This window comes from Phoenix dactylifera, chromosome 4, assembly GCF_051530095.1.
Source record: "Phoenix dactylifera cultivar Ajwa chromosome 4, Ajwa_hap1_PhDact_Kaust_v1.1, whole genome shotgun sequence".
Taxonomy (NCBI): Eukaryota; Viridiplantae; Streptophyta; class Magnoliopsida; order Arecales; family Arecaceae; genus Phoenix; species Phoenix dactylifera.
In genome coordinates this window covers 44784430-44928608 of record NC_143193.1, presented here as the reverse complement: position 1 = coordinate 44928608, position 144179 = coordinate 44784430, and the positions used below count along the sequence as shown (strand labels likewise).

The window sequence follows — 144179 nt, the reverse complement described above, 5'->3', positions numbered from 1 at the left end:
CTTCGGAAGTATAAAAATCTGGGTACTTGAGAAATAGGACAAAGTCCACAAGTATGGGTCGCGCAGCATATTTGACTACTTTGTTGCATTAAGCAATGATTTTTTTATATAGAAATATTAACTTAAGATAAATATTGGAATGAGACATTCATGGGTACATATCTGTAGATTGAGATATAGTCAAGTTCTAGAAAATAATTCCCAAAATGGCACTGAAACATATGATTAAATTGTGGTTTATGATAATAGATGCATGCTATCATTTTGCATTGAGAAACAACAAGTTCCAAAACGGAACTATTGAAATATATGATGGGCAAAATATTAAGCAGAGGATTTCTCAGAATAGATGCATGCTACAAATATAGACTGGGACATAACCAATGCAAGAAAACAAGTATTCAAGAATAACATACAATGAAATGGAATTCATGATGGAAGACACACCTTGCATTTTCATATAAGTCTGTTTCTTCATCGCCATCTTCATCAAAATCTCCCAACTAAAAACAAGAGAATCATATTAAAAAAAGAAAATAGATAAAAAAAATAGACCATATATACATAAATACATGTACTGTATAAAATTTTATGAGCATGGCATTTCACCAATTAAGCAGAGCATTTTTGATACATGAGGGACAGCTTATATGATAAGTGCTATACTAATGGGAAAGAGACTAAACGTACATATGTAATCATATCACATTCTTCCAAAATAAGCGGACAAGGAATGAGGGCTAAGAAGAACATATGGGGATTCTCCTCCCCTTCTTCATGAAAGAAATCAGGCATCACTTAACATTCCACCTAAAAGGCAGATGTACTTCATCCAATGTCAAAGCTCTAATTCAAATATGAACACATAAAGGCTGGTCCATAATGTAATTGGTGTTGCCCTCAGTACATGTTTGATTTATTTAGATTACACCTATAGCTAAAGGCATAATAATCAGTCTCTTGAAGACAGGAACAAGAGTTCCCAGAGAAATCAACGTATTGTTTCAAAACAAATTAGCTCAGATATAATATCCAATGTGTCATAGATGAAAAAAATATCAAAAAGGAAAATAAATAACCAAAGTACCCGTACTAACACTCTCTAGTAACTAAAACCTCCATCAAAAACCCTAATTAGCACATAGAATTTATGAGATGAATCCACCATATTGACAAGCTAGAAGTCTTTCCATGTTTATCAAAAACCAATTAAAGTTTCTCCCACCCCACCCCCCACCCCAAAAAAAAAAAAGAAAAAAAAATCTAGCGCAATTTATAAAGCATAATCATACCCCTGATTGCTGCACCCATGCCTTAGTATCAAAAAGAATAAGGAAAGCCCCAGCCAGCTTCATTTCATAGAGAAGAAGCAAGGAATTAACCCTGACATACTTTTCACTGCATTACCTATCTTCTACTAATTAACACATAAAATAGTAAAAATAGATTATACGCTTTGTTTTTTCGGCACCCTGAACACTATCCTAACCAAAATACTAGCTATTAACTACATATTCCTGTACAAAGCAACTAGTTACATATTTCTGTAAAAAAAACACTCTTTTCTTCAAAAGACCGGAATAAATATAACCAAAGCACAAAACTATAAATAATTGGAGCCCTGGAAAAAAGAAAATCTGACCTCCAAATCTGCCTCATCAGCATCCTCCTCATCCCCCTCCTCTTCTTCTTCCTCATCTTCCTCTTCGTCTTCCTCATCCCTCTTTTCTTTTCTTTTTCTCCTTTCTGGTTGCCCATACTCCTCTTCCTCATTCTTCTCCAAAAATTCCTCCAACTCCTTTATCTTAAGAAAACGATCCGCCACCCCCTGCCCCTTCCCTTCCCCTCTTTCTTCTTCTTCCCCCTCTTCCTCCTCCTCATCCTCATCCTCATCCTCTTCCCGTCCGTCTTCCTCCTCTTCCTCCCCCGCCGCCACGTCCTCTTCCTCCTCATCTTCCTCCCCATCGTCATCCTCCTCCTCCTCCTCTTCACCTTCCTCGCCGTCTCCTCCCTTCACCACCTCCGCCGCCGTCTTTCCTCCGGCGGGCAGAAACACTTCGGGGGGTTCCCTCTCCAGCCTCCTGACCTCGCGTCGCAAAGTGGAGACGAGGGGGCGGGAGAGGAGGTCGATCTGGTACCAGATCTGTTCGGCGTCAAAGCCCTCATCGGCGAGGAGCTGATCGACGGGGGCTTTGGGGCAGAAGGGGAGGAGGGCGGAGTAGAGGTGGCGGGAAGCGGCGCGGGCGACCTGGGAGAGCTCCGACGATGGCGAGAGGTATAGAGGCGGGTCCGCCGCCCTCAGCCGCTCCAGCGCCTCCTCTCCCCTCTTCTCGTCCCCCACCGCCGCCATCTCTCTCTGTCTCTTCTCTCGCGGCGTCGCTTCGCCGCTCGGTTACTTGTCTGTCAGGGCCATGCGGCTTCTAAAACCTACTTGAACTTCTCGCCTCTTTTTAGGGCGGTAAACAAGTCGGACTCGGATCACATCAAGATCCGCATCCGAATTTGATCAGATATGTAGCTGGTCTAGAGTAACGGCCGTTATCTCTCTCTCTCTCTCTCTCTCTCTCTCTCTCTTCTTTTCTTTTTTTTTCTTTCTTTTTTGGCTAAAGCAGGTCAGTCAAACTACATGAGTACGAACAAACCCAATAAAATCAGCAAACAGAATATCACAGAATGTTATAGACAACTCTTCTTTCCAAGTCCACACAGTACCATCGGAGTGATTGGCCGCATAAGCGGTCACCGAGTCTGCAGCACCATGGGCCTCTCTAAAGACGTGTTTGGCCTGAAAAGCCACTTCATCTCCGCCCATCGACCAAATATCCCAAAATAGGGAATGGTCCCCGCCGAAACTACTCGACCCCCTAGATCCAACTTATCACTGTGACTAAGTCTCTCTCTCGGAAAAAAAAAAAAACACCGTTATAAGGTTGCAATGATTTCATAGTGGAGGAATGTTACGGGAAGATTGCCTTCATTATTATTTTTTTAGTTTCCTTGTGGTAGGCATTATTTGTAGCTCACTAACGCATTATTTGTGATCTTATGTTGCAAAATTGTGGGTGTCACTTTTATACTTGCATTGTTTGGGTTGATGGACTGATTTTTTTGGACTTTTTCAACAATGTGTTCTTCTTTTTCCATTAGCTCCCTATTTGTTAAGATCTTGTGAATTTTTATACATTTGTATGTTAGTAATTTGATTTTTATAATACTATCATAAAACATGTTCCATGCACGTGAAGAACCACTTATCGATCTACATTTACATTAGAAGATAAGATGATAAGATGATAATTAACTTGAAATACATCCGGCCCGAACCCAAGTATATGTGCAGATCGGGTCATGTTGGCTTGGGTCAACCTATCCTAAGTTCCACTTCAACCACCATAACTATTTTATTTTTATATAGTGAATTAAATGATTTGGCATATATTCTTACAAAACTCTGAACAACGAATGAGAGCACACATCCACTATTAAAATCCTCTGCCACCTTTTTCTCCAAATTAAAATTCATTATGTTTTTTTTATCAAATATCAAAGTGTTTCCTGATTAAGCATCGGCTGATGTCCTTGCAATTCTTGTAGTCAGACTGGAATTTGGACATTTCATAGCCAAAGTTGCATCCAAAATTGCATGCAGTGGCATGCTTTTTTATTTTATGCAAAACCAGAGAGACCCAAGAAGGAGAAGGGTCAATTATTTCTAATCAGACCATCACATGGACCCCCAAGAGGACCTCAACCTAAGAACATTGAAGAAGTCGGTCAACTACATACAAAAGTTAACCAATGGTATGAACTTCGCCATCGAGATACTGACTCTGAGTTGGATTGGGGGAAGACCATATCGATGTCAAACTAATTAGCGCTTATAGGAATGGATTGCAGCCTTCATAAGAAGAAAGACTCGAAAAACACAACAACACTCGAGAGATTTCAAAAACGGGTTTAGAAAGTATGGAGATTTGATATTGTCTGCAGTCTATGCAAGCACTAATCCTCATAACAGAGAGCTTATTTTGGAAAGGAAGAATATCAATAAAATGGCTAAACAATATGACCAGTACCCATGGATGCTAGCAGGGGAATTCCATGAATATTTTGCTGAAAGATGGCAGCCTTTCTTACTGCAGCAACAGTTTAGCCTACCCCCTCGAGCATTCAGATACTTTTTCTGCACAATAAAAAAAAATGACAACCGGTTTCTTTATCTTCAAGCAGGAAAGGTGCAAAGTAATCCAAGGGACTGTCAGTAGAGATTTTTGTTTCTAGAAGTCATTTTTGGCTGAGATTTCATGTTGGAATTTCTAAGAACCCTGCATGAGTTTTGTAGGGACTCGTGTGAGCATATATTTAGTCCCACATTGGTTATCCATTAGATAAATCTTGGATACTTATATAGGATCAAGAAATTTAAATATTATCTTCCGACTGGTATTTTTAGGTGGGGTCTTGGGTTGTTACAATTTTTCTCTAAAACAAGAGCTTTGGATCCTATTAAAATCCCTCCTTTATTCTTTTTTTTTTTTTTCCAAGTTATTGAGGTATTAAATGAAATTTCTCTTAAGATATTTCTCAACTTCCTGAGTGGTGAGAGGCTAGTTGAGAGCCTATGGCGGGAGGCCGCAGCTCAAGAGAAGGTTTTGGTGAGAGGTGGGATTCTTTTCTCGAGACCCTGTACGTGAAGACTAGAGATGTGAAGCCATGAAGATCTCTAGTTACCCTTAGCTTGGATTTAAGTTCTTAATCCCTTAACCTTAGTTTTCTTTGGTTTCATTTCCAGCTCTGTCTAATTTCTATTTCCATTTCAATGTTTTCTGCTTCTAGTTAGCTTTCTGTTGTACTATCTGTTGAAAAAAAAAAAAACTTAAATGCGCATCTCATTGGAAGCACGAAAAATTTCAAAAAAATAGTGGAAAAATTCTTCTCCCTCTTGGCCACTTCCAAATTTTATTTTTACATTTTTATTCAGTTTATTTAGTTCTTTTCATTCCGTTCTTTGCTGGATCTGCAAGTTCGATCGGGTTCGCTTTGACTTCTTCCGAGACGCGCCGAAGAAGTTGTAGGGTCGTCGTATCTCCGAGAAGGATTGCCGAGTGACCCGTACGTGGGGGCAAATACTTCTTTGGGACAGCGTCTACGCGCTTCGACCTGCATTCAATCAGGCTACTTTCTTCTACTTTTATTTTAAATTTAATATTAATAGATTTGTAGGATTTGAAATTCTATAATATAAATTTATTAAATGCATAGATTTATTTTGTGCTAGAATAGATTTATTTTGCATTAAAATAGAATTATTTGGATGCCAAATAATATGCATGTATATTATTCCCTTTAAGATTTTCCATTAATTGAATTAATAGAATTATTGTTTATTTATATGATATATTGCTAACAATCCAGAGAAGTAATTTTCTTTTATTTTTTGTTAGTAATATGTAACTCATTAAATTCTTTATTACAATTGTGGCATATTAGATTTTAGTTGCAATAATCATTTTTGCTAGTACATAGTTAATAATAAATTATTCTGAAGAGGGTAATAATTTGTTTAACCTCCAAGAGGTTTATTATACCTCAATTTGGACTCCTCAAGGAGTAATTTCCAGATCCCATTCAAACGGAAAATTCGGAAATTGGTTGATACATAATAATTAATCTATTGAATTGACTTATTAGATCTCAATCAATTATTCTAATAAAGGAATAAATCTTATAATTCATTAAATTGACTTATTAGATCTCAATCAATTATTCTAATAAAGAAATAAATCTTCTAATTCATTGAATTGACATCTTAATTACAATAATTGATTTGCTACCACAAGATTACTAATCAATTATTCTAATAAGCAAATAAATCAACTCTAATATATATATAATTCATTGAATTGATAAATTAGATTTTAATTACAATAATTGTTTGCTAGAATTAATTTAGTAATCAATTGTTACTAATTCGGAAAGGTCAAACGAAAAATTCAAAAATTAGTTAATTCGTTTAAATTTGCATTTAGGTTATTTTAAATATTGAATTTGTGTGATTTCTAGTGATTATATCCACTAACTAATAGTGTCTAAGAAAAGCTTGTCAAAAAGGCATACGTGCCTAAGAAAGGCTGGTACTTAAGTGAGCCTAGTGCTCCACCACCGATCTGGAGCTGATCTGGCTATTAGTTTTTTGGATATATCAATTAGACATCCAAAGTTCAATATAAATATTAGTGCAACCTTTTGACATAGATTTTTTGCCTTCAATCAGGTTTCTGTCACTATTCTGTAACCCTGATCCTATGGCCTCAAACACTAGTGACCATCTTAGTGCCAAACCTGAAAAATTTGATGGCCATAACTTTAGGAGGTGGCAGAATCAAATGCGGTTCTGGCTCACCACATTAGGGTTAATCTCAGCCATAGGTGAAAGTACGACCGAAGTTGATAATGGGTCCAACCCAACTACCTCTTCCAACACTGAACATTCTGCCTCCACTAGCACACCCTCTAGGACACCTGATGAGATAGATTATCATTGTATCCATAGAATCCTAGGTGCTCTTTCTGAGAGGCTGTGTGATATCTATTACATAGCCAAGAGTGCCAAAGAACTCTGGGACACCCTAGATAGCAAATATGGTCTTGATGATGCTGGGGTAAAGAGGTTCAAGGCCTCCGATTTCAATAAGTTTAGGATGGTGGACTCAAAGCCTATGAATGACCAAATTCATGAATTTGAAACCCTGATCCACCAGCTTAGGGCTAATGGAACCAATTTGGATGAATCATTCCAGGTAGCCTGTCTGATAGATAAACTACCTACTTCTTGGTCTGATTTTGCCAAGACCCTGAGCCATACCCAAGGAGTTCTCACCCTAACCCAAGTCTTAAACTCCATTAGGATTGAAGAGCAGCATAGGCTCAGAAATAATACCTCTACTGGACCCAAAAATAATGCATATAATGTAGAAGCTCCTCCTAAGAAAAATCAGAACCGACCCTTCCGTAAGAATTTCAAGAAGAAACCCTACAACCCTAGAAACCCTAACCACCACTACAATGGGAAGCCTATTCAATCCCAGGAGCAGAAGAAGAAGAAAGAGGAAGGTGGTGCTCGTTTCTGTTATGTGTGTGGTCGGACCAACCATTTGTCTCCACAATGCTTCTATAAGAAGACTGCACCTCTTCAATCTAAGAAGAAGGGTCCACACACATCCAGTGCTCAAGTCAACATGGTGACTTCCGGCGCTGGCTCCTCTGAAACAGCTTTCAGGTCTGTTTCCTTCACTCCTGAAGTTAACATGACTTTACAATCACTAGATTGGTGGATTGATACCGGAGCTGGTATTCATATTTGTTCGGATCGTTCCTGGTTTTCTTCTTACCAGATCTCAAGTGGAGGAGCTGTGATCATGGCAAACAGCTCGGAGGCACGTGTGTTAGGAGTAGGACGTGTGGACTTAAAGCTTACCTCTGGAAAAGTCCTGTCACTGCACGGCGTCCAACATGTTCCAGTTGTTAGGAGAAACCTCATTAGTGGTTCTTTGCTTGTCCAGCAAGGCTTTCGTCTTGTTTTTGAGTCCAATAAGGTTGTAATTTCTCATGGTGTTATGTTTATTGGAAAAGGATTCCTTAGTGAAGGATTGTTCAAATTGAATGTAATAGCTCCTTCAATAAATGAAAATCCTTTGATTATGAATATAGAGCCTCCTTCTATTTGGCATGGTAGATTAGGTCATGTAAATTATAATTCAATTAAGCAACTTATGAACCTAAATCTAATACCAAAAAGTAATCTTAAGAACCATGAGAAATGTCAAATTTGTGTAGAAGCTAAACTCCCTAGGAAGCCTTTTAAATCCGTTAATAGGGATTCAGATCTATTAGAGTTGATCCATAGTGATGTTTGTGACTCTGGTAGAACTTCTAGAGGAGGTAACAAATATTTTGTGACCTTCATAGATGATCTATCCAAATTCTGTTATATCTATCTAATTAAAACCAAGGATGAGGTGCTCAGCAAATTTAAAATATTTAAGATCGAAGCTGAGAACCAACAAGAAAAGAAAATTAAAATTCATAGATCAGATCGAGGAGGTGAATATACATCCAATGATATAACTCAATTTTGTGAAGATCATGGAATCATTCATGAAGTGACTGCACCCTATTCTCCCCATTCAAATTGAGTAGCAGAAAGGAAGAATAGGACTTTAATGGATATGGTGAACTCTATGCTTATAAGCTCAGGAGTGCCAGAAAATTTGTGGGGGGAAGCTCTTGTTTCAGCCTGTTATATCCTTAATAGGATTCCCTCTAAAAATAATGATCTAACCCCATATGAAGTTTGGAAACATAGAAAACCTAATCTTAGCTATTTAAAAGTGTGGGGGTGCTTGGCAAAAGTAAAAATACCTGATTTTAAGAGAAAGAAAATAGGGCCTAAAACAGTGGATGCCATATTCATAGGTTATGCAGCCAATAGTAATGCCAATAGATTTCTAGTGATAAATTCAGAAGAAAGTGATATTAGTAACAACACCATCATAGAAGCCAGAGATGCAACATATTTTGAAGGCACCTTTCCACTTAAGACTAGAGTAGATAGTGGTATAGCTAGTAGCTCTAGTAAAATAAGGACAAGTGAAGTAGAAGTAGAAGCAGAACCTAGAAGGAGTAAGAGATCCAGGGTAGAGAAAACATTTGGAGATGACTTCTATACTTTTCTTATAGAGGACTCTCCAACTACCTTTGAGGACGCAATGAAATCCTTGGATTCACCTTTTTGGAGAGAAGCTGTGGATAATGAGATGCAGTCAATTATCCAAAATCATACTTGGGAATTGACTGATCTTCCTCCTGGTTGTAAAACTATAGGGTGCAAATGGATCTTTAAGAAGAAACTTAGGCCTGATGGCTCTGTAGATAAATTTAAGGCTAGATTAGTTGCCAAGGGCTTTACTCAGAGACCTGGGGTAGATTTCTTTGATGTTTATGCACCTGTAGCTAGGATTACTACTATTAGAGTCCTTATAGCATTAGCCTCCATTCATAAATTAGTGATTCATCAGATGGATGTTAAGACAGCTTTTCTAAATGGAGACTTAAATGAAGAAATTTATATGGACCAGCCAGAGGGATTTAAAATCCCAGGCCAAGAAAATAAAGTTTGCAGACTAGTCAGATCTCTTTATGGTCTTAAACAAGCACCCAAGCAATGGCACTTGAAATTTGATGAAACTATACTGACATTTGGATTTGAAATCAATAGTACAGACGAATGTGTATACCACAAGAGAGTTGGACACAAATTTGTGATCTTGTGCCTCTATGTAGATGATATACTGATCTTTGGGACAGATCTTCAGATAATTGATGAAGTAAAACAATTCTTAACTCATAAGTTTGATATGAAAGACTTGGGACAAGCTGACTTAATTTTAAATACCAAAATAATTAGAAGTGCAAAAAGTATTGAGTTATCCCAAAGTCATTATGTTGACAAGATACTTAATAAATTAAATTATTCTGATTGTCAGCCTGTCTCTACTCCATTTGATCCCTTTACTCATCTTAAGAAGAACTTAGGAACTCCTGTCCTTCAAAGCCTATATGCTCAAATCATAGGCTCACTAGGATTCCTAACAAACTACACCAGGCCAGACATAGCATATGCTGTAAATAGACTTAGTAGATATACTATTAATCCAAATAGAGATCACTGGACGGCATTACATAGAATTCTTAGGTATCTTAAGGGTACCAAGTCCTATAGTTTGCACTTTAGTGGGTTTCCTGCTGTTCTAGAAGGCTATAGTGATGCCAACTGGATTAGCGATACCTTAGATGTTAAATCCACCACAGGATACGTCTTTCTCCTAGGAGGTGCTGCTGTGTCTTGGAAATCCACCAAACAAACCTTAATATCTAGGAGTACCATGGAGTCTGAACTGATAGCTTTAGACACTACTAGCACTGAGGCTGAGTGGCTTAGAGATCTACTAATAGACCTTCCTGTAGATGAGTCACCTTTACCACCTGTCTCCTTACATTGTGACTGTAAATCTGCAATAGATAAGTGCAACCAAGAAAATGCCAATGTAAAAATGAACAGGCACTTAAAAGTGCGTCATAAATCATTAAGATATAAATTAAAAAATAATGTTATTGCCTTTAATTTTGTTAAATCAGAAAATAACTTGGCTGATCAGCTTACTAAAGGCTTGTCTAGAACAGTAGTTCTAGAGTCGTCGAGGGGGATGGGGCTTAGCCCATAAAGATAGATCACCACGGTGGGAACCCAACCTTAAAAGGTTCAATGGGTAGAAACAAACCGGAGTGTGACTAAGAGGAGCACTATTTCATGTTTTCCTCATCCCTATGGCGCTAGTGAAGCAAGCGGTAGGATGAGCTCGTTTGTATAACTCTTAATGAGTCCGAGACCCAAGAGGCAGGAGCTTCCTTGCTAGCTTCCTTATTAGGACTCACCTATATGTGCAGTCGTGAGGCCGCGATTATGAAAAATGGGCGATCCCTAAAAAGCACATGATAGATATCTGCGCATGGCCATAACAACGCAACCCACTTAGAACCCAGATCGGGCTATATTATGTGTGTTGTTGATTTAATCTGAGCCATGGACCGAGGTTCAAGGTTAAGACCACCTTGGCTCCACAGATGTAATCAATTGTCACTAAGTGAAGGTTTAAACCGAAAGGTACCTACACCTATTACATAATATAAGATATCCAGCATTTTATTTTGATTTTAAAATTATTTAAGTTTTTTTTGTGGGGGATTGTTGAAAAAAAAAACTTAAATGCGCACGCGGCCAAAATCTCGGGCCGCGTGCGCGTTTGAGAAAAAGGTAACGCCCAGCGGGCGTTACGCATTTGAAAACGGATGCGTTTGAAAACGCGTCCGCAAATGACCAAACGGCCCCCGTAAAAACTCCTATTTAAACCCCTTGATTTCATCTCTTTGGAAGCACGAAAAATTTCAGAAAAATAGTGAAAAAATTCTGAAAAAATTCTTCTCCCTCTTAGCCACTTCCAAATTTTATTTTTACATTTTTATTCAGTTTATTTAGTTCTTTTCATTCCGTTCTTTGCTGGATCTGCAAGTTCGATCGGGTTCGCTTTGACTTCTTCCGAGACGTGCCGAAGAAGAAGTTGTAGGGTCGTCGTATCTCCGAGAAGGATTGCCGGGTGACCCGTACGTGGGGGCAAATACTTCTTTGGGACAGCGTCTACGCGTTTCGACCTGCCTTCAATCAGGCTACTTTCTTCTACTTTTATTTTTAATTTAATATTAGTAGATTTGTAGGATTTGAAATTCTATAATATAAATTTATTAAATGCATAGATTTATTTTGTGATAAAATAGATTTATTTTACATTAAAATAGAATTATTTGGATGCCGAATAATATGCATGTATATTATTCCCTTTAAGATTTTCCATTAATTGAATTAATAGAATTATTGTTTATTTATATGATATATTGCTAACACTATCTTGATCTCATGCAGAACAAGGAATCTTTACCTGCATCAAATTTGGCATTAGAGCAGGATTTAGATTCCTATTTTGTTTTCTTAATTATTGCTTTTTTATTTTGAGACCGTCGATTGTTTTGTGGTTGTGAGCATGCTTAGTTAGGATTTCTGGTCTACTTAGAATATAATTTCTAGCTTATTTAGAATTCTTATTTGATTTCAAAAATAAAAGCAAATCTTCTTAGGAAAATAAGTTTAGTTTCAAGTAGAATAAGCTATACTGCTTGAAGTCGAACTCCATTTCTCCTTTGCTTTTTAGTTTTCTACTTTCTCCTTTGCTTTTTAGTTTTCTACTTGATTGAGTTTAGAGTGATTAGCTCCTCATCCCATCAAAGTTGGATTAAGAGCCTGGGGGCATCCCACACCAGGTTTACCTTGTAGTTTTGACCCCAATTTGTCATCCAATTGCAGGCATCCCCCATTGCACTCCTGTTACCCTACTTCCGGACCTTCTAAGACAGCCTAACCCAGGACAAGGGTCACCTTAAGAATTCTAGTTGGCCCCAAGTGCTGCATGAATCCTAAAGCAATCGACAACAGCCACCACACCATTAGAATCCAGCTGACGGTTAAATCATCGTCGTCGAAAGCCTTCCAATGCCACACCAACTCACCATTAGAACCTTTCTGATACTGCACCATTAGAACCAGTCCAACCTAATGAAGATGTAGCCTCAATCGGAGGAGTCATGCCTCAAGTAGATCTAGCCCAACCAGCTTGACCCCTGAAGAGGATTCATACAAAAAGGTCAGATTGGACGTTAGGTTGATTTCCATGCTCAACTGAACCCAGCTGCCTTTCTAGATTAGGTGTCTTCTATTGAAGACTGCCTTACCTAGCATAAGTTCACTGGACCTAAGAGTGTTAAATTTGTTAAGAACAAGCCCAAAGTGTCATGCTAGGATTTGGTAGAGAATCATTGAGGCAACCTGAAAAGATATATACATTGGCCTTGAGGCACTCATCAAGATTTAACTGCCTTAAGGCACTCATTTTTTTCAATTCCAAATGACGTAGCCGCGCGCCATGTGGATACGTAGCGCCCAACCGCACATTGGCGCGCGCTGTGACACACGGACACAAGAACACGCCATGTGGATGCGCAGGCCGCGCACTATGAGAACGTTAGGTGTGGGACCATTGACGCCAGGTCAGATGCGCTTTTGAGTGCAATACACCTTGCGCTGTCTATGGACTAAATAGGGTGCGGTCCATAGACTAGAATTTTTTTGAAATTTTTTGCATGAATATTCTTCTAAATATTAAATTTTGTATGAATACCTTTCTAAAATTGATATTTGCATGTATACCCTCGTCAAACACTTGTTTTGTCATTCTATCCTTTTTTATTTTTGTTTTTGCATATGTACCCATACTATCTAACGACGTTAAAAATTTAACGGTTTCAAATTAAAATGACTAAAATACCCTTAATAGGTAGACATGCAAATAGATCGCGATCCGAAGACAAGAACAATAGCATAATTTTAAAATTTTATTTTATTTTTAATTAATATAAATATGGTTTTTTTAATACCGTTAGAACAACCGTTATATTATGGGCATTTGTACAATAACAGAGTTTTACGAGGGTATACATGCAAATATCAATTTTGGAAGGGTATTTATGCAAAATTCGATATTTAGAAGGGTATCAATGCAAAAAACCCTTTTTTATATATAAAATGGAATCCAATGCACGATCATGTGGAAGGCACGCGCGATCGAGGTCATCCTCTACCTCTAGCATATTTTATGCAGAATTTCTGGAGGCCATAACTTTTACTATAAAGCTTCAGATAAACATATATATTATATACCATTGGAAAGCTTATTCCGAGAGCTTTCCAATGATATCAAGATTTAAATATAAAAATCATTGTATGAAAAGATATATTAAAATAAATTTGTGAGTTTTTAATTTAGGGGTTGAAATATCTTTCATTACAATGGATGTTTGGCCATGAGATTTTTCAGATTTAAATAACTTTTATAGGAGTACATACTCCCCCAAAATCCTGGCCTAACTCAAGATATAGACAAAGTTGTCATTATCAAGCTTTCAAGGAACCTTAGTTTGCAAAAAAAAAAAATGAATAAAGAGTATTAAATTCAAACACTGAATTTTTTTTAGGAGAGAAGTCTGGACGTGAATGGTGCTAACTGCCAAGGACGATAGATAAGAAAGAAGGTTGTCCTCGAGCTATGCTAACTGGGTTGACATGCATGGTCAACAAGGACCAAGTCCAATGTTTCGGACTACTTCGCCAAGTTAATGTCCATCAGAAGCCTTAACTACTCTGACCAAGAGAAGCACATGTTCAAATTTCCTAATATAGAAGACCTTCTGAAGAAACATTCCTATGTTCTGCACCAACTACTTGCCAATCCAAAAGCTAAAAAAAAGAAGAGAGAGAGAGAGAGAGACGCAGAAATAATATATTCTATCCAAGGAACGAATGCGAAGAAAAGCTCGTTACTATCATCATTAACAATGGCAGCAGCACGACTTGGCACTTGAGGAGCTCGTGAAGCTAAGTTCACATTAAAAATGAAAAGCATCCGCAGGCCCTACGGACCTGGTGAAGGAATTGAAAGCCAATTCCAGTTTGGTCAAGCACGCGATCAGTTTCCACCTTCCCAAGCTAGGTGCCCCAAGCACCACCAACCACCATGGGAACAGGCCAGAAAACACCACCAAGGGCTGAAGTTTCTCGTTACCATTAAGAATTAATAACTCAACCGCCACATAAAATTATGTGCTATTAAAAGAAACATGCACGTCTTTTCCTCTGGACCCTTAAACACTAACCAAGCCATATAAACAAGGATAAATTGACTCAATAGCAAGTTTTATTCAACACTGCATGTCTATGATAACCGTGCCCTCAAGGATTCGTGCGCCACGTTGGATAAAACGCTGCCTATAATAATCCAACAATATCTTACGTGGCATGCATAAATCACACCAGGCACCAGACTCAAAGGCGAGAAAAGGGCAACACTTGCTTCTGAGCCTCGGGTTGGCCGTGACCGTTATTACGGTTTACATAAGCCACCTGGTTCTTCCCTTGTGGCTCCGTTACCTTGAGGCCGCGAGCCGTCTCCCGCAGCAGAAACTTCTGGATTTTTCCCGTTGAGGTCTTTGGCAACTCCTCCATGAACACCACCTTCTTTGGCACCATAAACCTGGACATGCTATTCCTGCAGTAGGATATGATATCCTCTTCTCTGATACTCCCTGCTTCGCACTCTTTCTTCAGTTTTAGGAAGGCGCATGGTGTCTCACCCCAGTGTGGGTGCGGCATGGCCACCACCGCCGCCTCGAGCACCATCGGATGCCGGTAGAGGATCGTCTCTACCTCGACGCTGCTGATGTTCTCGCCGCCCGATATGATAACATCCTTCGATCGGTCCTTGATCTCCACGTACCCGTCGGTGTGGATAACCCCGACGTCGCCGGTGAGGAACCAGCCATCTCTGAATGCGGCGTCGGTGGCCTCGCGATTCTTGTAGTAGCCCTTCATGATGCTGCTCCCCCGGAGAACTATCTCGCCGAGCGAGTTCCCGTCCCGGGGAACGCTTCGCATGGTTTCGACGTCCTTCACGTCGACGTCGGCGAGGGTCAGCACGCTGATGCCCTGCCGAGATTTGAGCCAGGCCTGCTCGTGGGCCGGGCGGTGGTTCCACTCTTCGCGCCACTCGCATACCAGGGCCGGACCGGTCGCCTCGGTGAGGCCGTAGGCATGGGAAACGCGGAAGCCGAGTCGTTCGATCTTCTCGAGGAGAGGCGCAGGGGGCGGGGCGCCGCCGGTGAGGACGGAGACCGGGGCGGCGAGCGTTCGTCGCTCGGCGGGGCTGGCCTCGAGGAGGATGTTGAAGACGATCGGGGCGCTGCACATGTGGGTGACGTGGTGATCGGCGATGGCGCGGTACATGTCGCGGGCCGTCGTAGCCCGGATGCAGATGTTGGCGCCGCCGCGGGCCGCCATGCCCCATGTGAAGGTCCACCCGTTGCAGTGGAACATCGGGAGCGACCAGAGGTACACAGGCTCGCTCCCCACCTCCCACTGGAGGAGAAGGCTAAGAGTGCTCAAGAAAGCCCCCCGGTGGCTGTAGACCACGCCCTTCGGGGCCGACGTCGTGCCGGAGGTGTAATTGAGTGCTATTGGATCCCACTCGTCATGGAGGGGGCAAGGAGGGTGCATGGGATCGCCGCTTGCGATGAGCTGCTCGTACTCGAGCTCGCCGAGCCGGATGCCGGTCGGGGCATCAATGTCATCGATGACCACAACCAAAGGCAAGGGTGCGTTGCCGTCGTCTAAGTGCTTCAGGGCATCGCCGGCGAGCCGGACGTACTCGTAGTCCACGAAGAACACCTTTGCCTCCGAGTGCTTCAGAATGGTTGCCACGCTGACTGCATCAAGCCGGGTGTTTATAGTGTTTAGCACGGCGCCGGCCATGGGCACGGCGAAGTGCATCTCATACATAGCTGGAACGTTGGGAGCGAGCACAGATACCTGTAATGAAATATCGGTAAATTATCAAAAAATATGCGACGAAGCATTGTAAATAGCAGAAGGTGACGAGTTGTATTGCCGATGCTCACCACATCATTCTTGGAAACATGCAAAGATCGAAGGGAAGAGGCCATGCGTCGGCAGCGGTCATATGTCTCTTTCCAAGTGAATTGGATCCCTTCGAACACAACAGAAGTGCGATCGGAGTAGACGACAGCAGCTCTTTGCAGAAAGGTGATGGGGCTGAGAGGAACATAGTTGGCTTGGCTTTTGGATAGTTGATCCATTTGTAACTGTAAGAATGCTGTTTGTGGTTGAGGAAGTCTTGGAAGAGGAGGTGATTAGGGAAGAGAGAGATAGAGCAAAGAAGAGGATATAGAAACGAAAGGTGGTGTGAGGCAGGAAGCGAAGCGAAGGGTTTATATAGACGAGATCTCTTGGGTAAGTGGGGGAAGGTGGCATGGTGGGCCCATCTGATTTGGGAAGGAAGGCCAAGGGAAGGACCATAGAACTTGGACTGTTGACCACGGCTAGCTTCAGCGTTTCACATGAATTGCCAGGTCCTATGTCTTTTTTTTTTTTTGCTAAAATCCGGGTCCTATGTCTTCCAGGGGAAAATTAGCGGGGGTTCCACGAAAATTTTATTCTTTTGAAAGGATTGCTCCCTTTCTTTGGAGTTTCTTAAGTACAGTTTTCTACTCTTAATAAAGATTTGAACAGAGTTGGGTGAGAAATGGGAGGAGCTCCAGCGACATATATCGGCCAGACCAAAGAAAGGGCCTCGAACTTCTTTTTTTTTAATTTTTTTTAAAAAATTAAACAGAGTCCCGCTGCAAAAAAACCTGAAACAAAGTATTTAAATCTCAAAAATGAAAAACAAGAGAAAGATTCGAGAAGACAAAGAGAATGAAAAATAAGGCACGCCCAATTAATTTACATGGTTCAGCAACAGGCTTACATCCATGAGTAAGGATACAGCAAAAATTTCACTATAGTCGAAAAAAAAGAGAGCTGAAGTACAAAAATAGAGCTACCACTCAACAATATCCTAATCTTCAATATGCACCATCTCACTCGCCTCTCGAAAGAGGAGTACACGAAGATCTATATGAAAATCAGGTAGATCCATAATGCGGAAACTTTGCCCGTACACCAACCACAAATCTTACAAAAAGCTCCCAATGATTTATTCTTTTTTTTCTTCAAATTTGTTAAATTGAATCATGGAGCATAGGGCAGATGAAGAAATTCAAGGCAGACTTAACAAGCCTAATTATTTTCTTTTAGCAAAATGCAAGAAAGAAGCATATAAAAGCTTCAAGTAGAACCGATAGCAGCAAGAAAAAGCGTCGAGACCTAAGTGCATGTTTTGGTTTTGTTCCCAAGAGAGTCAAACTTGGCCAAAACTATATTTGGCCCTCAGCTTGTGTAGACTTGGATCCACAAACATCCAAATCCCCTCGTCCTCCCGTCTCTGACTAGGAAACAAAATCATGTCGTCATTCTCCGAATGAACCGGTATGAGATGCATAGTGCCGCCTCTACCGCGTAACACATGTCCAATGTGGTTTCATGGAGAAAAGATGGAAGGCTGAGATCTCAGCCAGCTTGTGACAAACATGTCTCATTGTCATGCCCCAAAGGCGCTTGTCACAACTTATGTTTAGTGAAACGACTAGTTCGCTCTGAGGTGATAGCTTTTGGCTTTGAAATTTCTGCACAATCGGCGATGGCCGAAAAGAACAAGATGGTTGGCGGCACTGCCACAGGTGGGAGTCGGAACTGTGTTCTTCAGCTGAGAGCCTCCACCCTCGAGTTTTTTCAAAGTCAACTTCGATGGATGCGTGCTAGACGTTGGTAAGAGGGCTGGTCCATGCTTCGTCATTAGAGGCTCAGAATCCAGAGTGGTTGTTAGTGGTGGGTGCTAGATCTTCGACACCTTTATTCCAGAAGTAGAGCTGAGGGCGGCGTGGGCTGATCTAGGTCATGCCCGATACGTTCTACGGGCCAGAGTAGTCCTGCTCGAGGAAGACTCGGCTACAATGATCGGTTGGATCTAGAGGGTACTAGTGGTGTGGGTGAGTGTTAGCCCTTGCTCCGGAACGTTTGAGCCATGGTTAGTGGCCATGTTGTTTTCCAGGCCGAGCAAATTTACAGAGAGGCTAATAGAGCCGCGAATTGGATGGCCTCGTATGTGGCCGATCACTCCGGAGGTCCTATGGGATGGAAAGAGAGAGTTGTCTAGAGCACTATGAGACTTGCTGTTTTCTGATTTTTTTTGAATATACTCATACTATAATTGTATGAGTCATCCGTCACAAAAAAAGGCTCTTGTCACTTGATACATACCAATAACATTAGAAAATGGTGACAGAGCTATTTAATTGGTTTACATGCCATCAAAAAACACTTAAAGGTATTTGAGTATTAATTCATAGGATCTTAGATGACTTGGATAATAAAAATTTCCTTTTGTCGAAGTACCTAGTAGTTAGATGGATATAGATCATTTTGATTATGATCGGTATATCCTTTCTCATTGTGTTCACCAATGAGAGGGTTCAAATTCAAACCTAGAAGGTGATATTTCTACTACATTTCTCAGAAATCAAAACAGAAGAGGAATAAACACTTAGTTGTGGTGATTGGATCTAGCCTTGACAACAAGCTTGTCAGTTCTATAGTCATTCACACTCTAATTCGGATCAAAACTAACATTGTTGTGTAAATAAAAAAACAATATATGTTTACCAAGATTTATCCTTGCACAAATATATTTCCATCAACATGCCTAGAAAATAGCAATATTCTAGTTGCTCTAGTATTCTTGTATAATTTCCTTGACTTCAAATTTATTTATTTATTTTTTGGTATATGAGGGATATAGATTTTAAAAGAATCAAAATGAAGAAGAAAAAAAAACATTCATAAAAACCTACATTTACAAGTAAAGAGAGCTCCGAAGGAAAATCACGATTGTAGAAAAACAAAAATAAGAAAAGAAAATTGTATTTCTATCTGTCAATTACAATGTACAGGAGCAACCTTTATATAGAATTAGGAAACTAACAAAGTTTGGTAAGGCAGACTAAGTTTGGCACAATTAATGGTCCTACAATAATTCTAACATCCTCTCTCAAACTCAAGGTGGTAAAGCGGACACTAATTTGAGTTTGGAAATAAGAGATTGAAAGATGCCATGAGGATGAGTTTTGGTGAAGATGTCCAGAACAAGGACAGATCTAAGGTGTGGAAGGGACTGATTTGGAGGGCACATGGTTAAGTATATAGGCAGCAATTAAAAGAACATCTCCCCAATATGAAATAGAAAGTTTCGCTTGCACCATCATTGGCCTAATCGTCTCTAAAAGTATTTTGTTTCTTGTCTCTACAACACTATTTTACTGTAGAGTTTTAGAAATAGTTAATTGTCGATCTATACCTTTCTCATCACAAAGCATTCTAAATTGCTTAGATAGATATTCATGCCCATGGTCAGTTCTCAGAACTTTAATTCTTTTATTTAACTGATTCTCATCAAAACTCAAATATCATCTTAAGTAATTTAATGCTTTTGACTTATGGGAGATCAAATAAACATGACCAAAATGCATGAAGTTATTTATAAATGTGATGAAATATGAGGCCCCATGCCTCGCTCTCACATTCATTGGACCATAGGTATCAGAGTGGATTTATTGCAATAGACCTTTCACTCTGGTTCCTTTACCAAATGGTTTTCTAGTTATTTTTTCTGTTAAGCAATGCTCATAAATGGGCAATTTTGTTCTAGGGAGTGAGCCCAAAAAGCCTTCTTTAGCTAGTCTATTCATTCTCTGCTGTCCAATATGCCCAAATTTAGCATGCCACACATTCACATCTTTATTCACATTGCTTGAAGAAGCAATTAAAAAAAATAACAACTATCATCATGATTAACGTATGCACTGTAATCTACATCTAATACCATAAAACCATCTAATAAAAAACCAGAGCCATAATAAGTTGGCCCAAGATACACATCCACAAGTACCCTGGAAGTTGAAACTATATCCCAAGCTAAGAAAAACAATTACAGGAACTAAGTTCTGTCGAATGTTTGGTGCATAGAGGATATTATGTAGGAGCAAGTTACAACCACCATGTAGTACCAACTTGCAGGTGCCAGGTGCCTATACCTTTTACTTCAACTCTGAAATTATGTTCAACATATATCCACCTAGTACCAGGATTGATTCAACAGTACTCCACAAAAACTCCCCTATCTCTAGCTACATGGTCCGTGGCTCCTAAATCTACAATCTACATAGGACGTCATTTCTAAGCAAAACACAGCTAGAAACATAAACATGATTTAACATAATGAAGCTAGGATATACCTTCTTCAACTTGGTGCATTCACGAGCAAAGTGACTCAGCTTGCCACAATTGTAGCAGCATATCTGGTCCTATCCTTCTTTTTACCATCATGCTTGCCTTTGTTGCGCCGGTTAGCCTTGCCAAGTATAATGCTTGTCCTTTCTTTTTACCCATTTTGAAGGATTTCCAACCTCTCTTGCTATTGAAGCCAGAAGCCTTATGTGAGCTAGATTCAGCTACATAAGCTAGCCCGAAAGATTTAGCTGCCTTAAGACACTCATCAAGATTTAACTGCCTTGAGGCACTCATCTTTTGATTCTAAATGACGTAGCCACGCGCCACGTGGGTACGCAGCACCCAGCTGCACACTGGTGCATGCTGTCACACACAGACATGCAAGCACGCGCCACGTGGATGCGCAGGCCGTGCACCATGAGAACGTTAGGTGCTGGACCATTGACGTGAGGCCGGAAGTGCTTTCGAATGCAATGTGCCTTGCGCTATCCATGGATTGTCTAGGGTACGGTCTATAGACCCTGCAGGCACAATCCAAGCAGAGTTTTTTTTTCATATAAAATGGAACCCAATGCGCGATCACGTGGAATGCACGTGCGATTGGGGTCATCCCCTACCTCTAGCATATTTTATGCAGAATTTCTAGAGGCTATAACTTTTACTAGAAATTAAGCTCTCAAATTAACTTAATATATATCATTGGAAAGCTTATTCCAAGAGCTTTCCAATGGTACCAAGATTTAAATATAAAAATCATTGTATGAAAAGATATATTAAAACAAATTTGTGGGTTTTTAATTTAGGAGTTGAAATATCTTTCACTACAATGGATGTTTGGCCATGAGATTTTTCAGATTTAAATAATTTACATAGGAGTACATACTCCTACAAAATCCTGGCCTAACTCAAGATATAGACAAAGTTGTCATTATCAAGTTTTCAAGGAACCTTAGTTTGCAAAAATAAAATAAAATAAAATAAAGAGTATTAAATTCAAACAGAAACTTCTCTTGCATATCATAAGCCAAATATATAAAGGTCATGAATTCAACCAATATTGCTCTGATACCAAGGATAACATAAAGAATACTAAATAGAATTTCAAGTTTCATGAATTATCCTGAAAGAGTGCAAAAGTGAAATTCCAAGGATCTAGGAGGTTGAACCACATGTTTATCCACTTCTAGAGTACTCTCAAGGTTGAGTGTTCAAACACAATAGAAAGAACACAAAAATTACTGTTCAAATGCTTATGATGAAAGAGAAAAAAAAAAAAAAAAAGGTGAAAAGGAGTTGTTCCTCCACGTTTCTCTCTCTAAAACACTGAAATTTTTTTAGGAGAGAAGTCTGGACGTGAATGGTGTTAAGGAAGATAGATAACAAAGAAGCTTGTCCTCGAGCTATATTAACTGCAGGGTTGACATGCATGGTCAGCAAGGAGCAAGTCCAATGTTTCGGCTGCAAGAAGATCAGGAGGGTTAAATTACTTCACCAACCAATGTCTATCAGAAGCCTTAACTACTCTGACCAAGAGAAGCCCACGCCCAAATTTCCTAATATAGAAGATCCTTCTGAGGAAGCCATTGAAGAAGTCTCTGGCGAAGGCCATGCATGCTGGTCTCAGATGACTAGGAGAGTGAGAAACATTCCGATGTTCTGCACCAACTACTTGCCAATCCAAAAGCTAAAAGAAAGAAGAGAGAGAGAGAGAGAGAGAGAGAGAGAGAGAGAGGACTGATATTTATCAAAGGAACGAGTGCGAAGGAAAGCGCGTTACTATTATCATTAACAATGGCAGCAGCCCGACTTGGCCCTGGAGGAGCTCGTGGAGCTTCGTTCATATTAAAAATGAAAAGCATCCTAAAACCCTACAGACCTGGCGAAGGAATCGAAAACCAAGGCGAGTTTGGTCAAGCACGTGATCAGTTTCCACCATCCCAAGCTAGGTCCACAAGGCACCACCAACCACCATGCGAACAGGAAAACACCACCAACGGCTGAAGTAGTTCCGATTAGATTACTATTCTGAGTTATGGTGACTGGATATAGTTTCATTTGGATTGGACCATGTCCAGCATTAGTGGAAATTAAAAAAAAAAATCCAAATGGAGCAGCATTCGATGTGACATGATTTTGAAATTTGTTTTACAAAATTATGTAAATAAAGAAGTTGGTGGTTGATCCTTGATGATAACTAAGAGTTGCTCAAGCTTGGCTCGACTCCATTATTATCTGGCTTCAATAGCTTGAAAAGTTTTTTGAGTTGAGCTCGAGTAGTAAAATATTTAGCTTGAGTCTACCAGTCAAATATATATATATTAATAATATTATATCTTATATTATAATATATCATTAATTTAATATTTTAAAATATGATCTTTATATATTTTTGTTTGACCAAACTTCAAATTTTTAACTATATTTTTTTAATTATGGCTAAGGCTCGAATTCGAGCTTGAATCCGAACTCGAGTATGGCTCCGTTGATATTTGAGTTGACTCGAGTCGAGTTGAATCAATCTTGAGTATTTTTTTTGTTTTTTTTTATCGAATCGAGTTTGAGCTTTGATATTAAAACTCGATCAATCTTGGGCCGAGTTTTGAGCCTGAGTATTTTGAATCAACTCGAGCTCAAGTCTCTATTTGTTCGACTCAGCTCAGCTTAATTGCACCCCTAATAGTAGCGATCATCTTTTAATACTTTGTTGATGAAAGCAATGCGTAAGTAACTTTTTTTAAGAAAATAATAATAATAAAAAAGAGAACAAGTCTTGCATGGATGAAGAAAAATCAACATCGTAGAATCCCACGAGGAAAGCATTTGTACGAAGAACTAGTCGACAATTGTTAATAAAACATGAAAGCTATTTTCAATTCTCACAAAGTTTAGCAAGGCTAGAATTTCTTCATAGAAAAAATATTATAGGCAACATATTAGAAATACGAAATCATGTTTACGAGGTTGGGGTTCCTCCAACCTCAGACCTTAGCCTCCACCGAGCTGAAACAGGAAAAGAAGATTGCGTCCCCACAGGAGGTATTGTCTGCTTTGGGGTAGGGTACGACACAGGTCGGCCTCCCTTACATTTTTGCCCTTTAAAAGGCACCTCCTGAGGGAAGGGTAATCGAGCCCTCCATTTAAGGCACAGACCTTTTCACTATTCAGTTGATGTGGGACTAAAGTCCAAAAACCTTTATTCCCACAATATCAGCTCTCCCAGTGGGAAGTTATGAGCCGAGGTCAAGAGCCCCTTCTTGGCGCGCCAATGATGAGGTCGGGGTTCCTCCGACCTCAGACCTTAGCTCCCACTGAACTGGAACAGGGAAGAAGACTGCGTCCCTACAGGAGGTATTGTCCGCTTTGGGGCAGGGTACGACACAGGTCGGCCTCCCTCACGGTTTTATCCTTTAAAAAACACCTCCTGAGGAAAAGGTAATCGAGCCCTCCATTTAACACGGAGATCTTTTCATTATTCAGTCGGTGTAGGACCAAGTCCGAGACCCTTTATTCCCACAACACATGAACTGCAAATTAAGAAAAGTCATCAACGTATACCAGCAACATGAAAAAGCTATTGTCCAAAATGTATTATTTAAAATTTTAGATAAAATGATCATTATACGATATCATAAAGGGAAAAAGCTTCCAGCTGCTTGCTAGGACTGGGGCAATAGGAGAGGAGCAGGAGAGGAAGGGAGCAGAAGACGCAGCCTCAGTTGTCATTTTCAAACTTACCATGGTTTTGGTGAAGTTGAGCCTACCATTGCATCTTCAACCCCATCCTTTCATATTTATATTTTTTCTACTGTTTAATATATTTTTTGATACGTAACTTTTTAGTATTATTTTTTAAGGTTGGCCATGTAAAAAGTTCGACTTTTCGTATAGCTTTCCATGATACCAGGAGCAAGGGACAAATAATACATCATTGACTTAAACGAACTGTAAAGGCACTTGACAGCGAAATCATTGAATTCGTTCACCTTCGAAATGGCCTGTCTCTCCGCAATTGGTCTATCTTTTAGAATCCCCCAAAAAAGAGGAAATCATGCATTTTTTTTGTGTGTTGCTTCTAGAAAGCATCTCCTCAGTATTGGACTGTTTTTATATACGAGAGAAATAAGCAGCGACAGCCGAAATCAAACAAGTATATATATATATATATATATATATATATATATATATATATTCTAATGCCATCCACAATTGTACTAAAACTCTTGAAACATTGATCAACGCCATCCAGATTATATTCTAATTGACGATACCTACTGTTGTGCATATCAGACGAGCTCAGCTAAGACTTTTTAAAATTAAAGAAGTACAATGCGTCATGCATGGCGTTAGAATTATACCTGATTATACTAATACTCCTAGTAAATTAAGTTGATCACCACCATCGAGATTTTTGTCATTGTTTCTAAATAGACTTGTGAGTATCGGTGCAGATATATATATTTAGTTTCACATCATCAATGCATTGGATAGATCTTGCATACTTATATACAGATAAATTTAAATAATACTTTTCGACTAATTTTTTTGGATGAGATAATAGATTATGACAATAGTATCAGAGTGAATCCGGCCTATATTCTATATGAAGTAGGTAACACTGCAGCATAAGCCCATTAGAGCTGACCACGGATTGATCGTGGTGCTTGCGATTAGATTTAAATGTATTTGAACCCTTAATATGACGAAAATATTAGTGCTTAAAAAAAAACTATGTAAAAATTTGTATAAAATATATATTTAGTTCCACACCAGTTATTTACTAGATGGACTGGGTCGCGGTGGTGGTAACAACTGTACCTACTACAATTACATTTCGTTTTTCATTGTATGCTCGTAAAAACGAGCTCTTTAAATGGGGGAGTTGTCACGAGTTCCATCCCCAGGGGCTAGCGCGCCACAAAAATGGAGCAGACCAAGGAGCTCTTGCAAGCCCAAACACACGTCTACCACCACATCCATGGCAACGCCATCTCCATGTTCCTCAAGTGTGCCGTGGAGCTCGGCATCCCCGACGCCATCCACGCCCACGGCCAACCCCTCCCCTTCTCCCGCCTGGTCTCCTCCCTCGCCATCCCCCCTTCCAAAGCCCCCTCCCTCCGCCGCCTCCTGCGCCTCCTCACGCACACGGGCTTCTTCACCATCCATCCGGACCTCGACAGCTCCGGCGAGGACGCCTACTCCCTCACTCCCAGCTCCCAACTCCTCCTTAAGAGCAGCCCCACCAGCCTCGTCTCCTTTGTCGTCGGCATCCTCGACTCCAGCATACTGTCCCCTTTTCAGCTCCTCAGCGCCTGGTACCGGAGCGAGCATCCTGCCACCGCCGCCGAAATGGCCCGCGGCATGCCCATCTGGGACTGGGCCAGAGCGAACCCCCACTTCAACCTCCTGTTCAACGAAGCCATGGCCAGCGACACCAGCGTCGTGGCCAAGGTGCTAGTCACCGACTGCAAGGCCGCCTTCCATGGGCTGAGGTCCCTCGTGGATGTCGGCGGTGGCAACGGGATGTTCGCGATGGGGATCGCCGAGGCCTTTCCGCATATAAAGTGCACCGTCTACGACCTCCCTCACGTCGTCGCCACCATGCCGGAGAGCCCGGTCGTCGAGGCCGTCGGAGGGGACATGTTCGAGCGCATTCCTCCGGCTGATGCGGTGTTTCTTAAGGTGATGATCACGTCGATCCTGCGACTAATTTCTAATCATTGGTGGTTTCTTGGTTGCAGGCTTGCAGCACGTACGTATTCTAATTTCTACTGCATGCATGCAGCTGATACTGCACACGTTGACTGATGAGCAATGCGTGAAGATACTGAGGCTGTGCAAGGAAGCGATTCCGAAGAGAGAGGAGGGAGGGAAGGTGCTGATCGTGGACGTGGTCTTGAATTCGGACCAGCAAGATTATATGGTGACGGAGTCACAGCTGGTGTGGGATTTGGTGATGCTGCAGGCCACGGGTGGGAAGGAGAGAGAAGAGCATGAATGGAAGAAGGTTTTCACGGAAGCAGGTTTTGTGGACTACAGGGTGACGCCATTGGGTGCACGGTCTTTAATTGAGGTGTTTCCTTAACCATGTAGTGGTACCGGGGTTTGTGAAGATTCACCGAAGAGACCACCTTTAAGACAGATAAATATCATGCAATAACGTAAGAGATCTAGAGATCCCTTATATAATGTTTAATGAGCAAGGAGTATCCCTGATTCTCTTCTGCCCATATATAATATATATATTGCTTTGCATTTTTTCGGTGATGGATGTCAAAAGGGCCTGTTTCTCCAAAAAAAAAAAAAAAAAAAGGTGAATTATGCTAATCTCCTTTTAACATATGACTAGAAAATTGTTTATGTGTATATAAAGAGAGGTCATAGAAGATATGGCCAGCCAAAAGTATTTTACGTATAGATCTAGTTTACGATTTAAACGTTAAATTCAAATATAGAAGAAAGTCTCGAATCAACAAAGCTTATTGATAAGATCCGTAGGAAACATATCCTCCACCTTGTACTCTTTACTTTCTTTTAATCTGGTAGGATGTACTCACGTTAAAACTATATGCATTGTCATTTTCACCAAAAAAAAGAAAAAAAAAAGAAAAAAAAAGAGGGGTCATAATCCCTTTTGGATAAGGGTCCAATCATCAAAATGAGTTGAAATAACAAAATGAGGTTACTATATATACTCCCAAGACTTAAAAAAGTAAAGTAGTTGTTAATTAGTTCCATCTCATAAATGAAGACCCCTGAATATTCGGCTTATAGTAGATATAATAATTGTTATACAACAAACATAGAGGACAGATTTTTGTGTATATATTCCTATAGATACATGTTATTGCATATTTACCCTCAAAAAAATAATATTTGTATATACACCCCTTAATTCATTCTATTTTTGCAGCAACACCCTTCTCATTAGATTTTTGGCAGACAATGTCAACGAGTATCTGCTTTAAGTTTTCAATGATTTTATTACCTTTTTGCATTAATATTTTGAAAAAAAATATCATTCAATTTGTATTGTAAAGAATTATGTTTGTATAATTTTTTACGGATATTAATGCTCAGCGATAGTAGAGTCATTTTGTGCTTGAAGTAATTACCCACTATATTAATTGTTAGCTCAAAATCTAAAGGGATGAGTATTGTTGCGAAAACATACTAAATTAAGGATGTAGATATAAATAGTGATTTTTAAGGAATAAATATGTAGTTACCTATATTTATAGAGTATATACATAAAAACTCGCATCTGCTAAGGTTGCACTTGGGTAGAGTTGGTGCCATGGAGGAACAACCGCGCATAGATGGAGGCAGCCTAACCCAAGTATTACAAGGGTCGCACCACCATGCTCGAGTACAATATCATAATCTTTTTTTTTTTAAGTAAATATCATCATCTTTGTCATCACAAAAACCTTCAGCTTCAGATTCTCTTTCATTTGACTGAAAGATCTTTAGATGGGAGTCATGAGCTTCATTTTGAAGAAGGGCGAAAGGCAAGAATAGTGCAAGTTTAAACAAGAATACTGGGATGTACAACATGAGTAGTAGAGAATATCCCCACAACGTGTGGTAGATCTCCACCATGAACTCCACGTTGAGCTCATCGTAAGCCTTCTCAAACTACTGCTTATTGAGGCTGTTACACCGTTACTGTCACCTCCGCCTTGAGAAGGATCCTGGGAGGTTTCAGTGAACAACCGAGTTGTTTACAACTACTCCCAGCTACTAACTAAGCTGTTCTCGAGTTGTTCTAACTTACCTTGATCTTAGAAGTATACTAGTCTTCCCTGTAATCAGTTACAAAAACATTCCAATATAAAAATACATCTCCTGCAACTCTTAAGTGGGTAAGGAGACTTCAGTAAAACTACTGATCATATTCTCTATATGGTATCAGAGCGGGTTATCTCCATCGAGTTTTTTTTTTTCTAATCCGTCAGTCCCATGGCTGCCTCTTCCACTACTACCTCCCCGCTGGTTCCTCAGTCCGCCTCGTTTTCCACTGAGAATTCTTTAGTTGCCATTAACGTCTCTACTCAAATAACTGCTCGGCTCAACCTGACAAATTTTTCGTCATGGAGTGCTTAGTTCGAATCTCTTCTCCTTGGCTACAATCTCTATGGTTATGTTGATGGCACTATCACCAGTTCGTCTATCTCTGATGGTTCTTCTTCCAACCAACCAACCAGTTCTTCCTTCTCCTACTGGTTTCGCCAGGACAAACTTATACTGAGTGCCATCTTGGCTTCTGTTTCGGATGCTGTATTACCTCTTATAGCATCCTCTAAAACAGCAAGAGAAGCTTGGAGCAAGCTGAACAAGCTTTATGCCAGCCGCTCCCGCACTCGTGTCATGCAGCTCAAGGAGGAGTTAACTCTTCTTCAACGAGGTAACCAGAGTGTTACTGACCTTTTACACTATGTTAAGACCCGTGCAGATGAACTTGCTCTCATCGACTCTCCTCTCTCTGATGACGATATTACTCTCTACGTCCTACATAGGCTTGGTGCCGAATTTCGTGATATTGCTGCTCCCATTCGGGCACGCGAATCATCCTTGTCGTTTGAGGAGCTTCATGATCTGTTGATTAGCCATGAGACCTACTTAAAATGTCTTGAGACTTCCTCTCAACAGCTGGTTGCTACTGCTAATACCACCCAGCGCCGGCCGTCTTTCGGACAACGCTACTCCAAACGCCAATCCTCGGATCATAAAGGTGACTACAAGTTCTAGTCCTCCAGGCCTCGCTATGCACCTAAATGCCAACTATGTGGTCGTATTGGCCACACTGCCAAACATTGTTCTCAACTGAACATCTCCGAACCAACTGCCAACTGCACCTCTACCACTCCATCACCTGACAAACGATGGCTGGTTGACTCGGCGGCTTCTCACAACATTACTACAAAGTTATCTAATCTTCATCTCCATTCAGAATATGATGGCACGGATGAAGTCGTCATTGGTGATGGATCTGGATTGCCTGTGACACATACTGGTTCGCTATCTCTTCCTTTTTCTGGCCGTATATTTCATATAAATGATACCCTATGTGTTCCCAACCTTCAAAAAAATCTCATTTCCGTTCATCAATTTACCAAGGATAATAATGTTTTCATGGAATTTCATCCTTCTTATTTTTTTGTCAAGGATCGGAGCACGGAGAAGCTTCTTCTGCAAGGGCCGTGTGAGCATGGTGTTTATCCTCTTCCGAACAAGGGTACCCTCCAACTGTCTTCTTCAAAACTCGCATTTGTTCATGAGAAAGCTTCCTTCGCCGGTTGGTACAATCGTCTTGGTCATCCGTCTTCAAAAACTGTTTCTTGTCTTCTTTCTTCTCTTTCACTTCCTGTTAATGGTTCAATATCCCGCCCAAGTCTGTGTACGTCTTGTGCTGTTAATAAATCTCATAAATTACCTTTTAAATCTCCTGGCTTGACAAGCACTGCCCCTCTAGAGCTCCTCTACACTAATGTCTGGGGTCCGGCTCCCATTGCCAGTGTTGATGGATACAAATATTATGTCATCTTTGTCGATCATTTCACTCGATACGTGTGGTTCTTTCCTATTAAACAAAAATCTGACGTTAGAACTTTATTTCCTCAGTTTCACCGCATGCTTACAACTCGTTTTAATACTCAAATTCATGGGCTATACTCTGATAATGGTGGTGAGTTTGTAGCTCTATAACCATATCTTTCAGACCATGGCATTAGCCACTACACGTCGGCTCCACATACCCCACAACAAAACGGTGTTTCCGAACGACGCCATCGTCATGTAGTTGAAACTGGACTCACTATCCTTACTCATGCCTCTCTTCCACAAGCCTTCTGGTTGTATGCATTCTCTGCAGCTACTTATCTCATTGACAGGATGCCTACTCCATTACTCAAGCATAAATCTCCATTTGAGGCCTTGCTCGGCATGCAGCCGAATTATCTCAAGCTTCGAACTTTTGGCTGTCTTTGTTACCCATGGCTAAAGCCTTACACCACTCATAAACTACAACCTAAGTCCCTTCCCTGTCTTTTTGTTGGTTATTCCACAAGTCAGAGTGCTTACTTGTGTCTTCATCTTCCAACAAATCGACTGTATGTCTCCCGTCATGTCCAGTTTGATGAGTCTGTTTTTCCATATATTGAGTATTCAGCATCCCGTTCTCTGTCGCCTGCTTCAATTGGTCTCTCTCCATCTCCCACCTTCCTGGTTCCTCTTGTGTCGCTGCAAGTTCCTGTTGTCAACCAACCCATGCAAGCCGGCTCTTCAGGCGATTCATCTCCGTCCACTTCGGCCGCATCTCCTAAGTTGTCAACCTCTGCTACACCGTCTGCTACCCCCGTCCTGAAAAATCCTCCGGCACATGCGCCAGCTCGCAATCATCCCATGATCACTTGTTCGATGAACAATATCTACAAACCTAAACAGATGTTTGCTGCAACTAAGCATCCGCTCCCTTCCACCATCGAACCAACTTGTGTCAGTCAGGCTCTCAAAGATCCTCGCTGGCGTGCTGCAATGTCTGAGGAATTCACTGTTCTCCTTCGCCATGGCACGTGGGACCTTGTTCCTCCTAGTTCTAATCAAAATCTTGTGGGCAGCAAATGGGTGTTCCGGGTGAAACGGGACTCCAATGGCTCCATCAGCCGATTCAAAGCTCGCCTGGTTGCTAAAGAATTTCATCAACGACCGGGTGTGGATTACTCCGAGACGTTCAGTCCTGTGGTAAAATCGGCAATCATTCGCCTCATCTTATCTCTTGCAGTTATGAAGGGTTGGTGTCTTCGCCAGTTAGATATCAACAACGCATTCCTCCATGGCATCCTTGATGAATCTGTGTTCATGAAACAGCCGCCTGGGTTTGAGGATCCTTCTAAACCAACTTTCGTTTGTAAGCTACGGAAGAGCATCTACGGTCTCAAGCAGGCTCCGCGATCCTGGTTTCGATCCCTTCGGGAGGTTCTTATCAGTCACGATTTTCAGTCATCCTATACCGACACCTCCTTATTCATCTATCGCTCAGATAACATCATCTGCTACTGCCTTGTCTATGTGGATGATATTATCATCACTGGCAATCACTCTTCCTTTGTTTCACAGCTTATTACTCATCTGAGCACACGATTTTCACTCAAAGACCTGGGCAATCTTCATTACTTCCTGGGCATCGAAGTCATCCCAACAGACCAGGGTCTTTTTCTTTCCCAGCACCGATATGTGCGCGATCTTCTAGCTCGCACTAACATGGATGGAGCAAAGATAGTTCAGACTCCTCTTTCAACCAGTGCTTCTCTTGTTCTTCATGATGGTTCTCCCCCAGCCGATGCCACTACCTATCGTCAGGTCCTTGGTAGTCTTCAGTATCTGAGTCTTACTAGACCTGATATAGTGTTTGCTGTCAATCGCCTTTCTCAGTTCATGCATCGGCCCACATCAACCCATTGGACTGCTGCCAAACGACTACTTCGGTATCTTAAGCACACAATGTTTGATGGTCTTCTTCTTCGAAAGCACAGTCCTCTGGAGCTTTGCACTTATACTGATGCTGACTGGGCTGGGGACCATGACACTCGTGTTTCTACCACAGCCTTCATCACATTCCTTGGCCGGAATCCCATTTCCTGGACTGCTCGTAAGCAACGTGCTGTTTCCCGCTCTTCTACGGAGGCGGAATTCCGTGCCATGGCAGCTGCAACTTCTGAAACAATTTAGCTTCGGTCCCTTCTATCCGAGCTTGGTATTCCTCTGTCTACTCCTCCCAAGCTATACTGTGACAACATTGGAGCACATCACTTCAGTCTCAACCTAGTGCAGCACTCTCGTATGAAGCATCTTGAGATTGATCTACTTTTTGTTCGTGATCTAGTGCAGAAAGGCAAGATTAGTGTTCATCATGTTCATACTCTCGATCAGCTCGCCGATCTGTTGACTAAACCATTGGCTCGGCTTCGTTTTCAACTGCTCAAAAGCAAGATCGGCCTTGCAAATGGCGCGCTTATCTTGAGGGGGCATATTGAGGCTGTTACACCGTTACTGTCACCTCCGCCTTGAGAAGGATCCTGGGAGGTTTCAGTGAACAACCGAGTTGTTTACAACTACTTCCAGCTACTAACTAAGCTGTTCTTGAGTTGTTCTAACTTACCTTGATCTTAGGAGTATACTAATCTTCCCTGTAATCAGTTACAAAAACATTCCAATATAAAAATACATCTCCTGCAACTCCTAAGTGGGTAAGGAGACTTCAGTAAAACTACTGATCATATTCTCTATACTGCTTATATAGAATACTGGGAGCTTGAGAGGGCCTACAATGGACAAGAATATGACATTTGTCAGTTTGCAAAAGACTTTTGAGATAATCTTCTAGGCTATGTATGTCACGCTCCTAACGCAACATTCAGGTTGGCTACGTGACACGGCCGCAAACTTCCTAAGACATAGCCTAAGAGAATATGCAAGGTCTGAAAATTTATTACAACCTCAATATCATTGAATAATAATGACCTCAATTCATAACTAGTACAATTATAAAATTTAATCATCCGACCAGTATTAGTGATGGCCTATCTATTTATCCTTTCGCTTGTGATTCCAACTATAGCCAAGTACAAAGCGACTTGCAACACTGAAAGAGAAAGAGGAAGGGGTTGTGAGCTTTACAGCTCAGTAAGAATCTCCACATATTCACACTAACACAATAATAATATAAGTTTGAAAACTACAAGAAATCGTTGCACATATCATAAAATCACAAATCGGCTATCAATAATGCTTGAATAATCAATATAAATATGTATATCAAATATCAATAGAAATCCAGCCACTCAAAAATGATATATCATATGATATCTCATAAATCTTCATTAGTATTTTGAATGCTTTTCACTCCATTCCTTTTTAACTTGATCAGATCAATTATCTTTTCGATTTTGGGCTAAATTTCGGTCACATTTTCAGCCTGTGATGGGGCAGTCAATAGTATTACATTTTCTGCCTGTGACGGGCAACCGATAGTATCACATTTTCAGCCTGTGATAGGAAAACCGATAGTATTACATTTTCAGCCTGTGATGGGGCAACCGATAGTATCACATTTTTAGCCTATGACAAGGTAATCGATAGTATTACATTTCCATCTTATGATGAGGCAATCGATAGTATCACATTTCCAACCTATGACAGGGTAGTAGATAGTAATGAGATAAGCACAAAGTCCTTGTTCATTTATTCAAGTTCATATCCACACACAATTCATTTTTATTTTTGAGTTTAGACTAACCACGATAACGTTTTTCGCCCATGACGAAGCAATCAATATAACATGATTAGTCGAGAGCACCACATCTATTAGTTCGATTATGCATGTGTAAGTTATGCACATATATGCATACATCATACTATCAATTACAAGCATACATGATCAAAATATGATTTAATACAAAAACCATCACAAAACTATTCTTGCTTCTTACTTATCTGGATCATTAGCATATCATACATATATATGGTACATAAATATCTATATCATGTAGGTCAGTGTATAAAAATTCTCATCTCTTTGCTGACAACCAAAACAGACTGATCACCTGCCCACACAGGGTCTGCAGAACCCTGCTCAATGTCCTCTTGTTCAAAAGATTATTTTTCTACATAACCAAATCAACATCAAAAATCATCCGAAGTATCCAACAATCCAGAGCCCTCTATTGATCCATTAAAGGGTCCACCATTACGTAATCTGGGACTACCCTCTGAGTTCTTTTAACCAAAATTTTCCTGGATCAAGCTAGAGAGTGAAAGCACCAACAAAAAGAGAGAAAAGAGAGAAAATAAAGGAAGAAGAAGAGAAATGTAAGGCCCTCTCTCCTTCCTCCTTCCTGGAACAGGTGTTTGGCGACAGCAACCACTCGTAGTCAGCAGCCCCAGCAGTCGACAACCCAAGGTGGCGCCGACGATGTGGCACGCCCGGTAGCAGCTGGCAAAAATGGAAGGAATAACGTGAAACAGGGAGACCCTGTTCACGATTATTCCGGTGACTCACCAGCTAGATTTCAAAGAAGAGATAGTGGCCTAACAACCAAAAGAAGGAGAGAACAACCAACCAGAAAGACTCACCTCTAGCAAGCTCTCCCAGCCAGATCGATGGCGAAAACCCCAAGATCCTCTGCAGCAATGACTTCAAAAATTATCTCAAAATCAGCGACAAACTTGGGTGATTAACGATGAGGCTCGAAGGAGGGTTGAGATCCTTTAAATAGACACAGATGCTAGGGTTTCCCTAACCTCCAACAAAGTCGAAGAGGAGCCAGAGTCGGTCTCCTCTTCTGACTCAAACACGGGAACCCCATTCCCCTTTGTTTTTTTTTTTTTCATTTCGTTTGGGCCAAAATACTAGACCGGTCAAGTGGATTGGGCCCCGTTTACAGGGTCTCACAATGCATCAAGCTTATTGGCTTGAAATCATACCAATTAAGGTACGAGGCCCATCATTCCACCCAAACTCGTTCGTAGTAAAATAGAATTGCACAAAGATTTTTTAAAGTTGGGCTGTCTTAGGATTAATTCAAAATCAATCTGGTTATATGAATAGATTCAGGTGTAGCCCTCGAACCTAATGGATCACTAGGGATGCACCAGTTGGGAACTACTTTGCTCCTAGACATGACATGGCTAATAGTTTTATAATTTTTTAAATATGCTATTTACTGAAAAAAAGGTTATAGAAAGAAATGAACTGTGTTCGCTATAAGATTTTGGGATGTAGAATCATATTTTATTAAGTTTTATCCTTAATCAATTTATGATCATCATATATCAAAAATTTCTAAAATTCTTATAAATATGGCAATATCTTCTAAACTAAGTTAAATTTTGTTATTTGTATTTTTCATTGTTTATTCTATTTCTAATAAACATATTATTGTCAAGTAGAAGTTTAACTGAGTTGATGGATGGGTATGGAGTCATATAAAATAAATGGATTGAGTATGAGTTTTTAGTTTTCTTAACTTGATTATAAATATGTTTTGAGTTTTTTTAATGTTAAGCTAGATCGACCTAATCCGAACCCAACCCAATCCCATGCCTTGCATGGCATCCATGCTAGCCAAGTCCAAAGCTGGACTCCTTGTGTCATATTCCCACCAAACCTTTGACTCTCTCTCTCTCTCTCGCTTTCTCTCTCTCTATATATATATAGATATATGTGTGTGTGGGTGTATATATATATATATATATAGACAGGATGCAGAGGGAAATTTTCCGTAAGATTTTTTTTTTTGAGAGCAAGATTCTTTTCATATATAAAAATATTTCACATAAAAATATTTTCTGAAGGAAAGTTTTTCACATAAAGATATTTGGACTCTTACTCGCTGTTAGGATTTCCATAAAAACAAAAACACCATTTCGCTAATTCCTAAAACAAACGAAATATCTATGAGAACACGGTTTCCACGAATCCCAGAGTCATTCAGTTTCCCGAAAACTTGGACTCTCATTGACTTTTTCCATAAGTTTTTCATGTGTATACGGTTTCCACGAATTCAAGTTTGTCACGAATCCAAAACGAATCCTACTGGATTCTAAAAATCGGGACACGCGTTCCTTTTGTGGGCTTCTCTGTTTCCATAAAAACGAAATAACGGGAATAATAACGCCTGTCACCTTTTGCGTGTATGCTTAATAAAAGCAAAAAAAATACTAAATCAAGAATAAGATCGAAATACATATATACATATATACATATATATATATAGAAAAAATAATTCCTTCCACAGTTTTTAAATTTCATGAATCCCGGCTGCCTCGCTGACGTTGCTTGGTGGGAAAACAGAATCCTCCTCCTGCTTTCCTCTGCCTCCACGAAAATCCAATCATAAACCGCCACGTATTCGTAGTAGCCCGTTATTCTTGACTCGGATCCGTTGGAAGACTTCAACCGTGGACTCCATAGTTTGCGTGTCTTGCTTGGCTTCCTCTCTCTACATATACTTGGTTTTCTTCTGCTTTCCCCACGTTATTGGAAGCCTCTCTTCTTCGCCATTGCTCTCTGGATTCCTCCAACCTTTCTTCCAGCTCCAATGGCTTCCTTCACTTCGAGCAGATGGTTGAGACCTGAGGTAACCCATCAGCCTTCACCTTCTCTCTTTTAAGTTAGCCTTGACACCTTCGTATATGCTAGGTTTCTGGTTATGTAGTTTTAAGATCAAAGCGTCAGACTGATTGGATATTAAAAGTTATTGTTTGTTCTTCAATCATATTATCCAAGAAAACGTCTTCTCTTTACATCAGCCTTCACGACCTTCTTTTTTTTTTGGTTTTATATATATATATATATATATATATATATATATATATATATATATATATATATATATATATATATATATATATATATATTTGTGCAACAATTTTTTTCCTCTTCCAATGAGGCAACATGATTTGTTATGCTTATTTTATTTTGTTTGGTGACCAAAATTAATTTGCATTCATGCCTGATGTACCAAGTGAAACGGCTTCCATATGATTTAATTAATTTATCTAAAGTTTGTGTAGTTTTTAGGCATCAAGTCTGCCTGGACTTGCATAAATTTCATGGGTTTGCAAGCAGAAAAGATAAAAACAGGGAAGCGAGTAAGCGACCCATGTAGTATCAAAAAATTCCACTACAAGAGTAATGTCACACTTGACCTCCTGGAGTACTCTCTTGTCTTGAATATTGATAGCATTGTTCATTACTAAAGAGTTGCAATGTGCCTAAAGTTTGGATATGTCAATTTGATACTAATAATCAACAATAATCATTTTTTCAGTATAGATATGTGGGTAGAGCCTCATGTTGTAACCTTTCTTATGTCTATAGGTGTATCCCCTCTTCGCTGCAGTTGGCACAGCTGTTGGTATCTGTTGCATGCAACTGATAAGGAATATCACCACCAACCCTGAAGTGAGGTATGCTTGGTTTCCTCTTAACAATTTCAAACCTTAAAGGAAGTAATTGATAATGAAATGAAGAGATGCTGTAATTGAAATAAGAAAGAGATGCAGTAATTGAAATTAGAAGAGGGGTGTGTGCATTTACATGAAAAGAAATGTTTTAAATCTTGATGGACGGGGATATCTTCTCCTTCTCCTCCTTCTTCTTCTGTCCTATCCCGTTCTTATGAGAAAACCAAGATAGGGCAGGACAAAAAAGAAAAAAAAATAGAAAAAAAGAAAAAAAAGAAAAAAATAATAAAAAGACAAAAACAAGGAATGGAAAGAAAGGAAGAAGAAAAAGAAAAAACAAGGAAAGAAAAGAGAATAAAATAAAAAAGAAAAAAAATTAATAAAATAAAGAATGGTACATGATCGGGATAGCCTTTGGGATGAAGCAGGACAATGAGTGCCCAGCTTCATGAAACTAGGATATTCCCATCCCATGGAGTTTATAAAACCAGCTGCTGTCTGCGGCTTCTCTGACCAAAGAAAGAATTATATATTATTGTATCTAAATTCATGTGCTTGTCTACAATCACTTCTTTAGATATTATTAGGAAAATAAATAACTGAAGGCTCATGCGAATTACATATGAAGAGAGTAGAATAACATTATAGATCACATGATCCCACGCCTACCATTCCGTCGTCAATCATGCCTATTATGGGCTCATGCTTGTTTGTTCCTATTATGTTTTGATCAATAATGCTTATTTCCATGGTTGATTACTTCCCTTTATGTTGTAAATTATCAATTTTCAATTACTTCCTCACATGCTGCATGGTATTATCTCGCACACTATCTTGTGTAAGTCTATTATTGCCGTCATAAAAGTAGATTCTTTTTGAAGGGAGTAGCAGGATGAGATATTTGAACACAAGAAGTCAAAAATTTGAAGCAAAATTCATGAAATTTTGTTAAACTTTGTAATTTATATCATTTTAAGGAAATATCTCAATTGTTGACTTTCTATCTCCAAGTTATATATGGATCTAGAAAACAATGTAAATTCTGGAATCCTATGTACCTTATATATATGTATATGGCCAATTATATATATCTCAGCTCATGTGATGATAGGAACTTACGAGTTTTAACTGGGAATCCTCATGTTAGTTTGAATACAGAGCCTTCAAAAACGTTGATCTAATGAAAAACAGTATATTCAATGATTTTGATTGTCATATCTGACCTTTATATAGATATGTCTCACATAATACAATAAATTTGGAAGGAGATGTCACAATGTTAATGCAGAAACTGGAATGTTGCTGAGAAATGAGGCTTTTTGTTGGAAAATGCCAAGAATTTGAAAAAAAATTTGAACATCGGCACTCCATCGAATCTCTGATAATGCAATAATCAGACAATGGGAATTTAGTTACCCCTTCTAAGGTACTGGTTGTTGTCTATGTTAAACAGATATATAACAATTTAGTGATTAAAAAAAAAATGAACATCCAATTTATTTGAGCTTATTTCTTCTTTTTTTTTGTCAAAATAAATAAGATCCTAATACACTTGAAGTGATAAGTGTCAAGGAACTTTTAAGCAACCTCACATTAGCTGTTGGAGAGTGTATATAAGAAGAAGTCTTGAGAAATTATAGATCTGGCTGTGTCTAAGTGAAGGAACATTTTGGTTTGAACTAATGTAGGGGGCCATTTGTTTATTCTGTTAGATGATAGTAAAAATTAAAGGATTAGTGAGAGTTGGTCAATTATGAAGTGATGAGGTCCATGATAAATGTGTGGTTTTCAGACCAATGGTTATCTCATGATGCCAGAGTAATTTGATATTCATTAAACCGGAATTTTCCTGCTTTTTTAATAACACTAGAATTTTGAAACTGAGGAATCACAGTAAGAAAAATAAGATGGCTGACAATGTGGATCTGCAATCTTTGAAATGATAGAAAAATCACATTTTTTTTCAAAAAAAAAAGAAAACAAGTCACATATGGACTAGATGATCAAAAGATTCTGAACATTATATAACATTGGATCAACTTTCATCTGAGTTTCAAATTGCCAGTATTCTTAACAGAATTAATTTATTGTATTTTCTCCTGTTGGCTTGCAAATTCCAAATCCTCTGTCTGGTTGATTTGAATGATCTTAGTATGATGATTCATATATTGGATATCAAGATCCTATGACAATTTTGTGTAATCTTTCCTTACTTGTATACGATCATCTTTTATGAGTAATGATAAAAGCCTGTTTTCAAAGTAATCTGCAATATTTACCACCATAGAAAAGGTAGTCTGGTACAAATCACAAATCCTTTACTTTCTTCTCTTCTCTGCCTATTCTCAAATACATAGTTTATATATTAGGAGTAGAAGACACATCAAAATACCAAGAAATGACAATTATCCGATTTGGATGTTGTACCATTACTCATGAGAGCTGCTTCTCTGTCAAGAACCTCCGTGCTCTTGCTAAACTAGATCTTAGTGCATCTGGGCTGCTTGTCCAAGTTCATAATTATTGATTCAAGAGACTACTCTACCTCTCATAAGTTCTGCGTTTATCAGATTAGTCTGAGCACATCTTTCTTCCAATAATTTAAATTACGCTATGATCCAGGTTTGTGCTATTGTGCTTATGTAATTTCAATGGCGATTTGGAAATTTTGCTTCAAGATTTTTTTTTCTCCTCATATGGCATATTGATTTTTTGTTTTCATGTGTTTTAGAAACAGATGTTATCATTCACCTTCATGAAGGATAAGAAAACCATATTGTGGCTGATGCTAATTTTATTTTGTGTACAGGGTCACAAAAGAAAACAGAGCTGCAGGAGTGCTTGATAACTTCTCAGAAGGAGAGAAATATGCAGAACATGGCCTCCGAAAATTTCTCCGCAACAAGAACCCCGAGATCATGCCATCTCTTAACAAGTTCTTTTCAGATCCAAATTGAAAAATTATTGGAAACTGTCCAAACTTCTGTTATTTTTGGTCCATGATTCTTCTTGCCTGGCTTTTGAAATGCTTCATTCTAGAAGAGATTGATTTTGCTGATAGGGTGACTATACCTCCATATTTGAGTGCTGTTGGTTTCAATAAATTTGTTGAACAAAGGATTTCATATCAGTAACTATATCATTCCACATCTTAAGTTTCATGTGAGGATCTAAAATAAGCACGTGATCATAGTGTTGGTTTATATATTAACACCAGAGTACTTTAGAAGTCTCATCCTTGTTTTAATTTGCTGCTATGATGTGAAGGTAATGGATGTTATTTATAAGTTGGTAAAGAGATTGAAAAATTCAGTAATATATGTGAGCTGTTTGATTCCCATAACTTGAAGGAATCAATCGTGCCATCTGCGGCGATTTCATCCCTATCTACAGAAGGGTCCTGTTGATGATTAGGAATGACCAGTGCTATCATGACATGAAAAATTTAGGTCCTTTATATTGTGGTATGTTTCAATATCACTATGACAGTATCAATTCCATGTTGTACCTTCTCTCCATGGTCTTCTTCGGAAGCCCATAAATTGTACCAAACGGTACTGACACTTAGTATGCTGAATCGGCTCCAAACCATACCGACACAGTGATAGCATGGCACCGACACGGAGCTCGATACCAAGTCGACATATTTTGTTAAAAAGAGTGTTATTAGCATGGTATTAATTAATAATTGGTCCATTGTCGATCTGCTATTCTGGATCAATTTTAGTCTATTGTACGTATCTTAAGTTAACCAATGTTCTATAAGCTGATGATTTAGCTCCAGCTTCGAGAGCAACCCTCGAGGATCAATGGCAACCAAGCTATTCCATCAAGATATTGTGAAAGATGATTGGGTAGGCTACCAAATTCTCGAAGTTTTACTGTTAGATTATGCGCCACTTTTTGAAGTCCAGTTCAGTAAAAGCTACTGGATTTCAGAATGCTGCATTTGAATGCATTTGCCAGTTGGGCTCTGAAATAGGAGGCATTATTTCATGAAGACATGATCAAGGCCTTTTGATTCAGATTCTAATGAGAATATAAACCAGTGCAGCTATGGATACATCAAGTCTTGTAGGATTTGATACTGAAGGTGTCATGAAGGCCCTGTGATTGAAGATAGCAGCTAGGTAGCCTGGAGAGAAGCAGAACATGTTGTGCATGACTGGTGACAATAGCACTATATGAATCAGTCATAGCTCAAGGAATGAGTATTTATGGAGTAGTGGATGAGAAACAACCCCTCCTAGTTTCGGAAAAAAAAAAAAAATCAAATATACCACTCAACACAATCTATTAAACTTCCTTTGGTATGGCCACCTTTATGGTGCAAGTCGTTAATTTGGGGCCAAAATATCAATATTTCCCTTGGCGTTTTGAAAAGGAAAAAAAACTGAGGTGTAGAGGTTTGAGAGAGGTATTGTTCTAACAAAATAAATAAATAAATAAATAAAAATGAATGACGATGACGACGACGACAAATCAAACGTGGCTGAGTCAATTGCAGGCCATTGACCCATGGTTGGATTTAGCCTTACCTGGTCCAACTCATTTAAAACCCGAACCAACTTGAAACAAACGGGACTGTTCAGCGAACCGGAATCCATTCGACGGCCAACATATCACCAGCACTGTGAAATAGAGCGGATCCCAAATAAATTCAACTACGATGCAGCTAGATGGTGTCTATCGCTTTCAGATATGTATGAACCAGGCATTTGCAACATAATTTTTTTATCAACATGGATGTCGATAAGATTATTGCAATGTTATATTTGATTCAAATATATGGTAATCACACAACCACAATTAAATCCCTGATGCATCAGTGAGTTGGGAACGAATATTATTATTTTTGTAACAACCCAAGACCTCATTCAAAATGGATAGCTGGAAGATATTATTTGAATTTCTTGATCCTATATAAGTAACCAAGATCTACCCAGCGAATAACCGATGTGGGACTAAACATATGTCCGCACGGATCCTCACATACTCCCCCCGTTCAAGCCCTGATGTCCAAGTTAGGTAAGGATACAAATCTATTCAAAATCTAATCACAGACACCACGATCGGCTTGTGATCAGCCCCAATAGATTCGTGTTGCAGTACCCCCTAATCCACATAGGTTATAAAATAAGTCCGCTCTAATACTATTTTATTAGAACCTCATCTAAAATGACTAACTAGAATGTATTATTTGGATTCTTTGATCTTGTATAAGTACCCAAAATCTACCCAGCAAATAACCGATGTGGAACTAAACACACGTCTGCACAGATCCTCACAATTTTAAGATACACGGATTTATCTATAAGTATCCATATCTAGCTATCCATTCTTGTATAAGGATAATATAGCAATATCTGGTATTTGTATTCAACCAGAAAAAAGATTTTAAGAACAATATTTACTTCCAAAGGAAGGGCATATAAATTCATTTCTTATTAACGGAATAGAGGAACAAATAGAGCCAAATACTGAATATGTTTTCAGACTCATTGGCCATGCATCTATGGTTGCATGACGCATTATGGTGCATAGATTTAATGCTTAGATGCCTAACAACACTATAACATCATCAAGATGAAATATAATATGACAAGCATTCCAGTTCTCCTGCTAATCAAGTACACAGTTGCAGATGGTAATCATAACTTTTATGCGGTGTTGCAGACAAATCTATCTTCTTGCCGTTTCTAACATGCCGATTACTCTGACATGATAAAACCCTCCTTCCTTGCATTCAAATTGCCATATAGCTGCTTGCTTTTTCTAATTCCATCTGGAATGCGTACGCAATGAACACTGTATATATCCATGTAAACCATTTCTAGCCAACCAGTTTGCCGGACCATTTGCCTTCTTTGGTGTTAAGCAGTTCTAGCCAACCAATCTGCCGGACTATTTGCCTGCCTTTGTGTCTGAACATTGTAGTTTGCTGAAGGATGTAGCAAATATCTAATTAACTTGTAACCTCATATGAAGTCACTTTCTACCTGCATACCCTGAAACTTCTCCAAAACTTCTTACTCTTCACATTCAAAAGTTTAATAAGAGATTGCAGCGCATCCTCGGCAATTACCCCTCAAAAACCACCAGAAAATATATACTTGAATCAACCACCTGGTGAATTATTGAAGTATAAATTAAACAAGCAAAATGTTAAACATCACCTATTCCCTGCTGTTGATGTAACAATCAACAGAGGCCGATGTCGCAGTTGGAACTTTGAGAATGGCCCGATCTCAACCAACACTCACCTACCTCTTGTGTTGCTGCACCAATTCTCTTGCTTGATGTAACAAAGAGAAGCACCGACATGCCATGATATATCATGCAGCTCGGTGAATGAAAAGGTTAACTTACCTTCTTAAGGTTTGCAATTGCACCTTAGAGAATTAACAAAAGAGCTGTGCGATGATCAATTACAAACCCACTAAAACAACTGCCCAGACATATTTCTGTAAAGAGAATCATTTTGTATAGATTTATCTACAAGGTTAATAGAGTCAGTCACCTCATCTCAGGGGTGCAAATGGTTCAGCGGACATCCAACTGCAACAGAAAATTTCAAGTCTAACATTTTTAATCAGATGATGTATAACATTGGGATAATGATAACGTGACTTCACTAGGACGGATACTTGATTTAAAACTACAAACTCAGCTATTCTCAGTAGTTTAATGCACAACCTCAATGGTCAAACAGCATGAACATTTTGTGAACCCCCAAAGTATATAGTTGTCTGGTGCTTCAAGGCATCATATATGTTTTGGTGCTCTCTAATCACTCAGGAGTCTTAAACCCTGATACACAGCACCAGGATGAAGGTCATCCATCGTATCAACACTTCTAAAGCCGCTTAACTCTCTTAGGCCAGTCCAGCCATTGCGATTAAGGAAATCACGAAAATCCTCTTGAGTGTAGAACGTCTTCTCCTCAGTACGAACTGGTATGTGGTCACTCTCATCATATATGCAAATTTTTATTGTGATCCCTGAAACAACCAGAAAAGTCAAGATCTAAGCTTCAGGAAAGACACCAATTTATGATGAAACAAGAGTTAAAACATCATTCAAGAATTTGAATAAGAATAGGAAATCAATTGGAGGAACATTAGTTTTCAAAAGACCATGTCAAATAAATGGAATTAATTAAAGATTTTACAAAGACGTCTAGAAGAAAATGCTCTGTACTGAAACTTTCACATGCAATCATTCCCACAATTTAGATAAATATACTTGTGTGACTGTGTCAATGCATTAAATGGTCAAAATCAAATACCAAAACATGGAGCTGACAGACATCTCTGCATTAATAAGATGCAAGCATCTCCATATATCATGATCAAGGTACGCCGAATCGATACCGGTCGGTGTACCGGTGGCGACCCGGTCCGCCGTGTGGGAGTGCGCCCGCGTAGTTGCCAGCACATGCAGGCGCACTGCCCCATGGAAAAAAAATTCTCTGCATTTCCCCGCATTTCCCACGCATTTCCCACACATTCCACAGGTGAGACCCTGCGTGCACGGCCGCATTTTTTCTTTTTCTTTTCTTCTCCTTATCCTTTCTCCTCCTCTCTTCTCGTCTCTTTCCCTCCTCCCATAAGCAAGGAAGGGCGAGCACCCCGACGAGGCCCGGCACCGATAAGTCTTCTTATTCTCCTCTCTCTTCTTCCTCTTCTTTCCTCTTCTTCTTCCCCGCACGCGTGGGCATGCTGCCCTGCTGCGTACCGGCGGTTCGCACCGATACGCAGCAAGAATGGTCCGTTCCGGCCGGAACCGACCAGTTCTAGCTGGAACCGTTTTCCACGGCTGAACCGTACTGGTTGGCCCCAATACCAGTACGGTACGTGTTGAACCGGTCCGTATCCAGTTCAGCATACCATGATCATGATTGCTGGATACATGAGTGACTGTACCACACACCATCTTGACATTATTCATTGACGAGTTTGAATAGATGAGGGCACATTACTTCACATCAACTGACCCTATAATGATGATTGCATTGTATTTGTGGCATTTAATGCATTGGTGAGAAAACCAGGAGGCCCCTACACATTCATAAAACCATTGTGGCAAACATCTTTGATTGTATAGAATTATAAATACAAGCATGCATGCATGCACAGGCATGAACCCACCCACTCACCCATGCACACCAGCACATGTTTGACGCACCCAACTAGTTAAAATGGAAATAGAAACAAACTGGCAAGTAGTAGTACCGTGTTACCTTCACATCATCTGTTAAACAGGTGGAACTATTAGTACATTGTGGTCGAACTAAATGATTTTAGTTCAAACCATCTGCAATGCAACTTGTAACTTCTTGGCTCTCCATTCTAGATTTATCCAAATTTGACCACTTCTCAAAGCATTAATCCTTGACATCCCTGTCATAATCCTAGCAAGTCTGCCCTTGGTCCTTAACCACTATCTTTACCAACCATGACACAGTGATCTAACTATTACCTCCTCTGACTGGGCATCAATCCTTCACTTTCTTCCGCTGTGGGCAATCAAAATAGGGTAGTGGGGACAAGGGCAGAAAGTAAGTGATGAGACTAAATAAAAGCTAGCATTAGATGGAAAAGTTGAGAAGGAATCAATCTCAGGCTTATCACCAACCTAAGAATAGTGGGGTTGGGACAAGGTAGGAATAAGTTAGATGAATTGAGTACTAGTCACAAACAAGATATAAGGTGATGAGATCATTAAAGGTAGAGTTCAAATATGGTAGGGTAACGAATATAGAGAGAAGATGATAAACGGTTATGACAACAAAAGGAAGGACGAAGTGAGAGACTAGTAGAAGTGAAGATATAAGAACCTTATCTTGCTTATCGCGAAAAACAACGTCTGTTTCTGCTTCTCCTTTTTATTTAGTGCGAAGTGGGTTTTCAATTAATTTTTTATATTTCGACCAAATCAATATATGTGTAGATGAACTACAAACATATGGTTGGGTTTGTATAAAGAGTTGCTCTAGAATCCTAGCAGAAAGAATTGAGTACGCATCTCGTTAGTGCCAGCTACATGATGGGCCGTTTGAATTTTGAGAATTCATACAATTAATCGTGATCTATAACATATAAAATACTTCAAAATATAATGAAAATATGAAAGCCATTTGAATATCATGATCCTGAAAAAAATGAAGAAAATAGATGGAAAAATTGTTTTCAGAAAATAATAAGTGATCGATAGTTTTCCATGTTTGACAAAATGACTGTTTTTTTCTCAAGGAAGGAAACATTGCCCTGTATGTTGATGTATTTAAATAATATATATTATTTAATATTTACAGAATAGCAAAAGTAACTGCAGTTATATATTTTCACTAGAAAGGTGCCTTCTTTTTTCTCATAAAACTTACCAACTTTTAGTAAGTTAAATAAATATTAATTATTTAATACAGTAATATACTTAAATGTTACTACATATACAGTGATGAATTAATGCATATTATTATTAGGGGATTTTGGATCTCTAAGTTTCCAAATTACGAGAGGAAGAGATGGTAATGACCTGCTATCTGATGATATAACTTGTCTGCATATGTGCCGTGTGCATGTGTTATGGAAAATATTAATATATGCAAAGTATTACATGCATAGACAATATATTTCCTGTTTGGCCTACATGTCCAGGTGTGACTAAAGGAGCTGATTTCTTTCATTTATTTAAACTTTGTTAAATGAGCTGCATTTACTTGTGTTACATGGACATTCACATTAGAACTCTACGAGTTTGTGTCAGATGCTTATCCGAATCAAGTGCAACTCATAAGCTTGGACACTTATCAAATTCTTGGATTTCGGCTTTTAAAGATTGCTAGAGTGTTGCATGTTTCCAAAAAATGAGTTTAACCCACCATAATGATGTAGAAGTGAACTGTCAAGAATGTAAAAATAAAAATAGCTTTGTGAAATTTTATTTTTCTCATACTCTTAACTAACAGGAAAGTAGGGATAAGAAATACATATGCTAAGGATTTTAACCAATAATATCTTTCAATGCTTTCTTTTATGAATATCTTGAAAATAAATATATAATTTATTCATTTTTCCTACATGTATCCATATATCCTTTTCTTTTTCCTCTTGCAAAGTCAAATGCTTGGCCGTGTCAGAATTCAATTCTCATGCTTCTGTCCTTACTATGCTGATATTGTTTTACAAAAAATGACTTTGCTTATTTTCCTAGTTCATGCGATAATTTACATTCTTATTCAATCAATTCAACGTAATCATTTAGTTTTCAAACTCCATGACTGTCCGGGTGTCAGGCCACACTCTTTGTTTTACAAATTTTCTCCTCAATATTTGTGGCAGCATATAAATGCATTCACTTGTTTAGATGTGCTCCCTTTTTTTTGTCTCAAAGACTTCTAAAGGAGATAATTATGCAGGTGCACTTGATCAACAGTGGGAGTGTGATAAACACTCATTAGTAATGACAACCTATAGAGAAACTCAAACAGTTTTTTGGTATACAATTTCAACCATGCACAGACTAATCAAAGCATTATATGCATTTGCATGTGTCAAATGGTAATAATATAAAAACTAGCATGAAAAGCTTGAAATAGAAGGTCTGAATGAAGACTTGAAGAGATAAAGACCATTTCAGGAGGCCTATGCTTTGTGTATCCTTTTGGATTTGCATGCATTATGTATCAAGATCTGATATGGGGATGTTCATCTAGCTATGCAGTGATTATAAATCTGAAGTCGGTTGCAAAAGTTTCACATAAAACGATTTCCGCTGGATGGCCTGTTTTTGTCCTCATTACATGAGTACGTAATCGTGCAGTTCTTCACCCCATGAGAACTGGAAAAGAAAGAGAAGGCTATCAAGGAAGGCTTATCAAGAAATATTATAAAGTTAGTAAGGAAATGCTGAGATTTCCCATGTAGTTTTCTCTAGTACAAAATGGCTGAGGCAGAGCAAAGTTGTGTAGTTGGACTCATGGATTGGCTGGGTGGGTTGGTTCCCATAAGGTAGGAGACAAGAACTAATGAAAAATTCCCATAAGGCACTCACATACATCATCGATCAAACTGATTTTATACTTTATCTGCCCAATACTTAGATGGTTGAATAGTAGTTAAATATCACTCCTTGCCTCTTATACTCAGTATTGCAATTTAAACTCTGAAAAGATAATTACGCCACCTACAAAAAGACACTTGCACTATTTGGAGAACAATATTCCAAATACTTGAAAAGTTGCAAGGAAATTTTAAAAAAAGGGACACACTATGAAACATGTGTATAAATTTTATTAAACTGTTGAATTTGGCTAACCAATATACAAAATCTTAAATAGTTGGTCATTGCAAAATATGTAAGCATTTTATATTACCATCGTCGAGATGAAGAATATAGGTCCCCAGTGGCATGTCCCTGTCAAGGCTACGAACTACCTCATCTTCATCCTCCAGCCAAAATGCCCTTCTAGTCCTTATTCCAAATGCTGATTTGATTGCATCCTTTATTGCTTCTGCGCTGCCATCAATACCAATCTTTCTTGTGTAGTCTCCCCACTTGACTAAAATAACCCTTCCACCATACGAGGTATGATTATCGCCACCTACCGAAAAAGAAGAACATGGAGGGAAGGCAAGCATGACGCATTACTTTTCCAAAACTGCCATTACATCTACATGTGGTAATTTATTAAGTTCTATCAAGACAGACTGCAGAAGGTATAGTATCAAAAAATAGACAGAATATCCAATTTGATTCACTTTCATTGACAAAAAAAATGAAACCATCTGCTCAAACTTTGCATCTAGTCTCAGAAGATTCAGTTTCAATAACATTTTCCTGGACCAAGGAAAAACAAATCAAGAAAATTTTCTGCGCTTCCAAAATAATTTATCAGAAGAAACCAATAAACAAGACAATGCAAGGATTAATCTAGACTGCAACAAAGATGCATTACCATTTGCAGGGGTGTCTCTCCAATTCCAAGGGGAGACACCACTGGCTGCCACTTCATCAGCTGCTGTTATGGCAAGAGGATGTCTCTCATGATCCAAACGCCTGTCCACATTGAGTGTTGACCTACCAGTGCCTGATATTCACTAAAGATTTTTTTAATTAAAAAATTCAGAAGGTTAAATATAGATTTGACAGCTGAACATATTTATTTCCCAGCAAGAGCAATAGATAAAGTTCACAAGTTTACCCATGTGTACCCTATGATACACATGAAGCAAAATATCACATGAAATTATGGCCTTCATGTTCATGTAATGAACAGGTCAAAGGCACATCAAATTTATATGAAGCAAAAAGCATATTTGATGAGTGCAAATCAAAGCCAAAAATGACCAGAAATATTATTAAGGAGTAGGTACATAAAAATAGATTGATTTAAAGTTCCAATTAATATACATATTGTATAATATGTTTCAGGGTTTATCACTATGTGACTCTTCTTAACACAATTTTCTCGAAATGCAGCTCTGTTCCATCTAACATATGGCTAGATCTAGTTAAAACATCAGTCTCTATTTTCACATCGTTATACATGATTGTGCAATGATGGAACAAACTCATATCCATGGTTTCAAAAACCGTTGGAACGGGATAGTATGATCAGTATCATACCGTTCCAATGCAACACCGGCATGGTACAAGTGCCAAGACACTGAAACCCTATGCACCAGTATCTATTGGCTGTCCAGGTTTGCACCAGTGCGCATTGATGCATACCAATAGTATTGTACCGGCTATGCGATGCATACTAATAGTTTTTTATTTTTTTGAAGCTATTAGTTTTAGTACATACTAGGGCGAGCCTTGGCCCAGAGATAATGTTGCTCTATTGTGACCATAGGTGTCATAGGTTCCAAACATGGAAATAACCTCTCCATATATGGGTGTAAGGCTATAAAAATTTGTATTGTGCTTGTGCCCATGCAACCATATTAAGAATGGTAGGGCAATGAATAATGGTAAAATTCACAATGTAGCAGAGACAGAGATGATATAACATCCTTGTGGTCATATTTAACGCTAAACTCAAGTATCTAGGCTGAAATGAAACCAAGTTACGTCAGGCCACCCCCCCCCCCCCCCCCCAAAAAAAAAAAACTTCGAACTTCACATTTACACCCTACTATGCTATGCACAATCCTCTTCCAACTTGGTTCCATGGTAACCATTGCCTCTTCTAACCCGTCCTTTCCTAAACTAGTGTCTAATTTAGGTTTAATATTGGTTATAAATAATAGTTATTCCAATAAACAACGGCCCTTATGCAAGCTTGCTTTATGCGCATATTAGTAATTAGCACTAGACCACATGCCATATGTCAGACATTAAAGCTACAATTTAGACATTTGGATTCACTCTCATTATATGACACAGAGAATAGCAAGTATGACATAAGCAAGTATGCTCAAGCTTCTTCCACAAGTTATTTCAGTTGTCTCCAACTTCATCAAGATCAAAGGAAATGTACTACTTTCAGCATAAAGTAGCTAGAATTAGCCATTTGGCATAAACTGAATTGCCAATAGTACCGAACTATATTCAGCACCTTACTAATCTATGATTTATTCAAAAAGTCTACAACATGTTCCAGAGACTATGTTTCCCCAAGCATACCGCCAATTACAGGTACTAACATACTACTACAATATCCATCTAAGAATTTTCACTAATATTGATATGAGAGGAAAAACATGTGCTCATTTTTCAAGTTTTCTGGAGAAAGCATGTGCGTTTTTTTTCTCAATTTTCCCTATAGATTACATGTTTCTCTTTTTTCAGCAATATGTTACTTCTTATTTTCTCTTCTATGTTTTCATTACATCTTCCAGACTTTTGTATAAATTACAAATTGATTACCATGCAGAACCTGACAAAGATCTCAACGTGGCTGAGAAAGCAGAACTTAAACCAACCCTAGAAAATAGCATCCATAAAAGTACCCAAAAAAACTAAACTATGCAAAAAGAAAACACCAAAATTGAAAATATATAAAGCACAAGCAACTAACTGACAATGTAAAGAGCGAATTATCATGAATTCTAAATTGATAGTCTAATACCTTCCACAGGCCCAAATGAAATATTAGCATCTTCGAGACCTACAAATAGAAGAAAATGAAAGAACGAATGAAGGAATGAATACTAATCAAGCAATCTTGAGAAGTAACTGCCAGTATATGAGGGGAAGTAGATGAAGTCACACAGCTAACTTATAAATGCAAATTATGAACCATAAACATGAAGACTACTAAAATTTATTAACATCCAAAAAGAGATGAAAGATAGAAACATAAAACAGTAACATTACTATTTAATTTTGCTGGAGCAAAGATCAATCATTCTGTACATCAATATCACAGCCTAAAGATAACAAATCGGTAATAATAAGCTTAATCTGAGAATAGAACCAAAATGCTTGTAGCGGCAATTCACATCTTAAATTAATATCCCATACACTTCAAGTTTGTTGACAAATTTGTTAGGAAGATAACACAGTTATATACCATGAGTCCTGTGAACTTACTTTTCATACTGCATTTTACGTCATGATCTATTCACCAAAGTCTACAGTCCACTCATGCATCTACTTATATTAACATATCAAGCATAGACATTTCATCAATTACTTTAATAAAAAGAGTTCTCCCCACTGTTCACTTCTAACCCTAGCAACAATACTCCAGAACCTCAGGCCAATGATCCTATGTACCTAAAAATAAAACAAAGTGCACTCACCTACACCAATTATCAAGCAAAGACCTAATCCGATGGCCCTTAATCACCTTATATTTTGCTCCTATTTTAATGGTTTAGAGTGCTGTCAAATGGGTAATGGAATAAAGGGAGAAACCCATGAATTTCCAAGCCAGAAAGCACTTTCCAACGATGCAGATTTGTGATACAATAACACTGTCAATGAAGGCTCCTAAGTTCTAGATCAACTACTGATGATCAAGCAAATTACATAAGCAATGCTGGAAGCAGCAGAGAATGCTGTCGTATGGGATTTTGATATGACCTTGACAATTTCCATGTCATAGTACATCTTTCTCTATAAGGCAAACTATGGATGGTCGATAGCAAAGAAATTGCATCAATTTGATAACCCACAGAAGCCAACAACCATCAACATAAAGGATTTGCATCTGTCAATTAGGTTAGAACAGAATGACTAGTGAAGGAATTGTACTTTAGGAATTGTTTACATTTTCGAAAGCCTTTATTGAGTTTAATTTATTTGAGTTACAACTCCCTGAAAGCAGTTATAATGTAAAGGCTTGAGCAATTAGGTTTATATTTTGCATCAGAATTGGGATCACCAGGCTATCCAAAGAATCTTAGTTTCAGAAGCATAAGAAATACATGCTTCAAGGTTTTACAGATATTATACAGAGTCATGAAAAAGTAAGGTACATGCAAGAAACTGGCTATGGTGTCTTAGGAAATACACTGCCAGTTTCTTATAGACACGGTGGAAGATACACGGGAAAGTTCATATTTGGTTAAAGAAGTGTTAAGTACATATCATAACATATACATCTCGTGAAAGAGTAAACAGTTTGGGAAACATGCATGTGACCCAAGGTCATTTGGAAAGTTAGGAAATTGAATTCAAGCATAATCCCCCCTTGATATCCTATTGTAAAATGCATGCATTTAAGTCATGGACAAGGGATGACCTTGTTTCCAAATGGCCAGTGTCAATCCATGCAAAATGTCTAAATACTTATTCTCACTCTTAAATCAATCAACCAAAACATTCCTTCGAAAAACAGTAAATGCCCATTTAAATGCTTTCCTGCTGCAAATACAAGAACAACCCGAAAGAGAATCGAATGAATAATACCTTTATCAGAAAACTGCAGGTAAGAGTCGACCTTGGAGGCCGTGGGGCTCTTATAAGCTGGGTTCTTGTTCCTCTCCTTGAGCATCTCATCAAGCTCCTTATAGTACGACATCTTCACCGCCCCGCTACCCTTCGCATGATACTTCACCTTCTTGAATTCCTTCAGCAGATTCCTCCACTTATCTGTGCACATGGTCGGTGACCGGTCGAACCCCTTATCCTTCATCTTCGCCGAGATCTGCTCCCACAAATGCTTGTTCGACTTCGACATGTTAAACAGCCCATCCATCTCCCGCCGGAGGCTTATGAGGCTCCGCGTCTCCTCCTGGACCCAGGTCTCAGCCCGCTTCTTAGGCGCCTTCATCTCGTGGTCCTCCCCACTGCTCTCGGCCAGAATCATCTGCTGCTGCGGCTGCTGCTGCGCCGGCGGCAGCCCGCCATTGCTGACGACCTGGATCATCATGTCGCGGCTGTCTTCTTTGTAGTAATCGACCGATTGAGGCTTCTCCGACAAGTACATGCTCTTCCTTGCCCCCTGCTGCTCGTCGTCGCCCTCTTCCTCTCGACTCCGGAAGCAAGGGAGGAGGAATTGCGAGAGGTACTGGTCTAGAGTGAGTAGAGACATCGGAACAAAACAGAAAATTCGGCATCAAATTGAACTTCCAAAGGAGCAAAACCCATGTTTCGGATCCCTCCAGAACAAGGGCTAGTAAAAATCGACACAAGTCAATTAAAAGGAAGAAAAAGAGATCAAAACGAAAGGAAAAATCGGGTTTCAGGAATAGGAAGCAGCATAAACCAATAGAACCGAAGCAAAGGGGACGAAAAAGAGATCAAAAGGAAGAGAAAAATTGGGCTTTTAGTTGGGTTTCCGGGAAGGGGAGGAGCGGAAGAGAGATTATTTCTTGGGTTTAAGGACTGGGGATCGAAATCGGAGGAGAAAAAGGAGAGAGGGAGATAGCAGGGATTGGGTGGGTTTTGGGGTTGGAAAGTCACGATCTTTCCTTCTCCACTGGGAGTGAGAGCTGAGGCTTCGGAGCGGAAAAAGAGAGGAGGGAGAAGCGAAGTGCGCGTGAGATTTCGGACCTTTTGTCGGAGTACTCTGCGACTCCTTAAAAAGAGGCCTAAGGTTGTCGGTTGGGCGCATCACACTTCTCAGTAGGGATTGGGGCGCCTGAAAGGCTTCTGCATCTCAAGTTGACAGAATCCCCCTCTTTCTGAGATGTAATCCCTTGTCTCTTTTAGTTTCTATTGCAAGGCCTTCTTTTAGTTTTAGGCTTTGCTCAAAAACTCTCTCTTTTTTTCTTTATCTTGTAATAGGCTTCGGCTCGAGGCCATCTCAAGATCAGAGGTAGAAATTCTTGGTCCGATTTGCTAATCTGTGCTATAGAGCTGCACCGTAACGAGGCACTCCACGAAGAACATTCACAAAGTGCATGCAAAAGATTAAATTTTTTTCACTATAGCACAAAAAGAAAGCGCTCTATGACCAATCTCATGTTTTAAGGGCACCTCTAAATGCAAAAAGTAATCAAAATAAGTTGCCAAATTGAACTTTTACCATCGGACAATTTGTACTTTTAGTGAGATTCAAATTTCCTTCAAGAGCAAGTTTTTTGCTATTTAATTAAGATATTACCATCTGATGGTTCGACTTTTGTTGTCAAATTACATATTTGTATTAATATAATTCCATCTTTTAGCCATAACTTTCTTATATAATCTCTAATCGATGTGATTCAAGATGACATTGGAAAGGGTTTGACATGTTTGTTTTAGGTTTGCTCATTTAATAATCAGGTTAGGCTAATTAGGTTGCAGAAAAAATTTACAAGCGAGCCATTTATAAGGACATTGATATGACTAATTTATTTGTTTAATAGATTAAGTTTTGACTTAAGGGCTTGATATGTTTGGTTTAGGTTTACTCATTTAATAATCAAGTTGGACAAATTAGGTTACAAATCTAATTTATAAGTGAGCCATTACAAACTCATTTGACTCACATGAATATTTATATTTATAAAAATAATCATTATATACTAATAAATGTGAAATTATTTGACTAATATTTGTTAATAGATTAATCATATCAATATCATGTTAACTGTATCATTATAGTTTAACCATGTTAACTAATTCTCATGCTGAGTATATATACTCTACCTAAAGTTATAGAAAAATAGGGAGGCAATTTGAAAATATATGAGAGTTGGAGTCGATGCATGTTCATGTACTATGATTTAGACACAACCTTTGAGTATTTGCATAATAATGAGAAAGTATATATATTACATGTGCTGGATTCTAGCTAACCTTTCCTTTTTCAAAAAAAGGTGATAAAACTTATCAAATTTCTTAAGATAGGAAAGAAATGTAACAAAGGAAACGAAAATAGAAAATAAGATACGACAGATCAAAAAGAAGACAAAGGTAGAAAAAAGAATTAAAATGACAAGATAAAGAAGAAGGGAAAGGGGGCTTGCAGGGAGAAGAGGGGAGAAGAATAAATGCACAAGTGCATTAGTGCTATACTGTAAAGGTGTAAGTACCCCTGGGTTTGAGGATTCCTTGTTGAAAAATAAGGCTGTTCTTTTTAAGCCAGATTTTCAAGTGTGCTAAAATGGCAAGCGAGTCCCAGCCTAGTTGTAGGTTCCTTTTGACTTTCTGACTTTTCTAGAAGACAAAAAGGTACACACCATCTTTGTAGTTCATGGAAGCCAGACCATGAAATTTGAAAAAAAAAAAAAAAGTAATCTTGATGGAAGGCGAAATGGATCATTCTACCTCAGCATGGGACCGCCCAATTTCAGCCAAAGAAACCTCAGCACCGAGCAGGCCAGACCTCGGTCCCGCTAAGCGCCGAGCCGACCTCGGACCGAACCAAAGGCCGAGCCGACCTCGGCCAGATCTCTCCGCTGTCATGAGCCCGCAGGATCGACCAAGAGCCGAAGAGGCCTGTTGACCGCAGGTATCTACAATGACGCCTCTCGAGCCGGGCTTGGGGTACCTGGCAGGATCGACCAAGAGCCAAAGAAGCCTCGTCGACCGCAGGTATCTACAATGATGCTCCTCGAGCCGAGCTCAGAGCGCCCTGCAGGATCGACCAAGAGCCGAAAAGGCCCCGTCGACCACAAGTATCCACAATGACGCCTCAGTCCACGCTCGTGGCGCCCTACCGAGTTGACTTCAAAGCCGAGGAGGCTGGGCCGATCTCAGAGTTCGCCGAGCCGCCTCGCTAAACATACTAATCGACTGCAAGTAACGACGCCCCGATCTAAGTGAAAGCATCCTGCAGAGTTAACTAAGAACCGAGGAGGCTGGGCTGATCTCAGAGTCCGCCAAGGCGACATCATCGAACATATGTCGCGGCCCTCAAGTTGGTCCAACCTTAATGCTCATCAAGCTGACTTCACCAAGTAAATGTTGCGGCCTCCAAGCGAGCCCGATCTCGCCTATGGCCGCATCCACCTATGCCCCTATGCACGCCCCTACACCCGCATACGTGGCCGTACATTACAACCTCACCACGCCATGCTTTGCTTACTGGCCACTCTACGACATGACGACCAGAGGCCATACGTTGCTGCCAATGGCCATACTCTGTTAACGCCCGCAACGCCATACCGTGTGCAGGAACAGCTCGAAACCTATGCCTCAAGCAAGCTGTAGCCACGTGCCACTTGGCCTTCCCCATTCCTTCCCATGATGGGGACGGGCCATACCTCCGCCACCTGGGCACCTCCACGAGAACTATAAATAGTCCCATCAGGTAAGCCTAAGGACCCTTTTTTATTTGGCTGAACCAGCTAAGATCTACTCTAACTTAAGCATCGGAGGGCTCTCACCGGAATCCCACCGGCAAGACTTTGTGTAGGTCCGCCGGCACGAAGGAAGCAACGTCCTTCCTCCATCCCGACCGGTAGCTCCTCCAACTCCTCCGACGTGGTTACCCTCGGGCCAAATTTGAACCACAACAAATCTCAAATTGATTGTGAGTAGATGCAGGTTGTGAGCAAGCATAGAGCAATTTCACCTACTCGTTGATAAAGAGGTAGGATGATGGTTTTGGCCCCTAAAATTTGTCTCAGTTGATCAACTATTAGTACCCTCCTGTTGAAAACAAGTTTGATGAACATCTTGGCTTTGGTTGGTACTAGTTCAATCCTTGTATGGCTCATCGATATAAAGCTAACTCCTCAATTGAAAAGAAAAAAACAACGATATGACGATATCAAAGAGAATTATCCCATTACCCTGAACAATATTCATTATTTTCATACAACTCAATATGAGAAAGTCAAAATCAACAAATCATTGATGTCTTTAGTGAGGTTCAAGTATGGTTCCTCACTAGAAATGAGTCGATGTTAGGAACTGAGACTATGATGCATTTATCATTTGGACAAATATTAATCAAGTTATAGAAAAGATTTTAAATGTAAGATAAATGGATCTATCTCCATAGATAAGCAATTTCACCATTGCCAACTCTAAATATGAAGCCATATGGAAAAGTATCTTCATAATAAATAACTCTCTGCTAGAAGGACTTGTTCGCAAATTTGGTTATGTGAACACAGTCGTGCACTGGTTTGTGTCGTTGTATGAGGGTTTATATGCTTTGAATTGTGGTTGCTGGGGACTAGAGTGTATTTAGTTTGGTTCTCTGCATATTGTCCCATTTCATTGTTGTTCTCCAGACTAGGAGGCAATTTATGAGTTAACCACCTACCAACATTTAATTATTGTCTTTAAGTCATATTTCAGTCAAGTTCCACAATTCATATGATGACCTGATGAGTTATACTAACATGATTTGGTGAGGGGTAGAGATAGATGAAACTTACGTAGAGTGACGTAGTAAGGAAGGATTTGATATATCAACATCTCTTAGGAAGTATGGTCTTAAACCGAGCAAAATGAACATGATTCATAATGCTAATTCTAACTAGTTTATGATTAAGGCTTAGCTAAGTTGAGTTGAATTGGTGGGTTATTATCACATGAACTTATGATCACATGATTGTTTAGAAAGTTTTTTTAATGTTATGGCATGTTGATAACACTTTCGGTTGGTAAAGTTGCCGGAGGTTACGAACCAATGTCCTATATTCAAAGCAAGTCCTATTCTCGTCATGATTTTGGGGCACATTTTTTCTGTCCTAGTTTTCAAAAAAAGCATTTAGGTCATACCTGAGATGCATATTTCAGTATGTTTTATGATGAGTATGTTATGTTTTATCCTAATTTTGGTCTAGCCAAGTTCTAAAAGTGCTAGCTCCGAAAAAACTGTTTGATCTGCACCATGAAGGACTCTGTTACAAGTACTATGCACACATTCTGAGTGATCCAACAAATCTTACAATTGTCGGGCAAGAAAAATAAGAAACACAAGGGCCGAATGAATTGCTAATTCTCACGCTCATTAGATTGATCTATTGTTGAGCTAAATTGGTTCTAGCAAGTTATATCATGCTTAAAACCAAGAGGGCCTTTTTTGGCATATCTTATATATGCTTTCACATTGGGTCGGGTCGGGTCGGATCGGATGTCGAGTCAAAGATTCAACAATCCAAAACCCGACTTGTTTATTAAATAGGGCAGAATTTTAAATCTGAATCACCTTTTATTAAATATGCAACCCAATCCAACTCACATAACCCATTTACTAAATGGGTTAAACATGTTAGATGGATTTAAACAAGTTAAAAAAGTTAAGTGGGTCGGCTTAAATATGTCGGAAATAGGTTAAGCAGGTTTCAAACAGGTTAAAAGGAAGCCGATCTAATTATTAAATGACTCAAAGATTTAAATCTGAACTCAAACCTATTTAAAGTGGGTCGTTCGCAGGTCGAGTTGACAGGTCGGGTCATAAATTACTACCCTTACATATAAACATATTTTGCTCCTTCTGACCTGAAGAAGTTGATATGAAGACAACCATTATGCTGCAAATCTATTAGCATATAAGATGTTATATGATGGAAATGATTTATACGATAATACCATAAAAGGTTCTAATCATGAAAGGCCTTGATGACCAGCTGGGATCTTAGAAAAGGCTTGCTGATGTATGGGCTCTTGCATGAGGGCAGTTGGATGATTGAGAATACATGAAAGAAAGGATTAAAATGGAATTACATTGAGAGAAAGGTGTCTCGTGTATCTATTGCCCTCGAGCAATTAAAATACTATAAAGTGCATATAGAAGTTCTCATCCACATGACCTGGAATTGTGGACAAGAGAGATACATAAGGGCTCATACTGGGTTTGTATATTTAAGAGAATTCACATGCTTATCTTATACCAAGCACACAAGACTTTATCTAAAGCTACATATCTGCAATGATAAACTATATTTGTTTTAATTATAACTTTAGAGATGCAACCAAGGGCTCTGATTTTAAAAATTTTGCATTTTTTATATTGTGTCAACTACTGCACACTGGCATTCTGAGTTTGAGTTTTGGGAAAAAAAGAGAGAGAGAAAGATAGGAAACAAAATCACTTAGAACATGTGAGGGCCTTGAAAAAAGCTGGAGCCAAGGCTAAACAAGCATCAGGAGTCTGATTTAAGCCTGAAATAAATTTATATCTATCATTGTTGATCAACAAGTTAGTTTCAAGAGCTCTATCAAATTAGAATGATGGTCACCCACCTCCTATACCCTGCATTTAGACCACTAATATGGAGTCCTAGATGCTGCACTCTTGTAAGGGTCATAGCTTAATTTTCTTCAAAGACGAACTATATAATACATTAACCATTTCTAATAAATCAAATAAGTCCCTGCTCACTTAGAGAGATTACAATTAACCCTTTCTTTGACCTTGAACAACATTAAAGGCAAGTATCATGATCTATCCATAAGTAAAACCATAATTGCAATGATGTTATTAACAAATATCCACTATCTTAAAACATTTTATCTCAGCATATTCGAATGAAGGAATATCAATAGCCTTTGATGGAGGTTTTGGTTTGGGTCACAACCTTCCTCTTTTTGAGAGAGTTTCTAAGTTTCAGTCATGGAGAATATATCCCTGAGCATCTGGACCTGAGAAATTTGCAATGGTTGCATCTCCAATATCTTTGCATGGGACTTCACAAGAAACCAAGAGAGACATTTTTGCACACGAGAGATAATTAGACAAACACATTTACAATCTAATCGGCCTGCTTGTTCAATATTTGCATGGGATTTCAATATTTGCATGAAACTTCGTAAGCACGACAATATTTGCATGAAACTTCGTAAGCACGACAATATTTGCATGAAACTTCGTAAGCACGACAAATATATATTGGGCATGTTTTGCTAGACGGTCATTTTTTTTTTTTTTTTTTGAAAATTTAGCAGCACTGTAGCATCTCTTCATATAAGCATTGGCATACATCTCTACTCTTAAGGCACCCTTCATATTTAAATATCAAAAGCAACAACTTCTCATTCGGTAAGAATAATATCAAGCATATTTTAATGGAATATGTTCCATGAACACCACATAGATATGATGAGGGAGAGTAATATTAGTGATGTTAATAATATGTCATCAGAACAAATAATAGGATGAGAGGAAAGGTACAAAAGAAAGCTTTTGCCAATTCTATTTGTTAGACTTCTTCTGACAGAGCTCCTTGATCCATTTGAAGGTCTTCACCTCCTTGAACCGCGACAACGATGACCGCTCCTTGTCTTTCTTCCCTTCCTCATGTCGAGGCTGCGGCGGGGGGTCGGGGGTGGTGTCCCATTGGTCGGCCCATGACAACCCACTGTCCATGCCTCTCCTTCCCTCTATCCAATCTCTCTTCTTTCCGTTCTTAATCTCAATGCATAATGCTGCTGCAAGCCAAGGGGATAACCACCTTGAGGAGAATCATGAGTTGGACCATTGGTTTGTTCTACCTTATTTAGGTAGGTAGTCTTGGCTATATTGGCAAAGGAGGGTTGTCTCAACGGTCACTTTTGCTTTTGAAAATGAACTGTATGCTGTTCACCAAAAAAAAAAAAGGTAAAAGAATGAACCATATATTGTTTTAATGACCTGATCTGCTGAAAGATGACATGAAGCCAACAAGGGTGAGAAGCGCTAAGTGTTTGACACCTACATTGAGTTCAAGATGAGGCTGGCCATAATCTAGTTTAGAGTGAGTGTAGTGCAAGCCATTTGTATTGTTAAACCTGTGCAGAAGCCTAGGCTGGCAATTTTGGATGCAACCATTGCTGAATTTCCATGGGTCAGGTGTAAGAAAGCAAGCTTAATCAGTTAAATTTGAGTCATGCCTACTTGGTTTCGATAGTAGTCATTGACCAAACCTGATTTAACCTGTCTTCTAACTCAAAATCGATCCCACCTGGTAGGATTTATAGTGTCAGTTTTGTGTTGGATCGACGCAAAATTTAAGTTAAATTTGATAAGAGGACTGGGTGGGACCTAGAGCCAACCCAAAATATGTGGGTGGGACAAATCTACAATTCAGGTCAAGTATTTATTAGTTTCTTTTATAGTTAAATATAATAATTGATAATTGGATATAAAAATACAAAAGTATCCAAATAAATTTAACGGGGCGCCAACCTTAACATTAGTTTTCTTTTCTTTTTTTTTTTGATAAAAAATAGGAGGGGAAGGGGAGGGACCAACCCACCCATGTAGCAGTCCTCACTGGGCCCCTCTTCCACCAGAAAATGTTCGATACAGGTCACAGATTTTCGCGTGCCTTCTCCAACCCGTGGGCTCACCATCTCATATATGGGTACGTCACCCCAGCACCACCTTGGTACAAATGGAAAAAAAGTATATCCGCCAGCGAGCCATCCGGGCGTGGAGCATCCGGTCCCTTAATTTAATCGACGCACGCATGTTTTCCGGACAACTCGAGTAGAATTATCGCCCCCTTACCACTAGACTACCACCTTGGTGGCAATATTAGTTTTCTTTTAAATAAAACCTCTTTAATGTGGTTCAAAAAATTGAATATTTTTAAGAAAAAAAAATCTTGCAATTTTAGCGTATAAATAATTGATAAACTGGAGGATTTATAAACAAGCGTCCACTGAAATTTAAGCATAACTAAAAAAAGAAGGATTATGTTATCTAAGCTTCATTTAACAAATTGGGAAAGGTTGTCAGGGAGAAGAAGGAGTTTTTGCATGACCTGTGTTCTTGGGATGGACGCGATTGGGTTTTGATCGGTGGGTAGGCTTTACTTGGATTACAACTATTAGGTAACAACATTATCTTGTGTTATGGAAGAAGGTTTCTGTGAGTTACTTGAACAATTATGGGCCAGATAAATATGTTGCATTCAATTATATATATATATATATATATATATATATATTAGAGATACCTGGTTACAAGACCAAGAAAAGAAAAGAACACAAGAAAGCAATCACCTGATGCATGCAAAGCTTTTTCTTATTCTCTCTGGACTTTGGCACAAGCAACCAAATTTGTAGAGGTTTCTGTTAATAACACGCAACAACAGGCCAAGTCAAATTTTTATTCAGAGTTGCAGTCTCTTACGGTAAGCAAACAGTTATTGTCGGAATAAGTTGAAATCTTAAAAGAAAGTCTGTATATTTAAATATTTCCTTCCTTGCTACATGTGAAAATCCAACTGAAATCTAATCACTAGATTTCCATGTCCTCTGCATTTCTGTTTTCCATTTTCCTGAAATACTAAGACAATCGAGAGATAACGAATTAACATCCACCAATAATATCATTTTACCAATATGATAACAATTACAATTAAAAGAACAAGGATATTGGTGCTTGACACATCATCATCCAGCCTTTTTCCAACAAAATGGGGCTGGTTAGGAGGCATGATTAGTCAAGGAACCTCCATGAAAGGATTGATCAGATTTTTGTGGCTGCCTACATGGCTGCTTAGCATCCAGACCCAAGTTGAGGACACATCCTTCATGACAACACAAACATCACCTGAAGAACTCTACATGACCACCAATATCCCTGCACAACAACCTTGCCTCTGCAGCCAATTTCCTACTCCTGCCAATCATCAAACCTGTCAGCTCATGCTTTGGTTTTGGTTCATAGGCTTTGACATCTGCTTCCCTCCCCATCAACAATGCCTCCCTTGCTGGGACCACACCCCCCCACCAAAACTCACGAAGAATTCCATGCATCAGCTCCCAATAGGCACGGTCGCGAAACACCCGAAATAGGCTGCTCCCATTGGGAGTCCAGCAATAGAGATCAACCCAGTCCCTGTCCATGATCTCCATCAGGCCTTGCACTTGGGGCATGTAGTAGTATGGCATAGCTTGCCAAGGCAATCCAAGCTCGGGTTTCCCCTTGTTATAGGGGCATTTTACCTCAAGAATCCCACCATCAGGATGGCACCCAAGAAGGCCATCAGGTGAGGCACCAAGCCATCCATAGCTGGCATCTGCATGGATTGCAAAGCCTAATGAACCCACGTCTCGGCCTGTGATGCTCTTGTACTGCTCAATGGCTGCAGGTTCCTGAAGCACACCCCAGTTCATTGCAGCCTTGGCTGCTGCCTCAAGAGTGATGGCCTCTGGTGCAAACACTTTCTCATACCACAGCACAGACCGACGATTGCCCTTCCAGAAGCCCAAGGCGGTGCTGAAGGTACTTGTGGTTAGCTTGTCCTTGCGCAGGGCAAACCACTCTTCTGACCGTTGGGGTGCATCAGAAGAGGTGAGATGGGCTGACACGACCAGGGCTGAGCCAGTGCAGAGGATCATTGGAGATGATGGTTGGGATACCTGTGATGAGGGTGTGGTGCAGGTCCGGGCAATGTAACCTTCGAAGTTCTTTCTCGCAGGTAGAAATCCAGAACGGGACAGGCATGCATGTGTCATTGCAGCTAGGGGTGGTCTGATGCTGCTGGTTATTCGTTTCGATTGGAGGGTCCTTACAAAATCATGCACTGCTTGAACGTTAGATACAGGAGATGGAATAGAATGGTATATAAAGAGAAGACTGCACAAAAGACAACTGAGAAAAAATTGTGCCATTTGATTTTATGACCAACAAAAATTAAGAATATAATCATGTGAAGCAACAAAATTAGATTCTATTCTTTCTTGCAAGGAGGATACAAGAGGTCTTTGTTTGGGTGAAGCAAGAGCTAGCATAGAGAATATTACCAAGGCAAGTATTTGATTCCTAACTTTCAGGTACTGGTCAAACATATCAGAAGAGAACCAAATTATAAGTTATCCTGGGCCAAACATTTAGTGATAAAATTGGAAACTAATCTTAAACAATAATCTGTCTGTTTATAGATAAATGCTTATTTGGGGTCATCCTAAATCTGAGCCTGCATAAATAATAATTTCAGTAAAACCAAGCAGATGTATAGACTTATAATAATGCAATTAGGAAGGGAACTTGGAAAAAGAATTAGTTGGACGTAGTGCTCTGAGATAGGGAATTGACTAAAGTTTGCAGAATTACTAGGAAACTGAAGTCATGCCATTTAAGTAATTACACATATGAGAGGAAAAATTAAACTCATACCTTATATGCAATAACCTAACACAGATACCTGTTTGACTGGATTAGCCATGAAATGCGTATGGGAATTTTCTAGTTACATTGGTTTTATAACACAGTTAACCAACACAAACCAAGTAGCAAGTGAAAGCTCTATTCTTGATAGAGTGTACAGAAAACCAGCCTCCCAAAAAGAGAATATTCAGGGATATTTTGATAACTAGGATATTATTCATAGAACACATTACCAACCCTAAAATCTCAACAATACAATATGCCCAAGCATCATGTTTAGATACAACAGTTCTACAATGAAAGTTTAGATCAACTCACAGCATCTGCTCTATTTCCCAGATTGATGAAACTAAGAGATTTCAAATACCATTAATGGTTCTACAATGCCTTTTCCCATCAATTGGGCAGCTTTAATAATTTCTATAACCATTAATTATTGCCAATTAGCCAGTACAACTTCAATTATGAACTTTGAACTCTAGATAGACAGTCATGCCATAACAAAATTTAACAACTACTCATATGCGTGCCCACAGGACAGCTGCCAAAGCCAGAAGGAACCATAGGGCTTTGGTTTGGCCAGTTGTGGTGTCTCTGCATTTCCTCGGTTTTGCTTAATAGTTGATCTTCTGATGACAGAAGGAAGAAGTGTCTAGAGAACTTTGGCCATTTGTTCTCAAGGCATGATATTCACCTAGAAAGCCTTTCTCTTAATTGTGAAGGCTCCTATGAAAAAGTGAGGTAAATTGTTGGTTTGTGAGATCTAAAATTCATACCATTGGTTCAGCCTGAACTGATAGCCTATCTTAAACATATTCTCCCTCCTTTAAAATGAAACACATTTCTATCTCAAGTTATTTGGGGCATCTTAGTTTATTTGGAGGGACCGATTATGTTTTCATAATATCCAAACATTGGAAGGGTGCTTGCACATTTTTTGATTTGATTAAACCACTCCAAACTCCTAGAATTCCCCCCCCCCCCCCCCCCCCCCCTTTTTTAGTCCTCATTTGAGCACATTTACATATCTTTATTTGTTACTTTCAGGGTTTTAAAGCATCCTGGTGCCCCTTTTCCATAATTACTTGGTTGGAGGTTATTAGTGTCTTTTTATTTCCTCCTAGTTCACTGACTTAATGTGCGACTTATTGGACCTAACTTTGGCCTTCCTTATTAGTTTAGTCCTCTAGAGATCTTCAAGTCCCTTTCTGATGCAGCTCCTTTGTAGATTAGAGCTGAACTTTTCACTCTTTTGGTTGATTAAATCCGAGATCTCGTCTGAAGTTTTCTTTTTTTATGATAAAACCCAGCAATTTTTTTTTTTCAAAATGCAAGACAAAGAGATAGAAAAGAGAAGAAAGTGGGAGAGGAAAAGAAATAATGGAGACTACGAGAAACTAGAGAAAGAAGAAGAGCAATGATGACTAAACAGAAGATGAGAAAATAGGTTTTTTGCATATTGAACCCCATATTTTGTCAATATTATATATGCCAGCTCCCCTTATCGTTATTTACAAATAGACCTACGAAAATCCATATATATTGCAAAATGAACCTCAGTTAAGCTTCCATTAATGGAACTTGATGAAGCTATTATTGAAAATGTTAGAGAAGACCATTGTATATTTGATGACCAAAATAACCCATAATAAAAAGCTATTTTGCTTCGTGACCCTGTCCACGCTCATGCGCGAGCACATCCCCCACAATCTCTCCTCATCCCCAAATTCCCTTACCTCTCTCTTCTCCACCACTCCTTTATCGTCACCTCTATTTCCCCAGCCACCACTACCTCCTTTGGCCTCTACGGCCATTGGACAACCCTCATCCCCCATATTAAGTCTGAGCTCGACATGACCCTCCCCATCCTTTACTAGGAGCAGATCATCAAGGCCATACAATACTTTGTTCTAGCTAGCAATGGCAAGTGTGCTCCCCATCATGTGAGTCATCGCTTGCAAGCTTACCGGTGGCAAGTGCTTCGCTGCCTTCCCTGCATCTATACCCTCGAGATGGTCGATACAACCTTCCTTGTCCATCTAGCTCTGCCAAGATAGAGATCGTGATCATCCAGAAGTCTTGTCTCCATACTCAGCTCCTCAAGCAAACGATCCTCAAAGAGACCATCATCATCATCCCAGTTCATGTACAAGCATTCCTCCAAGAATGATCAGTTTGATGGATTAAATAAGGGAACCGACCATTTGGAGGCAGGAACAAAGAATTGCATGTTAAGGTAGAGAGCTTCCCATTCAAGATCGATGGTGAGGAGAAGGGCAACAGAAGGAGGAGCAGATTAAAAAACTGAAGGTGAAGATCAAGGAGCTAAGGAGGACAGCCTCAGAGCAAAGCTCTAACAAGTCGAGGTGGTCTCTAAAGGACCAAGGGAGATCGATGAGTGCTCATTGTCTCGAAGGTTCCAGGGGCTCATCAATGCTTCTACTCAATCAAATCTTCTCAATAACTTGACAAAGCCCTTAAAAATCTATCAACATTGCTTCAAATCTCAAAATCTAGAAGCCAGAGACTACGGATTCATAGGTAGAGGAAGGAAAATTCAGAGGACCCAACAAACATGCTGTAAGTGAAAAGAAATTTCAAAGCCTTGAACTTCTAGGGTTCCAAACTCCCAACTTAGTGGGCTTGGCATCGACATTGCCATTGGCCCAGGGAGCTAGTGTGTAGCCCTTGCAAGAGAGAAAGAAGACTATCCCTTCAGTCTTCAAAAAAAAGAGAGCAAGAAGAAGGCACTGAAAGAGGAAAGAGGAGAAGGAGGTGGTGGGGAAGGAGGGAGGAAGAAGGGGAGGGTTTGGACCTAGTTAAGGTTAACCAGATGTAAAATGGATGTTTTCTACCTCTGAGTCCATGGTTAAGTGGAGCAAAAGAATATTATTGGAAGGGGTTTTTTGCAATTTATATTGACGATATCTGGTTAATTTGTGAGCATGAATAGTGATAAGAGAAGGCTTTTTATATAATATCGATAAAATATGGTGTCCGACATGCAAAAATTCCTAACTCCACTAAATCATGCAACATCTCATCTACATTCATTCACAAGAATCATATAAATAAATATACAATCAAAGCGCTACCCAAGAAATATTCAAAATCCCAAAACACCCCTCCACTATTGTGGTTAGCCCTGGGTCTACTTGGAAATAAGGATGGAGTAAGGAGGGGTGCATGGATGCCTAAGAGAGATGCGGCATCCTTATGTTCTTGTAACCTACCTTTCCCTTGTGCATATTTTTTATTGGTTGGCTAGTTAAAGACCCCATATAAAGGGAGGGCTAGTGCACGAGACTTCCACCACTACAAAGTCTAGGGCGGGTCAAATGCATGCAGTCTTACCCTACTTGCAGAGAGATTGTTTCCATGTTTCGAACCTATTGCGCCAAAGCTCACCCTCTCAGTTAAAGACCCCATAACTTCTAAAAAGGTCAAGGTGGCACTTAAATCTAACATCACAAGATCACATGTAATCTAAAATCCTAAATCATCCGAAACTAGAGATTAGGTCATATATCCATTATACAACTAAAATAAGCTCTAAAACTTAAAAATTAAATGCTAAACAAATGGAGACCAAAGGCAAATATCTGCATAGAAGTTTTCCAAATGGAGACCATTTTCTAGTGCAATCATCTACACTGGACTCTCCATCTAGTTAACTGGGATACATATACTTCTTTTAGTGTCTCCATCTTATAATCTCAAATATTTGCCAACTCTCCTATGATCTGCTCCAACTTTGGCTACTTTAGGTGCACGCTAATATTTTTTCACCATTCTTACTAATTCACATTTTAAATTCATTCTACACACCTAGTATTTTCTTTCTTCACTTGAATCAATTATCCCTTCTATTCAAATTCTTAATCAGCTTCCGTCTATTGCCAATCAAGTTTCTAATTTTATTTCTTCTTATACAACATCTTGATTTTAATCCACTGTTCTTTTCGTAGGTGGATTTGAATATTTATTATATATCCTTGCCACTCTTTACGTTCCACCACCTCCTTTGATACATTTATAATTTTTAATGTTGCCTTTTCTCTCATATATTGGCTGATACAGGGTTTTTCTCTTCTTTTACTTCTCATATCACCTCCTATTCTCAGAGTCATTGCTATCCAGGCTGTCATATTTAGTGACAACTAATTGTCCCTCCCTGTGCATGCTAACTAATACCTTAGATATGGAGCATAGAAATTGTTTTCTTATGGGACATTCCCCAGATACTTGCATTCTACAAGCATGCTACAATCACAAACAGTAAGCTTTAATCTCACTAGCTGTGGCTTGCATTATCTTCTTGCACCTTGGCTGTCTTGGGGCCATCTTCATTGCCTTGGATTCTTGCCACATGACCTAACTATCATTTCCCATATTATCACTATAACTTCAGATTCTTGCAATCAATTTCTGTCCACATCACATTGCCATTCCAACTGTCACCTACAAAACTACCTACAAAACTACTCTTGCTGCCATGATGCTGCTAGCTTACCAGTTCCATTCTAAGCTTATACACTTCACCGCTAGCCTGCATTTCTAGCCTCTCATCAAATAATTCTAGATTATCAAGGCTACAATTCTACAGATTCATTTAACCATTCCACCTTAGACCAGAATTCCTTTTAAGATCAAAACAAATTTGTCATGATTTTCTTCCATCAAAATCCTAATCTTGTGCTGATGTTATGGTTATTACTCTAGCTCCAGTCAGTTCTTTCAGTACTTTGTGGACTAGCCTTGTAACCAGCAGCGGACCTTTATAGCTTCTATTTTCATTTATACCATTGTCTCTTCTTGCTCATGAAATCGCTTCTAGTCCTGCAAGTTAAATCTTCCTCAGCCTTCAACACTAGTGTTTGTGCATCAAGCTTGTTAATCGCTTCTTTTGCAATCATAAACATACCCTTGTTAAAGTGCTATCAATCTATTCCAAGCATGCAATATTCTACCCCCTAGTGTCGTGCCTTCGTCGCTTATTTCGTTTTTCTAGCCACAAAAGTTCAGTTTATGCTCACATGAGATGATGCATTCACCTAATAGCTAGTCTGCAATTTTGATAATTTACAAGTAGAAAGGCATTCTTATTTATGTAAGCCCTGTGGTGTAGTAAATCATCTCAGACCACTAAATTGCAACATTCTTCCTCTCATAATATCCCACTCACCAAAAAGAATCCAAAATTATAACCATATAACCCAAATCCCTGCAATAACGTTTCTTCATAATTGCATGAAATTGATAAGGCCCACTAGTTAACCTCATTTAGCAGAGACATCAAGAGCCAGCCTATTTACTGCTTCCTGTAATAATTTTCTACTTTTCTTATGAGCAATAACTAGAAGCGAAATCTTCAACAGACACCTCCTAAACACCCATTGTATCAGGGGAACCAAAAAAGAAACCGAAGCATCAATACTTGAAATCTCCCTTTCTTCAATAACCAACAAAATAACTCGAAAAGGAGTATAAACTACTCAAAAGAGTACAGATTGCTCAAATTTCTGCACTTAATTTCAAGTAAAAGGAAGAAGCAAAAGAGAAAGAAATTAGAAGAGAAAAAGGAGCAAAGGTCATATTTTTCGAACTCATTTACGAACTCCAAAAAAAACTTGGGGAGAAAGAAAATAAATTCAATCCAGAAGGTAATGGAGCAAGCCCAAATCAAATCTTTAGAGAAAAGCCGCCGCTTTTAGTACCTGAGGGACGCCACGGAGTGCCCGACCGCTGCATCGTAAACCCAGAGGAACCCTTGGCCGCAGCCCATGCGGGAGCAGTAGGGGACCCTCGTCGAAGGGGAATACAAACAAACACATGGGCGGGGTTCGATCGAAATGGGTACGAACACCTCCCGGGAAGACGCGGAAAGATTAATCTCATCTCATCTCCTGCCCTTGTTCCCCGAACCAACGACGGGAGCGGCGCCGTTATGGGAAGTCAAGGGAAAGGTGAGAGCTTTTTCCAACCAGTGGGAAAACAACGCATGGTCCAATATACGTCAACCGTCTGATCTATATCAGATGGCTCCACTCGTCGAAGGGATAGTGGGTATTTCTGGAAATCTACATGCTTATATATAAAATCTCTCCTTTTCGTAAGAGATCAAGGCTTTCTTCAAAAAAATCTCTCCTTTATAGAACGGTCGAGAAAGAGAAGAGGGGGCGATGGAGAACGGGAACCATGAAATCCCTGAGAACGCCAACGAGCGTAAGATTTTCATTTTTTAAATTGAAAAAGTAATCTTTTTGCTCTTTTTTTGGTGTTTTGTCTGATTTTTGGGGGTTTCTCGATTAATATTTGGGGGTTCTTACAGATTGCCCGGGACCGCAGTCGGAATCGGCGGGGAAGGCGGACGCATGCGAGGGATGCCCGAATCAGCAAATCTGCGCCACGGCTCCAAAAGGCCCTGACCCTGGTATATTTGTCTTCAACTTTATTTTTTTTCCATGTTCTGTTAAAAAAGCTACAATTTTTATTCGTATTTTTGTTGGAAGAGATAGCACTTGATAGGTTTTCTTGGAGTTGGTGAGATTCTAAGTTTTTGGTAGTTAAAGTTTTTTGAGTTGTTTTGAATTTTCTTGCTTCTTGTGTGTATGATGGCCTTCGGTACAATTTCTTCCTGAAAGTTCATATGTTTTGTACGCAAAGAAGCTTCTTTCTGTAGAGAGAGAGAGAGAGAGAGAGAGAGAGAGAGAGAGAGAACTAAATCTTTTTTTTTTGAATGAAGAGAGAGAGAGGTCTAAATCAATCTTCATCTGTAGTGGCTACGGATTCTTCGATCTTGTGCAGAAGGGGTTGCATGTTGTTTGTTGGTTCCTTAACTTTGTTTGGACTGTTTGGACTAATTATTTGAAGCTTAGTTGCTAAACTTCCACTTAAGAGAGTAAAAATGAAAGAAAAAACTTAGTACATGAAAGCTTTGATAACTTAGCACGTAAAAGCTTTGAGGTTGATATTGTTCTGTACAACTGTGTAAGGGTTTGTTAATTTTGCATTCTTCTTTATATCAAAGTGAAGATTTGGGAGTGAGAAAATTAATATGTATTTAAGCTCTCAATTGACAACAATGTTCAGGATTTATTAGTGGGATAATACATTAGATGTGCTCGGCAAAATTTTAAGCATGTTATGGTGGAATCCGAAGATCAAATTCTGTTATTCAGTTGTTGAGAAAGATGAGAAATAATGGAGTATAATGACTATGGTCGTTCTTGAATGAGATCTTCAAGCCCCACCATCAAAGAGTTTGAATCTAAATTTAGAGTCTTCCCTTCAGGAGGCGCCAATAATTTAGAGTCTTCCCATCAGGAGGCCCCAACCTGCGATATGATCCCAATCTCCTCATATTTAGTCAGTTCAGAATTCTTCTATTTCGGTGTATATCACTAGAAAGGTTGTTTTTTGGCATTTCTTTTTCTTTTCTCTGTCAAGGCAGGTTGTCTTGAATTTTGAGACAGTTGTCTAGAAACTTTGTAATAGTCGAGTAGTTTGGTGTTTTGATATCGTTTGAAAATAGTGAGGATTATTCTTAATAAATCTTGAGGTTGCTTGTTTTTTGTCCATGCTGATTTCACCACCTGATAATTTATCAGACATTGATTTCTATCAAAAAAGCCTAAAGGACTGTTGTATTGATTTGTTGCTGACTTTTTGAGCATTCTTTATTCAATTTTTAGTCATTTTTTGTCCTTCTAGGTATCAACTTTTGGACTTTTTTGTTTGATTTGCACCTGTTTTCACTGCTACATTCTTTGTTTTGTTTGCAAGACATTTCGCCCTTTATTGCACTATGTCTAATTATATACGGAACATTATTATGGCAGGCCTGTAAGTTTGTCTTACTCCTTCCCTTTAATTCTTTTGGAACTACATTTCCTTAGTCATCTCCTGGCTAGGGGTGTTATATCTTTCTTATGCTCTTCCTACCTTGTGCTCAGAACTTGCCTTGGCTTTTTCTATTTCTTTTGTATTGCTTTACATCTTTTGTCATTCTTTTAGCTCTTCTGGTGTTTGTTGCTTGGCTTAGCTTACTTCCTACCCAAAGTTCATTTGGTTTGGAGATGACTTCCTCGCATTATAATGTCATGAGTGAACATCTTTCCTTTAGTCTTTGTTTGTTGGTAAATATGAGAAGTTTAGCTGTTGGTTCGTTATAACTCATGCAGACCCTAAGGGATGTGATATGTGGATCTCAATGGCTCTGTGTATTGGCATTCTCTCGCATCATCTGGTTTTGCAAGTCTTAATAATTAGTTCTGGCAGGACTTCTCATATATTTTGATGTTCACGAAGATTTGTGATAGTCTTTTGATATAAAGCTTCCGGATTTATAAGATCTCATACCATCTCCCGGTATTACTTGATTCTCTGTTTCATAGTCCACTTAACAAGGTGATCAATCAACCCAAGCGTTCAATGATATACACAGCCTGTAGCTTAGTCTTGTGGCTAGGAAACCATGACTGTCCTCTCAAGTGAGTTCTACACTTATAAATATTTGACATCAAGTAGATTTCATCCACAAAATCCATTTTATCATATGCCAGTGTTTTTTTTTTTTTGACAAATAACTACACCAGTAAATTTCATGTGGGTCAAGCTTGAATGTGTTATGCCTGGAGTTCAATAAGTTCACACATGAGACCTAGATCCATGTTTAAGTGTGTCATATATTTACGCGTAATCTGACCTTCTTGGACTTCTAGTAATGTAGCCTTATATGTTGGAGAGACACCATGCCTGTTGAATTAGATTGATTAATTTTTGATCGCCTCTTGCTTATAAGGTTTACTACAGGCTCTTATTTCCAAGTCTAGCTTATTCTCTCCAAATTCTGATATCTTGATTTATTATATCATCTAGAAAGAGAGGTACTTTGAATTTTACCAACATATTAAAAACTTGGTCTTTATCGTTGTTTGACGTTTCTAATAGTCTCCTTTTAATTCTTTGAAATGCATGGTGTCGTCACCTAGCACAAACCCTATTCTAGAAAAGATTTTACTTAGGAATGGTTCATGTAATCCATCATGGTTTTTCTTTATAAAAAATCTTTTTTTTTCATTATTCTATTTTTAGCCTCTAAGATAATGCAACCACCAGTTGAACAAAAAGCACCTTCTAAGATAAGCTGGCATTGGATAAGGACATTTGCATGCATGAGATGAACCCATCAAATACCTACTTTTTTTTTAGCAAGAACGCTGGCAACTTCTTCGCAGCCTAAGGCCTTTGTGATTAACCACATCCACACCATTTCTTTTCGATGTTAATGAACCTAATGCATAATCAGCTCATCCATCTTTCTCCTATGAACCCAGTAAAAGCCTCTGAATCTTTAAACAATTGCAGAATTCTTGTTCAAAGCAAGTTAAAGCTGCCAGGTCATGAAGCCTTGTTATTCTCCTCTCCTTAACTTCCTAAACATAGAACTCCCACTCCAAGGGGCCTTTTAACATTTTTCTAGGTTAGAGATATTATTAAAAAGATTTTTTTTCCCTTTTAAGTTCTTTTCTTCCATTTACTTATACATAATATTCAGATATTTTTGCATATATACCCCTTGGAATATGTCTTATTGCACATTTATCGCTAAAAGGTTATATTAGCATATGGTTTGCCTCTGCCGACACATCCCATTAAGCATTCTTGTGCCAAATGCCTGAAGCCATTGCTAAATGGTTATTATTGGCTTGAATGACTAAAATATCATTTACTCCCATCCATATTTTTTGTTTTAGTTTGTGACATTTGGGAAGGGTATGGTGTAAAACAATTATTACGAAAGTCACCAGACCATTGGAACAATTTTGGATGGGTATTGATGCTAAAGGACATTATCCAGCTTGGAGTTGACGCAAATATGAGCTTCCAGACCATATGAGCCTCCAAATGTTGCTAGGCAGAAACTTAACTCTATGGGCAAATCTGCAAAAAATTTTGAAATGAGCAGTATTTTTGTAAATAACAATGTTTTGAGGGTTGAATGTCCAAAAGGCATATGTTGAGGATTATATATGCAGAAGTCTCAAATAAATATAGATGTATAGATTTAAGTCAGACTAACCCTGTTTTCTCTTATAATTTTAAGATATGGAGGTTTGGTTGTCACATAGCAGGCATTGTTGGTCCATGTTTTGTAGGCATGTCTAATGGTTTTTCGAGGCATAAGCGAAGTGCACAATCAAGAGCAGGATTGTTTTTGGAAGAATATTTTGCTGGGCAATGCCAATATTTTGTTTCAGGCTGGAATATGTTTGCAAGTATTGATACTATAAAACTATTTATACTTGTAAAGGATACTAAAAAAATGAAAAAGTATTTAATTAAGGTAACAAAATGTGGGAGAATGTTTTGTAGTTCGCTTTGAATCTAACATTAATCTTGGAATGGCAAAGCCAATTTAGACAAGAGAGGGCATGCTAGAAAATTTGTAAGCATAGTATGCTGTACCGGCCCGTACCGGCCGGTTCAGCACGTACCGTACCGGTCCAGACCCTGACCGGTATGGTTCAGCCATAGAAAACGGTACAGGGCCCGTGCCGGCCGAACCCAGTCGGAGCTAGGGAAGAAGATGAGAAAGAGAGAGCGAGCAGGGGAGGGAGGGTGTGAAGGAGAGGCCTCCGCACCCCCCCCCCCCCCCCCCCCCGCGGGTGGCCCTCCACGGGCGGCGGAGGCCTCTCCTCCCTCCCTTGCTTGCTCACTCTCTCTAGGCCTTCGTCTCCTCCGGCTTCAGCTGGGTCCGTTTCGGTACGAGCTCGATACCGGTTTTGGTTCCAAACAAACCGAACCGGTCCGGTAGGCCACCGGTACACCTACCGGTACCAGTTCGGCATACCTTGTTTGTAAGTCTAGTTGGTTGATAAGAGGCATATTTTATTTTTTACATAGTTTTAGCTAATACAATAGTAAAAAAAAATTCTGAGGTTTTCTTGTAAAAGAGTCTAGATTAAGAAAGCAAGGTCTCTCATATAGAACAAGCATATCATCAATATGGTGCAAATATTAAGCCCGTGAGTCTCATAAAAAAACTAGCCCAAGTAAAATTACATTTCTTATAATTGAAATAAAGTTGGTTTGCGCCAACAAAAAATAAATTTGGTTTGCTTTAAAACCAAATATGTTATATACTTGATTCCTATGCATATCAAGTATGATGAGAATTGAATGTGTTTTTGCTTTCCACAAATATTAAAAAGAAAATTAATGCTATACTAGGGGTGCAAATGGGTCGGGTCATGAGTGATCCCAACCCAACACCATTTTTTGTTCGAGTCCTAATTTTGGACACAGACCCAACTCGATAGAAGATCGAATCGGGTTGAGTCCACTGCTACAATTTTTGACTCAATGGGTCATTCGGGTTGGGTCGGGTCGGGTCGGGTCCATGTATAACCCGGACCCAACCCAAAAAATTCGGGTCCGATTCGGATCCGGGTTGGGTCCGATTCGGGCCAACCCATCCATGGCTTCAGAACTTGTGTTTGCACCCCCATAGGCTGCAGCCCATAAGCCCAAGTAATTTTACAGATTTGGGGCGGGTCGGGTTATATCGTAGGATTGAAAACCCATAATTATCCAAATTTCAAATAGGTCGGGTCGGGTCGGGTCTGAATTCAGTAAATCCAGACCCGATCCGGAAAATTGAACAAATCCAATTTTAGGACCTGACCCGGCCCCATGGGTCCTCCAAAATGGGTCGAGTCAGGTCTAACTGGGTTGGGTCTGGTTGGATGGGTCACGGGTCAACCCAACCCATTTGCAGCCTTATGCTATACCATAATAACTACTTCATTATATAAAGACTTCGAAGTAATCTTAGAAAGAAAAAGAAAATAAAAGAAATGTATGAGATATGTTAGGGTTCTCAAATCTATTTGTGAGATAAGAGTTAAGGTTGAATCATGTTATCATTAGTGCTTTGAAGCCCGACTAGCCGAGTTGACCTATTTGACCCATCACCTGCCAGCAATGGTGAGTCAAGTTGAGTCTAAATTGGCTTTTAGATAAAATCCATCCAAACTGCTTAACCTGAAGATTTAACTGTTCAAACTGTTCTAGTTAACAGCTCATTTGATCTAGCCAAATTGATTGATTTTTTTTTTTTTAAAAAAAAGAGACCCTATCCCTTGAATCTTAATCTCATTTTCTCTCATCTTCATCATCTTCTTCCTACTTATGGAAGTGACCATCAGCAATAACTAGATCAACAATTCTCCTCATCCTTGTCTTGATCTTTTCTTGGACCTGACAAGGTGGTGTGATCGGAGGGGATCGATGCAGTGGGGCAATAAGGGCGCTTGGGCAGCGCTGAAGGGGGGGTTAACAGTGGTGCTAGAGAAGAGTTGGGCCAGAGGGGGTTGAGGCTATGGGAGCCAAGAAGGGCTGAGTACTGGAAGGGGTTTAATTTGTGAAACTCCAGGTGTCAATGGAGGGAAATTGAGGTTGTGATGGTTGGGAATTGAGGTGGTTACTAGGGAGTCAAGATGCCAGAATGGGAGGATGTGGAGAAGGGAGGAGTGGAGGGCTTGGGTTGGGAAATAGAGAAGGGAGGAGCGGAGTTCATGTATTAGAGGGAAAAAAAGAGGCAGACTGAGTATGGAAGTTAATATGTAAAGGCTGGGTTATCTGGTAGAACTGCAGTCCAACTGCAGTTGAACTGTGGACCTTGACCCAAACCTCGAAATGGTTCAATCTAGCTCATTGGTTCTGAAAATGACATTTTTTTTTAAAATTTTCATGTGAACAGAACTGAGTTATCTGACATATTGAAGAGATGAAAGTTAAGTCTAAATCCGATCCAACTAATTTTTCCAACAAAAAATGAATCCTGTCTATGCGAGATCATCACATGTGAAGAGTCCAACTTGGATTAGTGAGTGGTTGGGTAGAATTAGGTGCCATCTAGGTAGGATAGGAGAACAACTTGATAATACAACTGCCACTTGGGTATCTTCTCTTTATTTAGAATTGAGCTAACAGAGAAAGAGGTGGTACGAGACAAGGATCAGATTACTCTATTTAGGATTAAGAGAGATTATTATTTTGATCATTAGGTTGGATCAGTTCATCTTGGATCTGTCGTAGTAATGTTATCAAACTTGGTTAATCATAATATATTCAGGGTGAGGTGCCATTCATTATATAGATCATAGATATAGATATAGAAGGGTGATTTCTTTTTTCTAGTATAACCTTGGGCTACTTCAAGTATGGGGAAATTTTTGGTCACAGATCTTCATACAAATGAAATATTGTGACTAGCATATACTTGTAAAACTAACATCAAATGCATGATGCAGATGCATTTGTTTAATAAATATTCCTGCCTTCTCGTTGATCTCCATCATAGGGAGATAATGACCTCTGACAGGCTGAGGCACATTGATAAATGACCCTGGAAGCTCTGCATTCTTGTAACATGCCAACAAGATCACCATTGATTACCTGTTGTATGTATAAATATATCTAGCATTGCCTTTCATTTGATAGTCGTTAGGGAGAGAGAATTACCAATGGCAGGTTGATACATATTGATAAATGTCCTTATAAGCTATTCATGCTTGTTTCATGCCATTAAGGTGACCTTATTTAAAATATGTTATGTATATGAAGGTAATACTTAAAGCAGGTTTAAAAGATCCTATGGGGTTGAAAATTAAAAAATCTTCCATGACTCATTTCTCTTTATTATTATTATTTATATTAGCAAGATTAAGATCAACCTAATTTTATGAATTTCCAACTTATGAAAAAAAAACAACCTAATATTTCATATTATTATTAAGATTAAAAACAGCCCACCAGTGACTTTTAAACTTCAGAAAAGAGCTTCTCTGAAGTTAGAAGCTTGAGGTGGAAATGTTCAAATTCTTCCCTGGGTCCAAAGGTGTGCTGACTTCTGTCTACCCTGCAAGAACTAGCAAACCAAACTTGTATGGTAGCTTCATCATGAAATAGTGATCTGGTTAACTTGGGAGGTGTAGAAAAAGAACAATAGTGGTGTTGCTCTTTTCTTGTGTCTTGCACTGGTGCAAACTGCAAACCAACTTCAACCAAGCTGAGATATCGTAACCGTGCTGATGCCTATGCCTATATATTTGCATAAAGACATCCCCTACTTCAGGATTAATTATTATTTGGTGATAACCCTTGAATCTGGTAAAACGTTTTATGCAACAAATCTATAATATTAGTGTTTATTATTTACATTAGGCATATAAATACTTCAACTGGTGCTCTAACTAGGTGTGTTGTGTTGGGGGATTCTTTTGGTGTCATAGTTATTCATCCTGGCTTAAATCTGTGGTTGATTTTTCCCCTTTATTTTTGATCCTACATAATTAAAATCTTGTTCTTAAAACTTGAATATTTTGCATTACTTCTTTCCATGTTCAGTCAATGACTTAGCGTTATATTTCACCTGTTTGTTGGTATTCTATTGGTCTCAACTTATTATATACATGAGTTAAGCTAGGCCTGGCCTTGGATAGGGATCTAGTGCAAGTGTAGATCAAGGCTGAACCTTCCTAATGGTAAATCAACCTTATCAGGAACTGCAGAGACCTATTGGGTTTGGTTTTAAGTTGAAAGTCTTGTAGAAACATTCTGAAATATGGAACTGTCTTATATTCAATATGTATATCATCAAAGATAAGGCAGCCTGCAAGTGATGCATGGCAGGATAGAAATATGCAAGGATTGTGGAAGGTTGCTCTGGACAATGTTATCTAATTGCAGTAACAAAGGAAATGGTTTGCAAACTTACGTGGAGAAGGGTCACTGTCCTGGAGGTTCTCGTTTTGATAGCAACAACAGTCAACTTAGGATCAAAAAGCAGAAAACAAATTTGTGTGCTAGGGCTTCATATTTTTGTTTCTGATAAGTCGAGCCATCTCCACTTAGAATATAATACATGATATTTCGTTTGATTTTTGGCAAAATCTATATTGCATCAAAATATGCTTTGAAAGATCCTGTAGAGGCACTCCTAACCTGGTTAGTGTGCTGGACAGCTCCGTAAATTAAGTTGGTAATTAAGTTATTTGATTATGTTTCAAGTGTGTATCTTGATTTCAGAAGAGGCGTTATTATTGTTTATTGATGTTATTGTTGCTATTTAATTATTGTTATTACTATTTGTTATTACTATTATCATTTTGATTACTACTTTCATTATTACATATTCTTGGCATGATTAAATTGTCTTCGCTTGTTTAGGAAGACATTGTTTCCACATTCATATATCCTGAAGCCCTTTAAGTCCGCTTTTAAGTTTTCTGCCAGTTGATGCATGCTTGAAACTATTCATTATGCAAACAAACAGTGCGCACAGGCATGTAAAATTGTTCACATATAGTATGCTGTATCATTTACTAAGTATGCATCATTTTAGAATTTAAAACATTAATTTTCTTAAGTGATATCATTGTCTGTGTTTGTGAAAAATGTAACATACAAACCTATGACTAAGTTATTGATGGGACATCAAATTTTTCTGTCAGACTTGGTCGCTATAGTGGAGAGGATGGCTACTGTTAAACACAAGATACTGGTTCTCTCCGGGAAGGGTGGGGTTGGAAAAAGCACATTCTCAGCCCAGCTTTCTTTTGCATTGGCTGACATGGACTACCAGGTTGGCCTCCTCGACATAGATATATGCGGGCCCAGCATCCCCAAGATGTTAGGCCTTGAAGGGCAGGACATCCACCAAAGCAACCTCGGCTGGTCCCCGATATACCTTGAATCAAACCTCGGGGTCATGTCTATTGGGTTCATGCTTCCCCACCCTGATGAGGCTGTTATATGGAGGGGTCCTCGCAAGAATGGACTCATCAAGCAGTTCCTGAAGGATGTGCATTGGGGAGAGCTGGATTATCTCGTGGTTGATGCTCCTCCCGGGACATCCGATGAGCACATTTCAATTGTACAGTTTCTGCAAGCCACTGGAATAAATGGTGCAGTAATTGTAACGACTCCACAACAGGTGTCTTTGATCGATGTGCGTAAAGAGATTAGCTTTTGTAAGAAGGTTGGCATCCGGGTCTTGGGTGTTGTGGAGAACATGAGTGGTTTGAGGCAGTCGATCCCTGATCTCAAGTTTGCAAAATTAAGCGAGGCTGGAGATGAGAACGATGTAACAGAGTGGGCACTGAATTATATTAAAACAAATGCTCCGGAGCTGCTTTCCATGGTTACATGTAGTGAGGTTTTTGATAGCAGTGGGGGTGGGGCGGCAAAGATGTGCATGGAAATGGGTGTTCCGTTTCTTGGTAAAGTGCCAATGGATCCACAGCTCTGCAAGGCAGCTGAGGAAGGGCAGTCGTGTTTTGCTGACCAAAAATGCAGTACAAGTGCACCTGCTCTGCGAAGAATCATTGAGAAACTGGTTGCAGCTCACCAGTAGCTGCGAAATTTTAGTGCAGAATTGCTATTCTGCAGCTTTAATGGCTGTTTGTTCACAGTTTTGTGTTTTCTGGGCTTTTCTTTTCACCTGTTCATCTTACAAAAATTAAATCATGCAATCCGCTTTATGTTACGCGCAGGCTTTGTACTTCTGTAGCTGTTATGCTTTGATCTTGTATAAAATGGAGGAAATGTTGAATCAGAATTATGAATCCTTGTTCTCATCATCTTCTGTCATCTCTCTTTTGTTCGTCTTACTGGAGTAACCCACCATTATGACTCCCATTTCCCCATCCGAACTCAAACAAGTGCTGGGTGTGGATTAAATTTCATCATTCATTTGCCACCATAAAATTACATCCTCATGTTCTATCCATTCTCTCGCAGATCATGTTTCATCCACTGCTTACGTTGTGTCATGCTTTTATTTTGGCAAGTGGCATTTATGGTGAGTATTATATAACTTTGATAGCTATTCGGAGAATTAATCTCAAGTTTTGCGAGATTGATTCGGATAAAGTTATGTGAGATGCCACCATTCACTGAATTGTTATACTGATCAATGGCATCGACAAAGGCTCGGTACACCAGTTAGTGTGTTAGTGATGATTTGAAGGTTCTCGGTGCAGTCAAAAGGATCCAAGGGAGATGGGAGATTGTAGTACACCAGCAGTAGCCATATGTGATGGAGAAATGCATGTAGGATCTGAGCTGCGCCCAAAGTGACAAACTGAGAAGTGGCCATTGACAAAGTTGTCAAGGTTGGTTGCATTTTCATTAGCATAATGCTAACAACAAATCACAGATAATACTTATAAAACAAGGTTGGCTCCAAAGTAAACCATGTCCCAAGGGTTGTTTTTTGGTTTGTTGTTTTACCATCAAAAAAAATTTTTTTTTCCTGGAAGGCAAAGGGAAAAAGATCACAGTTACACTAATATAGAATATGAACAGTTATCAGTCCATCCACAATTATCAAAAACTGACACTAATTTGTAATTTTCACTCAAAAATGTCACTGAGCTGGTCTAGAGCTTTATCATTGCTCCAAGCACTCTATAAGGTGTTAAGCTTAAAAAGTAAAAATGAGGAAGCTCCAACTTGGTGGAATGTTTTCCTGAGTGAGACTTCTGAGTTGTATTCTCTAAGGATAGCCCTATGGACATAATACATGTATACATCATATGTTCATAATGATTCTTTTTCACCATTCTTGCCTATCTGAGGCTTTCTCTTCATTTTATTTCTTTCCTTCATGTTTTACTCACCTCTTTGAGGATTATCTCCCTTTTGGTAGATTCTTATTGTAAAAATATTCAATCATATGACAGAGAACATTCGAGAAATTAAATTGCACCAACAGCTGGTTGCATGTATCGGACTGCCTTAAGTTCTAATATTGGGCATTCTTTTAATTTTTCTGCTTCTAGCTACATGCAGCTAGAGCTTCAAAAATCAGATAAAACCCTCTGGCTATTGAATCACAGTAAAATTAGGGCACGTAAGACGTAGATTGCTCGTAAAGGTAACTTAAGCATAATTGTAGTTCTTGTATTTCCAATTTATGCAAAAGCGGTTCCTTGACATTTTCAATCACTCATGAACAATTGCACACCAAATTGGAAAAAAAAATGTTGCATTTATACCATCTGTGGCTTTGTGTCATGAAAACTTCCCCACACCAGAGTTATTTGGCAGTAATTAGTCAGTTTTAGTTGAGCCAAGTTCTGCACTGTAGATGCGATGGGTCCAGCTACAGCTCCAAATCAAGGAACCATTAAACATGGCTTGTCAACCCAAAAAAGTTTAATGAAGGCTCTTAATTAGCATGTTGAATAGATGGTGGTTTGATAATGGATGATGAGTTCTAAGTGTTGAGTTTGACCAATTAGCAGAGCTGCATTCAAGGATCAGAATCCTCAACCACTCATAAATGACCAATTAGTGGTGTTGCAGTGGTTCTCTGTAGCTTAGATTGTCTCTGCTTTATATACCTGCTCATTACTTCTGCATGTATTTTCACATGTTTCACAGAAACACTGAAACTTGTGTCATCATCCACTTCATTCATTCAACAAGTTAAATCTAATTTGATTGCCACAGGCCACTCTCCTAAGCTAGAGAATGCACACATACACACACACACACACAGAGAGAGAGAGAGATTAGATTCTAGAAAAAGTCAATAAATAGAATACATGGCGAAGATCAAAGAGAAGATATCTAGAACAAACTAAATCAAAGAGCAGATATCTGGAACAAACCAAGTGTGCTAGAAAATTAGGTAGCTATATGGAGGAAGGAGCACAGACAATACAAGCTAGGAGGAGCATGGCAGAAGAGGCAGCATCCTCCTCCTCACCGTAGCAGCTCCTTTTGAACTTGCAAGCCTTCCCTTTGTTGCATTGCAGTCTCATCACCTCTGGCTTTTGGTCCTTCACTTCATGTTTCTTCTTCATGGACTCCTGCTTTCTAAGTTTAGAATCCTCTACCTTGTACACCATCTTCCCTCACACTTGCTCCCTTTTTTCTCCCTCACTTCCCCACACAAAATTCTATAAAGCAAAGTTAGTTACCAGTGCATGGAACAAGCACATATCATGCCCTTTATATAGGTCCTGAGTAGTGAATATATTCTCCATCGAATAATAGAACTACCCTTTGACTCCAACGGTATTATAAATCCACCATGAGAACAATTGATAGAACAACTATTGAAAGAGAACTTATCTAACTAGAGATAAAAGGGCATTCATTCTGACCACCAAATTTGAAACTTTTGGTTTTTCATGCAATCTCTGACGCTAGCCAGCTTGTTAGGCTCTAAGTTTGATGGGTGAGGCTGTTAGCTGTGTTGTGGAGCCCTAAGTTCAGAAATCATTTTTAACCACTATCTTATTTTTTGTAGTATTTTTGTGGCCTTATAAGACCCAAGCCTAGCTAATGGTGCAAATTAAAAGAGCATGTCAGGCCTAATCAGAAACTCTTTCCTCCTTAAAATTTGTATATTACCCTTCAAAATTACCAAACAAAACTTTAAGATTTAATAGTCAATCCAGTATCGGTCCTCCTACAAATCGAGCACATATAATCCTAACTTGGTACTTTCATATTTGAACTATAGCCAATAGCAATGCCATACAGATTGTTACGTCATAACATCAAGTAAATAACGAGAAATACGACATGATTTGGATGTTATTATGGCTGACACCTGAAGCAGGGGCATGTGGCCTTGTTAAGAGAGTAGCAAGAAGGCAGAAAACCACTTGTTCTACTGTTGGATTCAAACTTCTTGCCTTTTTTTATTTGCCTTAAAAATAGAACTTTTTTGGTATTCAAAGCCTGCACTTCTAAATCCTGCTCACTTAGGTTAACTAAGTGTAATGAACCAATGGCAGGTGGCGGTGGGGACAAGTGTCAGCCTCATCCTTGTCCTTGAGCAGGAACACCTCCATGTGCCATGCCATGTGAGCATGTGTTCTTGTGGGGCCTCACCTCATCTCCTCCACATTCTGAGGTTCAATGCATCTATTTTATATGCTTGACTCAGTAACTAACAACATATATATTACAGACTCATACATATGGTTTACTAGTAAAATTGATAAAACAAACATTAAGTCGTGCCTCGTTCCTCGAGATCTTTGCTTTTACTTTCAAGCATAGGATCTAATAGGTTCTTTGCTCTTATTTGAGTCCACTAGGTTTGTCGTTAGGGGCGAAGGATTTGATTTTTCATAGGATGGTGAATATGGGTTTTCCCTCTTAGTTTGGTGCTAGTGTAATTGTAGAATTTACATTATACTTGTTATTCTTATAACTCATAGGTATTTTAATGCAATATCATAAATTACTAGTGTAATATTTATGGATAGTGAGAAAGATTATCCATGATATGCTCATTATCACTTCTGTTTCAGTTTATACAAAGATTAAAAAATAAAAGAAAATAAAGATGACACTATCAAGAGTTAGCCAACACCTCAGAGTTTATTTTGTCATCAACATGAGGTGCCACATGCTTGTGTAGCATTTGATAGGGACATAGAATGGGGTGACCAAAACGATATCATGGTTATCCTAAGGCCAAGGTCCATAGCATAGAAAAATGGGGTGCTGTGCACTGAGAGAACAAGGCATAGGGGTGGGTAGTAGTGACCCAACTTCATCTGTCAGATTCTACAACCAATAATGTCACATGAAATTCAAACAATAAGGGCGAGAGGTCTTAATCTGGTCAACCGCAGAATATGAATTATTGGCTCAGATATGAAAACGTTGAGAGCTTAACTAGGTCATTTGTCTATTCTTCTGCAAGGCTTGATAGACTAGGAGAAAACAGCCTGGGGAACCTGTCCCTCTACAACAAACTTGCACCTACCCAGCACTAATAACCCCCTAGATTTAGTTTCTTTGATGTCTAAATGCTTATTGTAAGAACTCATGCAGGCATGTGTTTTGTCCTACATTGGTTTTTTGCTAAATAGATCTTGAATACTTATATAGGATCAAGGAATCCAAATAATACCTCCCGACTAGCCTTTTTAGGTGAGGTTCTGGATTTTTACAAATGGTATCAAAGCGGACCCATTGGGTGCTTGTAATTTGATTTGAATAGATTTAAATCCTTAGCCTGACGAAGATGTTAGGGCTTAAACAGAGGAAGAATATAAAGACTCATGCGGGCATATGTTTAGTCTCATATCAGTTATTCGCTTGGTATATCTTGGGTACTTATACAGTATCAAAAAATTCAAATAATACATTCCGGCTAGCTTTTTTAAGGTGAGGTCCTAGATTGTTACATTTATAAAATCGATGGTTTCAAAAATGAAAGATAGATTTCTTTAGTGGTCGTGAGATATTTAACCGGTGCTTCAGTGAGTGCTAAGATAGCAGACTTGCATTCCTTGGTTGATGAATAATTATTAGTGGTGATGTCTTGATTAATTGGTGAACATGGGGACGACGGCCGCCAATTGGCTGGTTTATGATGGGAGTGGGCAGGCTTTTGTTTGATAACATTGCTTGGTTAGAGCCAAGCAAGGAATGATGCTGCTGCCTATAAATTTATGATTATTCAGCAAGGTTCCAATCATTGTTAAGAGGAATATGAAGGATAAGAAGTTACTCTTGGTCTTAGCATGACCCATTGGTGGTTCCAGAATCCTATGAGGTGGGGCTACTCCATCACATGAGCTGCTCCTCATGCAGTGATGTTGAAAGCTCATAGGTTCCGTAGAGGAAGATAAGATGATTGATCATAATGCATGCACTAAAAATATCAGCACAAAGGAAGTTAAATTCTTTGGCAAGATGAGAGAACTATTCATATGTACTATTTATGTAAAAGCTGATTGTACTTTATGTAATATTCATTGAAAAGCTGATTGTACTTCATAGTGGGAACAAAAAAAGAAAAAAAAAAGATGATTGATCGATTGCATCTCATCAAGTTGATAGATGATAACTTTAATCTCTGGGAAAAGATGACAAATTATAGTAACTCGACCAAATTCTGATAATAAGCTGCTGGCTTACCAGAGGTTTCTTGATCAGGCGACTCTTGGGCAATTCTCAGACCTTAGCACAAACCTTGCAAACAACCAGAAGGGACAGAATTTGATGGAAGGTTTGTGGATTTCAATGACTATTTTTTTGATGCTTTACTTCCTTTTGTCATGCAGCATTCCTTCAATTATCTAACCATTAGCAGCTTCATCTTTCTTTTTGCCTTTCATCCAATATTTTGGTTTTTAGTTTCCAAACAGCTTCTAAGTCTTCCACTTTCTAGAGATCTCATTCAACTTTAAAAAGAAAGAAAATAGGATGCTGAATATTAATTTACAGCATCAAACGCAATATCTGTTTATTAAATTTATTCAGTTTCACTTAAACAACCAGTAGGTCAATGACCATAAAACTTGATCCAGTTTGAAACTTGCAACATATTCCCCTCGTACATGCACATGCCTGTTCTATGAAACAAGTGTGGGTGTTTGGTATAGTTTATAGTTTATACTAAAGTGGAAAAACAGAAAAAGATAAGAGCCCTTTATATCATAAATCTGGTAGTTGATTCATCAAAACATTGATGGATTGAAACACAATTTTCTGATCTGCTTACGAAATAATTTGAACACAATTCATCAAAACATGTCATTTTTGGAGTTTGAAAAATGACATCCATGCAGGGTAAGCCATGCACAGAACATTGCTTCTTGAAAAAAATGTCCATAAAAAAATAAGTATAGGGTAATACCAAGAATGATGCATGAAAACTACCATTACAGAGATGGATGTTCTTACCAAAAACACAGAGAAAAGTATGCAAGAGTAGTTTCTATAGTACTCTGTAAGGCCGTCAGATGAGAAAACAACTCAAAACAAGTGTAGAGTTGTTTTCTCACCTGAGAGTCTTCTTGGTGGTCTCGTGAACTTATAGCTTGATTTGTAGTTCAATTTCAGGTAAATTATTCAGCAGTGAGGCATGAAGGCAAATAAAAAAAAAACACTCGAGAGCCACTTGCTCTTCCATCCTACTCAATCTCTCAGTCATGGCACACTCTACAAGCTCTCCAAAAGGTTTTTTTAGGGAAACAAGGGGTAAGTGCATATCATAACATTTGTTACCAAGCATATTGTGCGCAACGCTTAATCATGGAAGAACTTTATTATGCCTTTTCCATAAAGCAAGTTATTAGATTTGATACAAAGCAGAGCAATGTTTTAGAAAACTGAAGTTGGGCTCAAGCACCGGCCATTGGACAATTCCAACACATACACTGTAGATTCGCCACGTGATGTGACAAAAGTCATCTAGTTAACTACATTGATCATAGGAATACCATGCTGTCCTTATAATGTAGGTGGTATCCATATGTAGCCATGTGTCTGCACATAACCTGCTCTGGCAAGCAACTCATCTGCCTCTGCTGGACCACGGCTGCCCGGTTTATATGAAAGAGGTTTCAGTTCCCCAGCATCGATACTGTGTAGAAGAGGAGTGAAAATCTCCCATGCTGCCTGAAGATCATAACGATACATAAAATAGTCAGAACCAGCTCTTGTTTGGATAAATCTGTATTTAGCACTCATGTACCTTTAATTCATCTCTGCGCACAAAGTGCTGCTGATCTCCCCGTATTCTGTGAAAAGGATGACAGATGACTTAGGAGCTAAATTGAAGTCACTGCATGATACTACAAGAAATGGCTACTTAGCCTAGAACATAATGATATTGAAGTGGAGAATGTCAGTAGGATATGGAATATGTATTTATATGGACATAAATAGAAATGTAAGGCAAAGACAAGACAGGAAAACAAAAGAATACAGCTAGTTGATAAATTTTCCAAACCGTCAAAGAAAAAACAGTCAAGCCAAATTACCTTCTAAAACTCAATAAAATGCAAAAAAGAAAGAAAAAGAAAAAAGAATACTATTTTTCAATATATCTATTTTACAAGGTAACCTTCTGGATGCCCAGATCAAGGATTATAAAGTCATCTGTTCTGGCGCCTTCCTGGTTGGTGCAAAGTGCAAACTGTATCAGGCCAAGCCGGTACATGGGGGCAGATGTTCCTATATCAGCCCTGAACCACCAGTATCAGCCTCAAGATAGGTGGATCAAGGTAGATCAAGCCAAAACCAATCCATCACCAAGGCTCAACCATAGGTAAACCGAGCAAAATGACACAAATATCTCTCCCAAGATTTTTATGCTTTTTAGCTTGTTCTTGATCAGTTTTCAAGGTGGGAACAAGCAAAAGATGGGGCTAACAGCCATCCAATGCAATTTCTATGGGAATGAAGTAAAGATCATGGAGTATAGGGCTAGATAATCATTCTAGCTTGGTAAATATCTCTCTCCACACCTTTTTCTTATTTCCAAAAAAAAAAAATCCAAGAATCATTTTGTGTTTAATTGACTTTAAGATTTTGTTGTTGGTGGATCTAGTAGTCTTTGATTACCAGATTCATACCTTAGAGACTGAATTTGGGATCAAGATAATTTCAATTGCATATCAATTGTTAACTTTGATAAACGTGTCCTAAATGTATCTTTAATCCCAAGACATGTAACATGAAAACTTTAACACACATCAAGAACCATGACTAGAGCATCTAAATAAATCCTCTTGCCATAGTTCTTGAAAACATATAATTAAGATATTAAAACATAAGAAAAGACCAAAGAACAATTTTAGATACCAAAGTAGGGTTGTACCATGTGTGGAAGGCGTTCTGGCTGTGTCAAAGGATATTGACTGATACCCTTTTGTCGATATGGCATGCATGATGTGTACCATATCCAACTACCCACTCCTGATTAATACAAGCTCAATACTCAATATTTATAATCTTGGTCCAGATATTCTTTTTTTTTTGTGTGTGTGTACTTGCTATTAATTGACAACAAGAGTGTGAATGATGCAATTAGCTTACAAAGGGTTTACCTTTTATTTTGAAGCTATAGCTAATTGTGACAAATAATACTTTGGCATATACATGTGTCTGTTCTCGCTATAATTATATTGTCTTGTCTGGTCATACAGCTTCAAACTTTTTTTGCTTGAGAGATAAATGTAACTTTTCTTTCCTTGTTGGGTTCCAAAGAAGAGACATATACAAATCATTTTTTATAATTAAACTTTAACTAACTCCCTTAACTACCAGACTTCCTGGATTTACTCAAGAAGTGACACAACTCCATAAGAAAGTCCACTCAAATTACTTCACCTTTTTCATAGCATGTTATTTAAAACCTCACCTAATGCTGATAGATTCATTTTGTATATTAGCTGAAAAAATGTTGTCTGACTAAAATAAAATAAAATTTTTTCAATGGGTAAGATCCAGAAATATATCAAATTCTAGAAAATATCAATCAGAATCTACAATATGAAAAAGAATGGATCAATCTGAAATTAGAAGGGAGAACAAAGTTGTTCAACTTCCAAACTATGACATTAAGCTTCTAACTCTTTTGAGCATTACACTTCATTTTCGTTTTACAATCTTACAATTTACAATTTTTCAGTTCTTACTATTTATTTGATAGACATATAAACTTTTGTATTAATATTCACCTACCATATTTTATAGAAGTAAATAGAATTGATCAAAGAATAATGGCAAGATTAGTGTTGATTAATCTCACTGATTCAGTATTAGGTTAGGCAACAAAAGGCAAAAGGCAGTGTGTACAGCTTCTGTGATGCACATGTCCTCTGGATCTACTGATACATGGACAAGGAAAAGCTTATGCAGAAGGCCAGAATGTTAGTAGTCTTTGCTAGACCCTTTTCTAACGTATTCTGTTTAACCTCAGCAGATCTCAGACTCTTTATGTCTACTACTAGTCTTGTTCCACTAGTTCTATTACTTTAACAAATGTAACAATTTCCAGGACAAGGCTACATTATCCACTTTTTACAGTTCCTGTAGAAGCACAAGCATAGGCAAACCCATGCACGTCATACAATACACATGCACATACAAGCATGCTCGCACATGTCCACACACCTATCAACATTGACACACACCTAAACCTACAAATGCACCAATAAACACATGCACATGTGCAAGGATAAGCATCTAGACATAAATCAGAGTCAAGGAAACATCACAAAATAATCTGCATCACAAGTATCTTGAAACCTTCTATAGTCATCGTGAAAGCAGCGACATTCTCATCCTAGAGCTAAACACTACATTTTGTAAGACTAGATTTGCAGTCATAAGGTTAAGACTTAATACTTTACAACATAAGCTATATGAGTTTCCCATTGTTATAGAACAGCTATTAAGGAGATTAACAAAACCGGCTTAAAGCTTATGAAGTATGGATATAATACTAGTGGTAGTGTTTGTTCAAATACTAATTGGAACAAAATAAACCGATAACTGGAAACATGCATGTAAACATTTTTGCGTATGTAAACCTTGAAAATAAATTAGTCTATTGAAGAGCTAGGTTTTGTTTAGTGCCATAATAGATAATGTGTCTTAAAGACTAATGCAAGAAGAGTTTTCTCACATGACTTTTGGGTTTGAGTAATACTTGCATATATAATTAAAACAATGAGATCTTAATATTTGAGTAAGTGTGGCAAAATAGACACGGGCCAACCAACCTGCATGAGCCTGCTTAAAACAAGTGGATTTGTGTGGCACTTCGGTCTGTTCAAGCCAACCTGAGATCAACCTGATTAAAAATGGGTGGGCATGGTTTAGCCCTTGAATATGATAGGTCATCCGGAGGTGATCCTATCAGGAACCAACTGGCTCCCAGATTTAAGATAGTTGGTGTTTGTAATTCTTTCTTTTACATGGTTTAATTCACTTAAAAAAAGTTACAGTGTAATGGATAGGATGGGCCACTAGGGTGTAGGATTAAAGATTGCATTTTAGCTAGTTTTACCTTAATTAGTTTATGACTATCATATATCCAAAGCTTTTACATTTTTTGTAATTATGAAGATGTATTTGAAATTAAATTTGATTTTGTTGTTTGTGATCTTTGAATATCATGTTTTGTGTTATTTTTTAGTTATATGTACAATTAATAAGTGAAAATTTAAATGGGTTGGTGGGTGAAAATGCGTTTATATAAAATAAACGGGTTAGATATGGGTTTATTTGTCAAGCTAGTTATAAATGGGTCAAGTATGGATTGAGTGTTTTTCTCCTGAAGTCGGTTTAACCCAACCTAAACCCAACCAGACCAACCCATTGCCACCCCCTAAATCTGAGAAATACCAAAAATGAATTTTAGTTCCAAAATTAGTAATAGGTCGGGGTGCAAATGGGTCGGGTTGACTCATGACCCGATCCAACCCGACTCGATTAAACCCACTCCGACCCATTGTAAAGGACCCATGGGGCCGGGTTGGGTTCTAAAATCGGACCCGTTCCATTTTCACGGCTAGGTCTGAGTTTCCTAAATTGTGGCTCGATTCGTTTGAAATTTGAATAATTTTGGATTTTCAACCTTACCCACCTTGCCCCAACCCAAACCTGCAAAACTATTTGGGCCCGCAGGCCACAGGGATGCAAGCCAAACAGGTCAGTTGGGTGCTTGAGGCCCGACCCAAAACTCTATGACTCACTAACTCTTAAGAGTTAAGAGTTAAGTCTTAACTCAGTCTCCACTCTCTACTATCTCAAATTGTCGACTTAATACAAAGCCTTCATTTATTCAAAGAAAGAAAAAAACACCCCCATCTTCGATCCTTCTTTCCTCCCCTCCTCGCCGAACCCCGTCGGCCGTCCTCCTCCTCCACCGCTTTGTCTTCTTTGCTGAAGCCGACGCCCCAGGTGACGCTCTCTTCCCCCTTGCTCTATTTGTCTCTCACCTCCCCTTGCCTCTTGTCTTCAGTACCCACCCCCTTTCTCCCTCCTTCGTTTCATTCTCTCTGTCGTCCTTCGCCATCTTTTCCTTTCCGATGGAGGCGCCACGTACCATGGTTCTTGGTCCCCCTCCGCCCACACATCCTTCTCCTCACTCCCCTCTCCCTCCCCCTCTCTTTGCGCCTGCTCTTTTTATTTCACTATAGCCTTTTTCTCTCAACCCGTAGTTCTTTAAGTACCCGATTGATGCATTGCTATGTTATAACTGGTCTTGGTTGACTTCCAAAAAAGTTCTTTTTTTGTTAAATTAACTCATATTGGTCATATTTGTTTCCTCAACACCGTTGCTTTATGTGATTACATGCATTTTCTGGTTCCTATTTAGCTAATTTACCAAGAATCCGCTTTACAAAAAAATATAACTGATGCATTATTTTCTCAAGTGTATTATTTTTCTTCTGGACGGTACCATTTTAACTTTAGTTGAACAAGCTTTAATGGATTGAGTGATGCTAGGATGTTACTAAAATCAATTGATTTTGTAAATTCATTACACTTTGATAGCCCTTTGATGAACCGGACACGAACGAACAAACCCGATCCGACCTGCATGACCCATTGAGTCAAAAATTGTAGTTGTGGATTCAACCCGACCCGATTTTCTATTGGGTTGGGTCTAGGTCCAAAATTAGGACCCGAACAAGGAACCAGGTTGGGTCGGGATCATTCATGACCCGGTCCAACCCAACCCATTTACACCACTAGTAATAGGTAGTTTATTATTTATTTTAAATACTATGTCTACTGCATTAGAAAATTTGCACATCCATGTTTTATGACATATCAACTGGAAGGATGAAAAATATTTTTAGGCAACAGTCATTAGCTAATTGAAGAAAAAGATATAAAATTGTTACTAGTCAACTAATAAACAAGAATTTTTGGGACTACAACTAAAATTAACATGTCATAAACTATGTTCATGTTACAAATGTAGAAAGGAAATATTAACTATACACAATGCCAAATGGCGAGAAACATAAGCAATACGTACGTGTCCAAGATTAACCGTTCATATGCCTCCGGAATAGTGGCATCTTGATATCGTAGCCCATAAGATAAATCTAGTTCACTCTGTATGGTTGACATGTCCAGTCCAGGTTTCTTGACCTGCAAAAGAAATTTAAAATTTTAGGCAAGTCAAAACATTAGGAGGAGTCAATCAAAATTCTCTTTATATAGAGAAACATGGACTCCATTCAATATGCCCTTTCAACAAGTTCCCAAAGAAACAGGTACTTTATGTCTAGAATAGCATATCTCAAGTAGTAAATCAAAAAAAACAAAAGGAAGAAAAGAAAGTATGTAAAAGCAACTAACACATACTCCTCCATATCCTATAACTGCATTTCACTAGAAAGGTCTCAAAACAAGTATCTCATAGAACTGTCCAAGATATGTCATCAAACTCATCCATGAATTGTGACATCAAATATATCCAATAGCTCAATATCCCACTATCTCATGAGATGGTTGAAGTCTTAATCCAAATTATTGCATTAATTTACATTTCATATCCCTGTTGAAAAGAATTTAATTGTTCAATCCCTTTTAGCCATGCAACAACTCATTCATACAACCGATAATTGCTCAGAAAACATGATTCCAGGTCATAAATCTCCTACAACAATATATCCAAACTCATATATGATATCAAATAAAACTCCTATGATTCTCAATTTCCCATCTGTTCCATGAGATGGAGTTCTAACTTCTAACACTAGCATACGCTCCATATCTCCACCAAATAAATTTAAGAAGATTAACTCCTCTCACCAAAGCAATAGCACCTTGTAACCCTATTACATTTTGATAACAATCTTCTTGTAATTAACCTTGGTACCGTTTGGATGCATAGGGAAAAATTTACAGAGAAACAAAAAAAACATACTTAGTAGTGGAATGATGCATCAGGTGAATATTCCATAAAAAAGTTTATTCTGGAATTCAGTTTTCTTTTAATATTTGGATATTCACAAGGAATTTTCATAAGAAAAGAGTTCCAAGCAATAAGTTATTGCATGAAGGCCCAACAAACCAGATCAAAAACAAAAAAAAAAAGACAGATGTTTGAGTGTTGACCTAGTAATAAAAGCAAGAAGAGAATCTCCAGTTTAAGCTATGCTACTACAAATCAGAGATAGAAGATAATAATTCCAAGGGAGGAAAATTCAATATGATTGCAATAACAAAATGAGAAAGGAAAGATGAAATATAGATATTTTGAAACAAAATTGATCATACCTGGAATCAAGAACAAATATTTGGACAACACCCAAAAGATATTCCCAATGGGCTTTTCTATTACAAAATAGCTCCAAGTATCAGAAGCAAAGGAATATAAAGCTATTTCCAACCATAAGAAGAAGATGGAGGTTCTTTGTTCCAATCAACAGATTGTAGAGCTCAAGTGCAGCATATAAATCCTAAGATATTTTAGAGCTTTAAGAGAAAATCAGCATGGCGGTAGTGATGATGGCAGAGGTGGTGGTGGTGCTGGCGATGTAATGGCAGTGATAATGGTGGACTTGGCCTGCGTATGATTATGAAGGTCATGGTGGTGACAATGGAGGTGGTGGCAGTGGTGGTGATGATTGAGGTGATGGTGGTAAGGCGGACATGATGGCAGTCATGGTTTTGAAAATGGTGGTGGTGATGATGGAGAAGATGGCGGTATTGGTTGTGGTTGGAGTTAAGGCCAACAAACAGTGAGAAAGATGATCAGATTCGGGGCATAGATTGAGGCCTAAGTTGGCTATAGAGAGAGAGAGAGGCCATCTATTTGATGAGGAAGAAGCACAAGGAAGAGAGGATAAGGCACAACAGGAGGTAGGCTAAATTTGGATTGAATTCCTACCAAACAGCCTTTTGGATCTAAACTCAATTTTTCACTCCAAAATTCTTACCCAAACACTATTGAATTTTCTATCGCGAAGTTTGGAGTACTTTAATATCACTGTGATGAGTTCCAAGCCTAGGTGGGAAAGCTGGAGGGTTGATGCCAGGTCGGCAGCAGTCATAAAAACATGTCAATAACTATGAAATGGATTTTCATTTCTTAAGATCCTATTCTAGAAAATAATGGAGATATAGATGAAGATATATGTAATAGAATTGGAGCTAGTTGTTAAAGTTGAGAGGCACATTTGGAATATTATGTGATACGTGCATTACCTTGGAGACTTAAGAGCAAATGATGCAGAGGGGGAAGGCCTGATATTAGCTTCAAAGCAAAATAGCAGAAGATAATAATTATTTAAGAAAGAAATTAATTGTCCTAAGTAAGATATGATCTATAGTCTATACTTTTAGAAAGCAAGAAATTGATTTGAAGACTAGAAGGCAAGAGAAACTAGATCTACGTGCTAGGGATACCTAGCTTATTTGCCTCACTACCAAAAGACTTCTACACACCAAGGAATCCACTGACTAACACCACAAAGCATGTTGCGATCAAGGAATTCACCAAGTGGCTTTGCCGTCATCCCAGAATCTACCAGGATATGCATAGAATCCACCACACATGGAAAAGATGAGCAAGATAACACCCATAAGAATAATTCTCTTTAACTTGTGTAGAACAGCTGTATATATGTGGCATTTGTATGCTCTGAACCTCTACAAGGGATAAAGATGACTGGGTGTCGTCAATGTTAAACATGAAAATAAACTCCTAATACACCACTAGTAAGCAAATTTGCCGAAATAAAGGGCTCGTTTGGTTCGCAGGAAAAGGAGGAGGGAAAGTGTGGTCAACGAGAAAGTAATGAAATGCCTCTTGTTTGGTTGGAGTTTTCAAAGGAGAGAGATGGGAAAGTTGTATTCCCATGGGAATATGATTCCCACATTTCATGGAAAAGTCTTTCCCATGAGAAACATGGAAAAGTTACTTTCCCATGAGGTGGGAATCACTCCTTTTTTTTTCCCAAAAAGACCCTTCAGCATTAAAGAGGCATTAAAGACCTAATTTTTATTAAGGGCATAATAGAAATTATACTTAACTTTCCTAGGAAAGTGGATGGTCAACCAAACATAAGCACTTTGGAAATTTGTCACTTTCCCATGGTTAACCAAACATGCCAAAGTACTTTCCTAGGTATCCTCTTCCTAGGAATCTGATTTCCAGGAATCATATTCCTAGGAGGGAAAATACTTCCCGCGAACCAAACGAGCCCAAAGATTCTAAAGAGAAAATCCTTTCAACAGTGACCTAACAACCGTTGAGAGAGTTTGGACGGCACTTATGCTGCCATCAAAATGTTTCTGATGGTGAACATACTACCATCAAGTAAGGGTCAACTTAGAGTCTGACTTGGGGTCTTCTACTTTCTAGAACAATATGCTAGTGGAGCTCTATTTCTTTGAATAATACTTTGACTTCCATTGGATGAGGCAATGGTGGGCTCGAACTCAGAACTTCTGATGGTCCTCTAGAAGGCTTTGCAGAACTTCTTTCTTCCAAAGATGGACCTTAAACTGTTGGAATGGTTTTAAAGGTGCACCGTTCACTATCAGATCAGTGTGGCCTGTTTTAGGCCCCTTTTGGTTTTTGGGCCAGACTTGGCCTACATCAGAAAATTTTATAGAATAATAAGGCCTATCAATTTGCATGGCTCAGAGTACCAAGCAATAAAAAAAGTACATGAAAACAAGCTGGGTGTAGCAAAAATGAAAATTTTAAGATGGATGTGTGGTAAAAATAGAAAAGATAATTAGATGAGCTGTTGGAGTTGCACAAATCAAGGAAGAAGTAATGGGAAATCAATTGAAATGGTATAGACATGTAAAATGAAGATCTGAAAAGGCTCTAGTAAAGAAAGATACTTTAGCTTGTATTAAAGGTGGTTGAAAAAAAGGAGGGAAAAATCTAAGGTAAAATGGAAATAGGTTGTGAGGAAGGATATAAAGAAACTTGGAATAACACAAAAGTCACAATAAATAAGAATAGTGGTGAATGAGAATCCATTAAGCCGATCCAATAGTTGGGAAAAAGCTACATGGTTATGGCATGAAGTTTCAAAGTACTTTGATTTGGCCCAATGTTTTGGAAAATCTGAATATCCAAAAACTACTTAGGTCTAGCATAACCATGGCCAGAATTTGTGGCTATAATTTGTTTTTATCAGCATGAGTCTCATCAACAGATCCTAAGAAGATATATATGATTCAAACACTCTTTTTAATGCAAGAGGCATAGTTATCTAACATTAAGCTTTAGCATGCCATCTATACGTATTTTCAAGTATATCAAAATATAGTTAACATATGATCAAGTTATTTAGTTTGCTAAATCTTACAATAATTTCACAATACATCCATGAAGGTACAATTTTCAATCTCTATCCTCGTAATCTTCTCCATTGGCAGGGTTTAGTTATCTTGTTAACTCTATTATACTTCTAGCTGACTTCCTTTGTTTCCAAATGTCCATCTTTTACTTTTAGTAACATGTTATCATATCCAAACTCAATTTTGGTCACAATAAGTTTTGGCAATATCAATTATAAATTAGAAAAAAATTAAAAACAATAATTATAAGAACCAAGATAGCTAAAGCAATGGTAGAAAAATTAATAATCATCTTTTTAAGCATATTATATTATTTGGGATCTTTGCATGTATAATTTTGATTTTGGATATAGTCTCTAATAATTTTCAATGAAAGATTGACAAAATGCAAGTTTGACATTTTTTTATAGTGTAAATTATCATCAATTATTTGATGATAATCCAACATGTAACAATGTGAACTTGAGAAGAAATAAGAAAAAATTAACAAATCCATATCTTTCAGGATAATGTCCAAAATTTTCTTTGTAGATCAGAAAATTCATGATAGATCCACAGAAATATGCACAAAAAGGTGATTATTCTATGAAATGTATAAGTGAAGAATTAAGAAGTATATACTTTGGGAGGTTTTGGAATCTTGACACCCTGAACGCTGATTTGAATTTAAATTTCACAAGTCTGATCTCAAATCTTGCAAATCCACTATTCAAGACACCAAGTCTGCTCCATAAACCTCTCCTTTTCCCCTTGAAAAATATCTTAAAATCCACGAAGGATATTGTCAAACCTTGAAATCAATTTCTTTCCTCTTAAATTCTTTCAATTAAGGATTCAAATATCTAGGATAAATATGGTATCTATGGGTGAGCAGTAACGTAAAATGATGATGTGATGCATAAAGAATATATTCATAATGATGATAATGAAATAAAATTAGAAAATACAAAGCAATTGAAGACTTACTGTTAATTTCATATACATGGCCTCAGATGGCTGCAGGCGTATGACAAATTCATTTCTGCCTTGCTTTTTGCCTTTGTAAAATATAAACCACAATTAGTAGTAAAACTATTAAAGTAAAACTTATATAGGCATTAAAAAATTTTCAATAAAGAGAAGAGACTGAGATACTGATCAGACTAGAAACAGGTAGGTATCCACTAAATGCAGCACTGATCAATTTCTTAGCTTTCAAAAAATGGGTAAAGAATCAGAATAACTTGAAAGTCATATATTTAGCAGCACCCTCATTGTGTGCATGCACAATTGGCACATGAGCATCATTGTGATTCACCATCTCTTATATGAAGCATTTTCATTGAGATACAACATAGTTCAAAGGTGATCACTAAAATCCACAAGTGCGTACACCAAACGTATTTATGCAAGTATGAAGCCTTAGTTATTCCTATTGATGCAAAACAGGTGCTGGAAAACGTCTATTGGAAACCGCATTACCAAACATGTTCTAAATTATGTAAAATGCATAGAAACAAAAATTCGAGTCTTGGAAGTAAATTTCATACTTAGTTTATCAAGTGGTCTCAAAATGGACAATTTTAACAATATGATAAATATTTTGATTTAATTTGTAAATTAAGATCATTCTAAATGGTTGAATTTTCATTATGTATGTATTTTTCAAGGACTCGAGTATAACCCATATTGGCACCATATTAGGTAGGGACCAATATCTGGTACCTGATAAGCTCCTAGATTGCATGATGATCTCTCACCTCAAACTGTGCAACATCATACCACTCAATATACCTTTCCCTTCTTTTGTTCATAAGTACTGTCCTCTTACCAGCCTGTGCAGACCCTTAAATCCCCCCCTCCCACTATGGTAATGTACCAGGCCAATGATCAGTATGGGTCCGCACCTCGATTTTAAATCCTTGGTCACATAATTTAAGGAGTGAATAACACTATGTAAACAACATGCATAAGTCTGAGCGAGAAATGGTAAAAATCCCTTTTAGTTAAGAATAGGTGATTATGACCGACAGAGGCTTTCTATATTTGAAACTTGGCTAAACATGAAGCTTGATTGCCGAGCCAGTGGTATGATTATTGTACCAGCATACTATTGATCCACTATCTTCCTCGCTCATTTGTAATATTCAAAATTAGAAATTTGAAGGAAACATCCTGAGGAATGAACCTCAAGCCTAAAGAAAGTAACAAAAAGAATATCATCAAAAGCATAAAAATGATAGCTAAGCGATACACGAGTAACCATTTGAATGAAGCATTTTCCTGAGGCAAAATGACTTCATTTTGGCTCATAGCATCATAAAGATGTTACAAGAATTTGTAATGCCAAAGGGTGCATTTAAACCGCTCAACATGAAAAATAAAAAACAACATCCATGTCTAATAAAGAGAGATGAGTCATAAAATAAATCAACAATATGAATGCCCTTAGTAGCAATCATGACCATAAAGGTGAAGGTCTCATTGTAATCAATGCCAAAGTCTTGTGAAGACATGAGCAATAAGACAAGACTCTAACAGTAGATTAGACTTTGGTTTCTAAACCCACTCGCAGCTATTAGGGATCTTTTCCACTAGGGTGGAAAGATGGTCCCTAGTGTTAAAGAGAAACTAAACGCCCTTAACTTGGTCTTCATGTCAATCTCAATGTCGCAATAGTGCATGGAAGGCTTACTGCTCTGGGTGAGAATGAGTAGACCTTTAGAGGACTACACATCTTCACCATCATTTAGGGTGGAGAAGATAGCTGATGAAACAGATGAAAAATATGAACTCATACACCATGCATGTGCAGGAAGTAGTAAGAAAAAAGTTTTCAATAGGAACAATAACAAGGAAAAGAATCACAATATCGTGCAAAAATGGGATGAGCAGTAGATCAAGTAAAGGCCAAGTGGTTGAAAGTAAAGCACGGAATTCAAGAATAATAAAGAGAAAGCTGGACAGTTGGATCCAAAACATGCAAGGAGAGGTAAATGGCTAGACAAAAACCAAGAAATGAGCTTGTTCAAAGAAGTTAACAATATATAAATTATTACAACCATGAATTAGTATGATCATAGAGGTGTTGAGCCTGGTAATAGTATTGACACTTTCGCTATCAGCTTAAGCATGTAGGTTCAAACGGTTAGTCAACATACTATCAAAACACAGGTTAGAGGTCACGAGTTTGAATCCTCTCCATGCTAATTATTTCCCAGTTATAGTCTTGACTCATTTCAATCATTCTTGTCCCTCCACATGCGTGGTCGAGGCTGCAAGTGAGGGGGTTCGTTAAGCCTGATATTCATCATTGACCCTTTCCCTATCACCTTAAACTTTTGGGTCAATTGGTTAGTCAACAGAAATAACCCTCACACAAAAGTCACACCCAAGTTCAGCATGTCAAAGAAAGAGATTGATGCATTGATTAAGACGTAGATGGACAAAGTTGTCCAATGGTACGTCATAGCATAGAGGCAGAAATAGAACTGAATGCATGGTCCTGTAGGATGTAAAAATATTCTCATGAAGCAGCAGCATCAAGATGCCAATGCATTTCGCCCATCAAGATTTTGCTTCTAAATAACTGAATTGTAAGTGGAATCAGTGCACTACAGCATTGTTCTGCATTACCATAAATCTGTAAGATGCTGATGCTGCAAAATTTGTTCGTATCAGTAAAACTAGTAGCTGTGCATGAAAAAAATTTGCAAATCCTAGTTTTCCCAGGTTCGCTATTATTATTGCTAGATGCTAAAAGTAATCAAGAAAAACTTCCAGAAAGATAACGTAGCAAAGCTGATAGAGGCCATCTGTGTAATCAGTATATGCAAAGAGCCATACATTTAAAGATGTCCCCAGGAACATCCTTGAATTGCACACGAATTTCTGCTTTCCTTGAATTCAAAGATTTCCCTGCCTTGAGTATAAAAGGGACACCTGCAGTGCATGTTCTTTATTAGCACTGGTGAAAAATAATGGCAAGCACAATATTGAGAGCTACGTAATTCAAGATGTTTGCCTAGTCATGGATTTCATAAAAATATATGCACTCGGAATTATTAGATTCGAGTGATCTATGCACAAAATCTAAAAGATGACCATGAAAAGATTATTAAATGGATAAACTTAGAAATAATGTCTACTAAGAAAGTTTGTTCTAAAATTTACAAACCTTCCCATCTTTCATTGTGTATCCTTAAAACAATAGTTGCAAAGGTTGGGGTGTTGGAGCTGTCAGAAACTGTTGGGTCATCTTTGTAGCCCTCATATTGTCCAAGAACAACCTCTTCATAATTTATGGGTAGGACTGATTGAAGAACCTGATATTTGATATAACCAATTATACAAGGTGCCCAGTGTCATGGCTAAATGAGGCATGAAGAGGACATGAAAAAACGACAACATTCTTCATTGTCCATGTTATTATTTGTACAAAGCAAAATGGTTATATTATCTGGTAAATAGAAGATAGATGCGAGTAGATGAACTTTGGAACCTTCACTTTCTCATCTCGAATGTGCTCTGGCTTGAGAGATACGGGCTTCTCCATGCCAACTAAACAAAGAACCTGAACAGTGCAAGATAATTTATTGGTGAATTTTTCAAATTTTGCATGCAACCAAAAGAGACGTCTCTTGGGATAATTATGAGCAAGCAAGAAACCAAATACACGAAAACTAAGAACGCCTACTAAATACAATCAGAAGTTGACTGTTGTAATGCCTAGTTCTACTAAGACATTATATAGATTAATATGGCAAAACAACAATACATTTTATTAGATCTGACCAAATATACCACATTGTGAACAAATTACTTTTAAAAGATGACTTTATACTTATCTGTAGTAAAATCATTAATAAAAAGCATAGTTCAACAGAGCACTATGAATTATTAATTACTATTGCAAAGTGCAAACACAAACATATTGTCAGAGCTTCACCGAGGTGCATGAACTCTAGGCAATATACAAGTGATAAGAATTTATCGACACATTGTTTAGGAACACAGCATGGCTATTCCTCTACGAGTACAAAAGGAAATTATATGGAGACAATCGTTTGAAATGTTGAGTATCAAAATATTTCACTTCCATTGAGATAAACATGATATATTAAACCTGATATACATTGTTGATCAAGTCCCTAATAGCTTAAGTTTTGGGCATCAAGTGGTAAGTTAGAGGGGTATCAGAGCTAAGGTTATTGGAGGTCACAGGTCAAATGTGCTCCAAGAAAATTATCTATATAATTAATTAACCTAGTAGTCATCTTGACACATTTCATATCACAACTTATTTATCCCTCCATGTGCATAGTCCATGCCACATGTGAGGAGCGTTAAGCCTAACATAAGTTGTAGACACATTTCCTAACAGCTTAAGCTTTTAAGATCAAGTGGTTAGTTAGAAATGGATACAGAATATATGATTCTCAAATGTACTTAAGAATCCCCATTTAATCATAAGAAATCAGTTAAAGATAGAGTACATGAGAAGATTGAATCTCATATGCATGAGAAACTAGAGGCACGTAAGTAAGTTGAGGCAAGGAAAGAGAAGAAAATCAAAGATATTACAGATTTACTAGTGCTTCACGGGGTCAACATTGTAAGGTTGAGCAGGTCAAGAGTGAAGCAAAAGCTACATGATGTCATTTTCTATACCGCCATCCACAGCAGAAAGGGCATATCAGCAGCAATAACTAATGTGCAGTGAATTATCTACTCATCTAATTAATAATTTGCCATATGTAAGCTTCCTACCATGTAAAAATGGGTTTACTAAGATTGGACAGACCATACACTTGAACTCTAACCCCATAATTGGTTCACTTCAGCATACCACGATCTCTGCCACCCATGTTAAGATCAGATCAAGTTGTGAATCATAGTGGGCAGTATTGAATCAGATCATGGATCAGATCACAGATTGTACTATTCTTTTAATAAGTTCCAAATATTTTTAAAATATAATTAAATGTCAAAATTGAAATATGAGTCAAGCATCAAGTATATGAATGAAGAATAAAAAAACCATACATGTAACAAGTTTAGTTTCCACGAGGATAAGCCCATCACATTGTGTCTGGTTATCCAAGATATTTTCAAACTACCAGCCAATTCAGTTGTCATCTTAACTAGAACATTTAGGAAAAGATGATAAGATTCTAACATTTGGTTTTAAAGATTGCCTCTTAATTGTAACTCTATAAACTGCAAATACAAGCTTTCTAATATTACCACTCAAGATTTAATAGTGATTAGGCATTAAAAGTCATATAGTCAAATAAACTATATAGAGAGGATTTACATGTGATTTAATAACTAAATAGCATATGCAAGTCGGTTCTTTGATGCAAGGAACTATATGATTCATCATAAGCCCCTAACTGATCCTGATCCGCATACCAAGAACCACGTATTTAGGGCCATTTTGATCTGGATCATAATATCCAAGTCATGAATCATAAGATTTCAACAACACTGACTGCCACTACCTCCAAACATGGAGATAGATATAACAACAAATGAAGATAGGAAAAACATTTCAAAATAGGGAGCAAAATGTTTTTGTAAGATTAGAATTTAGAAATGTGCGGAGAAAGATAATCTTTAGTTCTCCAGAAGACTTGAATGATAAGGTATGACTTCATGAGAAGTTATGTAATAACTATCTTGATAAATATACTATAAAAGGCCAGAGGATTTTTTTTTTGATTATGGAGATTAGAATCCACAATAAATTTCTCTGCATTCTATAAATATCGCTACCTTCAAATTCTGAGATGTTTGTATCAGGGTCGGCGGAACCGGTACCAAGCACTGTACCGGTTGCCCGGTGGCATGCGTAGATACGGGCCAGCACCGTGCCTGCCATGCCGGGCCAAGCCTATACCGACGCAGTAGAAGAGGCGAGGGAGAGGAAGAACGAGGAAAAGAGAGAGAGGGGGACGCCTAAGGAGGCCGACGGAGAGCCAGCAGAGGGCCGGAGAGCAGCCGCGCGGAGGAGGCGGAGGCCGGAGAGCAGCCCCGCGGAGGAGGCGGAGGCCGGAGATCCGCCACGCGGAGGAGGCGGAGGCCGGAGATCCGCCGCGCGGAGGAGACGGAGGCTGAAGAGCAGCCGCACGGAGGAGGCAGAGGCCGGAGAGCCGCCGAAAAGCTGCGGAAGATGGGCTCCACTCCGGCCCCTATTTCAAACGAAATAGGGGACCGGAGCGAGCCCCTCTTCCGCGGCTCTCTCCTCCACGTAGTGGCTTCCCGGCCTCCGCCGGCCGGCCTCTACCTTCCTCTCCCTCCCCCGCTCGCTCTCTCTTTTTCTCTTTTTCCTTCATCTTCTTCCCCTTCAAAGTCGGTCTTGTTTTCGTCGCCAAAACTGTTCCGGTCCACGGCCAATATGACTTGAGACACCCCGAACCGGACGATTCCGCCGACCTCGGTTTGTACAATAGAATATGATCCAATTATAAGTAGGGGTGGCAATCAGGTCGGGTCACATGCAGGTCGGGTCAGAAAACCATAAACCTGAACCCGGCCTGTTTATTAAACAGGTCAGAAATTACAATATGAACCTGTCATGTTTAATAAACAGGTAACTCGACCCGACCCGTTTAACCTGTTTAATAAACAGGTAACCTGTTTGCCCAACCTGATCCGACCTGTTTAACCTGTTTACCCAACCCAACCTGTTTAACCTGTTTAGACCTGCCCAACCCAACATATTTAACCTGCCCAACCCGATCTGTTTAGATCCGTCCCGATCTGTTTAGACCTGTTTAACCCGTTTAACATGTTTAGACATGTTTAACCTGCCCAATAGTTAAACGGTTTAAATAGGTCAGACATCTAAAATCCGTATCCGACCCAATTAATAAACAGGTTAAACGGGTCGACCTGTTTACGACCCGAACCTGTTTAGGCCAAACCCAAACCTGTTTATGGCGGATCGAACACGGGTCGGGTTGGCAGGTCGGGTCATATTTTACCACCCCTAATTATAAGTCTTTCTCTCTCTCTAATATTTAGTGTATGACCTCAGTTGTTCATACAGTCTAATTAATTTTCATTCTAGAATAATAAACATGTGATGATAGAAGAACAGGCAAAAACTATTTTATCAAACAAATACATCAATAAATAGTAGTGTTAGCAAATACTCATCCTTCCGTTAACATAAATGAAATTTTAAAATTCTAATGCCAAATGTTCTGGTGCAACCCAAGAAAACAATGTGATATGATTTGCATTACCTGCAATAAATGATTTTGAATAATGTCACGAATGATTCTGCAAAAAAAAAGAAAAAAAAACATTGGAAGTTAGCATTTCAAAGGTTCAACAAAAAGATGGAGAGGAACAACCTGCATAGATGAATATTAGCTTTATGATTTTCCACATATGAAAAAGGATGATTGTGCTATTTCAATAAGTAAACAGATAGAGTAGCCAAACCAGAAAATAAACAAATTTAATAGACAGTGACTCCATAAAAGATGTGGGACCGGATTCAAATCAATACAGGGGAAGGGTTCTTGTACTAATTGCAAGCACTTCTTATGCAAAACTATCGTTCAACTAAACTTTCACAACATTGAAGACTATAATTATTTGACTTAGCAAGTCCAGGATAAAAAGTTGGCATCCTACTTCCATAAGAAAACAATATGCTGAAATCCTCAAGAAGAATAAACTCATTCCAAAGGATGCAAATCTGAGATTTGAATAAAATATTGTAAACCAAGCATCTCACATTTCCTTAATAGCCCAAATTTACAAGCTTGTAAACCTTTTAAAGATTTTGATACAAAATATCTTGATTGAAGATTATTTCTACCTATCAAAGTATGTAGTTTCAAATTCTAAGATGTTCTCATGGAACTTACCCATATTGATCAAAATATCCTCCACGCCCTTCAGTTCCAAAATCCTCCCTGAAGACAATCTGCAGAATATGGGTTTTATCTCTTAGAAGTGAAAATATTTCAAATGATCAGCTTCATGGATGTTACATTTCAGATGTCTTAAATGCAAATTTTTATTTAAGCATATTCAAGAACCAAACCTCTACAACTTTTGCACAATGAGAGCTGAACCTCAATTTCATGATTTGATGTCAAAAAATTGAAAAAAAAGGATCATGGCCTCTTCTTTTTTTCAACCCAAATTATAAGTATCGTACTATTATAATTATCATAGCAGTAAATGAATACATATGTCTTCATCAGAACTTGTACTTTACAATAGAAATTTAATCACTCACCTACAAAATCATGAAACTACAGAATATAGATAAACTTTATCACTAATGTTATTGAAAAACAAGAAAGCACTCGATAAAAGTAAATTTTTAATCACGCACAGTCACCAACAAAACTTGAACTTAGTAACTCATGCCACAGTACAGGAAAGTCCTAGATGCTCTAGTGATTATTAATGTTTCATTAGTTACAATAAAGGAAAAGGATGTTTCATGTTAAGCCTTTGGAAAACATTATAAAGCTAATAAAAGAAAACAAAGGTTCATGATAGCACGGTATAAGAGAAAATAAACGATTAGCAATAAACCACCTGTCTGATGAATAACACGTAACTTGCTACTCACCCTCCACCATATGAGTGTGCCTCCACACATCCTTAATTTCAGAATCTTATTCTAGTAGTACTCGAATCTGAAATTATTTGTGAAAATCATATATATGGATATTCCTTTCAACCATCAAATAATCAATTAAAGTAGGTAGTGTTAAAGAAACATCACTAAATTCTTTAATCTATAAAAGCCACTCCTTAGTAAATTAAATGATAAAAAAGATTCAACAAAAAAACATGGACACATTATGTTGGCAAATCCATCAAAAGACTATTTGTAGATAAAAGCAAACATCTTCTCCTAAGGTTCTTTACAACCTCAAAAAATGGCTATAGTAAAAGTACTTATTCCATATGACAAAAATGAAAACACATATGGATTAGAAATCCATTTGATGAGTCAGATTCATAGCAGCCTTGCTGTACTGCCATATTAAGATCATAACTGCATAATAACTTCAGGTTGGCTCAGTAATCTCTAGATCATTTTTATCCATTCTAGAGTACATATCTAGTTTTACTAGTGGAAAAAGAAGGAAGCTATATTCAATTATCTAGCGATGTCATCCCCATCTGTTTTATTAACCTGAACGTAGTTGCTTCAACCAGCTACAATACAATTCTTGGATAGGCAATTAAGTGCGTCTTGTTTGCTGGTCAGGTATGGATCCAGCCATAGTGATCAACATGTTAGAAAGGGTGGGTATCGGATGGGTCATATTAATGCTTATAGGAATCCTATTTTATTATGTTTGATGAGGATGATTTCCCTTTTCTCTCTAGTCCATTTTTTTAAATAACTTGTTTTACAATTATAAATTTATATTTTGGTTCAGCAATAATATATTCACATTTTTAACATTTTCAGATGGGGATAATGATGTCCCTGAAGTTAGGGAATCACGTTCAATTTCCATTTCTACTAAATTTCATGATTCTAAATGATAAAAAATGATTTCTTGAAGTAGAGCAAATGACCTGTATTACAAGACATGAATCTAGTTTCTCACGAAACGAACTGAGAGGCATTGAATTTGAGCAAAGAACAGCAAGAATGAAGGGAAGAAATGAAATCAGACTTTCTAAAGTCACAGTTTAGGATTTGACAGCAAAGATGGATCAGCAGCATTTTTGCTGGTTTCCAATCCCTAATCTGTAAATAGCATATTGAGCAGGGCCTACATTAGGGATCTTAAGATTTCGAAATCTGTTTAGAAACAAAAATAATTCAGTAAAAGGAATGAAGAATAAGATATGGAATATACAGATCGATCCTTTAAAGCTTTTCATTTTATTTTTACAAAGACTAAACCGAAAATACAGTGATTAGAGATGATAGAAAAATAGAAGCAAAAATAGACTGGAGAAGAAGAAAGCCCCCAGGAGATGCTAAAATCAACAAACTCGTAGTTCTCCAAGTATGTACACTCCAGCCAAACTATACATCTTGAAATAAACCCTTAAATTTTGTTGTAAGTTGGAAGGGAAAAAGTCATGCATCTAATCTGATAGCTCCAGAATGGCACTCAAGGAAAGGATGTGCTCTCACCATTCAACATAAACAGAATTGTCATCCTTAACTTCCCAAAAAGAAAAAGAAAAAAAAAAGTAAGATTAGTTGAGAAAATCTTTGAAAAATGAAAATAAAATGTAGAATATATGGCCAGATAGCTGCACTAGAGGCGAAAAAGAAAAAGGAAAAAGATTATGACTTACTATTTATGAATTTGGTTACCATATAAGTAGTCAAGAGAAGAAAACAGATTTTTTCTTCATAAAATGTTATTGAATCAGATTGTCTTGGATTGTCCTACTATAATAATCAATACAGTGACAATCTTCACTTCTTCATCAACCACAGAGAGATTATTACCTGAACATTGTCAATATTATCACGATTCCAAAGAGGCACAAAGAAGCGGTTGGCGAAACGAAGCACAAGCTGCCAATTCAAATACATACAGGACAAAATGATCAATAGAGAATTGCAATAAGCATATTTAAATTCACTGGAGCTTGAGGGGTAGGGGCATTGAGGGAAGGGCCACAGCTCTCTGCCTTCAGGCATTTTCCACCAAATGAAGAAAGGGGGAAAAAGCATATTTCAGTTATAGTTTAGATAGTACCAAGTTCTGGACCAATTCCTTTCCCAGATAGTGATCAATTCGGTAAAGTTGTTGTTCATCAAATAGCTCTCCAAGCTGGGCACTAAGTTCTTCTGCAGAGTCTAAGTCCTTTCCAAAAGGCTTCTCAACAACAATCCGAGTCCACCCACTAAGATCAGCTGAAAAAGAAAATATATATCAATAGCAATTATGGTTTCATAGAAGACCCATAAAATTTGATTGCTGAAAGCCAAAGCTGCATAAGATTATGAGACGAATGATAAAATGCCAATGGGAGTTACAATAATGAATAATCATAAAGAGCAAAATAAGCTTTTATTATATTTATCTTTATTCCTGTAATGTATGGCATGGAAATCCATCTATATGCAAGTAAGTAGAAAAATTTTCATGCGGTAAAGTCTCTTCTAGAACAGTTGCCGCTTCCAATTAATGCTGGGTCAATCTAAAAAAAGTCCAAAAAAGTCCAATTTGACCAAAGTGCCAAAAAATGATTTAATTGTGTTTGGTACAATTTAATTGCCAGATGCATAGTAGATAATGAGTTTCAGCATTTTATCCGGATAATTTTCATATAAACTTTCAGAATTAAATTTCCATTATCATGCCTTTGAATTTTTTTATGAAGTAAAGGCCCCTAGAAATCTCTAATAAAAACATGACTTGTCCTATCATAGTTTTCTATTTCTAGTTTATCATCTCAGGCCAGTTTCTAAGTACCTTAAGTAGAAATATCTGAAAAAGATGAAAATCAACAATACTCAGATATATAAGTTAATTGTCCTGATAGTACCATAGAAAGTTTTGGACAAAATTTTTCAAATACCTGAGCCGATCTGCTTTAGTATCCATGGATACATAAAATGTACAACTAGTTGGTGACTAACGAATATTAGTGATGCGGAATTTGGATCAAAATTCAATCATTCAACTAATGTAATATAACATTAATATGAATTGGTTTTATCAAGCGAAAAACAAAATGCAGCATGGCATTGGAATCCTCATCCAAGAAAAGAGTAGGGGAAAAAAAGGTATCTGAGGATCTTATTAAATGCCTACAAGTACGACTGATTCAATAATAGCAAGATGAAATGAAAGCAATATTACAACTTTTTGATCAATATAGGAGGAATAGATAAACTAGAAGGTATGTTTTTCACACATGCATATGCATATGCAAATATAAAAAATGCATCTACATAGATATGTCCAAACATATATGTCTGAGTATACATATGTCCATGCATACCCACATATAGACACACGTGCTCGTGTGCGCATGCAAACACATACATACGACTGCATACATATAAAGTATTTTTTACAGTTGGGCATCAAACTATCATCAAAGCCTCCAAAGCTGCATAAACCTAGTTGAATCAAACTTATAAGAGGAATAGTGTTAAGTTATGAAAAAGGGTGATAGTATTTGTTAGAAAGCCTTCGGAGCAAGGTATGCCATCTCGGTATCGGGTTCCATACCAGTGCCATACTATTACTATGTCAGTATGATACAGTACGGGACTAGTTCGGCATACAGAGCGTCACTATGCCCCTTGTACCATATACCGATATTGAACCGGTATGGTATGGTATGCTCCATAGCACATACCATCCGGTTCGGTACGGTACAGTGAACCTTGTTTTGGAGTAAATATTGCACAACCTCTTTCCTCTAAGTGTGCAATATTTCTTTTGCTGAAACAAAATGAGAAGTGGTTAAAGTTATAGAAATTAACCACAATGTAATGAGTCGATCTTTCAGAGAATAGGGGAGGCTGCTTGATTCTATGTCTAGAACTTGTATAAATCATTAGTTTGTTACATCTCCACTTTTACCATTTAAAAAAAAATGTTAAACATTCTCCCAACTCAAGAAGCATTTGTTTTTCACATTCCACTGAAGTGTTTGCTTCCGGTCCTCGTCATGGCATAGTTAAAGATTTTGCTTGAATGGTTTGAAGAAAAATTTACAAGATATTGACTACATGCATATCATTGGAAGTGCAAATTTGACATTGGATTTGTTCCAAATGTACATAGAACATTGATTTCTGCGCGTAACAAATAACATCCTGGCTTGTCAACTTTCAGAAAACTCTTTTAACTGAAGGACCACTATTAGTGTGTCCTTAGAATACAACAATGAAGAAGATAAATATAATTTAATGATGGTAATGATGATGATGGTATACTTGCATTGTTGAATCAATACAAAAAAATGAAAATAATCTTTAAGATAATAGAAAATACTTCATGTTCTTGAATAAACAAGAATCTTATAGATGAAATGTAGCTCAAAGTAGCTCGTTCGGCTACTTCCTTTCTCAACTAAACATGAAGTGCCATATCCTTAGCATTTATATTGAAGTAATGAAACTAGAAAAGGCATTAAATCCTCTCTTTCCACCCATTTTGTTATAACCTCCTTAGGCACATGAAGCCACCTAAGTACAAAGCACTGAAAGTTTTAGGCATTAGAATAATTTGAATTCACAAAAGCAACGGTTAAGCCCATCAGGGTAAGATGCATATGGATATTGTAAGTCACTTGAAAGCCCTAATTCAAATAAGTGAGATCAAATGATGAACCTTACTGCAAAAGTGGACTAGATGGAACTAGTAGAAGTTTAATATCCATGGTACAAAGTTCAAATTAGAAAACTGAAAGTTAAAGAAGCCAGGTTTATAATGTGTCTTGGCATAATAAGCTTACATTGGTTCATGCAGTATCTTCGGATCATTTTGGAGACTGAAGGGTAAACAGATGGAGGCAATGCAAGATAAAACAGTCTGCGAGCAGTTCCTGGTTGACTGGTTTTTGATGACTCATGCTCTGAAATTTCCTTATTCAACAATAAAAATCCATCCTCACTGTCATAAGAACCACTAACATATTTGATCTGCAAAATACCATTACTCTTTTCTCAGTTACACCACTTGAAAATCTTCAGAGGCCAGAAGAAAGATAGCTAACTTACCAATTGTAAAAATGTCGACAGATCTTCTGTATGCTCAGCTGAAGCTCCTTTACCTTGGATAAGGAATCTGTACACAAATATGTGTGAGGCAATAGCAATAGAGAAATAAAAACCAAAGCCAGTTTTGTCAAGAGACGACAAGGATTTAGAATGCAAAGTAACGAGGTAGGCAACGCTATAATCTTTTCATGATTTAAGTTTTCCTAATTGGGACAGTTTTTTGTCTCTAATAAGTGGGACAGTTGTGTTAAATTGAACATTAGAAGCAAAAATTCAGGCTCGAAAGAAGCAAAATTCTGTCCTTCAGTTTACTTGCTTTTTTCAACATTTCAGTAGGATTAAAATTTTCTTACCATCAATTTGTCCATTAGTATGCATTTACTCTCTCTCTCTCTCTCTCTCTCTCTCTCTCTCTCTCTCATGTTAAGGGAGGTGCTTATTCTGGTTCCATTCAACAATTAGGACCTGTTTGGATATTCCTACAGGATTGGGCTGAAAATCTTGTAGGATTTGTATATTGGGCCATCCATTTAAGCATGACCCTGCATCATCCATATACCACCCAGCCCAAATCCTGTGGGAAAAAAAGACCTCCATAGATCTTGTGTTAGGATTTGGGCTAGGTTTGGATAGGCTCTTAGAAATACAAGATAAATGAGCCAACATGCTCGATTCCTACAGGATTTTCAGCTCAATCCTATAGGAATATACCAACAAAACCTTGGATTGGGCGAGTACAACCAGCAGGATCACAGGACTGCAGGCTAGGCTAGGTCTATGAACATAAACTTCCCAAGAAACAATTTGGAGTGGGCCGGAACAAATCACATTGGAAGAAAAAAAGGCCTCAATAGGTCCTTTTTTTTTCTTCCTGCAAGAATGGGCTGGAAAAGGTCAAGTTAACATGGGTTGGGCCAAGCCTTGTATTCTGTAATTCTAGAAATCTTATTTCCAATCTTGAGGATCCAATAGGATTATCCAAACAGGCCCCAAGAGATGTTGCAGCGACTTTAAGAACAATAAGGCCACCATTACCAGGAAGCTCTAGGACTATCTTTCTCCCAATTTGTCTAGCATGGCTATTTCATGAGCTACAATACTGTGAGAATCTCTCCTTTTAAGCACATGAACTATTAACCCAACAAACTATTAGCATCCATTTGTATCCATATATTACTGATTGTCAAACCAACTTTCTGAGTGGTCGATAATGATGACTGACCATTATTTGATAAACAAACTTATTTATATATAACACTTGAAGAAATCATGGTTCCACTTCCACCTGTATTCATACAAGAAGCCTTGCAAAAGGCCATGTACCTATTCATGGAATTGACTATCAAGAGATTGTTGTTTCTAGAGCGAGCACAAAAGGAATTAAATTAACCACCAAAGAGCCCCTTGTTAGTTACTTATGGAGAAAAACATTGGTTAACACCAAGCAGAAGTTAACTACCATCCTTCCAATATAAGAAGATGAAGGAGGCCTCAGATCACTCTCAACAAAAACAATCTATCACAACAAAGCCAACATACATGGAAGGCTTATAAGCCTATAATGTATCTTTTTCTTCTTTCAACTTAGGGTGGACAGACTTGCTCTAGGGTCTTTTCCCCTCTAAGAAACTAAGGAAGCATGGGTGGATGCAATTCAACATGGTCTACACATATGCATTCACACTTTGTAGAAAATAATTTAGATCACTCTCTTGATCGCTTGATCAATGTGAAATCATCATCACTAAGGTGAGGAAACAAACCCATGGAGGGATCAACCACCCCCTCTATCAACCACAGGAACTCAACAACCCTCAAAAAAAAGTTTCAAAGTCGAAACAGTATTTTCATGTCTTCAGGTGGGCTTGCTTTTTTTCCCCTTAGACTATTAGTCATGATCCTCCATTGCTACCAGAATTGAGCAATAAATGTTAATTATAGATTTTGATGTTGCTTTTAAATGTGACTATAACTTACCATTCCTAGCAATCTTTAACGAATTTAACGATGATTCTTTTAGTTATTTTTAACTCGTGATTATCAAATCATGTTGCATTTACATGCTCACTCTATGCCAAGTCAATATCATTCCATCATTCATGAAGCCGGTACTACAAATACCATGTTGACAATTAATTACAGAAACATGGTAAATGCTCCTTTACTGGACCCTACAAATATTTTTTTAAGTTTTGTGAAGTGTTTCTCCGAAAACTTTCATGCTACTAGTTAGTATATTTTTCTTTATTTCACATACCACGTAATGGGGCTAATTTTTTTACGGGCGTTGTTGCCATTTTCATAGCTTGCGGATGTATAAATAGCATATGTCTACATAAGCCCACTTCCCTCTGTTGTCCATGATCCATGAGACCAAATCTGAATTTTGATCCTACTTATTAAATAACACTCGAAGTCGCAAACCATAGCTTTCCTAGTTCATCATTCTTCACACCTACTTATCTCACAAATGATCCCACCAACGTCGCATGACAATTCAACACCTTCTTCTCTTTCCTATGTCCCCACCTTCTACACTTTTTATAAAACTCCAGCACATCTTCATGAACCACCATTACTCTCCATGCGCGTACAAGCTACCATGTGCATGCCAAGTGAAGAAAAATAAGTCCACAACTTAAGAGCCAGCAAAAGAAGCCAATAATCTCACATCTTACTCCAAGTTGTCATATTATCGTCCCTCCATTAGTGAGTCATTTCACTTGGAAACCCCCAAGCTAGGGTACTCTTAAGAGTTAAGACAAATTTTGATGGAAGTGTATTGGATGATGGGAATTGTGGTTGTGCAACCTTTGTCATCAGAGATCATGCGGAGGCATATTGGTGGTTGGGGGGAAGAGGCTCTTCAACATCAATGCCCCTATGGCAGAGTTTACGGCAGCATAGGAAGGTCTCATGCAATTTACCATCTGCAACGCAACAAAAGTTTGAATTGAGGGCGACTCGTTGATAGTGATTGGTTGGATTAACAAAATGCCCCAGCCTTACTCATAAGGTATGTCGAACTGTACCAAAGGTCATATCGTCCAGCAATTGGTTCAGTACGGTATGGGCTCATGCCGTGCCAATTCGATGCGTACCAACTAAAGAGGGAGAGGGAGCAGGGAAGAGGGAGAAGGGGAGAGAGAGAAGGCCCCATGAAGAGGGGGAGAAGAAGATGGAGGAGGGAGGAAAAGAGAGGGAGGGAGGAAGGGAGGGAGAGAGCAAGAGAGCAAAGGGGGTCAATGATCACTGCCGAAGGGGGGGAGAGGGAGAAGGGGGGAGGGAGAGAGAGGAGGAGGGGACATACCTCGTCAGCGACACCAGCTTCAAAAGAGAGAGAAAGCAACTCGAAGGAACAATCGGGACTTTGAGACTTGGACATGATTGAGAGAACTCGTATGGGAGAGAGAGCAATAGGGACTTACCCATCTAGGAGGAGTGGAGCTAGGGCACGATCATTCTTCAAGAGAAGTCGTTGGGAGGGGGGGAGGGGGAGAGTTTATAGGCCGAACCGACCCACACGGATGAATTGTCTCGAGTCAACACCAATTTGGTTAGGTATGGATCAAACCACCCACTTCGGGTCAGTTCTATATTCCATGCTTTCTTAGATGTTCACCTGCTTTTAGACATTCAGCACATAGCATGAAGTGTAACTCATTTTAAGGCATCTCATATTTATATAGAGAGGAACGGGTTGGCTGACTGGTCTGACTGGTTGTATCTACACTTGCTACAGCTGAGCTGTAGGTGCATCAGTATCACCCAAAAAAAAAGAGAAATTTGTTGTTCAGACCAGATAAAAAATCTGCAGTGTAACATCAAAAGGCTAATGAAGTAAAATACTGAATATTTGTGTTAATACTGAATATTGATAGGTAGAGAAGAGAGATAAATCATTCTAATAAGTTCTATAGTTATTGCAATGCCCAACAAGATAAAATCACAAGAATGAAATCTCACCCTCGAATGCGTTCTCTTAACTCATCATCTGAAATTTTTGTTCGAGCATATCCAAATATGCGAACTTCATTGGGTTGTAAAAATCCCTGTCCATATCTCAACCATGAGCAATTATATAGGATACCGTGGTACATTACAAGAAACTAACTTTGCAAGCAAAACAAGTTACAAATGCTTTGACTACGACACATGGAAATTTAGCATAAAGTCTAAAAGGCTTTAAATCTTAATAATGACACTAACATATAAAGAATGCACTTCAATAAATTTTTAAATGCCCTTCAATTGTTAGCTATCATGTTTCTCATGAGTAATATTCTACTTAGATGGCCTTCTATTACTATAAAAAGCAACAGCTTAATATATTATACATATGATTTCATCGAAAGAAACAACATATGATATCAAACTCCTAATAGAACAATTTAGTTATTTCAGATGCAACAAATACATCTCTTAAGCAAGTGTAATCTGAAGCCTAAAACAGGTAGGTTTTGCAGGTTAATTGCCAACCACCTCGTTTCCTTATCGCTAATGAAAAATATTGCTCAAATTTACTACCCAGATTAACTTAAGGTTTTCTCCAGGTTTTAGTGAGTTTTATGCATGTTAAACGCATACCAAGTCTTTCAGGGAAGAATTGGATATTGAGTTCCATATTTTAGCTTCATGCAGTTTGAAGCAGCAAAAGCGATATGTAATTCCTTAGAATCTGATCACATAATAATTATTCCAGGCACCAGGCCTCACTGATTAAACAATCATAAAGATAAATGATGCTACTTTAATTTTATAATGAATCATATATAGATTCAATAAATACCATCTATTGTAAACACTCATACACTCTAAAAGAAGAGTTCTGTAACCTACGTATAAGTCGACTTTGATAAGAAACAAATCTCTAGAGTTATAAACGGGTACCAAGATAAAAATATAAACCTTCCATAATTCTACACTCTGACTAACATAGACTTTCATACTTTATTAATGATGTGAAGTGCATGTATTTGGGGATTCAATAAATGGCCTGTTGAAAGCGTTAGTATATTAAGTAAATCGTTGAATGACCGGTCCTATAGCCTAAAATTCCATTTGCAAAGGTTCTAATGCAAGAAAATCCTTCCTAGGAAAAGTTGTTGTTAACTAAGATTTAGGACAAGATCAACAACCAAATATTGCAACAAGTTAAACTTTACACTAGCTTCAAAAACAAATGCTTAGTTAATTTCTTAAACAACAAAATAAATAGCAAATAAATACAGTATGCATCCAGCTATTAGATCAAAAGATACATATAAAATTATTGATGATGGTAAGGATCAAGGTACGTCATCTCGGTACTAGGCTCCATACTGGTGCACCCTGTTACTATGTCAATATGCCCGATAGGGGGGCCGGTTTGACGTATCGACCCTAGTACCGTATTACCAATACCAAACCGGTACAGTATGGTCCGCCCCATATCTATCCGATTCGATACGTTATGGCATACTTTAGTAAGAGTGATGCTTTAGTACTTACTTTAAATTTCATGTAATTACAGCCAAACTGTTTATTGCATCCTGTAGTCAATGTACATTGATTTATTTCCCTTGCCAAAATTCTTTTCCAAATTCTAAACAGTGGCTTTGTCTATATAAATCCAATGGCTAAAGTGTTGTTCAGTGGCTCCTGAGCTCTTGTTCTATTGAGCATTTTAAACCAATAAATTTTATGCAGCCTGTGCTTTGCGCAAATCTATTCACATGATGTCCCACAAGTTAGGTGGAGGCAAATCTTATGCATTCACACTGAAGGCAGACCAGTCTCATTAACTGGTCATCTGTCAAAAATAAGACTAGAATTTTTGAGAATTATGCATATTACTTATCAGTTATGACAACCTTTGTATACCAGAAGTAGGTATTTACAAACAAATTAGTAAAACAAAATTCATAATGAGCATTTGATTTCAAATGCTGCCATTTTTTATTGACCTAAACTCTAAAGGACCTAGTGTCCTATTTCACATCAATTGCCCACTTTTGATGACATCTGCAATGCATGCAGCAAAGCCAATAAGGTAATGAGATAAAGAAATAGCCTATACCCAAGTCAAAAGTATTTAATTAAGTGTTTTATGTTGAGTAACTTGAATGATGTTCTTTCTCTAACACATGCTTAGTTTGTACAATTAATAGTCCCTTATTAAGTTTTGAAAACACATAACAAGGCATATTGTTTTCAGAATTTTCATGTACCAAGAGAAGATAAGAAACTTCAGTCACTTATGCAATTACCTTCTTATAGCAATCACAAATATATAGAAAAATTGCCTTCACATTTCAGCTGCCAGAATTGCAACTCCTTAAAGAGATTAATCAAAAAGAGTTGGTTGATCATGTTTACATCTATCAACATGCAAGTAATAAGTGAACTCCTTTTTGCCTTTTAGCTCCCAAATGCAATTTTATATTTCAAAGTTCAAACTAACTACTGTATGATATGGTGATGAGGATATAAGACCCTAATTGACCATTCTAGCCAGTTAAATCCAACAGACCTGCCGAAAAAGGTTGAAGAGAGCTGGAAATGTCTTCTTCTTCGCCAGGTCACCTGAAGCACCAAGCACGATGATGGAGAGGCACCCAGTCTCTGATATAGCTTCCTGGTCTCTGTCTTCAGAGAAAGATTCACTCCTAAAACTGTTTCTTTCAAGGGAGTTATTTCCTGACGATGAATTTAACCCACGCAATTCGAATGACATGGCTGATGGCACAACTATGTTCTGTATCACAGCTCTACAATTCTCTTTTTTGATTTATACCTGCACTGTGCATATATCGACTGAGAACAGATTTGTATTGAATTTAGAAAGCATAAGCAATACTTTTAGATAAAAACTCCTTGTATAAGAATTTATTAAAAGAGAATCCAATAGTCAATTTTACCAGAATCAAGAAAAACTATGTTTCATGCATCTTTTCCTATCATTAAACCATAATTATATCAAAAGTTCCAATATTTGCTACTCCACAATCACCTAAAACGAAATAAAGACTTCTCTCCACAGATGAAACAACAAATATTGGTCAGGAACTAGAATGTATATGTAGCTTTTCAGAAACCGAAACTCGAACATATAATAGAATGAACTTTCTCCATGAAGAAAAAACATTTTCCCGAATATGTAATACCAGCAATAATAGAGTTCCTATAATAATAATAGCAGAATAATGATGATATTATCAGATATATTGCCCTTCTTAGCATTCAATCGGCTGTATTTGCACTAGTTACACGTCAACATGATGAGAGCTTTATGGAAGCAAACTACACCATATGGATAGTGGATAAACAAGTATAAAATAAGCAGAATTACAATAGCAAGACCATAACTAAACCACCAAATGCTTTAGTAACATTTCTAGCAGCAAGAACGGTTGTGAAAAAAGTAATATTTTTAACCCAAACGACATTATACAAGTTCCTCAAAACAATGACATCAGATGGAATGAAAACAAAAGTAATTTTATAAAAAATAGTTCAGCGAAACAAACAAGATGCAAAAAAAATTCAACGAAACAATTACACCTAAAACCCACTTCAACTACATCATTTAACCATAAGATGAAACTAAGATCAACAAGATGACAGCTTGACTTAGAAATTGATTAGCAACAATCCATGCTAAATGAATTTCAATTTAAAAAAAAAAATCTTTCAAATAACATCATGATATTTAAACCCGACAGCTGCAACTCAAACATCATGGAGTTCCGATAGATCAAATGCCCCGAATGAAACAAGAATTTCAAAAATATTAACAAAAAAGAAGTCTTTTTTAATCTTTCCAATCTTCCAACTCCAAGAACTCCCACATAGACGCTAAACCCACCAAAAACCTCAAATTTTCAACAAAATGAACCGCATGAAAAAAAAATCTAGGGCACAAATCAAACCAACACAAGATCAAGCCCGTCGATTTCAAGCATGACAACTACAAAATTAACATAAACAATCGGCAAAGAAGAAAGAGAGATCATGGAAGACGAACGAACCCTCCAAGATGCGATTTCGGAGCACTGCAGAAGGGCGAATCGGGGGCCCTGCCGCCTTATATACTCTCAAAGGTCTTGGTTTTTTTTGGCCAGCCACCCTTTTTTTCCCTTTTGAATAGATTAGCTAGCCACCTACCTCCGCCTCTCTCTATTACTAACGGCCGGATTCAACGTATATATATATATATATATTTTGGTACATGGATGCAGCGTATAATTAGAAAGAAAATTTAAAAAAGATAATAGGAGGAGAACGGGGCTCAATTTTGTGACCCCTAGTCGGTATTATTTTAGTATTTTGTTCCTACCTGCCCTTCTCTTGAACCGTTGGAAGAGAATCTAAGGGCCAAGGATTAAATTAACAATAATAGACTTGGGTTGTCAAATTCAGCACATGTGCCCGGCGGCGAAATTGCCCCGCGGCGGTGGAGAGTGCCCTTCTTTGCTTCGAGACATCATTTGGATTATAATCAGTAGCGATGTAGTCTTCCAGGCCAAACACGTGTTCGAAAAAGCTAACGGAGCTGCGGACTAGATGGTTTCGTATATGGCTAGTTACTTTAGAGTTTAGAGGTACGCTGCGGATTGGAAAAAGAGAGTTGCCTAAAGCACTTCGAAACTTGTTATTTTTTTGATCTTGTTGGATATATTCGTATTAAAACCGTATGATCATCTGTCTTAGAAAAAAAAAATGTAGGACTACTATGCCAATATGGATGCCTTCTGTTGTAAGGGAATTATGAAATTATTACCAAGGTTATAGAGAACAACAACTAAAACTTCTCATCTGATTAGTGGAAACTAATTAATTCCAATGGCTAATGCAGTAAAAGTATTATGGGACTATTGATTGGATGTACCATATTGGTGTTTCTGATGCTCTTGCATGTGATAATCTAAATACTTACACATGGAAGAAAATATTTAGATAAGCACAATTCATTTGAGATTTATAAAAAGAATACTGTGTTTGATGGCACTTGCAAAAATACTAATGTACTTACTTATCAAGGAGCAGTGGATGATCTTTAGCAATAACTTTGTCCTTTTTTGTGGTTATTCTTATATTTATGGACTCTCTCTCTCTCTCTCTCTAACAAGTTTAAAATGACGAAACAAAAAGGACTTTGTTGACAAGTTGGGTGTCCCTATCAATTTCTATTGGTGTTTTACATTGGAGTACAATTTTGAATGTTTGACTACAATATTGACCTAGTAATGATATGCCACATGAAGCCTTTTTTTATATTGAGTCTGATTAAGTTGGATGCTAGCTGACTATAACGAGCGCACATATATATGTATCTGATCAGCAAAAATTTGTAAAAGTTTGATTTTAATTATAAAAATGCTTAAGAGTATCTATTTTATTCTATCATGCCCTCTAGGATGACCCAAAAAAAATCCATATTTTTTTGTTTTATTTCTATTTTATTATTTATATAAAATACTCAATAAAAATAAAATTATCTCATCTACAAGAATAAAATTTTGTTTTGTTTGATATATTTAATTTAATCGGCATCTAATTTAGTTCTGCTTTTCATTTGAATAGTTTCTTCATCAAATTGTCCGAGGCATAGGACATTTTTGAATCCAATAATAGTTGTTATACTTGTCATACATATATTGTTTTTCTCTTTGCCTTTTCTTAGCAAGTTGCTACAAGTAAATAATTTAATTGAAGAATTCCTCATTTTTAAATTTATTCATCTGATATATTTTCAATCATGCTTGTGGTCTTGAAAATATGTTGAGATTTTAGGGCCTTGGGTCCTCAGTGTTTCTTCTTTGGTTCATTTTTTGTCCTTTGTAGCGTCTTCTTTTTTAAGTTATATTTTTTTGTTATTTATCCATTATTTTTTTTTGTTGCAAAGAAATCAAGTAATCTATTTTACATTTCATGAAATTAAGGAGGGATCTACCTCTTTTTTTTTTACGAGAAGAGAAGACACCACATGGTCATAGCATAATTATAATCAAGTATTACACTAAAATTGGGCGACCTTTGTTTATAACATGATACAATGGTCATAACCATCATTAAATTATGTTACCACAAGTTATATGGTTGTATACTAATTTTGTATTAATATATGCAAAAAATATTTTTGTTGATTTTAAACCTTACCTAATGTTCTAAGGGCAGGCTAGTAATGCAAAAATACAAGATTGAAAGATTGATTTTTGTTTGTTCGTATCATTTTCAATCAAACAAAAATCTACGATAAGAACCATTCCTACATAGACCTATTTCTAATTGATCGATCCTAAAATACAACACCAAAAGAATGATGAAACACTATAAAAGCCATGAATGCGGAATTAATTTGCTGTAAAATGGGTTCGAAACAACAAATGCTCTAGCTTTCTTATGGTTCCAATTCCAATGAAATCCCTGCACCTCAATAGCTCATACCACTCCACAAAGAGTTTCTTCACATGATAACTCTAACCATCTAAACATCAAGTCAATTGATATTTACAATAATTTCAAAATAAAATAAAAGATATGCTTTTCACAACACATCTTTTTTTTGCCCTTTCAGTCCTTTTTTTTTTCCTTTCACATATGCAATCTCATGAAGGCAAAAAGATTGATTAAAAATATCTTTATTAAAAATATTAGTGCTTTTTATTTTACAAAATATAATGAATATAGCAATTTGTCATACAACACTTTTTTGGGGTAAAATTTGTCATACATCATTGACAACTAAACTGTCCTGCATGTACTAACATTAAACTTGATGCATTTCAGTAACTGAAAGCCCCAAGTTGGTCGGTGCACCAGAAAAATAGTATTTGCAGCAGTTATTGCGCCGAAACCACGGCAGCTTTCCCATCGGATGGCTAGCGGGATTGTGATTGTATCCTTCGTGCTCTACCACCGTTGGATCTGCAACTGCACAGATCTTAAAGCAATTTGAATCCATCAATTTCGTTTTTTTTGCTAAAGAAAAGGGGAAGGGGGGAGGAAGGAACAAGCCCACCCCCGCATAGCAGCCTCCACTGGACCTCCATCCCGCCAGGAGAATGTTCGATGCGGGCAGAAATGATCATATGTTGGGCACCCCGGCCGGTTTTACTCATACCCTCCTCATCCATAGGCCCGGCTCGGTTAGCACAACAATACGTCCTTCCAGATCTCGTGTCCGAGCAGGGAGCATCCGGTCTCCACAATTTAATCGACGTCCGAATATTTTGAACTTGAAATCACTTAGTTGGTAGTAAGGCTACGCTTTTATTGGACTATTACCTCCATGGTAATCCGTTATTTTTCTACCTGAAGATGTCTTGGAGCAAATGGTGTTGAAGGATGCAATATTTTTTTTTTAACAAAAATAATATTTTATATAGCTCTTATTTGGGTGCCAAATAAAAAAATAAAATGATATAATAAAAAAAGGTACAACAAAGTTCGAGTCCTGATGTTCTGAGCTTCCACGCTCCATTTGGATGGTTGGTGTCAGAGTCATGGTAGTTGGACAGGAAGTGGTCTTGGGGCCCATCCCACCTACTTTACTTGCACCAAATAGTCTAACTGGGTGGGTTAGCCATGCGTTGCAGCGAACTCATCCCATTGATTGCGGTAAGCAATGGAGAGAAATCCTCTTTTAGTCTTAAAAAAATATTAACTATAGTTGATGTAAGCAACACAAAAAAAGGTCCATCTTCGAACCAGAAGCTACCACCCATGAGGGAGAGTTTGTGGTTCACAACTGAAATTGGAATGGAAATCAAAATGACTATATTTCTTGACGCATTTGATTTGTGATCTAAGTCAAAATCGAAATCAGAATCACAATGGCATTTGAATACTAGAAAAGATTCAATATTAGATTTTGGAAGATTGGGAAACTCTCATTTTTCTTCAGAAATCGGAATAAGAACAGAACTGTCCCTAAATAAATGGCTAAAATGGAAGTCATTCGTTTCTCATTTTCTATTCTAGAGCCTAAATCCTTCTAACGAAACATGCCTTTAACTCCTGCTGGTATGAAGGATGGATAAGAGGAGAAGGATGGATGGGGGAGAAAATAGATGGATCTTCCATTCATCTTTTTTTTTTTTTTTTTTGATAGGTAAAACATAAAAGTATGGATGGGGATGATTTTCTCCTCTCTTTGATATAGAAAGACTGAAAAGAAGAATGGATGATATTTGTATAATATTTTTACTAAACTACCCTTTAATAAAAAATATTATTATTATCAATTTATAACACTTATTTATATTAAAAAAAGTAGGACAACATATAAGCTTATAATTTCTAAATTCATAATTATATAAAAAATATATAAATATATAATTTTAATTTAATTTGATTTAACAAATAATTTTATATAAGTTAATTTATGTATATATATTAATATAATTAATTAATTAATTTAAATAGTTAATTAATGCTATACAAATAGCTAACCAAAAAGATAGCGAACATAAATAGAAAAATAGTAGCGTGCTTAGGGTTTTGTCGAAATATTAATGAGGAATAATTTTATCAATGCAGATATCCATCCTCTATATGCTCCTCCATCCATCCTTTTTTGCATATAATTGGTGGGCGAGGATGGATGGATAATGTCTCATTTTCATCCATCTTTGTCAACCAAATGGTGGATGGGGCCATCAATCCTTCTCATGCAACAACGGATTTGACTGCCATCTCGCACCAGCTTCTATTCACTCCTGTGATGGCCCAGATTTCAAACAGCACTTTATGTTAGTGGGGTAAGGCACGCAATTGGTGCTCCCATCAATAGCATCAATGCCTCCCATTCGAAGGGTCTTGGTTCTGTGGATGGGTCGAGAGAGAGAGAGAGAGAGCAAACGAATTCTATGAGAACCAAGGATCCCGAATCCTTGAGAAGTTGAAATCAGAGCTATTGAAATAGAGAGCCATTAGATAGCATCCTGTGGTCAGCTCAGAATTCAGCTTCCAGATTAGTAAGCATGCCAAGCTCCTTTAAAAAAATTATTAGATATTTATTTCTGACATTCTAAATCTTAAATCCTTGAACTATGCAAGTATGATGATGTATGGTATGAAAACTTTTCTATTCTCAAAATATTTCCTCCTTCCAAATTATCTCCTATAATACTTTATTAAATCTCTTCTAACTATCTCTGACTACGTCGTAACTTATAAGGATGGACTCCTTCCTAAATTATTCTACTTGCACGCAGAGAGAGAGAGAGAGAGAGAGAGAGAGAGAGAGAGAGAGAGAGAGAGAGAGAAATGAGCTCTCTTCATAAAAAAAAGATTGATGTCTTATTAAAAAATAACATAACTAATATAGAAAAATGTAATTTATTTAAAAGTTAATTATGTTTTTTGATCCTCAACTCTAGGTTGGATTTTTAATAAGTCCCTAAACTTTAAAAAGCTCAAATTTGATCTCTATTTTTTCTTAACTATTTTGATGCATTCCTTCCTTCGGATTCCAGCCACTTTCTCTCCCCGGAAGATTCTGCTGACATTAATTGGTGATTATATGGTACAAACCATTTAGATGGGCGATTATATGGTTAATTGGTGATAACGTAGTATATAGATGATGACATGGCATAATAGATATAAATTTTATTTTGATGATACGGCATATGAGTCATGACGTAGCATATAAGATGATGACATGGCATATGTATAATGACTTAGCACATGCTGTAGAATCTTCTATCCAAAAGTATCTAATTGTCAAGTGCCACATCATCACCCATGTACCACAAATTATATTTTTGGTCCTCTAAGTTCCACAAATATTTTTATATAGTCTTTATAGTTTAAAGATCTCTAATTAGGTTCCTTAATTCTCAAGTGTGATTTAATGTAAAACAAATATGAAAGAGAACAGTTAAAACTAATATGAAGAGGTTATATATATATATATTTTAAAAAAAAGTTATAATAATAATATATTATTATAATACTGATTCTACACCGTCTTCAATCATATCCTTAACCTCACCTCCTTTTCCTCCTATTTCCACCAGAATAGACATAAATATATACAAGAGAAAAAAAAATCTACACCACCATGACTTGCATATAACACCCTATTGCACGTTATTCATCTAACCTTCCATTCTATCCCTTGATCCCATTTTTTCTAAAAGGCAAACAGAGAGAGTCCAATACCGAACTCAAGAAGAATGGAGAGCAAAAGAGGATGAAAAAAATAAAGAAAACAATTTCTATTTTTAATTCATTTGTTCTCTTGGCTTTCCCATTCTACTCCAGCCAGGGCAAATGCTTGAGATCCTGAGTCACATACCCTATGATCGCCGACCGATCCTTCTTCAAGGAGAAACTCGGCAACGGCAGCGAAATTGAGAATGCCAAACCTGCATACTTCTCTATCTTTGCCATGGCAGCCTTAAGCCTAATTTTCCTTGAGACCATCTTTGGGTCCGACCCCAACCTCCCCATTCTGAACACCACTGCGATCTCTAGCTTTTTACATGCATCCAGCAACTCGCCCTGCTTCAGAACCGTGACCTGCTCCCCCCAAGCCGAAAAGGCTCCATTAAATCATACTTGAAAATCAAGGATCTAATTAAAGAATTTTAAACCATAAGGACCATGTAAAAATCTTTGTGAATCTTAAAGGACCAAAACATAATTTATGATACATGGATAAAGGTGTAGCACTCAGCAATTAGACACTTTTGGGCAGAAAATTTTACAGCTTGTGCCACATCATCACCCATATGCCAAGCCATCAAAATAAAAAAAAAATCATTTGTTATACCGCAGCATCACCCACATACCACATCATCACCAATTGGTCACATAATCATCTATTTAAGCAGTTTTTGCTATGTAATCAGCCACATAAACACCGAATAATGCCGGTGGGGACTTCTGATGAGAGAAAATGGTTAGAATCCGAGGAAAAGACTATATTAAAACAGTTGAGAAAAAATAGGAACCAAATTTGAGCTTTTTGAAGTTTAGAAACTTAACCCAACCTAAACTTGGAGGACCAAATGCATAATTTACCCTTTATTTATAGTTAGTAAAGTCATGGAGGTGGTAAAAGGCCTGCAAAGTGGATTAAATTGATCCCATTCCAATCTAGAAACAACCCAATATTAATCGGCTCCAATCCAACTCAATTGTATGTGAATTAAGCTTGAAGTCAAAAACATGACTTATTTCTAATATGGATTGAATGATCATTAAATTCCCAATCTAGGCTAACCCAAATTGATCCAACAATAGTTAATATATATTTCAGAACCCTCCTTAAACATAAATCTGTTCCATAACATTGTTACTAAATAGTTTGTGTTGCCTTATGCAGTATTTGTTTCTAATAAACAATTTGTTTTTTTATTATTTTATTATATAATATGTTCATGATATAATTAGATAATCAATTTATACATATTTAATATTCTTTGTGTTCAATTATTTCTAATCCAAATTTTATCAAAAATATATGATGGATTGATGAAATCAACATTATACTCAATTAATCCAATCCAAATCGAATAAGGTTAGGTTCAATTATTTGATCTGAAATAAATATGGCGTGGGTTAGGGTTGTACCATCTCTATTCCAACCCAACTTGTTTGTAGCCCTAGTTGGTACAAATGACCTAAGTTTGAGTCTCACCCTTACTCCACTTTGGCTGGATTTTCTCCCATCCTAGCCCACACACATTAAAATTTATATTTTTTAAAAAACAAAAGGAAAGCAGAAGAAGAAAGAATAAATATAAGAACCTACAAGATTGAGATTCAACAATGGGAATCAAACCATGATATAACAAAGCTTGGGGGAACTTAAGATTCTCAAGGAAACCTCCTAAATGAGTTCTTTTGGAACAACTTAAACTTTAGCTTGAAATAAACAAGTCAAGTTCAAATGCACTACATAACAATTCAAGCATGCTTCACTGATAGGTCCCAATCAGAGGAAGGAGCCAGTCGAGAGAGAGAGAGAGGGATGGTTTATTTACTCCTCTCTTCGGGTGAGAGAAAAAACCCATGCAAGCAAAGCTCTACTTTTTTCTTGGGGTGAGAGCAACCCGGTTACAAAAAAAAAGAAAGCAATACTCAGAACTAAACTATCTCCTCCTCCTTCCCAGCTCTTAATCCCCTCCCCATGATGTGTTACCCGAGCCTTCACTCATCAGCACCGTTCTCGCTTCGGAGCATCGCTACTACTTTTCTTTCCACGTCTACGTGAAAGCCAAGCCATCGTGCGTCATCACCATTCCCCACGTTCTCACTTCGGAGCGCCTCTACCGCCTTTCTTCCCACGTTCTCATGGGAGCCGGGCCATCGCGCACCAACACCGCGCCCAACATCTGCGCTTCGGAGAGCATGCATGGTGGTTCTTCCTCCTCCATCTTCGCGACGTGGTTCTTCCTCCTCCGTCTTCATGACGTGGTTATCAGCAGAGCCACGTGCATGGCCCCTCGTCGAGAGCCCTCCAACTTTCTGCTTCATCGAGGTAGACTCCTCCATTTTCCCCTGCGAACCAGGCGCGAAGCTGTCAAGGCCTTGGCTATCAAGGAGGCTATCGAGGTCGTGGCTGATGGCAACCAGGTAACGTGGGTTCGGCCTACGGACTCGCTGAGACTGGCAGATTTGGGAAGCTCATCGCCCCCATCATCCCCTCCCCCTTCAAGCAAAACCTTGTCCTCAAGGTTCGCTCCGGGATACTTCTCCTTCATCAGTTCATACTCTTCCTAGGTGGCGCCACTATACAAAGATTTCTTCAGGCAATGAGCGCCACTGTATAAGGATTTTTTTCTGTAAGCTTCCCTCCCTTGCGGACCCATCGGTAATCCCTAACCAGTTCAGGCTCGAGCATCAGGTTCCCGTCCTCTTTTATTGGTGGCGGATCAGTATAGGGGGTCTAGCCTTCTCCCAATTTTCTTTTGAGGAGCAGTTTTTGGTAGCGCCAACCGGTATGCTACTGACCCTATACGCTCAGTTATTTGTTAGGGGCCGAAGTACTTCTAAGCTAGCTTTTAGTGAGCTCATCGGAAGACGGTCTGTTGCCAATATGGAGGAAGTTTTAAGTACACACAATCTCCTTCTTTAAAGATAACTTTCCTCCACTTCTTGTTTGCCTGTTGTTTCATGCGGTTTTGCGCCTTTTCCAAGTTTCCCTTCAGCTTCTTCAGCAATTGGTCGCGGTCGACTAGGTTTTTGTCGATCTCATCGACGGCTGAAGCTCCTTCCATATTCCGGGCAATTGAAGGCGAAGCTCTCCGTGTGAGGCTCGAAATGGAGTCATCCCGGCGGTCGAATGGAAGGTGGTGTTGTACCAATACTCCGCCCAAGCTAGGTTGGCCTCCTATGACTTGGAAAACCGACTGCATAAATATCCGAGGTACTGCTCCACACATCTATTCACCACTTCAATCTGGTTGTCCGACTGTAGATGATAAGCTGAACTCATGTTAAGAGAGGTCCCCTGGAGTTTGAAGAACTCTTGCCAGAAGGCGCTCACAAACACAGGGTCTCGGTCACTCACGATGGACCGCGGCATCCCATGTAAACGGCCGATTTGATTCAAAAAAACTCGGCCCCTTAGTAGTATATGGATGGGAGAGAGACAAGAAATGAGCGTATTTGGTTAGCCGATCAACGACGACTAGGATCATGACCTTGCCCCTAGACCGCGGTAACCCTTTAATGAAGTCCAAGGAGACGTCTTTCCAGACTTGCATCGGTGTTGCTAGAGGTTACAGTAACCCAGCTAGAGCTTGTCCTACATACTTATGCTACTGGCAGACCGCACACTCCGCTACAAACCTTTCTTCATTGATTCCCAGTGGAAGGCTTGAGAAATTCGTTTATAGGTTCTCAACACCCTTGAATGACCGCCGATCTTGGTGTTATGGAAATCCTCTATTAATTTGGAACACATGGATGACCTTGGTGGAATCAGAACCTTGTCCTTATAATATAGAATTCCTCCCTTAAGTCGGCAATCTTTCATGTGGTCTGGCGCGGCGTCAAGCTGCCTGAGTTTGCTTCGCAAATAAGAGTCTTCTCGGTTGGCAGCCCGTATCTCCTCCCATATGTCAAAGAGCAGCCGACTAATGGCATTAAGGAGGGCTGCTTTGGGTTGGCGAGACAAAGCGTCTGCAGCTGTGTTTTCCTTTCCAGGCTTATAAATGATCTCATACTCCACATACGCACTGCTTCCATGATCACCAGCATCTCCTTGGCATAAGTGGACCATCCTTTCCTTGTTAGGCCCAGGGCCTTGCTCATGTAGACAATCGGTCTCCCATCCTATATTAACACCGCTCCGATGCCCTTGTCGGAGGCATCTGCTTCAATGACAAACATTCCCAAAAAATTTGGCATCATGATCACCGGATTGAACGTCATGGCTTGCTTTAGATGATGGAAGGCCTGTTCAGCCTGGGAGTTCTACTAAAACTGCCTTTTCCTCAACAGAGCTGTCAATGGTGCAGCAATGATCTCGTAGTCCTTAACGAACTTCCAGTAATCCCCGGTCAGCCCAAGAAATCCTTGTAGTTCTGTCATTGAAGTTGGTTGTGGCCATTCCAGTATAGCTCGAATCTTCATGGCATCCTCCTGTACTTCCTTGGCCGAAACCATGTGGCCGAGGTACTCGACTTGCTGTTGCCCAAAAGAACATTTGGAGGGCTTGAGGTAAAACTGGTGTTCAGTGAGAATCTTGAGGGTTTCATTCATATGAACTAAATGCAATTCCCAAGTTGCACTGTAGACCAAAATGTCATCGAAGAAAACCAAAACAAACTTACGCAGGAACCTCTAAAAAATTGAGTTTATTGCTGCTTGGAATGTGGATGGGGCATTACCAGGTACTCAAAATGTCCATTATGGGTGCGAAAGGTTGTCTTCGGAACATCATTAGGTTAAACACGGATCTGGTGATAACCCAATCTGAGATCGAGTTTGGAGAAGTACCGTGCTCCATGAAGTTCATCGAGCATGTCGTCAATGGTTGGGATGTGGAACCTGTCTTTGATAGTGGCCACGTTGAGTGCTTGGTAGTCTGTACAGAACCTCCAGGTTCCGTCTTTCTTCTTCACTAGGAGCACCAGGGAAGAGAATGGACTCTGGCTCTCCCAGATGATCCCAGCTTCTAGCATGTCAGTCACTTGTCTTTTTATCTCGTTCTTCTGATAATAGGCGTACCGGTAAGGTCGCACATTGATTGTTGAGGTTCCTTCTCGTAAGGAAATTCGGTGGACGAATTCTCGCTCCGATGGCAACCTTCGAGGCTCTTCAAAGAGTGCCGAATACCGTCTCAACAACTGTCGGAGGTCCGTTGGCTATTCGTCCTCAATTGCGGGTTGGTGGTTGCCCCCTTCTTTGACAAAGACGACGAACAATTGGGTCTTTTTTGTTACTTCTCGCTACATCCCTTGCTGATCTAGAGCTTGGGCAAGTCTAGGGGGATGTCCAGATAGTTCACACTCCCGGTCGTCCCACCGAAATTTCATTGTCAGATGCTTCCAATCACAGAGCACCGGGCCGAGCAAGGCGAGCCATTGTATACCTAGAACGGCATCTAGCCCTACTATCGGCAGTGTATAAAAAGTCACCAAGAACCTCCTGCCTTGCAGCTCCATCTCCACCGACTGAAACTTCGCTTGGCTTTGGAGAGTTTCCCCATTCGCGACTCGGACCCTAAACTTCTCGATAACGTCCATCAGAAGTTGGAGCACTTGGGCGACACGATCACTTATGAAGTTGTGGGTCAACCCGCTATCGATGAGGATGGCTAGCGGATGTCCTCGGATATGAGCAGTTACCCACATCGTCTTCTGCCCGCTCCACCCCATTAGCGCCTGCAGAGATATCACTGGTTGCGCATCCTCTTTTACTTGGTCTTGGCCGTATGGGTCTATGTCACCCTTGCTTGGTCCTCCCGACTCCTCCTCGTGGTCAGCTTCAATCAGATAGGCCTGGAGAGTCTTGCACCGATGCCCAGGAGAAAACTTCTCGTTGCATTTGAAGCAAAGCCTTCATTCCCGTCATTCTGCATTTCCTCCCATAAGATGCACCAGATTGGAGCTGGAGCGAAGAGTCGTGGTGCAGGGACAGACGAGTTCGGAAGTCGTGGGACTCTGACTGTTCGTGGTGCAAGGCTACGAGCTGCTTTCCGCTTTTGTTCCAACCTCTCCTCCCGCATTCGAGCAATCGTAATTGCTTCTCGCAGAGAACTGGGTCATCTCATGCGTACCTTCTTTGCGATCTCTTCCTTGAGCCCTTCAATGAAGGTGCCAATGAGCGCATCCGGCGGCCACCCTCTGTCACGGTTAGCCAGCTTCTCGAACTCCTGCAAGTATTCCCTCACTGTTCCATGTTGCTGGACGCGTGAGAGCTTCTCGTTAAAATTTACATACTCGTTGGGTCCAAATCGAGCTAATAATTCACACTCGAACACCCCCTAGGTGACTACGGCTCCTTCGTCTTGGTACGTGCGACGCAGCCACTGCCTCCAGTGATTGGCTTCCTCATCCAGGTAGAACGAAGTCGTGGTCACTCGCCTCTTGGCTGGGACGCCCTGGCCGTCGAAGTATTGTTCAGCTCGATCGAGCCAGACAATGGGGTCGTCCCCAATGAACCATGAAAAGTCCATTCGCGGATGGCGTTAGAGCCCTATGAGTTCCTCCCTTCGATCGAAGCCTCTGTCTTGTGGTGACGGTGGAAGCGTTGTGGCCTGCTCGAGCGGTGTTGGTGGCGGAACCAAGAACTGAAGGTGGTGGATGGCCTCCAAGACTTCCGTGAAACGCCCCTCCACATGTGCCTCCAAGCCGCGCAGCTCCTCCTGCATCGAGCTCACGTGCTCGATTCTTTTCTTATTCGACATACTCCCGGCACTGATACTAGTTGATAGGTCCCAGTCAAAGGAAGGAGCTAGTCGAGAGAGAGAGAGAGAGAGATGGTTTATTTACTCCTCTCTTTGAGTGAGAGAAAAAACCCATGCAAGCAAAGCTCAACTTTTTTCTTGGGGTGAGAGCAATCTGGTTACAACAAAAAAAGAAAGCAATACTCATAACTAAACTATCTCCTCCTCCTTCCCAGCTCTTAATCCCCTCCCCATGACGTGATACCCGAGCCTTCACTCATCAGCACTGTTCCCCACGTCCTCGCTCCGGAGCATCGCTACTACCTTTCTTTCCACATCCACGTGGAAGCCAAGCCATCGTGCGTCATTACCGTTTCCCACGTCCTCGCTTCGGAGCGCCTCTACCGCCTTTCTTCCCACGTTCTCATGGGAGTCGGGCCATCGGGGGTCAACACCGCGCCCAACGTCCGCGCTTCGAAGAGCTTGCATGGTGGTTCTTCCTCCTCCGTCTTCACGACGTGGCTATCAGCAGAGCCACGTGCATGGCCCCTCGTCGAGAGCCCTCCTACTTCTTGCTTCATCGTGGTAGACTCTTCCGTTTTCTCCTGCGAACCAGGCGCGAAGCTGTGAAGGCCTTGGCTGTCGAGGTGGCTATCAAGGTTGTGGCTGATGGTGACCAGGTAACGTGGGTTCAGCCTACGGACTCGTTAAGGCCTGGCAGGTTTGGAAAGCTCATCGCCCCCATCATTCACCGAACACCAATAGCACCTCTTAACGTTGAGGGCATATTTGGTTAGGAGAAGTTGGGCTCTGAAATAAGAATGGAAATAAGTAACTTCCATTTCAGCCATTTAGTTTGGAGAAGCCCCATTTCCATTCAAAGGTATAGAAATGTCCCAATTTTCCAAAACTTAACCCCAACTCTCTCCTAACATTCTAATTCCAAATACAAACCAAATGTGTTGAAAAATATGACTACTCCGATTTCTATTCGAATTCATTCTGCTTCTGAGCCAAACACATCCTGAGTCCACTTACCTCAACAAGGACTCTGCAGTAGGGCCGCCTCAAGGCTACTAACATAACACAAACCATAATTTATATCCAATCCAGTTACTAGTGCAATCAAGGCTGCCAGTACACCTGGACCTAAAACTAGAGCACGTTGTGGATAGTTGGCCATGCTGAGAATATTCAAGCTAGCCCCCAAAAACAGAATACGAGGCATGTTGGCTCAGCTCAGGCCGAATCACATCTTTGCAAGCTCATAAGTATTCAAGAAATGAAGCAGAGACCAATTGGAAATGATTTTGTCCCTGTCCATTTTAGTTTAATTTGAATAGTTCATTTCTGTCAGTCAAAGTAAATCAAATATGAATGTGAATGCCCACCTGCAACATTAATGTTTCATGTTGCATGCATCTGCCATTCTAATTTGAGTAATGCATCTGCCATGCAAGAAGTTCCTCCTGCCAGCGTGCAGGGGCAGATTGATGCAACCTAGTAGAATTGATGTAAAACAAAGATTAGTTCAATCGCAACACGCCAGCATCACATAGACCCGACAAGCTTGCTGGGTGACTAACCATCAGGAATCATTTAAAGGTAACTAAACATCAAACTGCAGAAAATGTTCAATAGATTCAAGTTATGAACTGCTTATAACAAGGTAAAAGAATTGCGAACAACGAGACAATAAAGAGATTGGTCTTCAATGAGTGCATTCAGCTTGCTTTTAAGGAGAGTTCATATCAAACAAGGGGCCATGAAAAAACAGCCGAACGTAAGGTTTAAAAACAAATCAAGAAAAGGAAAAAAAAAAAACAACGGTACAAGGAGATAGCATAAACAATGAAAATCCTTAAAAATCATCCTTTTCAAATGCTGAGATCCAATATGTGCACATAATCCACACTTATTCTCATTCTCTGACAGGATTTCAAATATTTTTGCTTTATTTTCAACATTTGAACATTTTTTAGCACAATAACTAGTGAAACATGTTAAAAGATTCAGTATCCTTGAGAATCTAGCTTGCATAATATCGGCATAGGAACAAAATGACAAGGAGAAGCATTTTCCACTAGGAACAGATTAAGTCCTAAGACATCTTCTTGTAAAATTACAGTTCATCCATACAACATTAAATGAGTCATGTTGTAACATTATTCTGAAGCAAGCACCCTGCAAAAGTTCCTCCTGAACTTGTTTAAGTGCAGCACCACCCATGACGGTGAATTTAGATGGAAACTCCGTAATATACCTTGATTTTTATCATCTCTTAATATACATTGCCCTGAAGTACCAATTCTTTGTTACCTATAGAACAAGACAAAATCATTATATTATTTTCTGTGTCATATGATTTTCTTCATGCAAGGAATGCAAAGTTTAACTAACCATACCTTTTGGAACCAACTCTACATCAGTCACAGTTAAATCAATTCCTCATCACATCCAGGATCACCTCACTGCACAAACACACCCCCAAAAAGTAGCAAAGAAATGGTTACAATGACATCATTGTGAAGCACGCACAATGTGAAAATTTCAACTAAGGATTGTTTACAATATAGCTCATTGACACACCTAATTAAATTACACATTCCATCCATACAACATTAAACAAAACAAAGATATAATGCTGGAGTGAAGCACATCCCATGAAAAATTCTTTGTGAGCTTGCTTACAGTGTAGCACCATGGAAACTAGTACTGTAAATCTTTTTCACAAACTTCCATCTACTCACTCTGCAACAACCCGACTGCCCGCCCCCAGCCCCAGCCCCCATGGAAAAAAAGGAAAGTCTCCATAAAAATCTTTGCATCCATAGTGCTTTAATTATAGCATTAAAGTCCTGCTTTCCTACAATGTAATAGTTTCTGACCTTGTTTTCTTTAAAGGTTCACTCTCATCCAACATCCACATCTCCACTAAACAGGCTTGTATAAATGCTTAGCTCCCAACTATTTTGACCACACATTTCCAATCTCATTGTCACCCATAACTTTAAAAAACAATAAGCTTTATCCCATTTATTAATGGTACACCATTCATACAAATTCTAGCACATCTTCACGACTTTCAATTTTCCTCACTCCTTTCTTCTCACTTTCAGGAATCTATACACCCGTCAGTTTATCACTATTGCACTCCTCATCAGGACTTCATTATACTTCACCATAGCAACAAATTAGTTCTACACCACTTCATTCTCTAGAAGTCTAGAATGTTGTCTCAATGATATCCTTAATCACAAGGGCTAGGAAGCATCCCTAGATGATTGATATGGGACTCTACAGGGGATATGATTTCAATTTATGGGTGGATCCCATCAAACTACCCTGACAAGATAAGGCTCCAAAACACCCAATAGTCCATTGGTGAATACCCCCTAGAATTAGCAAAGGGGAAAAAAAGAAGCAGAATATTATTAAATTTTATTAATTGATCAGTCAAACATATTTTACTTGAATGTGGGCATAACCCAATACACAACAACATTTAATGTAGTAGATCTGAAGTATGTGTGGAAAAAAACAAGGGCTGAAATCCAACCCTTATCCGGAAACACCACAAATAATATCACCAGTGCAATCTCACCACAATTACTGAAACTCGTTCCCTCATTAACACTCTTAATGTTATTGCTATTATATGACTATTATATGTTTTTTCCTTTTCTATTTAAAACATTGGCAGATTCTTTTTCTTCTCTATGCATCTTTTTATTCATCGCATTTCTTAAAAAAAAAAAAAAGGCACCCTAGTGCACAAGGCTCCTAATATTGCAGGATATGGGTGTGCAGAGAGGCTGTTTCCATTTTTCGAACCCATAAACCCAGATTAGATTGGAGCAACCTTAACATTGCTCTAAGGCCCAACCCCAATATCATTCCTAAATAATGTAATTTAAGATCCATGCCACCAGGCTCCATATTTTCTCCGTCTAATCAAACTAGACCAAGCAGTGGAGATGCCACTATCCAGTAGATCACAAATTGAATTCCATATAATTGGAGCAGTCTTGTGCATCGTCTTTGTATGAATTGCTACAAAATAATCACATTTTCATGAAGTCTTCATCTTTAATAAAATTTAAAGTATGCTCTTAATGGACTTTAGCAACCAGCATCTTTTTTTCCTGAGAGAAACGAATCCATAGGTTCCCCTACAATACGGCAAATCTCATTTCATTAAAATAATGAATGAAAAAGGTGAGATCAGATACTTACCCTTTCAATCTTTCACAATTTAAGCCACTTTGGTTTAGCCGGCTTCTTCTCAGGTGGCTTAGGATCAGGTACAGCAGTGGACGTCCCCACTGCTGGAGGTTCTGGTTCAGAAGTGACAGGATCCACCTTTTCAGAAGTAAAATCCAATCCATTCAAAGACAAGATATCATCACGAAGGTAAGGCCCTGTCTTTGCAACTGCACTATCAGACTCTTTATCTGCCACAACAACACATAGCAAATTATTTGATGAACATTTGATGACTATGCATAAGATTCATGGGAAGTACTATATGAAATAAATTATAAAAAGGCAGCAAGATCCTGTCTTAACTTCATAATTACCATTAAAACTGGTATTACTTAAAAATGTGAATATCTAGTTAAAAGAAATGCTCTACGAAGTGTAATAATAGGTCAAATTTATTGATCTTTTTATCTTAGTTGGAGGTAACAAAATTAAGAGTAACAGCAACAACATGAAGCTTTTTATAATTATAATCAGATAAGCTAGTAGAACAAGAAGCATGGTGCCAAGTCAACAACCCAAAACATCATCTAGTTTGGACTTTTTATAGTTAAATGTTAAATAGCCTATTTCGGACAAAGAAGCTAAATATATCTTACATGGGTAACTGTGATCAAACTGGTAATTACAATCACCTACAAATTTGTACGATTATCAGATTTTAAGGAATTAACGAATGCTATCATCATCTGGTTTGGACTTTCTATAGTTAAATGTTAAGCCTAAGACAAAGAAACTAAACATATATTACATGGGTAAGTGTGATCATATGGGTAATTAAAATCACCTACAAAATTTGCATGATTATCAGATTTTGATGCTATCTTAGGAATTCGGGAATAAGGGTAAGCCTTGGTGTAATGGTAAGGTTGCTCCATTGTAACCTGGAAGTCCCGAGTTTGAAACACAGAAATAGCCTCTCTATATGCAGGGGTAAGGCTGCATAAATTTGACCCTCTCCAGACCCCACAATGGCCAGAGCCTTGTGCACTAGGCCGCCCTTTTATCTTGGAATTTCAGAATAAAGTGACAAACATAGAGGTAGGTAATGCAAATAGCTACTAGAGTTAAATGCTTGAAACAATAAGAGTTTCCGATTATTGAAAGAGAGAAAGCAAGTTTATTCTTTACAAGGATATACTTATAGAAGATTTGACTAACTTGAACCTATATTTTTTGACTATAAAACAAGACATTGAATATAACATATGAAGAAAAGGAGCTTATTTGCACACACAAACCACATACTATTCTAATATGACCAAAGTTCCTTGAATAATACACTACACATTATCACAAGTACATCATAGTGCAAGGCTATAAGCCAAGCAGCTTTCCAAACTGTGGCAGGGTTTCAGGGGCTCACAGACCAGTCTGAGGCCACCCAGCTACACCTGCTACACCCAAAGCCTAGTCTCATATATGTAAACAGTAAACCACTTATGCAACAAAGTTTGACAAAATTGGTTGCACTAAAACATAATGGACTGTTGATAATTGATTCACCATTTAAGTAAAAAAGAGTAAACCTTTTGGCAGGTCATAACAAAAGTAAACTATAGCTCCAGGAGCAAAGCCAGCTGAATAGAAATCCTTTGAAGTGTCTTTGATCGCTCCTTTGGAGGAGTGGTATCTGCAGAGAGACAAATACAATGATTTTATGCATGCATAGACATGAATAGTCATTTAATTATCTATGTGAACATGTAAGCATAACCCAACTAGAAGATAAAAATGATCGGATTTCTCTGATTCCAAGTTATTCATGCAGACATCCATTACAATCAATAATTTTTCAAACATAAAATGCATAAATTAAATCATAGTTGAACCACAAATATAACATGACAACTCAGAGACAATCATTTAAAAGTACATCACTATCTATCTTCAATTTTTGATAAAGTTGTTAACAAGGCTAGCAATCTTGGTACCAGACCTTATACCAGTACCAGCTTGGTACAGAATCAGTGCGCTTGGTATGGGGATTGGTTCAACATACCAGTATGGTATGGGCTTGTCTTGGCCGGTTCAAACTATTCATGCATTAGGGATAACCTCCTCTGAGCCCGGCCAACTAACAGTTATAAATCAACAGCCTTTCTAAAATTTTAGTGGCTGTCAAGCAAATTGATTTGAACAATGAGCAGGTAAAAAGTACAGAAAAGGAGAAGATGGAAAAGGATTACAAAGAAAGTATAGCTAATTGTGGAGGGGAAAAAATATTTTTTTGTGAAAACAAAGATCTAAGATGATATGCTAAAAAATGTACATAAGACAATTAGTTCTTTATTTAACATGATAAATGGAAGGAGGATAAGCAGCTACATTAAGAAGTTGGTGGTAGTGGGTATGAAAGTTGATAAAAAGAAAAAGATTTTTCTTTATATTAGTTATTCATGTATCTAGCTCTTCGTAATAGTTGTCAAAGACAAGAACATAGAACCTGAGAATTTACATTTTAGGTGAATGACTAAAAATGTTTCAGAGGAACTAGAAAATGTATCTTACAAAAAGCAAGTGAATGAGTCTGCATGTTTAAAAGGAAAATGAAAAAGATTCAGGTAAACCTACTAGACTAACTTCACATTGATGCTCGTATTGATATTGCTCAACAATCTTTAGTAAGTCATCAACTAATAATCAAAAGTAACAAAAGTTCATGAGGAGGATTCAGTATATTATAAAGAATAACTCGGCATTAATTTTTGAGAAAGAGGCAAAAAAACAGCCATATGGCCCACCATCCAGGCTTCGTTTCAAATTAAGGGTTTTAGTTCCTTTATTTTTTTCAGTGGACAAATATGAAAAAATCTTATTACATGATATACTTGCAAAGTTCAGTATCTATTTCAAGGCTAATAACCTAAAATTTTATAAATACAAATGAATTTCACTTCAATATGAAAGAGTATTAAAATATCATAAAGAAAATTTTAGTGATTATTCACGAATGAGGAAAAAAAATATACTGACATTGAATATGTCCTCATACAATGACAAATTGTTTTACATTTGTTTATCTATGTAACTAAATCAGATAGTGCTTACATAAATAGAATGGGAGGTCTGGTCGAGCAACAACTTTCATGAGAAGATGCATCAAGCTTTCAATTTTCTCCGATGGTTGAAACTTTGCCTCAAGAATGTAATTATCAGGGAAGCGAACCCTAATTACAGCCTACACAAACATAAATAGAAAGAAAATTAATTTGAAAAATCATAAATTACACATTGGCAAACCAAGTCCACCATCTAGAAGGAAATCTGCCAAATGATCCAAATTTGCAAATCTGCCTTGCTATTAGCATATGATCTATTTAGTTAATTAACATGGTCTAAAACATAATTGTTGGTGCAAAATGACTTCTATACAATCCACATCACTAGATAAGTGGGGAAAAAACTATTTAACCAAACTGGTTGCGGTCAGTCCAGCACGAAGAGCTAGCTTTCCAGACTGCTATCCCCTAGATGTTGAACCAACTCGAATCAATTGTAGGCTAGGCTTAGCTGCTCCATCAACAGGTGTGCTCAAATGCAGACCTCATCACTGACCCCACAGTGCCTTGTGGCTAAGATCCATCTCCTGGAGCACCACCACCACCACCACCACCAAGACATCGCCCTCCAAATGATTGCTCTAGCAAGATCTTCACCATTTATGCTGGCAATTTTTCAACCAAGAGCCCATCAGAGAGGTTCTCATCACTAGCACTGAAGAAGTAGAGATTTCGGAAGGGTCCTAGACCTAAGATCTTGCTAGTGAGGTTGTTCAATTGGAGCTCCGACCACTAGAGCAAGGAGCGCTGTCGAGCATGGTGAGCTCAGGTCGAAGAGGAAGTTGTTATAGAGTTCCTTGAGGGCAGAGGCAAAGGGCAAGGATGGGGATCTCATTGGAGGAGGCATCGTGAGAGAGGATAATGATGGAGACATGGGCGAGACCGGTAGGGAATGGTCGGGGGTGCAAGGCCGGCAAGGCAGTTGTTGGTTGAGGGGCTCAACAAAAGAGAGGGCCCGAACTGAGGGAGAAAGGGAGTCGGAGTAGCCAGCCAAGTCAAAATCAAGCTCAATCACACAAAGGAGGCCCCCAATGTTGCAAGTGTCAATTGAAGGCTGCTAATGTTGAAAATGTCACAGTGGAGTCTGCAAGTAAAGCGGGGGCCAAAGGCGGCATCATATTTTCTTATAGCCTATATAGACTTCATAAGTGGGGGAAAAACTCTCTAATTATTGAAGGGTAAAATAGTCAAATAGCCACTTACCATTAAGTTTCGAACCATCATTGCATCGAAGTTAAGTAGAACTGCACACAAGTTAACTAGAAGTGCAGATTTGCATGTTTTTCATCATTTTGTGATATAAATGGAATTTCGAGTTTTCAAGCAACAAACATGCAAATAAGCATTTTTGAGAGGATATATAGAAAAGATACACTTACAAATAGTGGAAAACTTTTCTTGTAAAAAAATTTCTAAAAAGCACAATTTATACGCCTCCATCATTATCAAGTGGAACAAACATATTAGCCCTAGTGATGTCACTTATTTCAATAATCCCCATCTCATAAAATTAATCTACAGAGAGTTGTTTGTTACTGCCATCTAGAAATAGCAAAACTCGATTCTGATGCATTTTTATATGAATTGCAACAAATTTCAAGTTCACATGAGGCATACGAAGGCTGTATGCAAACCTAGTAATTGATTTAGATAGCTTTGCTCCATGCTTCAAAATCATTCAGAAGTCCCGAAGGCCTGTAGAGTGGGGGTGATTGTTGCGGTATCTATTGATGCTAAAGACATTGATCTTCCATTCAAAACACTTCCTCTTTAATTGTTCTCCATCTCAAATTATGTTTCTGACAATCTACAATGAGTATGAAGATAGAAAATAAGTAGCTTCATAAATATAAGACATATTCAAGACTTTTGATTCAAATGAATCTTCCTCAGAGTTCACAACTGTTTTGTGATCGTATTCTTAAAATTCATTCTCCTTTTGTTGTTATGTTCTATTAAATCAGTCATCTGTTTCACTTCTCCAATAAGTAGGATTGAGCAACTTCACTAAAAATATTCACCTGGCATTGGCTCCAAAGGTCCCTTTGTTCATTTTCATCCTCATACCGAGCAATTAAAGTTGTTATATAAACTTGATATTCCATATCGAATACTTCAGTCCACCACCACTTTTCTTAACAAGACTCATTATTCAAGGGCTAAACATCTGAAATCATCTTGAATACAAAGTCTCGATTTCCAGTGCATGATTATGTTGACGAGGATGCCATTTATAAAGCTAGCCCTTTTTATTAATAAGGGTGTATTTATGTTTTAAAAGATACAAAATCCTGGGAAACAAAAGGCACATGCAGAAATGAGCTGGAGAAGCAATATAAATTTCAGGAAAATATGACAAAAGTTAGGCAGTATAAGCTAGTGTTAATTGACAAAGAAAGAAAGAAGAAACATAATTGGGATACTCATCTTTTACAAGTCCTTGTATGGACAAGTACCTTAGTGATCCTTGCCCTGCGGGCTGCTGCCTCTGCTTCCCGCATTTTACGGGTCTTTAGAATTTGGGATTGGGCTGTTCAAAGTTTTTTTTACCATGAACACCATATATTGAAGATGGTAGAACTAAATGAGCAAAAACAAAATTGATTTCCAATATGCAAGCAGTACAGAGATAGTGCTAAAGAGTCCTAAGAAAAATTTATGGATTGTAGCATCATGTTCTAATCCATAAAGACAAGCCAAATTCAGTATATTATGAAAACTTCAAAACTACTGCTTAGAGTAGAAATCTAGCGCCAAATTACAGCCAAAGTAACCTTTCAGTGTCAACATTACCTCGTATTCTGTCTGACATGATTCGATAATAATCTTCAGGAGTAAGATCATAGAAATGGTCCGGTTCCTCTGCACAGACAATCAACAGTTAATATCATGCACACAATGTAAAGGTGCAATTCTTAAAATTGTTAATAATATGATATCCCTTATAATAAAATGAAAAACAGTCGAAAACATATTCCCACAGACATGATGCAAAAACAATTCACCGGCTCCAAAATGCACAAGATAGTTTTGATTCTTTCAAATCAGATATGACTCTATCTGGGGAAAAACTGGAACAAACACTATACAAGGTTTGAATATGATACTAAAAAAGGTAGATACCACTTGAAGAAGCAGATATTTCTTTCGATGCTGCAGAATTTGCTGAGTTTGTGAATATGCGTATCTCATGACCAAGTTCTTCTGCCACAGCCAAAAGTTTGGCCTGAAAGGAATCCAATAGGAGGTTACAATCATTAGATATTCTCAAAGAATCAAGGAACCATGAGTAATTACACCAATGCACAGACATCACAATAAACATTCAAAATATAAATGCAAATCTGACAGAGGTTTACCAATGAAAGTTAAAAGTGACATAAGATGCCCTGTTTGCATTTGAGAAT

At 38.4% G+C, this 144179-nt stretch overlaps 8 protein-coding genes and 1 pseudogene across 16 annotated transcripts in view; 3 read left to right on the top strand and 6 right to left on the bottom strand.

The window, feature by feature from the left end:
- Positions 1-2428, bottom strand: part of LOC103708850 (U3 small nucleolar ribonucleoprotein) — an 11212-nt gene extending 8784 nt beyond the window's left edge. Inside the window, exons 1-2 of the mRNA XM_039118247.3 lie at positions 1643-2428; positions 448-503 (exon numbers count right to left, since the gene is read on the bottom strand). Of these exons, the coding sequence (XP_038974175.2) occupies positions 448-503; positions 1643-2350 (764 nt within the window). The 5' untranslated portion in view covers positions 2351-2428. The remainder of the gene's footprint in view (positions 1-447; positions 504-1642) is intronic.
- An 11971-nt stretch (positions 2429-14399) lies between these two features.
- On the bottom strand, positions 14400-16476 carry LOC103708848 (trans-cinnamate:CoA ligase, peroxisomal-like). Its single transcript, XM_008793941.5, has 2 exons — positions 16174-16476; positions 14400-16084 (listed from the first exon to the last, which is right to left on the bottom strand). Exons 1-2 carry the CDS (start codon positions 16369-16371, stop codon positions 14546-14548), a joined length of 1737 nt encoding a protein of 578 aa, XP_008792163.4. The 5' UTR covers positions 16372-16476; the 3' UTR covers positions 14400-14545.
- An 8883-nt stretch (positions 16477-25359) lies between these two features.
- Positions 25360-26710, top strand: LOC103708917 (trans-resveratrol di-O-methyltransferase-like). The gene is made up of 2 exons (XM_008794029.5): positions 25360-26137; positions 26241-26710. Exons 1-2 carry the CDS (start codon positions 25379-25381, stop codon positions 26538-26540), a joined length of 1059 nt encoding a protein of 352 aa, XP_008792251.2. The 5' UTR covers positions 25360-25378; the 3' UTR covers positions 26541-26710.
- Positions 26711-36485: 9775 nt separating this feature from the next.
- Positions 36486-40584, top strand: LOC103708847 (uncharacterized). The gene is made up of 3 exons (XM_008793940.6): positions 36486-36594; positions 37338-37426; positions 40233-40584. Exons 1-3 carry the CDS (start codon positions 36556-36558, stop codon positions 40378-40380), a joined length of 276 nt encoding a protein of 91 aa, XP_008792162.1. The 5' UTR covers positions 36486-36555; the 3' UTR covers positions 40381-40584.
- A 3398-nt stretch (positions 40585-43982) lies between these two features.
- Positions 43983-54648, bottom strand: LOC103708845 (trihelix transcription factor GT-1-like). The gene is made up of 5 exons (XM_026805317.3): positions 53288-54648; positions 51501-51539; positions 49383-49514; positions 48801-49028; positions 43983-44424 (listed from the first exon to the last, which is right to left on the bottom strand). The coding sequence occupies exons 1-5, from the start codon at positions 53910-53912 to the stop codon at positions 44210-44212; spliced, it is 1239 nt and encodes a 412-aa protein (XP_026661118.1). The 5' UTR covers positions 53913-54648; the 3' UTR covers positions 43983-44209.
- An 8203-nt stretch (positions 54649-62851) lies between these two features.
- LOC103708844 (Restriction endonuclease, type II-like superfamily protein) lies at positions 62852-70838 on the bottom strand. Of its 2 annotated transcripts, none has more exons than XM_008793937.4 (2): positions 70523-70838; positions 62852-64221 (listed from the first exon to the last, which is right to left on the bottom strand). In XM_008793937.4, exons 1-2 carry the CDS (start codon positions 70701-70703, stop codon positions 63242-63244), a joined length of 1161 nt encoding a protein of 386 aa, XP_008792159.2. In that variant the 5' UTR covers positions 70704-70838; the 3' UTR covers positions 62852-63241. The 2 variants fall into 2 exon arrangements, with proteins under 2 accessions (XP_008792159.2, XP_008792160.2); XM_008793938.5 differs by having other exon boundaries at positions 62852-64205; positions 70523-70808.
- A 35-nt stretch (positions 70839-70873) lies between these two features.
- On the top strand, positions 70874-81454 carry LOC103708843 (cytosolic Fe-S cluster assembly factor NBP35-like). Of its 2 annotated transcripts, none has more exons than XM_008793936.5 (3): positions 70874-71030; positions 71137-71238; positions 80327-81454. In XM_008793936.5, the coding sequence occupies exons 1-3, from the start codon at positions 70988-70990 to the stop codon at positions 81226-81228; spliced, it is 1047 nt and encodes a 348-aa protein (XP_008792158.1). In that variant the 5' UTR covers positions 70874-70987; the 3' UTR covers positions 81229-81454. The 2 variants fall into 2 exon arrangements, with proteins under 2 accessions (XP_008792158.1, XP_088576181.1); XM_088720055.1 differs by having other exon boundaries at positions 70941-71059.
- Positions 81455-87871: 6417 nt separating this feature from the next.
- LOC103708842 (glucose-6-phosphate 1-dehydrogenase, cytoplasmic isoform-like) lies at positions 87872-120915 on the bottom strand. Of its 6 annotated transcripts, none has more exons than XR_015977238.1 (16): positions 120624-120878; positions 119126-119389; positions 116581-116666; positions 112615-112681; positions 112350-112536; positions 109631-109788; positions 109378-109446; positions 106799-106857; positions 106166-106202; positions 102415-102486; positions 102091-102238; positions 101760-101855; positions 98901-98971; positions 93640-93755; positions 88333-88432; positions 87872-88256 (listed from the first exon to the last, which is right to left on the bottom strand). XR_015977238.1 is itself a non-coding variant. In XM_088720050.1 (16 exons), exons 2-16 carry the CDS (start codon positions 119327-119329, stop codon positions 88089-88091), a joined length of 1584 nt encoding a protein of 527 aa, XP_088576176.1. In that variant the 5' UTR covers positions 119330-119389; positions 120624-120915; the 3' UTR covers positions 87872-88088. The 6 variants fall into 6 exon arrangements, 5 of the variants coding, with proteins under 5 accessions (XP_088576176.1, XP_088576178.1, XP_088576179.1 ...); XM_088720050.1 differs by having other exon boundaries at positions 88333-88378; positions 120624-120915; XM_088720052.1 differs by having other exon boundaries at positions 88333-88422.
- Positions 120916-135381: 14466 nt separating this feature from the next.
- The window catches only part of LOC120108559 (plant UBX domain-containing protein 1-like), a 9593-nt pseudogene continuing 795 nt past the window's right edge, over positions 135382-144179 (bottom strand). Inside the window, exons 2-9 of the transcript XR_015977237.2 lie at positions 143896-143998; positions 143566-143634; positions 143229-143302; positions 140762-140891; positions 139240-139343; positions 137684-137901; positions 135853-135918; positions 135382-135766 (exon numbers count right to left, since the gene is read on the bottom strand). The product of XR_015977237.2 is annotated as a plant UBX domain-containing protein 1-like (transcript). The remainder of the gene's footprint in view (positions 135767-135852; positions 135919-137683; positions 137902-139239; positions 139344-140761; positions 140892-143228; positions 143303-143565; positions 143635-143895; positions 143999-144179) is intronic.

What these genes read in the sequence shown, in the direction of transcription:
- LOC103708848 (XM_008793941.5), bottom strand. Translation starts at nt 16,371, where the DNA reads ATGGATCAACTATCCAAAAGCCAAGCCAACTATGTTCCTCTCAGCCCC. An exon ending in ATGTTTCCAAGAATGATGTG is followed by an intron (nt 16,085 to 16,173) that starts GTGAGCATCGGC and finishes ATTTCATTACAG; the next exon opens with GTATCTGTGCTCGCTCCCAA.
- LOC103708917 (XM_008794029.5), top strand. Translation starts at nt 25,379, where the DNA reads ATGGAGCAGACCAAGGAGCTCTTGCAAGCCCAAACACACGTCTACCAC. An exon ending in CTGATGCGGTGTTTCTTAAG is followed by an intron (nt 26,138 to 26,240) that starts GTGATGATCACG and finishes GCATGCATGCAG; the next exon opens with CTGATACTGCACACGTTGAC.
- LOC103708847 (XM_008793940.6), top strand. Translation starts at nt 36,556, where the DNA reads ATGGCTTCCTTCACTTCGAGCAGATGGTTGAGACCTGAG. An exon ending in GCAGATGGTTGAGACCTGAG is followed by an intron (nt 36,595 to 37,337) that starts GTAACCCATCAG and finishes TTATGTCTATAG; the next exon opens with GTGTATCCCCTCTTCGCTGC. An exon ending in ACCACCAACCCTGAAGTGAG is followed by an intron (nt 37,427 to 40,232) that starts GTATGCTTGGTT and finishes TTTTGTGTACAG; the next exon opens with GGTCACAAAAGAAAACAGAG.
- LOC103708845 (XM_026805317.3), bottom strand. Translation starts at nt 53,912, where the DNA reads ATGTCTCTACTCACTCTAGACCAGTACCTCTCGCAATTCCTCCTCCCT. An exon ending in CCTGCAGTTTTCTGATAAAG is followed by an intron (nt 51,540 to 53,287) that starts GTATTATTCATT and finishes TTCTATTTGTAG; the next exon opens with GTCTCGAAGATGCTAATATT. An exon ending in GAGAGACACCCCTGCAAATG is followed by an intron (nt 49,029 to 49,382) that starts GTAATGCATCTT and finishes CTTTTTCGGTAG; the next exon opens with GTGGCGATAATCATACCTCG.
- LOC103708844 (XM_008793937.4), bottom strand. Translation starts at nt 70,703, where the DNA reads ATGAGATTAATCTTTCCGCGTCTTCCCGGGAGGTGTTCGTACCCATTT. An exon ending in CACTCCGTGGCGTCCCTCAG is followed by an intron (nt 64,222 to 70,522) that starts GTACTAAAAGCG and finishes ACGTTCAAGCAG; the next exon opens with TGCATGATTTTGTAAGGACC.
- LOC103708843 (XM_008793936.5), top strand. Translation starts at nt 70,988, where the DNA reads ATGGAGAACGGGAACCATGAAATCCCTGAGAACGCCAACGAGC. An exon ending in CCCTGAGAACGCCAACGAGC is followed by an intron (nt 71,031 to 71,136) that starts GTAAGATTTTCA and finishes GGGTTCTTACAG; the next exon opens with ATTGCCCGGGACCGCAGTCG. An exon ending in TCCAAAAGGCCCTGACCCTG is followed by an intron (nt 71,239 to 80,326) that starts GTATATTTGTCT and finishes TTTTTCTGTCAG; the next exon opens with ACTTGGTCGCTATAGTGGAG.
- LOC103708842 (XM_088720050.1), bottom strand. Translation starts at nt 119,329, where the DNA reads ATGTCATTCGAATTGCGTGGGTTAAATTCATCGTCAGGAAATAACTCC. An exon ending in TGTCGACATTTTTACAATTG is followed by an intron (nt 112,537 to 112,614) that starts GTAAGTTAGCTA and finishes GGTATTTTGCAG; the next exon opens with ATCAAATATGTTAGTGGTTC. An exon ending in TGCGCAGAGATGAATTAAAG is followed by an intron (nt 88,257 to 88,332) that starts GTACATGAGTGC and finishes TATGATCTTCAG; the next exon opens with GCAGCATGGGAGATTTTCAC.